The sequence below is a fragment of the Pelodiscus sinensis genome, chromosome 1, assembly GCF_049634645.1.
Source record: "Pelodiscus sinensis isolate JC-2024 chromosome 1, ASM4963464v1, whole genome shotgun sequence".
Classification (NCBI taxonomy): Eukaryota; Metazoa; Chordata; order Testudines; family Trionychidae; genus Pelodiscus; species Pelodiscus sinensis.
Window position 1 is genome coordinate 47,016,616 of NC_134711.1, and position 144,179 is coordinate 47,160,794.

Sequence of the window (144,179 nt, forward strand, 5' to 3'; positions counted from 1 at the left end):
ACAATCTAGCTATAAATGAATAATATCTACACAGAGAAACCTTAAATGTGAAGTGTTTCGAGAACACTGTGGATTTTGTTCATAAGCAAATTGCCATATTAAAATGCTTATTAATTTTCCCCAAATAGCTTGACTCCAATATTCAAGGGTAACCATCCACTCCTAAAGAATCCAGATTGTCCCATTCCCTGCTTCTTCCCATTCTGCACTGCATTCTGCGGTATGGGTAGCACACAAAAGAGAACAAGGGAGTGTCTTATATCCTTTTGATCCATCTACATTTGCACACAGGACAAGTGACCAACTGTGTTGTTTTTACAATTTTTATTTGTATAGGTTGTGATTGAAGTCATGCTGACAGCTCCGGAGACCAAAATCCCAGTGACCTTCTGTTTAATACATCAGTCTGCATTTTGTCTTGTGAACTTTCAACAAACTCTTAGAGAATGGATGAACTTTCACTTTTTATTTCACTGAGAGCGGACTATTTAGCTTAACGAGTAGTACATGGCCATTTCGCCTCTTCCCCATCACCCCCATTTTATTAACTTTTGTATATTAAGTAAATTCACTTTTTATCTATGATGTTTGTTTTACAGGTAGTTCATCTCATTTAGAGTATTTTCTTAGGGACTTCAATTTAGCGTTGTCCTTGAAATTAACATTTTATGTGTTTTACATTTTTGCAATAGAAATTATTCTTTATTTATATTATTAGTCCAGAACTATACCCAGCACTCATGGTATTTGAATATTAGTATTCAAAACATTTGCTTCGGTCCTCTTATCCCAGACAGTTGCCTTAAAGGAACAGGTCTATGATTTGGTGGACTTACACCTGAATTAAATGATGTAGCATTCCAGACGTGGTTTAAAAATTTCCAAACTCACATTTCCTGTGCCCATATCATTTATTGTAACAAGGGAAACTGGAAAGTACAAAGACATCGTAGAAACTGTTAGAGCAGGGGTGGACGTAAAGTCTCCATCCCTGCAACAAATCTCTGAGCCTGCTTGCTGTGCTGCTGGGGAAACCGCAAGCCTCAGCACCCCCTTCCTTACCCCAGCTTGTTGGGAGCCAGGACAGTGAGTTTTAGGGTTGTTTATGCCAGAAGTAATTCACATTTGAGATACACTATACATCTACATCGTGGGTACGTCTAGACTACAGGCTTTTGTCGACAGAAGTTTTGTCGACAGATACTGTCGACAAAGCTTCTGTCAACAAAGAGTGTCTAGACTACATCCAGTTCAGTCGACAAAGCAAGCCACTTTGCCGACATGACAGTGTAGATGCAAAGGACAGTGTAGATGCAATAACGCCTTCTGTCGACAGAACTCTGTAGACAAAAGGCATTATTCCTCATAGAATGAGGTTTACAGCCGTTGACAAAACTGCTGAGTTCTGTCAAGGTTATGTCGACAAAACCCTGTAGCCTAGACACGCCCCTTGATACTGCAACACCAAATAACTTGTGTTTGACTAAAGGATAACTTGTGTATGGCTAAAACATACCAGAAACACACTTTATTTGAATGAGCCTGAGTTAATTGACCTCCCTCTTCATAAATTATCACTATATCAATCTTTTTATCATCAACACATTTTACCAGCAATGATTTTGTATTTGCTTACAGATCTGTGATGAAACTATTCAACAGCAAACAGCCTAAAATGATGCCTTCAGAAGTCTACTAAAAACACTCCATTCCACAATGATAGTCCATAAATGACTGCTTTTTGAGATGTCAATTATCTAGTTTCATAATCCATTTAATGTGTGCTTTATGGCTAATTTCATAATCAGAAAACCATGCAGTACTAAGTCAAATGCCTCACAATATCTCATCTACAGTTACCTTTATCAGCTGAATGAGAAGTCTTGTCAAAGAATGGAATCAAGTTTGACAAGACTCATTTTATAGAAAATCATATTGATTTTTTTACATTAATTACATTTTTCCCTTCAATTTCTTCATTGAGTTCATATGAGTGTTTCCATTATTTTACCCAAAACTGATGTCAGGCTCTCCGGCAGGATTCCACTCTCCCTTTTTGAATATTGGGAAAATAGTGGCACTCTATCTAAACTTTCGGAACATTAGGATCGTCAACAGTAAAAATGTACCTCACATCATAAATGTAACGATCAAATTGGCCAAACTGTTGCAAGCACATTATTAGGCTAGCATAAAGTTACAAATTAGGTTGAAACGGATACTCTTACTTAGTAATTATCTTCATACACAAATGTGTATAAGGTGGTGAAAAGAAATGCAATTTAAAAAAAAAGGAGAAAGCCATTTTGAGAATAGATTGGTTGGAGAAGGTTGATTGGTAAAGGAAGAAAATATACAAGAGTTACAAACACTGAGAAGCTTAAGGGCAGGAATAGAAAAATGACAAATGAGAATGGGCAAAAATATCTTGTACATACACTTTGTCTGCCCCCCCCCACCCCATTAGATAATAGAGATCTCTGCCCCAAAAGGCCTGCAATGTGATTTGTGTTTGAGAGTAATATTCATAAATCAGGAATAATGTAGAGTTTTAGGATTACTTCTAGCTCTTTCAAAGTAAGAAAGCAGAAGAATTACTGTTTTAGCTTCATCGCATCAAAGGCCTATTCAGCTTTCCAAGTGAGTATTCCTGCGGCGGTAGTGAGTGTACCTCTGCCCCACCCTCCCTTCCATTTAAACGGCAATAGTCCCAACTTCCAACACCAAGTATGTCCCCTGCAAGAGGCCTGTTTACTTCAGTGTAGTTTCAATAGACCAAACTTGGTCTCTTGGGTATATGGAACATTTACGACTCATGGTATATTCCATCTACAGTATGTGTTTGTTTTCCTACCATTGTATATTATTTTTATACTATTTTGGATTTTAATCTTTTCTATTCTAACTTCATTTAAGCTTATAGCTCTAAATAGTAATTAAAGGGATAATCGATGCTACTTATAAATGCAGCATGTTTCATCACCTACTACATAATCTGTGTATTGTTTTGATACATAGCCAAGGATAGAATTTGTCCTGATTTTTATGTTCATATTTTAGAAACTGAGTAGTTATGGTTTTATATACCAAAAAAACAACTGACAACTCTTAAAGGAAAGTAAAATAAAACATTATTTAAACAAGCAACAAATATATATATATAGTTACCAAAGGTCTCTTCTAACAAGCTTTGCAATTTAAAAATCACGTTGATGCATTATGAATCACCTGTAAAAAAATAAAATAAAATAAAATAAAATAAAATAAAATAAAATAAAAGTAAAGACATTTTAGATTTTGGTAAATATTTATAGACCCACACAATATGAAGTATATGTAACAATCAAATTTCTAGTGGAAATGTGTGCAAGTGGGTTTATTTTGAAAGGAAAATTCCTACTCCCAGTGTCATTCCCAATTAAATTCTCCAGGTAATGACCCCATTTGCATAGAGAGCTGAACCCACAAGTGGGAATTTTAATGGGCACACCACCTGAGTACATTAATTGAGAGTGACACCACTTGAACTAGTTTTGTGCTTACCCCACTGAAAATTCTACTCATATTATTTTTAATGTCAAGCTACAAGTCAAATTTCAAGATGATGGATTTGTTCTTTTTTAAGCATTGAATTTGAATAAAAGAATGCTTTAATTCTGTTATGCATTGCACAGCTTTACTTTAACTAATCTGTAGTTCTGATTCTGACAATTGCTTCATTTTTTCAGTGATTGGAATTTAATTTTCTTCATTAATTTGTGAATAATTAGCTACAAAATAATGCCTTCAGGAGCTAAATTGCTTTTCGATTGCTGTTTAATGTACTTTTACCAGAATATGTGTTACAGTTAAACTGGCATAATAGTTTACTAAAATGTAATTGCGTAAATACGTCTAATTATTCTCTCTGATGTAAAAAGACTGAATATAAATTTCAGTCATAGATGATGTCCCTTTCTCAATCTTAACTTCATCAAAGTATAGTTGCCAAAAAGTGATCACTGACACTAAAATATTAGTTGTCATGTATGGTGGTTTTCTTCCACGATGGTTCTCTTTATCCTTCGTACACTATTCATAATGACCTTGAAGTTATTGTGGATTCTGAGCCATGACTTGAAGCCTTCATCAATTATGCAATCAAGGTATCTTACCACCACATCAAGAAACAGACAAATGGAGAGTTATGTTTTCAAGGCAGGCTAACAAAACCTTGTCATTTAATCATATCTTACCTCTTGCAGTTTTGCTTGCACATCTTCCACTTTCCAGTCTTCCACCTTCCAGTCTTCAACAGCTGTAATCGCTATAGAATTTAGCAGCTAGACTACGTAATTCCACTGGATTATCTACTAATTTTAGAAATATGTGCAGGCCATCCAGAAAAAAAAATCATTTCAAGACTGTCAACTTTATATTAAAAATGAGAGATGTGGCATTTTAAAGACTAACAAATTATGTTAAGCTAATACATTTTGTTAGACTTTAAGGTGCCATAAGACTCATTTTTGCTAAAACAGACTAACTACCCCTCTGAAACTTTGTATTTCAAAATTATTATTATTATTATTATTATATAAAAATTATACATACTAGCTCAAATTCTGAGGTCTGTTGGCTCTTTAACTGGACGCACGTTGATCAGAGATTAACCAAGATTTTTGTGAAGTACTGTACTACTTCTTTCTATTTCTGAAGAAATGGGCTGTGCCCACGAAAGCGCATAATTCCATCTTCATGTTTTGTCTTTAAAGTGCTACCAGACTATTTGTTGTTTTTTAAGTTTATCCTGTACAGACTAACTCGGCTACCCCTCTGAAGCTTTTATTTCTTTTCTGGCCTTTATTTGAAGCAGTTCCATATGAAAAATATCAATGATAATAATGGATTTCCATACACTATTACAGAGGAAACCAATTAAAATTAAGGATTTTTTCCCTAATGTGTCAACTTCACTACGCCCAGATTCAGGAAGCAGTAGGCCATTATTCCATGTCTAATCCCACTGATTTAAAAAAGGCAACTCATGCAGGGGGATGCAACTCAGCAGGAGTAAGGGTGACCACCTGTGATCATAGAAAAAATAAATCTATTATGGAGCCCCCGGCTGAAATTCTACTCAAATGAATTTAATCATCCAAGTGCACGTATTTTTAGGGTCCTATGCATAAATGGCATTTTCTATTACTATACATAGGTGTAATATTAGATGATATATTATCTCCTTTACATGTTCTATATGTAAAACACAGATGAGTTACAGTTGCTGTAGGAAACCCATAGTAAGTATCTTACTAATAGCTGGAGATCTCCAAATGTGTTACCTTCAGAAGTCAATTTTTTCAGAAAAAAGTCTCAGAGGAGTAGCTGTATTAGTCTGTAACTGTAAAAACAACAAGGAGTCCTATTGCACCTTACGGATTAACAGATTTATTAGACCATACACTTTCATGGGTAAAACCCACTTCATCGGATGAGTTGGAGTGGAAATAACAAAATCCGGGATATATAAAACAGCAAAAGAAGTTACCTGTCAATTGTAGGACCAGTGTTAATGAGACTAATGGATGTGGATGTGGCAACATTTGATGAGGAGATGCAAAAATCAAGAGGGAAAATTGTCTCTCTTATGCTTTCATTAACAGTCAAGATCTTTATTCAAACCTAAGTTGAAAGTATTTGAATTTGTAAATGAACTCCATTTCTGCTGTCTCTCTCTGTAATTGGGTGATATAGTTCTTTTATAGAAGGATGGCTACTTTTAATTACTGAATGTCCAAATAGGTTAAAGTGTTTACCTATAGGCTTGTGTGTGTTACCATTCCTAATGTCTGATTTGTGCCCATTTATTGTTTGCCACAGAGACTGTCTGGTTTGGTCAATATATAAGATAAAGGGACATTGCTGGTGCTTCACGGCATATATCACATAAGTGGGATGTGTAAGAGCATGAGCCCTTGATGGTGTGGTTTATATACCCACATGGCTCCACAATATGCCAACATTTTATGGCTGACCTAGAACATTTCCCCAGCTCCTGTCTCCTAACACCCTATCTCTGCTTATACTACGTTGATGATATCGTCATCATATGGACTCACAGGTAGGAGAGCCTTGAAGAATTCCAAAAGGATTTCAACTATTTCCACCCCACAATCAACCTCAGCCTGGACCAGTCCACAAAAGAGATCCACTTCCTGGGCAGTACAGTACAAATAAATGATGGTCATATAAACACCACCCTATACTAGAAACCTATTAACTACTGTTCTTACCTACATGCCTCTAGCTTCCATGCTGGACATATGACATAATCCATTCTCTATAGACAAGCCCTAACATGCAACCATATCTGCTCCAATCCCACAGAGACTAACACCTACAAGATCTTTATCAAGCACTTTATTTTGTGTATGGTTGCTGTCAACATTTTAAATACAAAGTTAATATCCAGTAAGAGACTGAAAATGTAAATAGTATCAAAAGTTTAGATACTTGAAAAAGACCCAAAAAAGGACTGCATGCTGTTATTATTTAAATAAGATAAATATAGATGAAGAATGGGAAGCATCAAAACATAGGAAGATGAGTTGAAACACATTTTGTTCCAGGTAAATGTTTGCTTTTGCTTTGTTATATTTAAAGCTTCATTGGTTTACTTTAACTAAAGTTGTATGTACATTTGCATTTTAATCCACTGGTTTCAATAAATTAACTCTGAAAATTTGACCATTTATACTATAGTTATATAGGATATGTCTCTGCCCAAGTTAAGTTTCTTTGGAAAGTTCAGATATTTTAGAGTGCATAAAAGCACCTTTTTAAAAAAAATCTAGTAGTAACAACAAAAGACACAAGGCTGATATGTGACCTTCATTAACAAAAAGTGATCAATGGCTCAATGTCTGGTTGGAAGTCTATTTCACGTGGAGTGCCCCAAGGAATGACTCTAGGGCCAGTTTTGTTCAACATCTTTATTAATGACCTGAATGAGGGGAGAGATTTCATCCTCAGAAAGTTTACGGATGACACTAAACTAAAGGGAGAGGTAGATAGGTTGGAGGGCGGGGTAGAGTCTGGAATGACCTAGACAAATTAAGAGGACTGGGCTACAAAAAATTGTGGTTCAACAAGGACAAGTGCAGAGTTCTGCACTTGGGATGGAAGATTCCCAAGCATTTTTATAGACTGGGGTCCAACTGGCTAAGTAGCAGGTCAGCAGAAAAGGACTTGGGGATTACAGTGGATGAGAAAGTGGATCTGAGTCAAGTGTGCCCTGGTAGCCAAAAAGGCTAATGACATATTAGGTTGCATTAGGAGGAACATTGCTAGCAGATATAGAGATGTGATTATTCCCTTTTATTCGGCACTGGTGAGGCCACATCTGGAGAATTGCAGTCAGTTCTGAGCCCCTCACTATAGGAGAATGCTGTGGATGCATTGGAGAGGGTCCAGTGGAGGGCAACTAAAACAATTAGGGGGCTGGAGCTCATGACTTGAGAGGCTGAGGGGGCTTATTTAGTCTGCAGAAGAGAAGAGTGAGGGAGGATTTGATAGCAGCCTTCAACTTCCTGAAGGGAGGTTCCAGAGAGAGCCACAGCTGTATAAAATGTCATAATATCCGTGCTACAACAATTTATACCAGTTGCTCCCAGAAGTGCATGCATGATGATGACCTAAGTTCACTTAGTAGTAACTATCCTATCTTTTGCAATGTCCCTACATTAGGTATGAAACTTAGGTATAATATCTGTTTAGTGCACCTGAAGTAGCTTTGTAATTAGGTGCAATTCAGTGATGAAGTAGCTAAGGAAGGATGCATGTCTGGCTGAAAAAAAATTGTAATAGTGTTTGACTGCTGATTGAACACTTTAGAGCAGAGGTAGGGAACCTAAGGCTCAGGGGCTGGATGTGGCCTCTGGTTTGTGTGGATCCTTGAAACATGGTGAACACACAAAATGGCCTGGACCCATTTAGACTCCTATGGGGAGAGTCTCTCCTTCTCAGTTGGGAACTACATCAATGATGGCTTGGGGTTGGTTTTGTTTTTCTGCTTCTCACTTGTTGATTTTTTTGTGGGTCAGTAACCCCCCTGGCTCAAAAAAGGTTCCCTACTCCTGCTTTAGAGGCTTATATAAAAGATTCCCAAATTATCCTGCACTATTATGGCAATGAAATACTACATGCATTCCAAAAAAAAAAAAAAAAAAAAAAAGAATAAGATGTTACACGTGTATTAAAAGTTATAGAAAAAAGTGTACTATTTTGTATTTCAGTAAAGTGTTGCTCTAGACCAGGGGTGTCCAAACTTTTTTCAAAGAGGGCCAGATTTGATGAAGTGAACATGCGTGAGGGCCGACCATTTTGCCTGACATTCTTTGAACCATTAAAATTAAATGCAAATTAACCATTTTATGCAAAGTTTATTGCAAACGGCATACTTTTCATTTCGTCACATGTGTTAAATCTAATCTAAACAGGTGTTAAATCACTCTGCCTTTCATATCTGAAGGCCAGATGAAAAAAAAAATCCAGGAAGCTGAAATATATGTCAGGAACATTGTAAAGTACATTACATATTACTGGTAATAAAGGTTGTCTGTCAACTTTTAAGTTAAAAAAAATATGAACAGGAACATAACACCAAGTACACATGTTGTGTCCAAATATATTTATAACGGATTTAGACCAACTGACATTAACTGAGATTTTACAATGTATTCATCTCAATACATATGGATTCGTTGGGGGCCATAAAAGATAGATATTGCCAAATTACCTGTGGGGCCGTATTAAACCGGAACATGGGCCGCAATTGGCCCGCGGGCCGGACTTTGGACATTCCTGATCTAGACAGTACTATAATGCATAGGCACAAGGAGGAAAAATTAGATTGCAGAAAATTTAAAAACAAAAAGTCAAGCCACATATAGGCCCTGATCCTGTAATCGAAACCTACCTCTGCCCCTATTTTGCGGAGTGAAGATGGTACTCCTTTCTAACCAGGATGGAAATAGTTGGCCATGGTAAAGACTGATAAGAGAGCTAGTTGGTGCAAAAATCACTGGCACACATTTGGTGAATGCTCATGACAAAGCTCCTAGATCAATGGGTCTGTATACAGGTAGTCTACTTCATCATCTAGAAAGTTGAGTGCCCTGAACAAGTTCAAGTGGGTACAGGATAACTTTTAAGACTTTTCCATTTTCTGATGTTCATATTAGGCCAAGAGCATGTCGCTACCTTTAGAACTGGAAAGCATTTGCAGTATAAAAGTACTAGAAGGCTTAGCTAGGAAGTGAGGAAGATTAGTCTCTGTATAGTGAATCCTCATTTTTTATATAGAGCATCTCAGGCCACTTCTCTCTTCTTGAGTCAATCTTTGGTGCTTCAAAGAGTATTCCAAATATCTTCACTACTGTTGGTTCAGAGAGAAAAATCTCTGATTTACCTTCTCTCAACTCTAACCACAACAGAGTAAGGATATGAACAGCTAGTTGACTATCAGATAAGCAAATTCTAATTGAATAGTTGACACACTAGTCAACTAGTCACTTGCCCCCCCTTGCTGCCTCTAATCAGGAAGAGGCAGTAAGGGGCGGGAGAGAGGAGTGGGTGCCTCAAAGCAGCAGCGCCACACGGAGCCCGGGGCCAGAGCCTAGGCAGCCTGGGTTCCCAGCTGACCTCAGGCTGCATGCAGCATTTCAAAGTGGCAACGCCGCATGGAGCCTAGGGTGGAAAGCCTGATGCCAGGCTCCCTGTGGCATTTCAAAGCAGCAGCACTGCATGGCACCCATGCTCAGTTGGTTATTTAAGAGTCCCCAGCTGAGCCCAGGCACCATACGGCACTGCTGCTTTGAAAACTCGCGGGGACCCCAGGGTCAGCAGTGGACTGCTTGAGTTGCCCACTGACCCGGTACTCCTACAGCGCTTTCACCTTTGACGTGTAGCAACAGCTCTGGAGCTGATGCAACACTTCTAAAGTGAATACTCCCTTATTGACTAATTGAATAGTGGATGCAATTTGCATCGATTAGCCCATTAATCTAAATTTAACATGACAATTTTGACAGTGTTTCCAAATGCCTAAAAAAGATCTAAGCCCAGGCAGAGGGCTTTTTGACATCTGTAGGACTCAGAAATTTTAGATTAACAGAGGTTTTGTAGAAAGATTTAAGGTTATCTGATAAGGGCATGTAGTGTATTTGCCTCAGTGTAACCATAGCATTGGTCTCCAAACACAGACATACGCGCACTCTCTCTCTCTCTGTCATAAACATTATTTAGGCACTGTAATAAAACAGTAGGCCTACAAAGCAATGTCTGTATGCAGAGACTTTCAGGTAATGTTAAATGCAAAACAGTAATAAGACAATGACATAATAATGAAGTATGGCAAAGTTTCAAAATAAAGTTATTTTATTTTAAAATAGTGTTTTACAATTACACAGATCCAGTTAATATAAAATAGCAATTTACCAATTTGTAAAAAACAGGGCCAATTTGCAGAACTGTAAACTGAAGCATTGTGACTGTCCACCAGAAATTTTACAAACTTGATGAGTAATGATTTTTTATTTCAACTATACCTTTTCACATTGTCTACTTTTAGTTCTGCTTGTTTTTATTACACAAGGTGCTCATAAGATTGCCTACAGAGTGGACACAACAAAAAAGAATTTTAAGAATATAAATATATAAAAGTTCTTTTAACTACTCACTAATATTCTCTGCTACAGAGATAAATTTTACAAAAATGCTAATATTTCTATGACAAATAGTAGCAGAATATATTTAAATGTTAAACATATCACACAAATAAAATTTTCAGAATTAAATCTGCCATGATTTGATAGTTCCAAATCACTGAAAGGATTTTGTATGTCCTATAACCCGCCAGTATTTTCAATTCCCAATATTTCCCAAATCAAGTGGATGCAAGAAAATATTAAAATAAGATATACATAAATATCCAGATTCTAATTACATAAATCATGAACAGAACTGTTCTTGGTTTTCATTTAACAACATTGGAAGTACACTGTTTAGAAAAAAAAAAGAATGAAATATATGCATTTCCCACCTTTTTCTACTTTGAACCCAAAATATTTCCATTTGTGAAATATCCTACGAAAGATGTAAAATTTCAATTATTTGGCTCATCGGCTATTTGATTAGTCCATAAAGGAGCTTCTGCCTTTGAAGTGTTGCAACAGCCCTAGTGCTATTGCTACACTTCAAAGGCGAAAGCGCTGAAGAGAGCACGGGGCCAAAGGGGGACTCAAGCAGACACCTGCTGATCCTGTGCTCCCCATGGCATTTCAAAGAGGCAGCGCCACATGGAGCCCGAGGTCAGTGGGGGAATCCGCAGCTGACCCTGGGCTCCATGCAGCGCTGCCACTTTGAAATGCTGTGTGCAGCCCGGGCCAGCTGAGGATCTGAGCTGCATGCCTCATTTCAAAGCAGAAGCATCACATGGAGCCCAGTGGCTGACCCCAGGCTTTTCGTGGTACTGCCGCTTTGAAGCATCCCCTTTTTTCCCCCCTCCCTTGCTGCCTCTCTCTCATAGAGGCAGCAAGGGAGTGAAGCGACTAACTGACTATCTGATAAGCATTTGCTTATCGGATAGTCGACTAGTCGTTCACATCCTTATATCCTACAAGCAGAATATATATATATGTATGTATGTACAACAATCTACATGAACAAACATCTTAAACCATGAAAACACAGACCATAATTTTTTGCCCGTCTATAGCAGCCCTATGGTATAGTAATTTATTTTCAAGAGCAATACTGAACAATTCTTAAAATTTAGTATCTATCTACTAAAATCTTAATAATGCAGACATTCATTTTTCCAGAAACCTATAATCCAAAATGTGACTACTCTGGCAGAGGTGCACCCCAAGACAACATAGAAAGCCCTTCTCCCTTGACTCACAAGCACATTTAAAACAACGGGAAAGCATAGTTTATTTGGCTGTGCTAAGCAACACAAGAGATGGGAGAACTAGCACAGTCTTCAGTGCTACCTGGTCCCAAAGAGCATTTCCCAAACACTACTGTGGTGACATCCGTTAGAACTGTGTTGGGGAAAGTACTGTCTACCCTGTGGTGTCCAACCAGTTCTGAACTAACTACACTCAACCAGCCAAATAGCCACATTGTTCAAGCCAACTAGCCACACTCAACAGACCAAACAGCCACATGTGACTAGTGGTTAGAGTGCGGGACACCACGGGTGTACACTTTCCCAAGAGCAACAAGTCACACTGCTTACTGCGATGCCCACCATGTTTCCCAGAGGCATTCTATCTTACAAAGGCAAAAAGCCTCCAGGCACTGCCTTTCAACCAGCATGACTCTTCTCCCTTCCCAGCATAGTTCAGGGTGTAAAGAGTCAGAAAAGAGCCCAGGAGTTTGATTCTGAGCTCAGGAGTTTTATCTATTTAACAATTTAGTTGCTCCATTATAGTGTCCATTAACATAAAATCTGAGCACTTCCTTAATGAAGTCACAACTTTGGAAAACGATGACAGAGGAGAAAACCTTAATGTGAGATCAGAATCTGGCCCTACCTACCTATGTAGCAAAACCAGATGTGTACAGCCACTGTAGTAATTGTCAAAAATGGACAAAGATACTTGCTGAATGAATCTGCATTGAAGTGGAATATACCACAACTGGGGAGAAGTCAAAGCAGAAGGAAACATCTCCCTAGTTTAACAGAACTGTGGAGGATACAGCCATTTTAAGGTTATCATTTTCAGAGAGAACTCACAGTAGTAAGCACCACTAGACAGTGTTTGCAGGACCAGGCTCTAGATAAGAACAATGTGTTGTCAGTCAATTTCACATTCCCATGCTCTTTCAGTTTGTCACATTTGCAAAAATTGAATTCTATACAGTGAAAAGAACTATTTTATGGTCAACTAGCTTTATGGAAATGTGATATTATCCATCAAGCACTGTTGTAGTGAGACTTAAATTAACGAGGACCAACAAACTACAACAAGCTACCAACAGGAGAAATCTGGAGTCTAGATAGCAAAGTTTAACATGTGAGACCAAGATGTTCAGGTAGTTTACGTAACATAACTAATGAGCCATAGACGTGGAGCAGAGACAACTAGTAGTTGCACCATTATTTCCCAACATCTGGAAATTGTAATGAATAGCTGAGAACAGATGCTGGCCCAACTTAATTACACCAAGAAAAATCCATATTTACATGGTACAATGAAGAGAAAAAATTAGCCCACTGAATGTTAGGGTTGTTTTTTTTTAAAATACATTACTATAGTTCCTTTAGTTTTAGAGAAACACAATCAACAAATTAGGCCTCAATTGTAGTACTGTGTTCAGTTCTGGGCACCACATTTCAAGAAAGATGTGGAAAAACTGGAGAAGGTCCAGAGAAGAGCAACAAAAATGATTAAAGGTCTAGAAAACATGAGCTATGAGGCAAGGCTGAAGGAATTGTTGAGTTTGGAAAAGAGAAGCCTGAGAGGGGACATGATAGTGGTTTTCAGGTATCTAAAAGGGTCTCACAGAGAGGAGGGGGGGGGAAATTGTTCTTCATGGCCTCCGATGATAGGACAAGAAGCAATGGGCTTAAACTGCAGCAAGGGAGGCTTAGGTTGGACATTAGAAAAAAAAACTTCCTACCTGTCACGGTGGTTAAACACTGAAATAAATTGCCTAAGAAGGTTGTGAAATCTCCATCAATGGAGATATTTAAGAACAAGTTAGACAGACACCTATCAGGGATAATATAGAGTGTATGTGGTCCTGCCATGAAGGCAGGGGACTGGACTTGATGATCTCTCGAGGTCCCTTCCAGTTCTAGTATTCTATGATTCTAACTTAAAAGTAACTATTTGAAAATTCTTTATTTATTGTGTATAAGTAACACACTTAACAGAACCAATTATTTAAGATACAGCCACTCCCCGAGTTGCGAATGGTCGAATTACGACCATTCGCACTTATGACCAAAGCTCCCAAAGCGGTCGTAAAGGCGGTCCCCAAGTTACAAACGCGACCCGTGCTTACAAACAGCACAGTTGCATGTAACTCAATGGAGTCCGAGTTACGAATGGATCGAGTTACGGCCAACTGTTTGGTCTGTAACTCGTTCGTAACTCAGAGAGAGGGTGTACAATATTTTAGAAGTTAATTTCTGCATTTGGCAGTACTTCCCGTCTAATTGTTTCACTGTTTTCTCTGTCTGCCCATTCCCCCTATTTGTGTGCATCTCTCCTACAACACAGGAACAGGGAGAAGAGGTTAGGGGTGTGTGTGTGTGTGTGTGTGTGTGTGTGTGTGTGTGTGTGTATGTGACTAAATTAGGATATGTGGCTGTAAAGACACAAAAATTGGCACGTTTAGAATCTGATAATTTTTTTGATATTCCTATATATAATTAGAGTGACTTTGATTATATAGACCAACAGAGAAGGGGTATACTTCATGTTGTACCTAGACTTGTTCTAAAATTAATTATTTCTGGTATCATTAACACAGAAGGGAAATACAGGTTGTATTTAAAAAGTTTATTGTGGTTTGGAAGCCAGTGGGTGAAATACTGGTCTTTTTTAAGTCTATGGCAAAACTCTCATTGACATAATAAATCTGGATTTCACCTATTACCAGCATTTACCATGGTAAGTACAGAAAATCACCCAAAAATCAAAGAAACATTTCAGTGTGACCACTCTGCCAAGACCAATTCACTTCAAAATCTAATAGGCAAAGGTTACTTTCAAACCATAAAAGATTAAATTAAGGTATTTTGCTTTCAAGTCGTGCAAGAAGTGTTTTAGGTATGAAAGGCTATTTAAGCATTTAGCATTAAAGTAAGTAAGGTGGTAATATCTAAGGAACTGCTTTTGTAGTCTTTTCTCTGGCAAAAACTTAACTCAAACAGCAACATTAAAAGTCTGTTGTATTAGGCCTTTAAGTTGATTGCCGTCAACTGTCCTATTTGCAAAGCTAAACGGAGTTGGAAAGTAATTTAGAATTTCACATACTAAACAACCATAAAACATGTTAGATTACAGGTTTGTTTTCTCTAACGATTCTTTAAACTTAGCTAGCTAACAGTGCAAATACTAGGTTACTGTGTGAGACTCTTACCTTATTTTTCTTCAAAAGTATTTTTTAAAGCTCTCCAGTTTTTAAAAGAATAAAAAAGATAAAAATATTTCATGATGGGAAACAAATTCCACAACATTCCATACAGATTTCCAAGCAGTCTGATGATTCGCAACAAGCGTCCATTATTCCACAATCCATGTCACATGGGCAGTTACAGTCATCCCCCATTTCGTCCCCACAGCAACAACAGCAGGCCTCGGATGTACAGATGCCACAGGAAGCTTGTGCCAGAACAATATTACAGAGGGTGAGAAACTCACAAAACAAGCAAGCCAGGATACAGTGAACACAGCAATCTTCAGGAGGAACCAGTTTTGTAATGTGCCACATATAAAAAGAAAGAACAAAAAAGAATAAATCAGTATTATATTTTACATCAAGTATATCACATAATTACTTATTATTATTGCTAATAGTCAGCAACACTTCCTCTCCTCTGTTGCATGAAGTTCAAATTTTGTGTACTCTTCAAAGCCACAACACAGCCAAGATTAAATCTTGGATCACATCTTGTATATCCATATCCATTATTCATTTATGCTAGCCTTAATGGCAGATCTCATGTCCTTTTTCTACTGTTGTTTTCACATTACCTTCTATATCAGTGGTCCCCAACCTTTTGGGGCTGCCGGGCGCCCTGGGGCGGGGCCACTCACGCGCAGGGCACCTGGGGGCGGGGCCGCACACGTGCCCGGGGCCGCCCATATGCTGCGTGCCCAGTGCCAGTGCCACCCATGCGCTGCACTCCCGGCGCCAGCGCCGCTCCTGTGCCACACGCCCAGAAGCCGGCATCATCTATGCGCTGCGCACCTGGGGCCGGTGCCGCTCCTGTGCCACGTGCCCTGGGGCAGGGATTCTCGTACGACATGCGCCCGGGGCCGGCACAGCCCATGTACCGCACACCTGTGGGTGGGGCTGCCCTTGCACCATGCACCCGGGGGCAGGGCCACTCATACGCTGCGCGCTCAGGGGTTGGCACCGCCCATGCACCACGTGCCCGGGGGTGGGGCTGGTCCCGATCACTTGGAGGGCACACAGAAATGGCCCGGCGGGTGACATGGCGCCCGCAGGCACCTCGTTGGGGACCACTGCTCTATATATTCTATGCAGTGAATCCTCCCCAAGTACAATGCGTGATCAGTCTTTAAAATCTCCTCCAAATTTGTCTTTTAAACTCACTTCTTCTGTGGGGCCCATGAATTTACCAGATTATGAAAAAATATCAAGTTATCTAAAGTGCTTCCTTTTGGCCTACCTTTGCATCTGTATTCTAGATTGTAAACAAAAACAGAATGCTGAGAATTAATAAAGTGAAATTTGGCTGTGGCAGCTGGAATTTTATGTATAAACTATGTGTTTGCTTGTTATGTTGATGTTTATAGTCACTAGGGATTTTAAGTAGCGATTAATTTGCTAGTTGAGTAGTCGATAGAATTTCCATCGACTACTCGACAGGCATTTCCACATTTCACCTTTGAAATGAACACGATACTAGGCAAGAGATCTTGTGCATTTTAAAGTTAGAATGCTAAGTGAATCCCAGGGCCAGCGGGAAGTCCCACTGACTCCAGGCTCCACCCAGATGCTTCCACTTTGAAATGCATAAGAGCCCCAGTTGACTAGTCCTTTACATCCCTAATAGCCATAGCAAAATAGATGCCACACCAGCAGGAGGATTTTGTTTTCTCTTTGATATCAGGCTAATCTCCAAAATAGCCATATCAATGGCTCATACATACATCTACATTTTCAACAAAGAAAGAAGTCTATTCTGATCCCACATTATAAATCATGCATTCTTCTACCAAGCTTATATTTAATTGATTTTTAAAACTATCTGGAAATGAGAATGAGGCTGGAACTGAAATACTGTACTATCATGAGCACGGAAAAAAAATCACAAATAGTAAATGAGAACGTGCACACTCAAGTGGTACCCCATACATTATTAACTGAAGATATGACATCCAAACAATGAATACATGTACGGGCTGCCCCTGACTTGTGACGCGATTGGTTCTGGAGATAACGTTACAAGTCGGAGGCGTCATAACTTGAGTCCACATTTACAGCATGCATCATACCCAGTCATAAATGTGGGGCCGAGGACATAAGTCGGGGGATTTCAGCTCCTTCCGCACTTACAGAAATGGTCATAAGTGCAATGGGTCATAAATCGGGCTGTTGCAAAGCGGAGGCCTTCTGTAATCATATCGGATAATTGTCACTGATTTTGAGTGCTAACACTATGCTAAAGACTGAAAGAATAACAAAACTGAGCAATAAAAAGTAATACTTACATTTATCAGATTTTCATTAAAATGAACTCAAAGGAAACCCAATTCCATACAGTATGTTCAGAAATGCACAACAGAAAAACAACCTACAGATACAGCTGCATATATCATGCATACAAGTTTGATTTGTATTCATTCAGCAACAGATATTATTTGGAGAGGTGTACATTTAAAGCTGCGTATGTTTTACAAATGTATTACCCTACAGTGTCCTTTTGCTTTAAAAAGTCTTGCCACTTTAAAGTTTTTACGTTGTAAAAAAAAATGAATGGTTCACTTGGGTATGAAACAAATTTGATTAAAATAATCAGTTCTGAATATTAGACAGATTAAAACCTATATTAGATTAACAATATTTATAGCTCAATGGAGGAAAATGTATTACTACAGGTAAAACCTCTCCTCTAGTTCAGCACTCTCTGGTCTGGCAATATCCATGGTCCAGCATGATTTTCGTTAGCTGGATGTCCACTTATCACAGGTGTGGTCAAGTTTCCCCATGATCCCGTAAAGTTTGTTTACAGCCACCAGTACTGGTTCACCCTGTTCTGTGCTGTTATTTAGTTCTAAATTAACCACTAAATGACTCCTTCCAAGAGCCTAATGGGAGCAGTGTTGGTAATTGTACTAGACAATATTGAGCTCCAGTGGTTTGGCAATTTCTCTGGCTCGGCACCAGTCAGGTCCTAAGGGCGTTGGACTAGAATGGTTCAATCTGTAGTGTTTTTTCTAGAGGTATAGCTATAAGATTTCAAAAACATTTGATGTCAAACTGTTTAGCCATTCATACACAGTTATAGCAAGGTGATTTTCATGCTAACCTGTAAATGTAACCCGAGGCAATAGTCATGATAACTTAACATTATGCTTAAGAATATTTTTAAAATTATATTTGCTTGCTTATAGATTGTGTCACATTTTAAAAGGATTTATGGAAAAACTTGACCAAAGTATATCTGTGAAGTCTAGATGTAGTAAAATAAGTAAGCTTAGTAACTTATATGTGTGTCAGCATGTGTGCTAAGTATACTCCATATTGTAAACAGCAGTGTTATTGTAAGCCCACCCATGCGGACTTTATTTAGCACAACTCAGCAATCTAAGTTCCCAGTGGCAAAAAAAAAAAAAAAAAAAAAAAAAAAACAGGTGCTCCTGATAGGGAGCAGGACTGGGGCACAGGACCTATCCCCACAGCAGGAGCATTGGGTTGACAGGAGAAGCCCCTTTGCCTCTACCCCATCTCCGTGCCAGGAGCACGAGGGGATGAAGGGCTAATTTGCTTAGGCCTAGGGCCCTTCAACCTCTAATCCCCATTATGAGTACATACCCAGAGTCCCTGATTGGCAGTATAGGCTTCGGTACGGTTTAACTGTCCCAGTACAAGCCTATCACACCTTCCACGAACAGCACAGACATACCATGAGTGACTGTGCTCAAACAAGACTTATGAGTTTTTACATACATTCAGTAGCTGAGAAATTAAAATTATAAACATGTATTTTAAGATTAATGACCAATTACAAATTTTGGTAGGAAACAGCAAAGTTGCAGTTCTCATGTTTAAAAATATAAATGAAGGAGGTGATTTTCCTTGAGCCAGTTGACATAGGAAAGTGTTGACAAGAGGATTATAAGGAGCAGTAGGTAAGAACATTGTCATCTGCATACATAAATATCTTAGGTTATGTGCAGTACTTAAGCCAACAAATGAATTTATATAAATAATTGAGGTAGTGAAGAATAAACCTTCAAGATGTATTAAAGCCAGAAAGAGAGCAAGAAAAACAGAACAACTCTCAGAAATTCCATATCATTGCATGGGAAGGAGAACTGTGAGAGGGAAATACTGATAAGCTCCAATCACTTAAAAAAAAAAGGAGGGGGGGGGGGGTGTCTGTGTCTGTTAAAATGGGTTCTTTATATGAAAAAAAAAACCCTCAATCCAACACTCATATAAATGACCTTCAACCAAAACTCAACAGATATGTGAAATGAAGTTAGGAAATATTAGCTGACTGAAGATGACCAAAGCTTCGCTGTGATTAATTAACTGGTCATGGGGATGATCTTCTATTTATTCTGTTTTTGATATGAGAAAACTAGGTGAGGAAGACAACAGTCACATAAGTGTAAGGATTGTGCACATTTTCCAGCCATGTATAAATCAGAGATAGAAATTAACAGATACACACAAGATAAAGCACTATATTGATGTACTGGCTTTTAAAGCACAAAACTAAACTCACTAGTCTTTTCATTTCTCAGTGTAGTAAAAGACATTCCATGGAACCTGCAAAGCTTTCCATTATGTAGATATTTACTGAAGCAGACAGACGGTGTTGGTCTAAATAAAGCTACTTCACTCTTGGCTAATTATCAAAGGCCAAAGCTATCCATGTATGCTCAATTACACAAAGAAATGATGCACTATTAATTTTGGCTGATGGTTCTATTATGGATGTCACTGTGGATGCTTTTTTCTCTTTCATCTCTTCTTCACAGGAGAGAAGCAGAAACTTATGCACATAGTGTTTATTCTGATGCAAGCTGCCTTGATAGCAAACTAATACATTCTCTGCTCAGAAGATGATTTGCAGATGATTTGTTGTTTTCTATGAGGTTTATTTATCCTACAGAGACTTCAGAAAATGAAAAAAAGGCATAACATCTGTGTTACTTTCTTTATCCTTTCAGTAACCAGTGACTCAACTGCATGATGAACAAAAATTATGGGCCACGTTTCAAGGGCAGAGTTGAAACATTACTGGAACTTTTCCCCCCATGCTACTGATTTTAAATCAGGCTCTGAACATCTGTTGGTCAAGAAGATTATACAACATGTTGTGATGGACAAGCTGTGATCACCACCATCAACCTAACCTTAAACTTTTGGCGGCTCAGTAGTTCCTCCAAAATCTCTATATTTTGGTTGGTATCACAGGTACACATAAGCAAAGCTATTACAGACCCGGAGATTATATTTAAACAGAACATACTAGTAGAGAAGGCCCCAGTGGTATTAATTTAGATGGAATATATAGACCAAAGGTATTAACATAACCAAGTCACCATCCAACATTAAACAACTTTAAATAAGGTTCAGGATTTGGTACACAGAGACCTCGGCCTTCTTAGTACCATGGCAAGCACCCCATTAGAAAACCTTTTAACGTTTCCAAAAAAGAAGGAAAAAAAGCTCAAGCATCTGGAATGTAAAGTAGTGAAGGTTTCCATTTTAGAAACTTCCCTCATTCCTTGTCTCTTTAGCTGGGGAGCATTTTTAGAAGGGAAAATCAACTTCTCTGACAGTTGCTTAGATGGCATTAAAGATAACTGTTCTTTGGGGAAAAGAGAAGTTTGTAGGGATAGGCCGAGCTGCTGTTAAAGTTAGATCTGTTTCACAGAAGATAAGATAAATACATGCAAAAGGAGTGACAAAAGAAACAGCAAAGATAGAAATGCAGTTTCTGTATCTCTGTTGCCTCCCACTTGCAACCTCATTGCTGGAAAAAAGAGGAAAAGAAAAAGAATAAAGAATAAAAAGGACTCACAAGGGGAGACAGAGGGAAAAGCGAAGTCTCACAACCGAAGTGTATTTGGAACTTAGTCAAAAAGACTCCTGACTCCCCACTCTCTGGTCCAATCTGATCAGAACAGTTTTCAGAATCAGGAAGAAAAAGGTTTGGGGCCTCAAAGAGTGGCAAGCAGATGGGAAGCTCTTTCCAGTAACCAAGTTTTTCCACATATTTTCTTTCTTTAAAGGGAGCTATGGACAGAATTGGGAGTGATAGACAGCATTGCGGATTCCCTCATTATTTTGTCCACCTATTAAACTAGTTTCGGATACACCAGTTTTGGGTCACTGATTTCTCACACATTATTCTTGTTTACCAGGCTTGATCTTAACACAGTCCTTCAGTAACACAAGTAGGATTTTTTGTTGAGACTAATACAGTCAGTCTGTCTTTTGTATCTTTTCACATCAAGATTTGTTGTTATGGTGAAATCTTATAAACTTACACTCACTTCTTACAGTTGAGCTCTTAATTAGGGTAAATATGTATGCACAATTATCACAACATCCCATCTAAGCATGTCATAAAGATAATATTTAAAATAGAGACTAACAGCCATAAAAGAATAAAGGAGAAACCGTGAGGATATGAGCATGTGCAACAGATCAACTGGCTGCAAACATATCTTGGTTTTTCATCTCCAACACTAGAAGCATCTTTGCCTCTTGAACGAGTGCGTGTTGGAGGTCCCTATCTTTTTTGTAAGCCAGTTGCTTAAAAGCAACATCACATGCACCTCTAGTATATTACACAAGATGCAATCAAAAAGATAATTTCATACCCATTTGCAGATAATTATGTTCCAGCTCCTTTCATAAGATCTCAAAACACTTGTTCCCAGGTTCCAAATTCAAATCCTTATAGATTACTTACCAGAACATCTTGGATAAGCACAAATATATTTGATGATAGTGTTTTAATGAAAGATTATTTCCAATGGAGTTTATTTCCACTTGCATTTAAAAACCATAGCAGGTGCTAGAGATGAGTCAGAAGTGGAACACATTAACCCAACCATCTGGAACATTAGTTTCATTTTACATTCCCAAAGATGAGCAAAGATTATGGAAAAAGAATAAGGTCAGCAATCTGGGGTGGAGGGTGCCTTTCGGCAACTTTTAAAACATCTATTCCTTTCTGGTATAGAGAGGGTTGTCTTCATTATACTGTAATATAAAGTAGGGATATAAAAAGGTGCACACCATGGCTCCCCAAGGCACAGCGCCTGCAGCAAAGGCCCCACTCCTGGGGAGGTAACTTGCCAAACTTCCTCTCAAGAGTAGAGCTGGCAGCCTCTACCAGTCCTGCTCCCGGGAAGGCTTCACTGCAGGCTCTGCACTGTATAAAGCTAAGTTTTGTACTGCAGAGTCCACAGCACGTGTAATCACTAAGATTTTTAAACAACTTCTACATCCCTAATATGGAGTAGGGCTGCTGTGCCTAAAACTGTCTCCTAATAAACCATAGCAGCCGAAGGTTTGAACTAAAGCCACTATTCACCTCAGTGATATGGTAACTTCAAAAATGTACTTCTTTGTGCAGAAATAAATTTTCCCATCATTCACCCATTTTTAAAACTATTAAATGTAATTTGTAACCTATCATTTAAATCAGCTTCTGTATAAAATGACTGAACAACAGTTATTGTGATGCCAGTTTTTGAAAAAGGGCTTCAGAGGTGATCCCAGCAATTACAGGAAGGTAAGCCTGACTTCGCTAGCAGGCAAGCAGGTTGAAACTGATAGTAAAGAACAAAGCTGTTCAGAAACACCAATGAACTTAATTTGTTGGGGGAAAAGCCAACATGTTTTTTTGTAAAGGGGAATCATGCCTCACTTATCTATTAGAATTCTCTGAGATATCAACAAGCATGTGGACAAAGGGGATCCAGTGGATATATTGTACTTAAATTTTTCAGAAAGTCTCTGACAAGGTCCCTCTCACGAGAGGCTCTTAGGCTAGGTAAGCCATCATAGGATAAGAGGGAAGGCCCTCTCATGCATCAGGAACTGGTTAAAAAGATAGGAAACAAAAAATAGGAATAAATGGTTAATTTTCAGAATGTAGAGAGGTAAATAGTGGTGTCCTCCAGAGACCTGTACTGGGGCCAATCCTATTCAACATATTCAGAAATGTTCTGGAAAAATGGGCTAACAACAGTAAGACAGCAAAATCTGCAGGTCTTAGAAAACTACTTAAGATAGTTATGTCCCAAGCAAAATGTGAATAACTAAAAAAGATCTCACAAAACTGGGCAACAAAATGGCAGATGAAATTTAATATTGAAAAGTAATGCATATTGGAAAATCCCAACTATACATATAAAATGATGGGGTCTCAATCAGCTATTATCACTCAAAAAAGAGATATGGGAATCATTGTGGATAGTTTTCAGAAACTATCCACAGTGTCAGTAAAAAAAAAAAAAAAGAGAACAAAGTTGGGAATCAATAAGAAAGGGATAAAAATAAGACAGAAAATTTATAAATCCTATTTAAATCCATGATATGCTCCCATCTTGAATACTGCATGCATGTATGGATGTTGCATCTCTAAAAAAGTATACTGAAATTAAAAATGGTTCAGAAAAAGAGCAACAAAAATGATTAGGGGTATGGAAAAGCTGTCATATCAAGAAAGATTAATAAGATTCAGACTTTGAAGCTTCGAAAAAAGATGACTAAGCGAGGATATGATAGAGGTCTATAAAATCACGACCGGCGCGGAGAAAACAATAAGGAAAATGTATTTATCTGTTTCCGTAACATAAGTACCAGGGACTACCAAATGAAATTAATAGGCAGCAGGTTTAAAATGAACAAAAGGAAGAATTTCTGCACATAGTGCAGAGTCAACTCATGGAACTCCTTGCCAGAGGATTTTGTGAAGGCCAACAGGGCCCATAACGGGGTTAAAAAAAAAGAACTATACAATTTCAAAGAGGATAATTCCATCAATGGCAATGAGCCAGGATAGACAGGAATGGTATACCTCGCCTGTTTGCCAGAAGCTGGGATCACTTGATTCCCAGTTCTGTTCACCCCATCTGGGCACCTCTTTTCTGATAGAGGTAGGATTCTGGGCTAAATGGACTAGATCATTCTGACCCAATATAGGCCATTCTTATTACCATTAACACACTAGTAACTCTTTTTCCAGTTCTCTGGAATATCCTGCTGTATTTTAACAGGGTTCTTTAAATCCTTTTCAGTGTCACAACAAATACCACAAACTAGTCCAGGTTTGGCAGCTTAGATTTTAAAACCAACCAATACTTAAATTTTGTATTAATTTGCTTATGATACCTCAGGCAAAAATCCATGCAGGTTTTAAGCACTGTAATCTGTTTAACAGCTGTTTCCTTGAGAGATTCAAAGCTCAAATGGCTTCTTCCTCCCTCCCAATTAAAATATTTATACACATTTAGTCTGGGATCAGAAACAACTAAGAGTCTGAATTCTGTAAGTATACCTTTCACAGTAAACTGGTCTAAAACAAGCCATAGTATTATACATTGCAAAACAGCGCTGAAAACTTTTCAATAACTAATACATTTGAGGAAATCATAATCTCCCCATGGAACTTCTGTAAGCAAAAGTAATTTTTAATTTGTGGAGAATATTATTCATGGGAAATTATTCACAAACTTCTACCATTCTTCCAGATGAGGCTATAGAAGACTTACTTCAAGGCTCATCAAAATGTCTAGATTTGAAAGGTGTATTGGTGAATGACACAGATCCAAGTTAGGTTTTGAGCTAGCAGTCTTAACTTCTTACTATTTGTTTTTGCCAAAAGGCAGGTTCATACTTCAAGCATTTAGAGACCAAAAGACCTCAAAAACTAAAAAACCCTCTCCCAGGGGTCTTTCAAAAATCCTACTGACCAGCACATTTTGGTTCTGAAAACAGAGACCAAAGGGTCCCTTTCTTTATCTATATTTTTTAGGAAAAGGTTCAGTATCTTGGAGCACACTGCTGCAATTGGATGATAACTCTACCCTAAATTTAACTTTCCTTGATCAAAGTTGGCAAAAATCATTCCTTGATTTAGTTATATATTTAAATGTAATTTTGTTTTTAAAGGTCAGAATTATTATGAACAGTATTAGTATTGGCACAACGCCCATCTTCAGAATACACATTAACAACTCCTCATTATCCAAATGTAACGTTAAAGATTAAAAACTTTTTTTGGGGTAGCTTCCCATCTAACTACCTCCTACCACTTCTTTTATTTAAACTGGTTAGGTCTATTTCACAAAAAGATTTTAAGAAATCCATTACATGGCCATCTATACTGCACAAGATCAGCCATGTTACACTGCAAACATGTAGAGAAAAAGTACACATGCAGGCTGATCTTTGCTTCTTTTGTAATACTTGACACTAACCTGTCACAAACTGACCCAATAAGCTTTTCTACCAGGCAAGCAGGTCATATATGATAAAAGGTTTTCATGTCTGTAATGGTAAATAAGCTCACTTACAGAACGCTGACCTTGGTCAGCTTTTCAGTTAACTATATTCACAGAATTCAGACAACTCAAAACAAATCTCCAGGCACTCTCCTGTCTCGCAGCAAGAATCAAAAAGGGCAAAACCACAATCAAAGTGGCAGTTGAGGTCCTCAGCAGGGGTTTGCTCAAGGCCCATACAGAGAGATGAACAGAAGTCTCAGCAGGTGTTACAGGTCTCATGCAGTTAGGAGGAGCAGACCTGGAGAAAGCCCAGGATGAACACGGAGCACTGTCAGAGAGACAGGCCACAACCAAAGCAGCACAGCAGTCAGACAAACAAAAGACAAGCTGAAGACAAGCCCGCTGAGCAAAAGAAAAACAACAATGATGATAGTTATTAACTTAAATAGAGATATATATATGGTATATACTGACAGAGCATTGTACAAAAGGTAACAGGGCATAAACTCGGTTATCTATGATGTGAACTCCTCTTCCCCTTGTCTGCACAGCAGCTTGAAAATATTCATTATCAATAAGCAAAATACTGAACCAAAATTTTAAAAACCACACAAACAGGAAATATCCATAATATAGTTCTCCCTAGATTAGCAAGGCCACTTTTAACTAAACATATAGTTAGCTTGGGAAAAAAATATAAAAGTTCGAAACACGAAAAGATGTGATATTTCAAACATTTAAAAAAATTACAAAAGTAATTTATCTTTTTCAGAAAAAATAAAAAGCTACCCGGAAGAATGGGCATATAAACAAAAGGAAACAAATAGAAGCTTTCATCAGGACCCATAATATGAATTATGAAATACAATCTGATAAGAAAAATAATCTAATTTTTAAGTATTGCCAGTTAAGATTGGATAAGGATACCTCAGAATCTGCAGTAATCCCTCCCTCTGTTGGGAAAACACTATGAATACTACTAATACTTAAGGGATAGCTACCGCAATCCGTAGGCACTCATCCAAGGGAGTTTTAATAGGTTAGTCTAATAGCCAGTGGGCCCAGTGGTCTGGCAGCAACTCCACAGTTTTCATCAGTCTACTTTGTTCTAAGGGGAGTTTGGACAGATTGAATTCCACAGGCTTCTCACTCCAGTGTATCCACTCTTCTTCACTTGGCATTCTTTCATGACAGAGGGAGGGGGACCTCGGTCCCAACTCAGAGCCCAGAAGGGGTGATCCAGTGTACAGACCACTCTCTAGTCCACTCCAGGTTTCACACCTCTGCTGGTCACTTCCCAGCAGGCCACAGCTCTTCCGTTTGGGGCACAGTCACAGTCGTAGCTATAGTCTTCTTGGGGACAACATCCCTTCTTTCAGGGCCCCTCTTGGGTTCCTAGGTCAAAAGTGTTAGGACTGCAACCTCAGAAATGCAAGTCCCCCCCTCTCCCGAAACACACAGCAAACCCACCATAACCACATGACAATGCTGCACCTCTCCCCTTCAACAGCCACTTACAGTGTCTAGAGAGAGAACACATCTAAATAAGATTGATATCACAATTTTGGTTTTTTTTTGTGCTGTGGATGTGTTTATCCAAACTGCTTACTTTGTGTGCATCTTCACTGAGATTATTTTGTGCCAAACTGCCCTGAGTCTATATTTAAACTACACATTTGAACGTGAATGTTTAAGAACTTTATACTTGTATAAAATCCATCGAGTCTAGTTTTTGAATTTCTATTTCCCATTCAATTTTGCTATTTCCAGCAATTTCTTATTTTTAACTGCAGCATGGTAAAATTCCAGACAAGAATAGCCGAGGTTGCATTTAATGCAAATTTTACTTTGACCACTTCAAGGTCAATGAGATTCCTCTTTCAGACAGCTGCTATATTTTCAACGGTTTCGATCGATTATCACTTAAACTGCAGAACTGGAAATATTGCAGCATCTTTAGCTGGACAAAGAACATTACATTAGATAGCCCAGTATGCTGTCATAATGCAAATGTTAGACCCACATATGGGATTCAGGGTTGAGGGGAGGCTGTCAATATCCATTGGTCAAACCAAGGGAGACTATATACCAGGCCACCCCAACCTCTCAAGCAATTTATCCATCCAAGGCACATGATTCATGTCGAACCAGAATACTGCGTTCACTGCATTTTTTCCTAAACTTTTTATTCAAGTTCAATGTCCACATGTGGGATATGAGATGCGTCCAAACTAGGTCTGCCAAAAATACAGACGGGAAGGTGCTGGTGAGTTTATCTACCGGCTTCTCTCATTAACATTGTAATCCTTCTCCCACTGGTACCATCTCAGTTTGGGGAAACACTAGCCTGGGGGGCCGAACTCAGGCTCCAAAGGGAATGAAGTGATAAGGAATCCCTCTTAATTTAATACCGTTTCAGCAGATGACAATGATGCCAAAAATCTGCATAAAAGACTATTTCTTTATATCAACATAAAAAAATTAAAAGAAGTTAAAATTTTAATTCCAATGTGGCAATTTCAATTAGTAAAAGCAAATGTGTATTCATGTATTTGAAAAAATGAGTCAACCCAGGATGCAATGGTCACCACTGTGACATTCCATTTAATCGTCTACCTTTTTCAGCCACATAAGTTGTTACATTTCCAATGAAAAAGATTTAGTTCTGAGCTGTAACTCAAAAATTACCTTTTCAAGAGAAGTGAAGTATTGTCTTACCCTTTCAGAGTTTGTTTGCAGCAGATGGTATCGAGAAGAGCAAGATTTCTTCAGGGATAACATGGATTAATAATGGATGCAAAGTAAGTACAGGAATAGTGAGTACATTTCTGTCCTCTAAGTCTTGATGTGAAAGTGTTTCTAATAATGTACCTTTGGAATGTTGGGACAACTTGGTAGACTATACAAACTAGTTCTTTGAGAGAGAAGATTTTAAAGGTTATTGCTATCGAACCACGTAGACATATTGTGTGGAAAAAGCTGAACAGCAACTCATTACATCACAGGACCAGATTCTGGCCTACTGCAGTGTCAGTATATTCAGAGGTGGAATAGCTGGTGAAAAGGGCTTCTTTTCCCCTTTGACGGTATCAGGGAAGGATGTTAATTTAGCACTTCAGAAAGCAGCAGTGTCTGTGTGTGTTGTCTTTGGCTTTCTAGTGCATATATTGAGGTTTGGAGATAGTAGGTGGTGCATGCTGCTTCTTTCCGGTTATTAATAAAGCATGCCCAACAGTGTGAACCTCCATCCCCTTCTTCCGTGTGCAATAGACCTTGTGCTGGATGGGTGACCAATATGGCTCTTCATCCTCTTGGGCTGCTCTAATGCATCATCGTGCAGGCATAGGGTTTTATCTATAGATATTAGATTTGGTAGTGATCTGATGGACCACATGGCATGAACGAAAGAAAAAAGGTTCAGCACATCAGACCTGGTAGCCCAGCTATAACTGTTTCTTGTCTTCATACAAAAAGAAATATTAAACAACACAGAGGGATGAGTTTACTGCACCATCCAATTTCTTTCATGCTGTTGCTGTGGCAGTATTGAAATTATAAGGCTCTATCTATTGTTTTGTGATTGCTGTAGATTAATGCTTTCTCCTTACCATGGCCCAGTCCAACACCTTATGATATAAAATCTCCATTTATCTCCTACAAGGACTAGGGGTGTAAGCATATGCTTATTGAATAGTCGACTAGAGACTCGACTAGTCATTCTCCCCCTCCCCCCTTGCTACCTCTATCAGACAGAGGCAGCAAGGGAGGGAGGAATAGGAGTCGGTGCTGGGGGAAACCAGCTTAGAAGCCGGTTCCCCCCCCAGCACCATCTCCACAGGGGGCCACGGGAGGCAGAGGCGTAGTGGAAGACCGGGCATGACCTGGGAATCAGCTGTGCTTGTGCTTTTAAAATGTATTTAAAAGGGCCAGGAGCTAAACCTGCTGCGTCTCTGCAGTTCTCCCACCTTATCAACTAATCGACTAGTCAATGGAAAGTTCATCAACCAGTCGATTAGTTGTCATTTAACATACCTAATAAAGACACCCTTTCTCCAGTTCACTCTCTTGGAAGTGAACTCATGTTCTGTCATTATTATTATAATTTAAATAATAAATAATCAAATAAATTAATAAAATAATAATCAGGGCTCAAGAATTAGGGCAATCTACTCGCCCATAGCCTGGCACGGCACCGCACCGCCGCCACTTGTCAAGTCCTGATAATAATAATAATAATAATAATCAGCAAATTCCTCCAGGCCATGGTTCATTTGGATTTTTATCCTTCTAAACCTCACCTGATGGCTCCCTGGGATCTTGGGCTCTCTCACTTACCATTATCCCCTTTCATTGGACTCCAACCCTGACCCCATTTTGAGTTTCCTCCATTTATGCTTGCTAATGTGATATCCTCTCTCTCCTTTTCTCTCTTCGCTCCCTCCTCCACCCTTACACTAGCCCATCTCCTTCTTAATAAGCCATACCTGTACACAATTTTCCTGGAGGCTGCAAAACTACAATTCATTAAAACATTTCCTGTACTGGTTTTGAGTCACCTTTGGTAGATACTTCTAGCAATATGATACATTCTGATGCTGCAAGGGCACATTAGACTAGGGATGTAAGTAACTAGTCGACTACTTGATAAGTCTACCAGAGTCACTACTCAACTAGCTGCATCCCTTCACCCTTGATGCCGCTGTATCAGAGGCAGCAAGAGGCAAAGCAGGAGCCAGTGCTGGGGTAAGCAGGATTAAAAGCCACTCAACACCATCTCCGCAGGGAGGGAGCAGGGGAGGCAGAAGTGTAGTGGGGGAAAACAGCACAAGTGGGGACTGCTTGAGTCCCCATTTGTCTCATGTTCCCCACTGCTTATAGACTAATTGAGTAGTCAATGGAAATTTCATTGACTATTTGATTAGCTGATTAATCTAAATTTAACATCCCTAAATTAGACCATGGGTTTTAATGGGTTTTTGTTGCAACATCCTCTCCATGTTCACAGCAATCTTGTTTGCTTTTTTCCATTCCCCAAAAAAGTGTCATGCATCTTGCAGAGAGCGCTTGTGTCAGCTACTCTGATTTCAGTGAAAGCAACTATGTTGATTCCTAGCTTCTCTGTCAATGGCAGCATAATTTTGTAGCGTCGGTGACCTCCCTTATTGTCTATCGTTCCAACAAGCAAGTCTGAAGAAGGCAATTACTGTGCAAGCCGGTAGTGTGCATGTTTAGACACACACTTAAAAAAAAAAAAAAAAGACTAACACTTGCCTTCGAATAAGGGAGTTACTCACCTTGTGCAGTAACGAGTGTTCTTCGAGATGTGTGTCCCCGTGGGTGCTCCACTGTAGGTGAAGGGTCGCCCTGAGCCTCAGATCGGAGCTTTCTATAGCAGTTTCCCCTGTTGAGCCACGCATGCCCAGGAGGCGTCTCGAGCCCTTCCCGCCTCCTGAGGAGCGTGACTCAACCCCCTCCCTTTCAGTTCCTCGTCTCCACCCGAGTAATTTCGACTCCGAGCAGAGGGGAGGCAGGGAGGGTCGTGGAGCACCCACGGGGACACACATCTCGAAGAACACTCGTTACTGCACAAGGTGAGTAACTCCCTTTTCTTCTTCGAGTAGTGTCCCCGGGGGTGCTCCACTGTAGGTGACTACAAAGCAGTATCCAGTATATGGCTGGAGGGAGCCGGAGTCAATGTTTGGCAGTGGTGGAGAGCACTGCCGTGGCAACTGCTGAGTCATTCTTAAGTTGTGGAAGAATGGCGTAATGTTTAGCAAAGGTATGATCTGAGGACCATGTCGCTGCCCGGTAAATGTCTCTTAAGGGGACATTGCCCAGAAAGGCTGTGGAAGCAGCCGTGGCTCGAGTAGAGTGCGCTCGTGGTGGGCATATCAGCGGTCTATTGCCCAGAGAGTGGCACTTAATTATGCATGTCGATATCCACTTTGAGATTCATTGAGATGATATTGGTGTGCCTTTGGATCGTTCAGCAATGGAGATAAAAAGTCTTTCAGATTTACAGAATGGTTTCGTTCTTTCTAGGAAGAAGGCCAGAGCCCTCCGGATGTCCAGAGTGTGCAGGCTGGTGTCTGTCTGCAAAGAGTGCGGTTTTGGGAAAAAGGTAGGTAACACGATCGGTTCGTTAATATGGAATTCTGTGCCGACCTTTGGCAAAAACGTGGGGTGGGGTCTAAGTATGACCCTATCCTTTGTGAAAATTGTGTAAGGAGGTTCTGACATTAATGCTCCGAGTTCGCTCACCCTCCTAACGGAGGTGATGGCTAAGAGGAAACAGACCTTCATAAAAAGGAAACGAAGTGGCACTGTTGCCAGTGGCTCAAAGGGAGGTCTGGTGAGGCAGTTCAAAACAAGATTTAGGTCCCACAAAGGGGGTGGAGCCCTATGTGGTGGGTACACATTCTGGAGTCCCTTGAGGAATCTTTTTGTAATAGGATGGTTAAAAATGGCGAATCCATCTACTGATGTATGAAATGCTGCTATTGCAGAGAGGTGTACTCTTAGGGAGGAGATAGAGAGTCCTGATGCTTTAAGGTCCAGAATGTAGTCTAGAATGGTATCTAATGGTGAGGCACGGGGCTCCACTTTGACTCGCTGACACCAGTGACAGAAACGTGCCCATTTCTGTTGGTAAGTTTTCCGAGTAGACTGTCTCCTGCTCTGGAGGAGGATGTCTTTTACTCGCTGGGAGCAGTGATCTTCTACCTCTGAGAACCAGAGAGAAGCCAAGCCTGAAGATGCAGGGTATTGAGTTGTGGATGCAATATCTTGCCGTCATCCTGAGATAGTAGGTCTATCCGGTATGGTAGTGGGTAGGGAGGCTGGACCGCTAGCCTGTGAAGGTATGGGTACCAGGTTTGGCGAGGCCATGATGGCGCAATCAGGATGACTAGGGCTTTGTCTCTCAGGATCTTGCTCAGGACTCTTGGGATGAGCGGCATGGGAGGAAAGGTGTAGTGTAGGGAGGCTGTCCAATTGATCAGGAAGGCATCCCCCAGAGAGTGTTTGCCAAGTCCCGCACGTGAGCAGAATTGGGGACATTTGGTGTTCTGGGTAGAAGCAAAGAGGTCTATCGATGGCCATCCCCAATGGCGGAAAATTGAGTTCGTCACCTCCGTATGTAACTCCCATTCGTGGTTCAAGGTGAAGTTTCGGCTGAGTGAGTCCGCTTTGATGTTGTTCACTCCGGGCAAGTAGGATGCTATAAGGGTGACTTGGTTGCGGATGCACGAGTTCCACAGGCGAATAGCCTCCGCGCATAAAGAGCGGGAGCGGGCTCCACCCTGTCTGTTTATGTAGAACATCGTGCAGATGTTGTCCGTTAGGATGCGGACTATGTGATTGGCGATGTCGGAGGCCAAGTGTGCACAGGCATTCCTTACTGCCCTCAATTTGAGGAGATTGATATGTAAGCGTGTCTCGTTTGGGGACCACCTGCCTTGAGCTTCGTGACCGTCCATATGTGCCCCCCAGCCGAGCAGGGAAGCATCTGTGGTGATTTGGATAGTGGGTTCGGTTTGTTGGAATAGAACCCCCGTCAGAAGATTGTTTGGCACTGTCCACCATCGTAAGGATGCCAACAGTCTGGTGGGATAGTAACCGTTTTGTTTCGAGGGTGTCGTGATGGGATATAAACGGTTGCCATCCAGAGTTGAAAACATCGAAAGTGCAGACGAGCATGGCGGACTACGTAGGTGGTGGAAGCCATGTGCCCCATTAGTCGGAGGCATGTAAGAACCGTGGTGGTAGGAACTGTAAGCATCCCGTTTATAATTTCTTGCATAGTTGCAAAACGTTGCTGAGGTAGGTATGCCCGGGCTGTAACTGAGTCCAGGCATGCGCCAATGAACTCTATGTCTTGAACCAGGTGCAGAGTTGACTTGTCTTGGTTGATTAGAAGGCCTAGACGACTGAGGAGGGTCGTGGTCGTCTGTATCATAGAGGCTGTTTCGGCGTACGAGGATCCCTTTAGAAGGCAGTCGTCTAGATAGGGAAATATGATGACATTTTGTCGTCTGAGATACGCCGTCACGACCGCCAGTACCTTCGAAAATACCCTCGGGGCTGATGAGAGGCCGAAGGGAAGAACCCTGTACTGGAAGTGGTCTGGTCCCAACATGAAGCGTAGGTAACGTCTGTGGGAGGGGTGGATGGTTACATGGAAATAGGCATCTTGGAGGTCGAGGGCTGCAAACCAGTCCCCTTGATCTAGCACAGGAATGATTGTGGAGAGTGTGACCATCTTGAAATGCTGTTTCTTGAGAAACTTGTTCAGTTTGCGGAGGTCCAATATAGGTCTCCAACCCCCTGTTCGTTTTTTGGTTAAGAAATAGTTCGAGTAAAACCCTCTCCCGTGGAACTCTCGGGGTACCCTTTCTACTGCTCCGATGAGGAGGAGTCGATCGATTTCTTGTTTCAGAAGGGTCTCGTGAGAGTGGTCCCTGAAGAGGGACGGGATAGGGGGAAGGGTAGGGGCGATAGAGGTAAATGGGATGGTGTAGCCCACTCGAATGATCTCTAAAACCCAGCGGTCCGATGTTATGGATTCCCATTGAGGAAGGAATGGCCGCAAACGGTGGGTGAACAGATGGCCATGTTGGAGTCGTGGTAGATCCTAAGAAAGGTGTTGCAGGCCCTCGACCAAATCTTCAAATTTGCTGTTTAGATGGTTGGGTAGTTGGTGGGCGGGCCTGGTTGTGGCGCCTTCTGGGACCTCGTTGCCTTGGTCTAGTGTCTTCATAAGGCCTCTGTGGTCTATTGTATTGCCCATATCGGTATCGGTTGTATGAGTTATATGGGGTGTATCGTCCACGTCTATAGGGCTGCGTGTACATGCCCAACGTGCGAAGTGTGGACTTGGAATTTTTGCTGTTATGGAGTATTTCGTCCGTCGTAGCTGCAAATAGCTTTTGCTTGTCAAATGGCAGATCTTCTACTTTAGGCCGGAGATCGCGGGGAACACCTGACGACTGGAGCCAAGAAGCTCTATGCATGACCACCGCTGTAGCTGTAATTCGGGCTGCGGTGTCAGCAACATCCATTGCGGTTTGGAGAGCAGTGCGGGCAATCATATGGCCCTCATGAACTATTGTTTTCAAGATGGATCTTTTGGACACAGGGAGATGTGGCACCAGTTCTTCCAGTTTCGAGTAATTGTCAAAGTCATGATTTGCTAAAAGACTTCTGAGTTGTAGGGTGGAAGAGGAGTATACCTTCTTGCCAAAGGAGTCCAACTTTTTGTGGTCCTTGTCTGCGTTGCCCAACTTGTATTGTGGGAGCTTTGCACGTTGTTGTGCTGAGTCTACGACTAACGAGTTAGGTTGTGGGTGTGTGAAGAGAAAGTCGTTGTCTTTTGATGGGACAAAGTACTTCCTATCGATTCTTTTATTAGTTGGTTGAATGGATGCAGGTGTTTTCCAGAGGTCTTCCGAGGTCTCCATTATTGCCTTGTCTATAGGCAGGGCAATCTTGCTATGTAATGTAGGATGGAGATTTTTTAGCAATTGGTACTGTTTCTTCTGGACCTCTTGCAGGGAAACATTCTGGCTTGTTGCTACCCTCTTGAATAGATCCTGGAACTGTTTTAGGTCATCAATTGGTGCAGAATCTGATGGAACTACGGCTTCATCTGATTGTGTATCGGGAGCATCAGAATGTGTAACATTTATTGAATGACTGTCTGATTCATTGTCAGAGATTCGGTCTACCTCCTCATCCGAAAGAATTGCTGGAGGTAGGGACTGCGGCCGAGATAAGCTTCTCCGGGATGGAGTGGAGTGAGTTGGGGAGCGTTGTCCACATGGCTCCCAGTGTTCCCAGGGTCCCCATTGTGGATAAGGTGGGGGTGGGTAAGGCCAGTATGGGTGCCATGGGTTCTGTCGTGGTGGAGCCCTGTAATGATGAAAGAGAGACTGCCTAGGTGATGCGTGCCTCGAGGAATAAGACGTGTGGTGGTCATCCTCAGGAAGTGGAGCGTCTTGGCCGGATAAGAGTGGCGTAGACCTGGGAGGGGATAGCCCTGATGGGGACTTCCCAGGTGAGTAAGATGTGGAAGGCAGGCACTGATCATAAAGGCTGCTGTGTGAGTGAGTTTCCTGCTGAGGCTGCTCCATAACAGTGTCATCTGGCTGCCTGTCTGTTTGCGCTGGCAGCGTTAGTGCAGCATCATGCTGTTTAGCTGAAAGTGGTGCCGGGCGCTTGGGAGGCTGTGACTCGCTCTGCTGCGGTGCCGTGGCTTTAGTCGGCACCGTAGCTTTAAGCTGTGCTGCGGCTTTCGGCGCCCCCAAAGCTTGAGGCAGTGTCGGGGTTGAAAGCGGTGCCGCCGTTTGAAGCGGCACCGCGGTTTGCTTCGGCGCCGGCTTTTCTTGCCGTGCCAGCTGTTTGGAGCGCTCCCGGGGCCGCTCAGCCTTAGCGCGCCCCGATGCCGGTGCGGAGTGGGAGGATCGCCCCGAAGCCTTCGTGGCAGGGGTCCTCCCGCTCTGGTATGCCTCTCCTCCATGGTTTGGAGAGGAAGAGGCTGGTAAGGAGCGGGATGGTGAGGGTCTGCCCCTCGGCTCGCTCCTGGAGAGTGGGGGAGGCTCTTGTCGCGTTGCCGCCTGTTCCCCAGCGGGCTGTAAAGCCTTTTCGAATAAGATCATTCTCAGGCGGAGCTCTCGGTCCTTCCTGGCTCTCGCCGTGAGTGAATTGCAAGGAGTGCAGCTGTGGGGAGAGTGAGATTCCCCCAAACAGCGAATGCACTTTGAATGTCCATCTGAAGCCGGCACATTGGTTGCATTTTTTAAAGCCTGAGGCGGCGGACATGGCCGGTTCTCTCCTGTTTGAGCTTGTTCTATGTATTTATTTGACTATTACTGTTGTTGTCGTCAGTGTCCGTGTTTTTTTTTTTTTTTTTTTTTTTTAAAGTCTCTTCTTTCTTTCCTGTGTTGAACAGCTGTGAGAACACCGGTATCTCAGAGTCCCGGTTTAAGACGGTTCAAGCCCCCTGAGGGGGGGTTTAGGTAAGTGTATTTTCCTTATTACTAGGTTTTTTTTTTTTTTTTTGAAGAAACAAGGAAAGGTAACTTGGGATATCAGGGGAAAGAACTATGACTAAACTAGGGAGAGAAAGGTAGTCAGAGAGTCTGACAGGGAGCTCCTGTTTGCTCCGTCCGCTGGCGAGGGCGGTTAAAGAGGAACTGAAAGGGAGGGGGTTGAGTCACGCTCCTCAGGAGGCGGGAAGGGCTTGAGACGCCTCCTGGGCATGCGTGGCTCAACAGGGGAAACTGCTATAGAAAGCTCCGATCTGAGGCTCAGGGCGACCCTTCACCTACAGTGGAGCACCCACGGGGACACTACTCGAAGAAGAACAGAGCCCTCTGCTCAACAGTACTGACTAGGACCTAGATGTTTAGAAGGCAGCACAGCTGCAGCAGATGCCAGAGCTGAGTTGCAGTGCCTGCCTCCTGATATTTTCTCCACAGGGGATTTGGTTCAGGGTTTTGTCTCCTAGCCTTCATTTAATCTTGTTGCAAAATAGCAGCACCAAATGGAGTTACTCCTTTGTCAACATTTTTTTTTCTTTCCAATAGATATCCGGTATATCCTTGTCAATTGTCAATCACTCAAATGCATGGTAAGTTGTAGAGGATATGTAAAACAAGTAGCAACGCCTTACATGCCTGACCTAACAAATATTACACAGACAAGTTGGGAAACAATTAGTCATTGTGATAGGAGTGTTAAATTAGAAAAAGGGGATTGTGGTGTCCAGAACGCAATCTCTTTGTTGGGAAAGATATAGTTCCCAGTATGAAAAGGTAAAAATTATTCACAAAATATACTGCTGGGTGTATAAATGTACAATGTTATATACAGCACTAAGGAGTGTGAACCTACATATATATGATTTTCTAAATTTGTTGTTTTTACTAGAGTTAAATTAGATTGAATATGCATTTTATTAGTCATTAGGAAATAAACCTTCTATAAGAAGTTATGAAAGGGTAACTTTTTCATAGCTGCCTTTAGAACTGGGGGGCTGGAAAGCAGTGTCTACTGGCCAGGAATCCAGCTTTGAAGACAGTGCCACTGCCAGCAGTAACGCAGAAGCAAGGTGGGTCATGGTGTTGCCACCCTTACTTCTCCATAGATACTAGTGGTGGTGCTTCCTTCAGAGCTAAGCAGCCAGAGAGTAGAGGCTGCTGGCTGGGCACCCAATTCAGAAAACACACAGAGGCTATTGGCCTGGCACCCAGCTCTGAAGGCAGGGGGCACAAACTACTACAAAGAAAGGGAGGCACATTCAAATGAAGTTCACAACCATTGCTCTAGATCAGGGTCAGCAACATTTCCAAAATGGCATGCCAAGATTTAACACTCCTTCTCTGGGCCATGCTGCCCTCCTGGAGAGGGAGGGGCTCTCTTCACGGCATGCCCGGTACACAACCTAGGTCAATGCAAACCTTTCCATGGACTACCAGTTGCTACTGGAAACTCATTGTTAATTATATAATTACACCTGAGCCATTTTGCTAGTGCTGCAGCTAGGGAGAATGGTTTATAGGCCAGATTTACTTTTCTGGGGTTCCAATGTTAGAGAACTTTGGGGACACTGTTAGGCTCTGGGGTGGGAACAGAAATGAGGAGTTCAATGTGCGAGACAGGGCTGCCAGTGAGTGGGATGAGTATGCAGGATCTGGGCAGGAGGAGGGGTGAGAAGGGTAGGGTCTAGAAGGAGTTGGCAAGTAATGCAGAGAAGTTGACAGAGTGAGAATGCAGCCAAATAGCTAGTCGGGGGAAGGAGGCAAAGACGTGGGGAGTATAGGAAAGTGCAGCTTCTGCCAAGTAAAACTGTATGTCCCCTTCACACGTTCCCCCTGCTTCAGCCTTGCTTCCCTCAGCCCTATGATGCCCCCAGCCTGATCCCCCTGCATCACTCCATGCCCCTCAGTGCAACTTCTGCCTCCACCTCCTCCTGTGACTCCAGCACACTCACTGGCAGAGCAGCAGCACTGGGATGAGGAGAGGAGGGGAGTGTCTTTTCCCTGCCTGGCCCAACTCTTTGCCTGCAGCTCTGAGGCTGGGGCAGATAGAGCCCAGGGTTGCCTAAGGCTAGCTCCAGCCTGGCCACGCGCAGGGAAAGGGGCTCCCTGCCCCCAGCCTATGGGGAGTAATGCGGCAGATCCTGGGCCCCAGCGCACCACATGTGGTGGCTGCCCAACCCCAGCTCTATGGAGCAGGCCCAGCCCCCCTCCCAAAGCTGGAAGCAGCCCCAGGGATGCACACACATGCCTCTCCCATCCCCCTCCCTGAGCAGAAAGCTGGAGCTGGTGCTTGAGCTGCAGCTGTGCAGCTGAGGCTCTAGCCTCAGCACTAGATCCCCGCTGTGTGGGGAGGGGTAGGGCTGAGCTCCTTCCCCACCAGTAAAAATCAGCTCACATGCCATTTGTGGCACATGTGCTGGGGGTTGCCGACCCCTGCTCAAGATAAATATTTTCTTCAATTGAAGATTTATTCCCTGTCAAATGACTGGTACCAGTTTGTCCTCTTGCATGTTTAATCAATAAAATGAGTGATGAAAGAGCAAGGTGAGTATTTCTTGCATGATAAGGACTTAATATAAACATCACCAACAGTCTCCAGAACTGCATCTCCAGCAGAATAAACTACTCAAGTCCTGAAAAAGTTGCCAACAGGTTTAGCCTTTAAAACATAGATACAGACATGTCTGCCACAGGACCACAAGACAGAATAAACCAAGTTATGGAAGAGAAAAACAATATTTTTTAGAGATATGTATTCCCCACTTGATACCTCCATACAGTTTAATTACAACACTATAAATCTATGCTAACTGAAAACACTTTAACCTGAGCAACTATTTCAGCAGTTGTCTTAGATCATACTATTCAGAGCCAATGTAAATTTTTCCAACTCCAAAAGCCATAGCATTAAACATGTCTAATTTTAGCCGTTGGATAATTCTGTATCTAAAGATTATACATGCCAGTGTGCTTTACGTGACTATGCAGGGAGTGTACTGTATTTTTAATGTATAGGACAAGAATACAAAATTACCTCAACTTATGAATGGGAACATGAAGTGAATCAACAACTGCATCACACAAAGAAAATAGTAAGTATCAACTAACAGTTTCATACTAATTTTTATATATCATGTAAAATGTTTTCACATATGAAGCATCATTTTATCCTTTAAGCCTCATTTTCTTTGAGCTCAAAATAACTCAGGAGAGCTGCACAAACAAGAGGAGTAAAGTAAGCTCGAGGTTGTTGTTGTTTTTTTTTAAACAAAAAAGAACACCAAAAATCCACTGAATTGATCACAAAGAAAGATCTTTCTGCTTGTCCCTTGCTCCCTCTGGGGAATATACCACAGAGGAACAAAGGGGCAAGTATTAGGTCTCTTTTATTTGATATGTTCCGTGGACTTTAAGTGTTTAGGGAAAAAAGGCAGACAGGGCTTAGTTTACTTCCGATTTCCTCAGGGACAGATTGTGCATAGCTGAGGCAGGTATCCCTGTTGTTCTCTGCCACTCCCTTTGTGGAAATTGCACAATCCATTCCTGACTATAAAGTGTCATTTCTACAGATACATAGCGTAACATGTGTATTGAAACTTGCCTCCCCATGTGTTTACGTTATATTGAGGGTCTACATTTTAACTACAGTGCAGCAAATTCACAGGGAACCCCTAGAGTTTCATTTGGGCCAGGAAATGGAACCATTATGATTGGAGAGAAAATAGGACTCCGTTTAAACACACACACGTGAAGGCTTTACAGGCAGTCCCCGGATTACATGGATCCGACTTACATCGGATCCCTACTTAGAAATGGGGTGAGGCAACCCCGCACTAGCTGCTTCCCCCCAGCAGACCAGGGAGACGCGAAGCTAGAGCCCCCCACAGCAGACCAGGGAGATGCGGAGCAGCTTTTCTCAGCAGACACCTCAGCTTGAGAATAAAGGACTGAGGGAAGTGAGGTGTGGGAGAATAAAACTGAGCTCTGGAGAAATGTTTGGCCAGAGTTTCCCCTACAATATGTACCAGTTCCGACTTACATACAAATTCAACTTAAAGAACAAACCTACAGTCCCTATCTTGTACGTAACCCGGGCACTGCCTGTATTTTGCTGTGTAATTGATTTTGAAAACAGAATTAAACTACTGAGAGGTTGTGTCTGCCTATAGGACTCTTGTTACAAGATAGTACTTCATAAAAAGATTTCAGAGCCTGAATTGTGTGTTTAAAAAGAAAAAAAATACCTATGCTTATTTTACTTTGAAGGTTTACAATTAGCTATTGAAGACAGGATTGGGAGTAAGCTTATGTTCTCACTAGGTATATAAAGGGGTAACTGGTTACCTGGTAAGCACTGCCATACTGGCATGCTTACCAGGGTAACCAGTTAACTAGCATCTGGCCAGGCCAGTGCAGACCCCCCATCCCACCCATGGAGCTGTGGGCCCTGCCTGGCTTGAGCAGCTGCCACCCATGGCACAGTGTGGCAAGCCCTTCCCAGCTCCACTGGAGCAGTCCCCGCACTTGCAGCTGCAGGTAGTGGGGGGCAGCGAGGCTACTCCAGCCCAGCTCTAGTGCCCCCCTCCCCTCCATGGCGCAACAGGCCAAGTAACTGGTTAAATATATACTTTAACCAGTTAACATTTAAATAGTATTTTACATCCTTAGTTCTCAGCAATGTCAATGACCCGCTGCAAACATGGATTAACTTAATTCAATTTTTATTAATTTATCCATTAATTTTGAGAGCCAAACATGGGACATGTTGATTCTGGTTTTCAGGGGGGGATAAGTGCATTTACAATCTTAATTAGGTAAGTGGAGTCTCAGATGTTTAGCATCTCTGAAAACCAACCTGGAGGCACCACACTGACCAACAAAAATTGGTATCCTCCTGACTCATCATTTATAAGATTTTTCTCTGGGTCAGATTCTTCTGCTACATTCATGTAAACCTTGGATCAATATGTTGACTTTCAAATAAACATAATTCTGGAATTATACAGCATAGGCAGAAGCAGGGCAAAATTCCTCACAGTGCACTGTGAATGTGCCTCGCCCTTGACCTATTGTTACCACCGAAAGAGGTAAGAGAATAAATTCAATATCTAACATCATTTAATCTTTGCTGAGGTTGTCAATAAGAGTACTGGTTATCATGCCAATATGACTATGGCTTTTATTACATGATTGATATTAAATTTTAAACTGGAATTTATAGCTACACCTGCAGGTGTCTCTTAACAGTGAGTTTTCCACTGAACTCCAGTCATTATTTATTTTTTGCCCGTAATATGACTTTCCTAAGTAGCTGTTACAGTCTTACAAACTCACACTATCCTTTAAGAGGAGCACAATTTTTTTAGGAATACTAAAATGTCCTTTTAAGAGCCTAGGTTTTCTAAACTTGGCAATGTTCAGGCCATATGAGCCATGTGAACAGATTAATTCTTGTGATTTTTTTTTTATACTGCATAAGGAGACAATATGAGAAATGAATAGAAGGAAAATATTCAGCAGGGATGTGAAGTGGATTCAAAATGAAATAAAGCAGTAGAGAATTCCAGCAAAGCATAAGATGGTGCATTTGTCAGTAAGTTTGAAACAAATGAGATTATAACCGGAGGATTATAGCAGGTAGCTGAAAATAAAACCACAGTATTCAAATGCCACAATGCCAATATGATTGACTACTCCTGACACTTCCAGTCAACTGGAAGGCCACTGAAGTCAATGGGTATCATTCTGTTGATGTACAGTAAAACTCCAATTGTCCGACATCCAGTGGTCCGGCACCAACTGGAACCCGGAAATGCTCCAGCCAGCCAGACAACTGGAGCTGCTCCACACCGCTTCCCCAAGTCTGCTGCTGCCGCTGCTGAAACTGACCAGTGGTGGACTTGTGGAAAAGGCGCAGAGAAGAGCAGCTGGGGTGCTGCCCGGTTGGTCCCACAGTACTGCCCCTCACCCACCTGCTCGGTACCCAACAGCACCCCAGCTGCTCTGCCCCGCTGCTTCCCCAAGTCGCCGCTGCCGCTTGCAGCCCCAGCTGGCCTGTCGCCGGCAGCTGCGTGGGGCTTCCCCCTCCCCTCCAGATCCTTCATAGCCCCCCTTCCGGAGTACCTCCTGATACTCCGGCATATCCGATAATCCGGCACCCCATGGGTCCCAAAGGTGCCAGATTATCGGAAGTTTACCTTAACAGGTTTTGATTCAGGCCTGAAATGTACATATCTTCTCATCCATTTCTCCCCTCTTCACATCCAGATTGAGAGTTCCCTTCATTTCTCTGAACAAAGCTATCTTCCATTCCCCTGTCCCCTAGGACTCCACTTTACCTGCATTCTCAGACTGCTTAAGCCACCTTCCCTCCCCAAAACAGTGCATGAAAGTCTGGCTCAACATCAATAAAATTAAAAGAGCTTCCAGTGTAGCTGTTGCAACAGGCAGAAGCAAATCTTTCTGAGTCTATTAGTACTAATGGAAAGGCAGTGGATTGAAAATGGGCTCAGGAACTCTAGGGCCATTAGCGTAATTATTGGCAGTGAAAAATAAACACAGCTAAACATAAGGAAAAATTTACTTTTATTCATTTAAGCTGTGCATAGGGAAGAGAGAAAAAAGCAACTGTTCCATGCAAATCATTTACAAACCAAATAGAATATAATGCATGATAATAATACTAATACTAAAAAAAACTTCAGATGTTCAGACCACACAAGAACTCAGGAAATCTGCTAACAGCACATTTTCAGCAACAAATCTTGCCCTGGGAGAATCTGCTACTGCAAAAATTAAATGTTTACCAATCTCCTGAACCAGTGCTTTTACGCTATTTGTGGGGTATTTGTGAGGATGTTACCAATTAGAATTGTAACTATTCAGTCTGCAAATATTAACCAACTATGGCAGAGAAATGTTTGAAAGCAGGAAATCACCTATTACTTCAGTTTCCTTCAAATACTTAACATTTTCCTTTGGGGAAGTAACTTGTGTTTTATCATAATAATTTCTATTTGCTTCTGGAGCATGAGCCATACTCTTCAATTATTTTTAGTTGATTGTGTAATTATGAGAGAAAATGGGTTTTGGTTAGTCTGCATTTGGTTAGATGAGAGAGTTTTTATTTTTGTTTGTTTGTTTTTATAATAAAAATTTAATCTTACCTTCAGGAGAAGAACTTGGTTTTTGAGAATATGCAGAGCTTATTTTACTCTTCTTGCTGCTATCACTGTTGACAGACAAGCTGGACTGAATTTTTCTGTGCATTTTTTGTGAAACAGGAGCTGAACATTTTCTATTATCTGTAGTTACATGTTTGACCCCGTTGTGAATTCCATTTCCATTACTCAAACCTGCATGACCATTCTGTATCTTGCCAGTTTCTTCCTCGCTTTTTTCCAACGCTGAAGTATTTGGCTGAGGCAAGCGCTGAGGTTGTGCTTAAAATGAAAAAGAGAGAGTTAACACAATTTGTCAATTAGTATCTGAAGAGACTGAAATCTGACAGGAAACATATCTTTTTATTGCCTTTATTTACTGATCAGAGAGAAACTGGAAGAATGTAAGAATGAAAAAAAAACTCTAGACTAAAAATTATGGAGATTAGTGAAATTTAAACATTTGTAAAATGTCAAAAATATGAGACACTTACAAAGTCACAGAATAAGAATTGCCCTGAATAAGTTTATAATTCAGAAAGTTAGAGGAAGAGAGCAGGAACGACAGAGGAAAACAAAGAAGACTAGTGGAGAAAGAGCGAAATGGGGAGTAGGGATGTAAAGGACTAGTAAACTATCCGATAAGCAAATGCTTATCGGATAGTCTACAGGCTACTCGATAGTTGCCCCCTCCCCCCTTTTCTGCCTCTATCAGAAAAAGGAGCTGGGAGTCCACAGCTGACCCCGGGCTCCACCGGGCACTGTTGCTTTGAAATGCTGCAAGGAGCCTTACACCAGGCTCCGCACAGCGTTTCAAAGTTGTAACATCGCATGGAGCCCAGGGTCAGTCCCCCAGCAGACCCAGGGTCCACGCAGAACTTTCACCTTTGAAGTGTAGCAACAGCATTTTGCTAACTTCGGAGGCGCCCTACCAACTATTCGATTACTAAATTACTCACAATTAAACATCCCTAATGGAGAGAGAGGGAGCGAGAAAATCAAGGAGCAGAAAGGTAAAGAACAGAAGTTAGAATGTGGTAACAGTAAAAAGGATGCGGGAAGATAATAGGGCAAATGAGACAGAACAGGAAGGGAAGGAAAGCATGGGAATGAACCTACAAAAGCATGTCAGTACAGAAGTGAAATTGGAGGAAGGCAGCACACTTAGGCTGACAAAAATATTCCACATGACAAAGGGGAGCCAGATAGTCACAGCAAGACCATTCCTCAGCCATGCAGGAAAACAAGGAGGACCTTACTACTGAGCTAAGGCCACATCATCTCCACCTCGCTGGCAATCAATCCTCCACTAGTAAAGACCTACTAAATCAAAAGTTGAGGGCACTCCCATCACAACAGCGAGGAGTAAGGGAAGTTGACAGAAGCATTTCCCCTGTTAACCTCTTGGTGTGGGGCCACCTCAGAAAACTGATACATTGACTCCAGCTATACAATTCATGTAACTGGAATGTATATCTTGCACCCGTTTTCTCAGCCAGCGTAAACCTGGCCTAAATAGAAAATTTGAGCTTAAACATGTGAAGGCCAATGTTTCCTCAGGAAGAACTATGACACAGGCTTTGGAGAGTAGGACAGTTGGCTCAACTAACTGGTCCAAATTTTCAAAAACAACGTACTAACTGATTTGTGTGGTAACCAAAAATCCATGCAAAAATCAGATCCTACCAACTCAAAAATCACAATTTAAAAATGTTTATGATGGAGCAATTCAAATTCTAACCACAATAAAATGAAACACTTCACAGAACAGTTGCCTAAACAGTGTTCAGGACATATTAATCCTAGTTAACAATGCTCTGATTAAGATTATACAAATGCTTCTGTTACACATTTCTATTAATAAGGTGTTATTACCACTGAATAAAAATTATCTCTGGGCTAAAACTTGACCTCCAGTATCTCAATATAGGAAGAAATCTTTCTGAATATCATCTATTGTTTTTCATTTATGTATAGAATCAAGCTTTTGCGCTTACACAGAGCCCTTCTTCAGATAAAAGAGAAGGATCATCTTTCTCTTTCTCCTCCTTCACCTCCAGAATCTGCCTGATGGTGGTGTTGCCAGGCCTTTATTATACTAACTCTGGTCTTCCTCCTGGTGTTGCCTCAATGGAGAGGAGGTAGGCATGGAGGCGATTAGGGCTCAATTATTCATCACTCTGCTTTTGTTCATTCGCTAATTCTTCCACTAATAGCTTTGCTAAGTGCACCAGCTTGAAACTGACCTGATTCCTGACCATTTCACTGCTGCCTGCAAATGTGGAATAGATATATCAAAACTGACTTGTGTTTTGAAGTTTGGCAGATCTAGGAACAATATCACAAGCAGAGGCTGCCTTCTCTACAGATTCGGAAGAGCACTGTTACACATTCTGTTAACACTGGAAACTTGTCTTCATAAAACGTGAAAGGCCTACAAACAATTTTTAGGGAAAGTAAAACTTGAAAGAACGCATCTTGAAACAGTACTAAATAGGAAATTTCGAATATACTGCAGTGAACAATCTACGTAGGTGAAATTTATATGATAGTTGTGGCAGGATCAGACCCACTCCTGGGTCCCAGACTCCTGCTCTGTCCACAACCTCGCAGTCTCACTTGCCTTTTCCAGCATTCTGGAAACAGGTGCTGGGGCAGACGCCCTGGTCAGCCTGGGCTGAGTAACCAGTCCTCCTCAGTCACTGGCTGGGATCTCAGGCCGCTTGGGGAAGGGAGCCCAAACACTCCTTACTCTATTCTGGCAGTTTTCCCCTTCTCTCTTTCCTTATCAGCTCACTTCCCTCTGGCTCCTCCAAACTCCTCTTCCACTCTTCTCCTGCCCTCCCCCACAGGGAAGGTTTTTAAAGCAGTCCCCTTGGCAGTCTGAAGTCAGCTCACCTGGACCTTAACTGATTTATAGCAGCCTGTTTCAGCTGCCCCTGATTAACCAGGGCTGTTGCAGTGTTTCAGAGCTGCCTTTCTCCCCTTCCAACAAGCCCTTTAACCTGCCCTGTCACATAGTAAAAGAACTGTACACATATATGGCTAAGATCATCCAACAGTTTCAAACCACTTCCCAATAATATTAGCTTCATTTTGCAAATGGGGGAACTGAGGCACACTCTAGTTGCTCTAACCAGTATGTCCCTATGGCTCTCCATCGCTAATATCTATAATTAGGAAAATTGAAGTAATCCTTTCCACATCTCAGAGAAAAATGAAGTTGCTTTGCCCACTTAAATTTCTGCTGAAAAGTACTCTACTTAGGATGCCATGCCACCAAGCATTACAGCAGCACCAAGGCTTAGAGTTGCTGAGGGAGCAAGTAACCTTCCTCAAGAGATGAAAACAAGAAAAGATAGCAAGAATTGTGTGTGTCTAGACACAAAATTACTAAAATTGACAGTCATGACCTTTTCCTAGCCAGCTAAATTGGTGGTGGTGGCTTACAATTGTTTGTGCATGTTTGGAGCTTTATTACAATTCAATAACTTGACAAATTATCCAATCTTCAATCTTCAAAATGATGTCGGTTTCTGTCAATTTGTGGGTGAATGGGAAGTCTAGGGGAAACGAAGCTATACTCAGTTATTTGTTTTAGATTCATTTTATTATTATTTTTACTAAGGAATTTTTTTTAATAATTCTGTTCCCAAAGTACTCTTACTTCAGTCTTTTAGCATTAACATACAATTTTTTAGCTGACTGACTTTACAGTAGTCACATATGATATGTAGGTCAAATCTGAATAAAACCCCCAAATGTATTAGTTATCTCAATTTAAATTTATTTTAACTTTATTGATAATTTTTCACCAGGGAGACTTGAATCTTATGGTTAAAATACACTTGAAACCAATTAGGAACCATATGACTGTATTCTAGCATAAAGAACAAAAGCACTTGACAGTTCTAAGATTAAGTCACAATCATTTGGTTTAAAGCAGAAATATTTTTACCTTATTTTTTAAAGGTTGTGTATATCTTTTTTATGAGTAATGTGGGAAATACACAATGCTTCTTAAAACACAGCGATACCCAGGGACCCTCACTCTCCCTTTAATGATCCACTGCTCTCATTCAGCTGTCTTTCTTTTTTCAAATCTTTACATATGTGACAGCTCTCAAAAGTAGACCATAGACCATCTGGCATTTTCAGAGGTGTAACTTGTGCAAATTCAGCTCTACTGGGAACACAATGCTATCTTCTGCCTGCGTTATAAAAGATACAATAGAATGTAGAACTTATGAGTTGTTTTGAATTATTCATTTTTTGCCTGTATATTCAAGAAATTTTACAAACTCTGCATTTTGTACTACATAATCACATGCGTTAAAGGTACAAAGAAACTTTTTGACACCTCTTTTCTACAGAAAGATGGCATTTTGTTTGATATGTGAACATTCAGCGTCTGTTATATCATTCTAAACAGGCCGTGTGCCGCTACAAAAGACCTCATTTTACACTCTATGTATGAGCAAAAATTTTATTCTTGATATTCAGTAACTAATGTAATGCACATCAAAATTTCAAATACCATGTGCATGGACATTCTGCATCTTAAAATGAGAATGGCACTGGTTACCTAATATATGTTGAAGACATTTAAAAAAATCTTTACTTGAACAACACAGAAATATTATAATTTTAAATATCTACAATGAATAGTTTCAAATGTCCTAAGAAATACCATGCTTTTTAGGTTAAAATGTTTTCAATGTGTAGCAAAACCAGTAAATTTAGATCAATATTTTATACAGTGCTAACACTAGTGAATTTTCAATAAGAATGATAAATATTGGATTAATGATTCAATAGAGTAAATCTCTTGATAGAAAACTAGCAGATAATATAGCTAGTAATAACTATACATGAATCTGCTGCCTGTGAAAAAGCAATAAAAAGACAATATATTGCTATAACATATAATCTATTAGTGTGTTTCATGGCTGCCCCGTCTCCGTACAAAGTGGGCCTTAGCACAGTAACTGATGTTATTTAAACAACTTTATATAATAAATTTAATTGTAAGATGAATAAATGGTAACAAAATATTCCAATATTTTAACATTTACTAAGCTTTTGATAATTTTGAAGTGATTATGTGCACTTTATTCATATTTTGAATGCAAGCCAGTTGTCAAGTTCCCAAAAAAGGCTTACTTGCATATACATATAGAGTACATATCCCTATACAAATTTCACTGTATAAGAAGGTGACTTTTTTGTAGTGATTTGCAAAGATTTAGAAAGTTACAATATCTGTATTGTACCTGTGACTAAATATTGATCTTTAAAGGGGAAAATTTATGCAAGCAGGGAACTCTCTTTTTAACATAAAAAAATCAGTATAAAGAAATCTGGAATTTTACACAATTTTTTTAACTAACATATATACAGAGTACAAGAAATTCATCAGAGTTGAACTTAGTCAAATGACAATATCAGAAAGTAGGAAACCTGAGATTGCTAATTAGCAGTCTACTTACACTGCAAAAGCAACTCAAAAGGCTGGCAACACACTTGAATATGGAGTTTACCAAGCAGCCAAGGTAAGGAAAAGCGTCCTCCTATTTATTACCTAAATCATCAGATTATTATCAAAACAGAAGATTCAACACCTTGGAGTGATTCAGGATATAACATCACAATACTCAGAGCATAATTTTTGGAATAATGTCAAAAATATGGAAGTTGGATTCACTGAAAGATTTGATTTTCAGCAAAAATTTTTAATAAAGAAAAATGCTGTCTTTCAGAAGGTACTGAAAAATATGAAGTACTGTTGCAATTTAAACATGTACTTGCCACTTGCTTTTATCTCAAAGACTTTAAATACAGCAAGTGGAGCGATCATCTTTTAGGCGATAAGGCGGCCCTGATTTGGTCTAGTAAACATCAAAGGATTGGTTCTCCACTGCTTTTTATTTTGTGCAGTCACTTCAGCAGAATCGTGACTGTTTGCAAGTACTCTGCATAGGCTGGCATGAGGAGACAAATGACAAAGCAATGAAAAAAGTCAGACTCCTAGTAGTTTCTAGTTAGCCTATTACAAACCTGGTCTTGAGAAAAATCACATTGAAACCAACTAACCCTGGGTTATTAAAAATAAAAAAATCCCACAACTGTCTCTACTTAAAGTAAAAATAAGATGACTGGATAATTGATTCTAGAAATGAAAATCCTGATGTAAACGGCAACACTTCAAAATGACTGTTGCACAAAAGCTTATATTTTAAAAATTACAAATTGAATGTGTTCATACCTTCCATAAGCTTTTAGTAAAGCTTGTAGGACTCAAAGACCTCAATAGTTTCCCTTGCTTCCTCCCCTCCCCCACCTTTCAAACTAAAATCCTGACTAGCCTCTACATGGATCTTCAAACTACTTCAATAGGTAGCTCTGCATAGCTATCTAGAATATTAACATTCAGATTACAAGATGTACTCTTTGAGAGTCAACCTGTGAAGTGGCTTTTGTCAGCAATTATTTTTGAATATTTTCTAGGAAATAAATAGCATATACTGCACCTTTTGTATCACAGAAAGCATACATTAACTAAATAACAAGGTACCATCAAGGTAGAATCTATCTTTTAAAATCAATTTTTCACACTGAATTTTTTATACCATGCTGACTTTACAAGGAAAACAAAGTACCAACTAACAGCATCAACCATCTTTTTCAGAAATGTCTTTATGTTTTACAAGAAGCATCTTTAAAATGAATACAATATATTACTATGAAACAGAATTCCTTTGTAAAGAAAATACTTTGGTGAAATTGCTGGTAGAAGACCCACACTGAGAACAGTTTGTTAGAACATGTCAAAAAACACACCTGCAGAACAGAATAGGAGGGGGGAAATAAGTTTTGTAACAACAATTTTAAATCTAGGGAGATGCAGTCCAGTCTTTAGTAACTGTGCACAAGTTTGAGAAGTGAAAAGGTATCACAAACCTGTCCCCATCAGGCTGGATAAAAGATTTTTAAAAGTTAAGATTTTTAATGTAAATAAAATACATTTTTCTTTTAAAAAATAAACCTACTTATGATTAAATTTAAAGGTTATTATAAGAATATAAGAACATTAGAATGGCTATATTGAGTCAAATCAAAGGTCCATCCAGCCCAGTATCCTGTCGTCCGACCATGGCCAATCCCAGAGGGAGTGAACTGAACAGATAACGATCACGCTATCTCTCTCCTGCCATCCATCGCCATCCTCTGACAAACAGAGGCTAGGGACACCATTCCTTACCCATCCTGGCTAATAGCTAGGGCTCGACAAATCATTGAATCTACTCGCCCGCGGCAAGTAGATTTTAGCCGGTTGCCCCGTTCACCAGCAGCGCGTGCATGCGCAATGCTGGTCTTGCATATGCGCAGTGCGGAGCTGGCGAGCAGATTTCACCACTGTTTGTCAAGCTCTGCTAACAGCCATTAATGGACTTAACCTCCATGAATTTATCTAGTTCTCTTTTAAACCCTGTTATAGTCCTAGCCTTCACAACCTCCTCAGGCAAGGAGTTCCACAGGTTAACTTCCTTTTATTTGTTTTAAACCTGCTGCCCATTCATTTAATTTGGTGGCCCCTAGTTTTTATATTACGGGAACAAGTACATAACTTTTCCTTATTCACTTTCTCCACACCACTCATGATTTTATATACCTCTATCATATCCCCTCTTAGTCTCCTCTTTTCCAAGATGAAAAGTCCTACTCTCTTTAATCTCTCCTCATATGGGACCTGTTCCAAACCCGTAATCAGTTTAGTTGCCCTTCCCTGAACCTTTTCTAATGCTAGAGTATCTTATTTGAGATGAGGAGACCACATCTGTACGCAGTATTCAGGATGTGGGAGTGCCATGGATTTATATAAGGGCAATAAAATATTCTCCATCTTATTCTCTATCCCTTTTTTAATGATTCCTAATATCTTGTTTGCTTTTTTGATTGCCATTGCACACTGCATGGACGTCTTCAGAGAACTATCCACGATGACTCCAAGATCTCTTTCCTGATCAGCTGCAGCTAAATTAGCCCCATCATATTGCATGTATAGTTGGGATTATACTTTCCAATGTGCATTACTTTACATTTATCCACATTAAATTTCATTGGCCATTTTCATTGCCCAATCACTTAGTTTGGTGAGATCTTTTTGAAGTTCTTCGTAGTCTGCTTTGGTTTTAACTATCTTGAGCAGTTTAGTATCGTCTGCAAACTTTGCCACCTCACTGTTTACCCCTTTCTCCAGATCATTTATGAATAAGTTGAATAGCACTGGTCCTAAGACTGACCCTTGGGGAACATTACTAGTTACCCCTCTCTATTCTGAAAATTTACCACTTATTCCTATCCTTTGTTTCCTGTCTTTTAACTAGTTTTCAATCCATAAAAAGATCTTCCCTCTTATCCCATGATAACTTAATTTACACCTTTGGTGAGGGACCTTGTCAAAGGCTTTCTGGAAATCTAAGTATGCTATGTCTATTGGATCCCCCTTGTCCACATGTTTTTAACCCCTTTAAAGAACTCTAACAGATTAGTAAGACATCTCCCTTTAAAGAAACCATGCTGACTTCTGCCCAACAAATTATGTTCTTCTATGTGTCTGACAATTTTATTCTTTACTATTGTTTCCACTAATTTGCCAGGTACTGATGTTAGACTTACAGATCTGTAATTGCTGGGATCACCTCTAGAACCCTTTTTAAATATTGGTGTTACAGTAGCTGTCTTCCAGTCGTTGGGTACAGAAACTGATTTAAAGGATAAGTGACAAGCCATATTTAACAGTTCTGCAATTTCAGATTTGAGTACTTTCAGAACTCTTGGGTGTATGTCATCTGGCCCTGGTGACTTGTTACTGTTAAGTTTATCAATTAATTCCAAAACCTCCTCTAATGACACTTTAATCTGTGACAATTCCTCAAATGTGTCACCTACAAAGGATGGGTCAGATTTCTGAATCTCCCTAACATCCTCAGCCATGAAGACTGAAGCAAAGAATTAATTTAGTTTCTCCATAATGAGTTTATCGCCTTTAAGTGCTCCTTTTGTATCTTGATCATCCAGAGGGCCCATTGGCTGTTTAGCAGGCTTCCTGCTTTTGATGTACTTAAACATTTTGTTATTACCTTTTGAGTTTTTGGCTAGCTGTTATTCAAACACCGTTTTGGCTTTTCTTACTACATTTTTACACTTAACTTGGCAGTGTTTATGCTCCTCTCTATTTTCCCCACTAGGATTTGACTTCCAATTTAAAATATGCCTTTTTATCTCTAACTGCTTATTTTACATGGTTGTTAAGTCACGGCAGCTCTTTTTCAGTTTTTACTGTGTTTTTTAATTTGGGCCTCTATTATGGTGCTTTTGAAAAGTGTCCATACAGCTTGCAGGCATTTTACTTTAGTCACTGTACCTTTTAATTTCTGTTTAACTAACCTTCTCATTTTTGCGTAGTTCCCCTTTCTGAAATTAAGTGCCATAGTGCTGGGCTGCTGAGGTGTTCTTCCCACTACAGGAATGTTAAATGTTATTATAATCTATTTAAACAATTTAAATTAAATATAAAAAACATCAAGCAGTACAAATGCTCACTGTAGAAATTTTAAAGCAAGTCATATCCGTGAACTGGAGGAAATCACGGGCTAAGCATCCAGAATCAGTCTGTTGAAGTTCTAAACCAGCTTTTGATAGAAGTATTCTCTTTTGTAGGTGAAGCAAGACTGCAATTCAGTTTATTCAACTAGTACAGTTCAATGACTAATTCAAAGTTGAGAAACTAACAGAGTTGAAAAATAAAAAGCTTGTTTTCCTCTTCCAATCTATGAATAAAAACTAGGTGCAAGAGGATGAGATCTACTAGTTCGAAATTTTTGATAGACATGGTGACCAGAACAAATCCATACAATTTATTAACTACAGATAATGCTTTGCTCATTTAATAAATCAGTTTGCTTCATATGTAAAACATGTTTGGATAAAAACTTGATTTCCCTCCTTATATCTAGCACATTTAAAGTAGTCTAATTTAGCTCGGGGGTTAGCAACCTTTCAGAAGTGGCATGCCAAGGTTTAACTTATTCAAGGCTCTATGTGCTGCGAGGAAGAAGGCGGGGGGAGCAGGGGCAGGATAGGCATGGTGACTATATTTTTTGAAACAGCTGCAGCTCGGGAGGACAGTTCAATTTAATTTATTAAGCATTTTATCTTTCTCATATTAGTTTATCAAATTTCCTTTTAAATAAAGTAAAATACTATGTCCAACACAAAAGGTTTCAATGTTGTCTTTATTTATGTCAGGGCTGGGGAACCTTTTTTGGGTCAGAGGTCACTGACCACAGAAAAATCAGTTGGGGAAAAGCAGAACCCCCCCCCCCCCCCCAAAAAACCACACACCTCCAAAAAACCCCATCCCTCACTGATGTGGCTCCCAATGGGGACACCTCACTCCTCAGATGCTCCAGCCTCACAGAGTGAGAAACGGACCAAGGTTCATGGTTTCCCATAGGCCAGATTTACTTTATAGGGGTGCCACATTTATTTTATGGACCACCTTAGGCTCTGGGGTAGGGACAAAAATTAGGGCTACAGTGTGAGATATAGGGCTACCAGTGAGTGAGACAGGGCTGGGGGGTACAGGATCTGAGAGGGAGGTAGCGTGCAGAAGCAGGCTGGGAGTAGGGTGTCTGGCCAGGTGCAGGGAGCAGGGGCAAGGGAGAGTGCAATGTGTGGCCAGGAGGGAGGATGCAGGAGCAGGGTGGGGGAAGGTTTCTGGCCAGGCCAGTGGGAAGGATGCAGAAGCAGGATGGGTATAGGCAATCTGGCCAGGAGGGAGGGTGCAACAACTAGGGAGGGTGTCAGAGCAAGCTGGAGGTGCAAGGTCTTGGTGGGAGGGGGAGAGAGGGGAATGAGTGAGAATTAAGGTGTGAGAGTCTGGGTATGAGGCAGGATGCTTACCTGGCTTTATACCCCCTTGCAGCAACTGCCACGGCCACACGGTCCCTGGCTAGCCCTGGAGGAGCCGTTGCCACAACCACACAGTCCCGGTCGGCCCGGGAGCCGCTGTTGCCATGGCCACGTGGTCCTGGGCTTAGGTCAGAAGCACAACAGCTACACAGTCCTGGGACTGCTATGGAGGCCAAAAGCACTGCTATCATAGCCACGTAGTCTCGGGCCAGCCTCAGAGGCGATGCTTCCGTGGCCACATGATCCCAAGGCCAGCCCTGGAGGTGCTGCTGAGGAGCCTCAGCCGCAGTGCTGCCTCCTCCCACTGAAGTCTAACCTGCTCTAGGGAAGAGAGAGGGCTCTCGAACAGCTTCACGGAGATGGGGCAGGGCTGAGCTCCCACCCCACGTACCACTGAAAGTTGGTTCGCGTGCCACTTATGGCACACGTGCTATAGGTTACCGACCCCTGGTTTAGCTAATACATATTATTTTAAAATATCGTTTTGTACATTTTAATTTAATTCCAAATTCCACCCAAATGCAACTGGCCCAAATCTTGAATTAAAAAAACAAAAACCAACAAATCAGAAATTTGTTAGCCACCATTTTCTATCCTAAAAAACCCATAATATTAAGAATGCATTGCCACCGACATAATGTTAAATATTCCATTTGTGAATCCTCTTCCTTCAAGTGGAGTTTCAAATGTTGAAGGAGTAATCATTAAAGAATTGCCTATTCATTTTTTAAATAAAAAAATAGAAAGCTTTTGCAGAAATATTCTGTTCAGCATTTTTTTAAATTTGTCCATGTCTTAATATTCTAACCTTGGACTATTTTCCTGTCCTTTCATTACCTTCAATTAGCCAAATGGTTTCTCATTTCTTCTCAAATGCTCATCTTGCTATCATCATCCACATTTGTGTGATGTTTAGGTTAAATGGAACCAAGCTGGTACCTGAGATGAAAAACACCTTGGAAGCTCTCAACAGAGCACAAAGTAGATAGCAACCTCCAGAGCAGGAAAGAGCTTCGTGGTCATAGAACAGGAGTGGGAAACCTTTTTTGGGTCAGGGAGATGGTAGGGGGGGAGATCAGCTTCCCTAATAATGGGGAGAGTCCTGAGCCATGGGTGCCAGATCCAGGCAAGCCAAGGACTGCATCCGACCCCTGGGACTTAGGCTCCTGACCCCGACATAGAGTATCTCTGGCTTGCACGCAGCAGCAATTATCAATCCATTTATAAACACCCACCCACCCACACACAATTGCTACAAAACCCTAAATGGCCAAGCCTCAAGTTACTTTGCAATAAGAAACTGTCTTTCCTTCTCTGACCCACAATACTGTACAACTTTGTCAGAAATGCCAGACAGAAAGAACATTCTAGGTAGAAATGTGCTCACCTCTAGATTTTGCACTCTCTAGAACAGTGTTTCCCAATTGGTGCTCCGCGGAACCCTGGGGTTCCGCGGAGCACAACGAGGGGTTCCGTGAGGAGCCGGCGCTCCCCCGCCCCCTCTGAAAAAGAGAGAGAGAGCCGGCTAGCCAGCATGGAGCTGGTCCCGGCCCCGCGTGCGCATCCTCCCAGCCCGGCCCCAGAGCGTCTCTCCCCCGGACCCGTCCCTGCCGTGTGCGACCTTCCCTGAAGGTGAGCGCTGGCCCCGGGAGCGCCGCAGATTGGCCGCCCGCACTCTGGGGGGGGGGGGAGCCGGCCCCGGGCACGTGGGGAGGGGTGCTGGCCCTGGGCACGCGGCGATGGGGGGGGCGCCGGCCCCGGGCTCACGGCACTTGGGGGGGCCCCACCCCCGGGCACGCGGCAATGGGGGGCCCGCCCCGCCCCAAGGCGCGCAAGTGTCCCCGCCTTCTGGCGCCCGAATGGCCACACCCCCTGGCGCCCAGCAACCTCCAGTGGTTGGGGACCACTGCACCAAAGGGACAGGGGTGGAAGAGAGACAATTGCCAGGGGGCCAAACACAGACAATGAGGAAAAGGGCAGGAGGGGAGAGGAGGTGTCAGTGGGAGGGGGACAGGGTGATGCTGGGAGGGGAGAGGGTAAGAGCATTGGGGGCTAGAGGAGTGAGGGGAGGTGCTGGGAGAAGGCTTGAAAGAAGGGGTGGGCATGAGGAATGCTGGGTTGGAGCAAGTCATGTGAGAGGGCAGAGGGGCATGAGGGGAATGGGGGCAGAGGGTGGTGAGGGGTGGGCATCAGGGAAAAATGGAGCAAAGGGGGCAGAGGAAGTGAGGGAAGGGGAAGGCACCAGGAGGGTGCAGGGGTAAGAGAAGGTGCAGGTGCCAGGGGAGTCTGGGTAGACACCTGCCCAGTGGAGGGACCACCATCAGAGGAGAGACGCAGGGCAGGTTTGTAGAGGGAGGTGTTAGAAAAGGGTATGAGGAGGGGTAGCTCACATGATCAGAGTGGGGCTACTGGAGAAGTGGGCACAGGGAGGAAAGAATGGCTGGTGGAGGGAGGCAGGTTGCAGGAGGGCTGAGGACAGTGAGAAGAGCAGGAGTCAGGACAGCAGAGGAGGGTGAGGAGTCGGGGGGCAGTAGGCACTAGGGGAGCTGACATTGCATCAGAGGGAAAACGTAGAGGTTTAAAAATATTTATTAATAACTTGGGTGGCACATCCAAACAATCCACATGATCTCAATACTGGTGCACAACACAAAATTCATTTTGCTCATGTGAGGAAACTCTTAGGCTATGTCTACACTGGTTGTTTCTTGTGCAAGAACATCTTGCGCAAGTGTTCTTGTGCAAGAACACATCCACTTTTTCATGTGCGAGCTGTGCTTTTGCACAAGAGCATCTATGGCAGTGTGGACACTCTCTTGTCCAAGAAAGTGCCGATGGCCATTTTAGCCATAGGGCTTTCTTGCTCAAGAAATTCATGTTGCCTATCTACACTGGCTTCTTGCACAAGAATAGTTGCTCAAAAAGGAAAATGAAACAAGAGGAAAGCAAAGAGAGTAGGAACAACAAGCAGCACAAAGATACTTGATATTTTTAATTATTTAAACAGGATACCTGAGTTGAGGAGGCGGCAAAATAATGTAAGAAAATAGTGGCATCGTAGTTCTTGTGGAAGAAGCCCTGATTTCATACATGAGAACGTTAGTGTACTTGCGCAAGAACACACGGCCAGTGTAGACAGGCAGCAAATTTTTGCGCAAGAGCGGCCGCTTTGGCGCAAGATCGTGCCAGTGTAGACACAGCCAAGGGGAAGGAGGAAGGCAGGGGCAGGGAATCAGCACTGGCTCAGCATGTCTACATGGTTTGGGGGAAGGTGCAGGGAAATTGAGCTCAGCTGGGTTGCAGAGTGGGGAGGTCTGGGGAGCTGGGCTGGGTGGTGGGGTGGGATGGGGTGTGTGTGTGTGGAGCTCAGAGCTCAGTTTGACTGCAGGAGGAGGGAGGTGCCCGGAACTGGGGCTAGACTCAAGGGGAGGGAGAGACAGGGAATCGGCTCTTGGCTCAGCAGTGTTGCGCGGCTTGGAGGAGGTGCAGGGAAACGGGGATCAGCTGTGCTGTGGGGGACGCATGCAGTGAACCAGTGCAGGGCTCAGCTGGGCTGAGGTGGATGGGGGAGGGCATACAGAACAGACGGGCAGCTCAGCTGGGCTGTGAGGGGCTGCAGGGAACTGGTGCTGCACTCCCTTGGATTGGGAGGGATGGTTTTGGGGGAAGTGCAGGGAACCAGCAGGGGTGGGCAGCTTAGTTCGGTTGCAGGGGATAGAGGTGCAAAGAAGCCTAGTGGGGAAGGAGGTGGGGGACCAGGAGCCCTGAAATGACCTCCACTGGTCCAAAAATTCCTCATCTGGGAACAGTCAGGTCTAGAGGGGGCCAGATCAGGGAGGTCCAACTCCTACCCAAGTCCCCTCCTCGCACCCTCCCTCATAGTCAGACACCCTACATCCAGCCTGCTTCTGCACCCTACCTATCTGGTCTGCACCCTACCAAGACCTTGTTCCCTTCCGCCCCCCAGCTCCCTCCCAGATCCTGCACCCCATCCCTATCCCGCTCCTTGGCAGCCCTGCTATCCACCCTAGCACCGCCCTGGCCCCAGCACCTTGCCTCACACTCCAGGACTCAGCACCACCCTGGCCCTGGCCCCAGCCCCAGCAGCCTGCCATCCACGCTAGCACCCAGCAGCGCCCTATTCCTTGTCCCAGCACCCTGCCAGTCACCCTAGTGCCCAGCAGGACCATGTCCCTGACCCCAGCACCCTGCCACCTGCCTGTCCCAGCACCTTGCCCCCAGCACCCTGCCACCTGAGCCAGCATCCTTCCACCCAGCAGCACCCTCTCCCCAACACCCACTAGCACTCTGTCCCCTACCCCCACCAGCACATTTGGGAACACATTAGTGAGGCTTGGGGGTTTTTGGAGGAGCTTTTTTTTTTTTTTTTGCATCTCACTTCTGTGGCCCCAACTGACTTTTCTGTGGGTCAGTGACCTTTGACTCAAAACAGGTTCCTCACCCCTCTCACATATAAAGACAATGCTAAAACCTTTTGAGTTTGACATAATATTTTATTTAAAAATGAAGCCTGGCCAACAAGCCCCCAATTGGGACCAAACCCCCATTTCACTGCAACATCATAACACTCCTGCACCACCTGACCCCAAATCTGAGCCTATCATACACTGGAGCCCCCGTCCTGAGCCTCTTACATCCCCACACTCCTGCATCCCCACATCCTCAGTCTTCTGCCACAACATTCCTCCACCATCCACACATCACAAATCTGTGTCCTGAGCCCATCATACTCACAACCTTATTGCCCTGAGTCCCTCACATATCCAGCCCAAACTCCTGCACCCTCATATCGACAAGCCCTGGCTTGCTCAGCACCCCAACCTTCCACCTGAACCCAACACTCCCCAGCCTAGAGCCCCCTCCCTGAGTCAACAGCCCTTTCTCCTGCATCCAAATTCCCTCCCAGAGCTTGTACTTCTCACCCCTTCCCACACCCAAATCCCTCATTCCCACCCCACATCTCACTCACTAGGTTGAGACAAGTATAAGGGCTGGATATAGCAAGTGATGGAGAGGAGGGGAACAGAGCGGATGAGGCCTCACAGAAAGGAGATGGGGGGGGGGGTCTTGGGTCATGAATTGGTGGGTCCCTCTCTCCTCCCCTACCCCCCCCCCTTTTTTTTGCTTGACAAACCTAGGGGTTCCTTGAAATTTTGAAAAGCTGAAAAGGGTTCCTCAGCCAAATAAAATTGGGAAACACTGCTCTAGAAATAAAGCTAAGTGAGATGCTATGCATAATTAAAACATCTTTGTACTAGGTATGTTAAAATATGTGTATTCAGTGGTTACAAGTTTATACACGGGAGGGAGGTGGATCCTCAGAGCCATCTGCCCTCTCCTTCCCCCATGCTACTGCTGCCTTAACAGGCCGGCTTAACAGACCCGCCTGCCCCTCTCCTCAGCTCCACTATTGCCTCTGATATGCCTCTGTGTCTTTGGCACAGCTAGAATGATAATTACAGTTATCACATAATTAGTATATATTACTACTCAAGGTTATACCACCACATATGCACACAATGATGTACAATGAAATTTAGACATACTAACCACGTAGTTAGAACCATTTTGATATTGCCTGCTATTCTACCTCAAGGTTCTCAAAACCGTAACAAGTGTTTAACAGAGGACACCAAAGATAGGATTCTGGCTGTTGTTTGTCCCCTACAGGATAAACAAAACAAGACTAATAACCCAACCTGAAGAGAAAAGAAAAATTTCTCATTCTCATCAGTTATTCCATCAGCTAGATCCTGTACGAAAGCCACCTTACAAGCACACGTGCACATGTGCATAAACACACACACACACACACACACACACAAAATAAAAAATTGGAAAATAGTCCTTGCAAAGGATGGATATGGCTAACTGCAAAGATAATAAAGGCAGGCTAATGCCACACTACAAGGTAGTCAGTATTATCCCTGCTCCTGCATTCACCCTTCTAGAAATGATTCTAGGGTCAGGCTTATTCACAGCGCTACTTACATATTTAAATTTCATATGACTGGATCTTCACATACAGACATGTATGTATACTTTAAACACACACATGGAAAAATTTAGTAGCTTCTTTTAAATTTGTATTGCCCTGGACTTCTATGATTGTATTGTCATTACTTCTTATAGTGGACTCAATCTGCTAATGCTGTTTTTTATGTCAGTAGTACATATCAACAGTGTTACACTTTTTTTGGGGGGGAGGAGGGGGAATTTGGCCCAATGTTAGTTTCTCTCAGATCTCTCTATAATGCTATGTATTAGCCAGACTGAATGTCTCAAGACCTAACAACAAGATTCAGAAAGTGTTAAATAGTAAAAATAGGAAGAGTAAAGACAGAGAAAAGAAAATATCCTACAAGAGCAGGGGAAATGGAAGCAGAACATCAGTGCAAATTTAAAAAAGAAAAAAGAAAAGGAGCACATCCTTTGTTCTGTATTTCTGACACCTTTGCAGCACCTATTTTCTCCATCCTTGGACTCTCTTATGGTTGATGCTATGCTTCAATTTATACAAATTTTCACAGGACAGAGGAAAAAAGCAGCTAAAGCACAGCTGAAAGGAAAATGAAACAAGAGGAAAGCAAAGAGAGTAGGAACAACAAGCAGCACAAAGACACTTGATATTTTTAATTATTTAAACAGGATACCTGAGCTGAGGAGGCGGCAAAATAATGTAAGAAAATAGTGGCAGTGGAAATAGAAAAGTTAAGTTAGCAGTCAGCTTAACACTGCAAGAAGCTTGGGGGATAATAAATAGGTTATACTTAGAACAACATGGTCATTTACTGTCAAGCACAACTCTGCCTTCTTGCAGGGCTAGAGTATGACTCCAAATTGTCAAACTCAAAGTCAGACACAGTGACTGGAGGCCTGGGGCAGAGTTAGGGAAAGACGGAGAGGAGATACAAAATGCACTTTATGATGCTTACCATCTAGTCTTCCTCTCCTAGAAAGCTAGTGGCATTTTTTTTTAGATGGGAGGGTAGATAATTGGAGAGGGAGAAGGAAGTGACAACTGAAAGGGACAGGTGTCCTTAAGTCCCCTTCCCTCCCCCTTCCTCCAACAAAAGGACTTCCTAAGATGAAGAGCTAGAGAAGCAACATATACTTGTAAATATTATGCTGACTTATTGGGAGGAATTCACCTCCCCGTACACATCTAGTGAACACTTCGTCACAAACATTTGTCAGTGCAGACACTGTCTAAAGAACCTGGATTGGCCCCTCAAGTTCCAATGCAGCAAATATGCCTGGAGCCAAGACGGGGATAATAGTGGATCGCCATAGCAAAGAGCAGTACTAGGACTCCGGAGCAGCTTTGGGTTTTGGAACTATGCACAGCAATTCCAGGTAGGGATGTCAGAATACAAAGCAGCTCCCTAGGCAGTATTATGTCAAGTGAGTGAGAAAAGGGGGGAGGGGAGGAAGACTGTGTGAACACAGTTTTGGAGTTGGTGTCCACATAGTTTTTGAACTGACTTCCCTACAGCTGTTTCTAAACGGATACAATTGAGTACAAGTAATGCATTTAAATAAACTTTGGTTTCATGATGTTTCAAATGCTTTAAAATGTTATTTCTCAGCACTGAAAACATATGAAAAATAAATTATCTGAAATGTCTATGAATATTTATTTATTGAACATTAAACTGCAAGTACAATTTTGATTTGCTTTCAGATATACTGAATAGCAGATTGGTCTAGTTTTCTTACCTCTGATTTACTCTATTCTGCCATAGAAAATATAATGACCTAGAAAGAAATTCTCATTTGACTGTACTATTACAGTGTTCATCCATCCTAGCAATCCTTTTCTACGTAAGAGTCACTGCAAGAAAATGATACACAAAAAACTAACATTACCCTATTAAGCAAAACAGTTTTTGCCTATCCATTGTCATTTGCCCTATACAATACTGTAGAAAGTGGGATGACTGAGCAGGTCCTGTGAAGAGTGAACTAACTTCCTGTAGAAGTGACGCACTCAGTTTCCTGAGAGGAAGAAAAGCACAAGATGCTCAAAAGCAATGCCAAACAATTTAGGAAGCAGCACTGGTGTTTGAATAAAACAACTGGCAGCAAGGATATAGTACCAGTTAGATGTGAAATCAGTGTTGTGCAAGGGCAAAGCTCAAAAACAGGCAAAAACAAAAACACAAATTCACAGAGCAAGACGAATAGTAAAACATTCACTGACGAAGTAGGGCAGACAGCCATAATAGGATGAAATTACCCATACACCTTTTTTTTTTTCAGTGAGTTAAAATTCTGATCCTCCTTGCAGTTCATGGAACAAGATATAAATCTCTGTGAAATCATTATGCTCACACAATTTCAATACAGTTGAGGCCACCGACACTCACAAGTCCTTATCTTGTGGAATTAACTGAGTGACAGCAGACTACTGTTTTTTATCTTTCACATACTAAAGGACTACAGCAGTCTTGTTATAAAAAAATCATTTATCAATAAAAATGAGTTTTCATTATAAATTGAAGCTTTTTTTCTTTAATTTGTAAAACTAATATGAAGTTTATTTAGTGGCCCCCTCATGTTTAAAAATATTCCCAGTTAATGTCTCAAATCTGTTAATGTTCACCTTTTGAAAGATTCTCATTCAAGGGCTTCTTGTAAAGTGAACCTTTCTGTGGGAAAAAAAAACCCACCCTGGCAGGAGTGTGGTTAGAAGGCAACTGCTACAAGATTTGTATGTACTCTTTCCCATTTAAAAAAAAAAAAGCATCTGGTTTTCTGCTCTTTAAACTAGAATTATTTTGTCAACATAAAGTGCAGACACATTAGTGAAACCTTTATTACAGAAGTACTATTCGTGATACCATGGTAAGAATGTCAGAATTTCCATTACAAACCCCCTATTTAGAGTTTTATAACTCAGCTGTAAGATTTCACAGCCAAGGAACACAGTTTTAAGTAAAAGGGCTTAATTTTTTAGTCAAACTCCTGTTCCTGTACCTATCCAGTTCAAGTAGAGCTAAAAAAGAAGTTAAACACACTGTCTCTGACCTACTCAATGGGTCCCCAAGCTCCAGAGAACACCCTCTGTCCACAGCAGAGAAAGCAGACAGCCTTCCTCCCTACAGGTTATGAAATCCTCCATAGTCTGGACAAAAACACTTTAGTCATCACCAGTAACAGTTGCTCAATCAGGCCAAATGGATTGCCTCCTTCCCTTTGCCTTTAAAGGACTAAATACCTGCACCACACATCACAGCCTCCCTCCTTGCACTTCTACACCTCAATTATTAAGTTCTCACCCTCTTACTGCAACCACTGCCAGAGGTAGAGAGCTCCAGAGTAAGGCCTTCACAGCTTCTTGCCATTTTCTCATCTATAGTACTCAAGGTTCATTTACACTTCTGCCTTTTCAAGCCAATTTTAATTAATTCAAGCATTCTTTATTTTCCATGGAGCTATTAATGTAAATTCTTAAATTTTACCATTCTCCTCATGTCATCGCCCTTTGCCACAGGAATCCTGTCATTTTACCAACCTTTGTTTTCTACATGCCTCTGCTAACATGCTGAAGTGAACCCTACCTTAAATTGCTTATCATTCAACCTCTTCTCCTTCCAGCTCAGTACAGTAAACTTCCGATAATCCGGCACCTTTAGGATCCAGGGGGTGCCGGATTATCAGATATGCCGGACTATCAGAAGGGGGGGCTATGAGGGGTCTGGGGTGGGAGGGGATGCCACCCCAGACCCCTCATAGCCCCCCCTTACGATAGTCCGGCTCTGCCCCAGGCATCCCTGATTCAGCTGCTGCTGGTCAGTTTCAGCAGCAGCTGAATTGGGGATGCCTGCAATAGAGCAGCTGCGGTACTGCCCAGCTGGTCCCGTAGCGCTGCCCCTCGGGGCTCCGGGACCAACCCAGCAGCACCCCAGCTGCTCTTGGGGACCCCTGGGGCAGAGCAGCTGGAGTGCTGCCGGGTTGGTCCCGCAGCGCCAAAGGACGGTGCTGCGGGACCAACCCGGCAGGACCCCAGCTGCTCTGCCCCAGGGGTCCCCGATTCAGCCGCTGCTGAAACAGATCAGCGGCTGATTCCAGGAAGCCCGGAGGAGAATTGCTCTGCTCCCGGCTTCCCCGATTCAGCTGCTGGTCAGTTTCAGCAGCAGCTGAATGGGGGAAGCCTGTCCGGCTGCCCCAGCACTTCCGGGTTCCTGATGGTGCCGGACCATCAGGAGTCCCGGAGCACTGGATGCCGGACTAATGGAGTTTTACTGTACTACTATCTTTTGCTTCCCACCACTCTCTTCTTTGGTTTAATTCACTAAACTTTCAAATGTGCTCTTCAGTATCTTCTCTCCTAAAAATCCCTCTCCTCTCCTTCCTATATATACATTTTTGTAACAAGGGCTCATTCTCTCTTTTTATATACATAAAAAAATATATAAAGGAGAATGTTTGTATGTTTGTGCGCTAATAACTTGGACACTATAAGAGCTGCCGCAACCAAACTTTCCATAGGATAACCTTTCATCCAGGAGAAGGTTTTAAGGCACTGAGGGAGGGACGAGATGAGAGACCAATGCCTCTCCCCAGGGCTGCACGGAGCTTGGCAGTGCGGGGAGAAGCGGCTTCCGGGGGAAGCGGCAGGGACAGTCAGTCACTAAGGCCAGCGGAGGGACAAGGAAGCGGAGGGCAGGCTCAGGCACCAGCGGCAGGCATGCAGCTCCCTTCCCCCTCCCTCCCCACAGGCTCTTCAGTTGTATCAACTTTCCCAAGCAACGCCAGGTAATTCCAGGTTGAGCTTTTGGCTTTTTTAAAAAAACAAAAGGAATAAGTTTCTAGTTCTTATGTTTGTGGAGAAAGCCTCAAAAATATGAATCAAGTGTAAACAGGTGAAGAAGTGTCACCACCTGAATCTGCAGAGAGCCTGAATCTATAGCTATTAAAGATGCAACTAGCCTCCTCCACCCCACTCAGGGCCTCAGTCTCCACAACTCTGCAGGAACATAAATTTGTGTTTTTCCTAGATGACACAGAATTAATTTTGCTGAAGTCAGACACTTGATATTTTGCTTTCTGCCTTTCTCTTATGCCATGACCTACCTAAGCTGCCTCTTGCTCTGCAGATTTCCCAGAGAAGTTAATAGGATTATAAAGCATGCACCCTGCATTGAACCACAGAAGTGTTCAGAAGAGACTTGGGGAGCAACAACTGGTGCCCAGCTGTCAGCCAGGGAGAGAGAGATACAAATGGTGGCTGGCAACTTAGGACAGCGGTGCAGCAGATGAGGCCTCAGAGCTGGGGAATTTAAACAGTTAAAGTCACCCAGACAGACATGAGGACAAGGAAGTTCTAAACAAAGCTTCCTGGACAACAGGAGCCAAACCCTGGAGGGTGGAGCCAACTGCCTGAAGATCACAATGAACTGTACATTCTAGAAAATCATCATCTTAAAAACAGAATTTATGTCAGTGAACATGTTGACCTATGAGCCACCACTGGACATGTTTTCATGGAGACTGAGAAGACTGGAATGAAATATATTAGCAAGAGAATAAAGCAATGTTGTGGCAGAGTTTCAGGGCTGTTGCTGTACCTGGCCTCACTATGCTGTGGAATGCACAGGGCCCTGATTATAAAGAGAATGAGCCATCTTAGTAGTAGGACATCTCCATAGAAATAATTACCAAAATCTTTTGCCTCTAAGCTCCTCAAGGCTCACATTCTGCTCCCACTATCTTAAATTTTCCAACACTTTTCTGTATTCCAGGCTTCTGTCAGTGACACACTGTCCAATTGCAACTGTAAATTTTCTGTGGCCCAAGAACTATTGCCATTTGCTGTATTCTGAAAACCCAAACATAAAAAAAGAGTCAGTCCCATCCCTCCAAAAAACTGATACTGGCTTATATACTTATTTTTAAAAAGGGTTTTCCCCCCTTCTTCTATAAATTTTGAGCATTTTGAGTAGTGATATTAAAACAGATAAGAGTCAGGCTATAAAGATGCAGATTGATAACCTCCACTGAAAAACCTATATTTACCAACTTTATTATGAATTGTGGAAGGAGGGGCAAAGATATTTCATAAGAACACTGTAGTTACACATCAAAAAAAATCCAGGAAATGCTAAACAGTGAAATTATACAAAAATTGGAAATATGGACATCTACTTTAGATGTGATGGTGTAAACTAGGAATGTTAGATAGCAGGTAACAGAATAGTCGACTAACCACAAGAATTCAGTGGTTAGTTGACTATTCTATAGTCCCTGGGGGGGCACGGCTGGCAACCAGTGCACTCTGGCCCCACTCCTGGGGAGCTCCCTGCCACCCCATGCTGCTGCCTCTATATCAGAGGCAGCAGCATGGGTGCCAGGTGGGAACCAGTCCGCGAGGGTAGCTGGTTCCCTCACGGACCAGTTGCCTGCTGTCCCGCACTGCTTCCTCTGATACAGAGGCAGCAGCCCTTGTCTATGGAGGGTCTGAGCTCCCTGAGAACAGAGGCTGCTGCGGAGAGGGGGGCGGGCGTGGGGGTGAGGCTGTTGCAAAGCAGCCTCTGTCTGTGGTGGTTCAGACTATCCATGGACAGAGGTTGGTCCAGCAGCAGACCCTGTCAGCAAGGAGGTAGGAACCCCCCCCCCCCCCCCCATGGACAGGAGCTGCTGCCATGAAGCAGCCTCCACCCATGGACAGGACCAGGCTTGCCACGGACAGAGGCTGCTCTGTGGGATGCAGAATAGGCTGTCTGTAAGATGCGGAACAGCTGCCCACAGCAGCCTCCCCTTCCCCCTACCATGCTGCTGCTTCTGATCTCTGATAGGGGCAGCAACGTGGGGCGGGGGGAGGGACAGGGTACAACACCACAGAGTCAGTGCTGGGGGAACTGGCTTTTAAGTTGGCTCCCCCTAGCACTGGTTCCTGCTTCCCCCTTGCCTGTCTGATACATTTTAACATCCCTACTTCAGAGTCACTCATAAAGCCTTAATTAGGAACCCCAGTCATCACCATCTCCTAATACATAATGAAACTTCTATTCTATAGCAGATTCAGTGTTACTCTTCAGACCCTTAATCTATGGCAAACTGGTCCCAAATCATCTACTAATCACTAAACACTTTCTTTGGAAATTCAAGCAACATTAACATTAATGTAATGTATTCTGAAATATATAAATTTACAATATTTTCACATATCTCATTCTAGGTTTTTAAATTTATTTAATGACATCTTGCTAGAATTAAAGCTATTTTCTATATCTCAACAGCTAAAATATGGATTTTATTGATCAATATTTACAGATGACACAACGTAGTAAATTTTTTGGTAGGACCTGTAATTTTTTTCACAAATAATTTTCTCTTGTTCCCAATAAAGAGGGCTTTTTTTAAAATGGATTATGTCCAGGATTCTTTCAGAGATATATTTAAAACTAATTTATGAAACTAACCACAGAAAAACCTGGGCTGAGAAAATATATTTTGTATGCACAAACTGCAAAGGATCATTAGGTTCTGGGGAAAAAAATAGGTACCGTAATTTAGCAAATATAACCCATGGACAGTGAGCGCTCCCCCGCCCAGAGGCTGGTGGGTCCTGCTCCCCCGCCCCTTCCTGTGGCTGCAGAGGAACCTGTGGGATGAACGCTCCCCCATCCGGAGGCTAGAGACTGCACTAGAACCTGGGGTGGTGAGTGGCTAATCCTGCCCCCTTCCTCCCCCCCCCCCCCACCGTAAATATACCCTCAGCAAATATACCCCCAGCACAGAAAAGTCTTGTATACCCCGCGGGTTATATTCGTGCGTGGGGTATACAAGATTTTTTTTACTCAAACAGAAAAAAAACGTGGGGTATATTTGGGTGCGTGTTATATTCACTAAATTACGGTATCTCTTCAATATCTGAACTTCTTTATTATGTTAATGAAGATGGAGAAGTGATTTTATGGTCACTTATCAAAACTCAACTATCCAGAATTCCATTTCCATACAAAGTTTCAAAGGTCAGCTGATTTGAGTAACTTTTTTGAGAAAAAGTGATACTTAAATCCAATAAAATACTTCCAGTGTTTAAAATAAAGTAATTCAGAAATCACAAAAAAAAATTCACTCTAACTACCTGAAAAATTTACACACCAAACCCCCACTCAAGAGACCCCTTACACATACACACACCCTTCCACAGGAACCTAGTATTGAAATTTGTAAGGCCAAATGGAGACTATTAAGGGATAACAAGAACAAGAAAATATAGTTTAGACCATTTTGTAACCTGACCTATAATGCCCACTCTGAAGCAAACAATTGAAAACCAACACATAGTCCTCCCAAAGAGTAATGTAGCAGCTTATGTGAAATGCGACATATAACATATTTGCAAATTGAGTAAAAGTTGAGACACAGGACTGTATCTAATTTTTCTGTTGTAGCAATGCACATTCTGAGTTCAAGTCCAAGAACTGATGTACAGACAGGCTGGAGTTAACGTATTACTCAAATATTATAGCTTTTTAATTTATTAAAATCCCATTATTGTCTTAAAACCTTTTAAGGCTGTATTTTCCTGAAATTGAAAATAACTTCTCATATTAATGTAATTATACTGATAATAATTCTTAATAATTCTTAACCCGATAATGTATCTCTTTAAATTAGTCTTTTTAAACTTCAATTCTTATTAATATTTTTCTGAAGCAAATTCACTTATTAAACCTGAAACAGCTTCTAATATCTAATTCACTTTCACAATTTATGTTGTATACTGCTTGTATTTCAGTTGCCTTAGAAAATTAAAATGAAATAGTCAGCTTCACTTTTGCGTATATGCTGTTTCCAATCAATTTTACATGTGTCTTCTCTTGTATTAGCGCACCTCTGCAAAGCATGGATTGCAAACACTGGAGAGGAATGGTAAGTTATTCTGGTTGTTTTTTAAAATTCACTAGATTTTACAGAAGCATTTTTATGGGACTTGGTCTATAAAAAAAAAGAAGTTTATTTTTACATAGGCTAAATTTTAGCAAAATTTGATCCGATGCTATATTTCTAATGACAGTCAGATTTTGTTTTAAATATATTTCTTACGCTCCAGATGACTACAGATCATATCATACTTATAGAAATAGATTACTTGACTATTCATTAGCGACCTTAAACATTTCAAGTCCCTTTGATATCTGAAGATATAACAAATGTCTGCTTGTCTGCTCTACCGTGCCCACACAAATAGTTATCGACATTGTGCTACACCTAATATTTTGCTATTTTAAGTGGCCAGATTCTAAAGTTAGTTTACATAGCCTAGATCTTAAATGAGAAATCACAAAAACACACTACACCACTACAATCACAATGAACGTGAACATTACTAATTAAATAATCACTTGAAATTTCTAGTAAAAAGAACATTACAGCATTTGACACTAGTAAGCATGATATCATTAGTTTCTCAATATTCAGTGTTTCAACTTAAAAAAACAGGTGCTGGAATCAACACCTTACATGAAAACATTACTTTTTAAAATAAATATAAATTAAGTTCCAATTCTTCACTGTTTCTAGCTTTTCTTTACAGCCATGAAGTACTACACCTCAAGGCTCAGAAGACAAAAAGAACCCCAAATGTATTTTTAAAAAGTTTCATGATTTTCAAGCCAATCATGCTTTTGGGATCCTAACTTTTGAACACCTGAGATTGGAAAAATAAATATTACAATGAACCTGAGTCACAAAAAGTTGCACCTGATCAAGGCTGCTCAATATTCAAGGTTTTTGAAAAGCAAATGTTTTGGGTCAAGCTCATTTCTGTCCCAGTACACAAGGAGGGAACACTTTCAAAGGCACAAAGAGGAGCTGACTTTCCTGAAAGAGGAGCGGACATCAACTGTTCATAGACTACAAGCTCTAGACACTGTGGACATTACTAGAATATAAAATAAACGGTGTTCAGAGACCTTCTTTCCTCTGGATAGTTAGAATACATAGATTCACAGAAACTTTCATTGACTTGCCATGGGAGCTTGTTATCAAAACTCTATTCAATCTGCCCTGATACCTTTAACAAGTGTTGATGGTGAAAAGTCTCAGAGAGGTAGCCGTGTTAATCTGTATTTGCAAAAGCACTAAGGAGTCCTGCGGCACCCTGAGACTATAGATTTATTAGGGCAGAAACTTTTGTGGGTAAAATCCACTTCATCAGATGAATTGGAGTGGAGTTTGTTGTCTTTATAGCTATCCAGGCCTCTAAAGGAAAGAAGGTCACAGTGGAAGTGGCTCATTCATAGTATTTGATGTGGAGATACGAATATAAAAAAGAGGGAAAATTGCCTTTGTAGTGCGCTAACCAATTAAAAACCTTACTCAATCCTAAATTGATAGTTTTGAATTTGCAAATGAATGCCAGATCATCTGAAGTGGGATTGCAGTTCATTTGCAAATTCAGTACTATCAGTTTAGAACTGAATAAGAATTTTAACTGGTTAACACACTACAAAGGCAATTTTCCCTCTTTTGATATTCCCATCTCCACATCAAATGATGTGAATAAGCCACTTCCACTCAGACTTGATTAGCCTCATTCACACAAGTACTCTCTTTCTTTTGCCGTCCCCATAGATATCCAGGCCTCTAAACTCCACTCCAATTTATCTGATGAAGTGGATTTTACCCACAAAAGCTTTTTCCTCTATTAAATCTAAGGGTGTGTCTAGACTACATGCCTCCTTCGACGGAGGCATGTAGATTAGCCAGATCGGAAGAGGGAAATGAAGCCGCGATTAAAATAATCGCGGCTTCATTTAAATTTAAATGGCTGCCCCGATCTGCCGATCAGCTGTTTGTCGGCAGATCGGGGGAGTCTGGACGCGATGCGCCGACAAAGAAGCCTTTCTTCATCAGCACAGGTAAGCCTCGTGAAACCAGGTTTACCTGTGCCGATGAAGAAAGGCTTCTTTGTCGGCGCATCGCGTCCAGACTCCCCCGATCTGCCGACAAACAGCTGATCGGCAGATCGGGGCAGCCATTTAAATTTAAATGAAGCCGCGATTATTTTAATCGAGGCTTCATTTCCCTCTTCCGATCTGGCTAATCTACATGCCTCCGTCGAAGGAGGCATGTAGTCTAGACACACCCTAAGTGTGGATAGTGAATTTCTTATCATGGACCACTCTACTATTTACCAAAAGAAGTGAGAACACTTTAATAAATTACTTGTTTATTTACTATCTTAGAATGTTAACAAACTACCTATATCTAATGTATTTGTCAAACCATGCCCATAAGCTGAGGTACTGACGGCTATTCAAACAATGATAAATAGCAATTCCTATGTCCTAATGACTTTCCAGCTTAAGTTTTCAAATATGGAAGAAATCTGCACATTGACAAGCTTTTTGAATTATTCTCACAAGTTTAGCTTCAAGAAATCATACCATGACAACTGAAAAATTCTAACATTGCTTTTATAAATATGGCAAAGATTTAAAAAACAACTGTGGTAACCACCATGGCATCTCCTGGGTCTCCACAGCCAGAAGGATTTTTGCCTGGATCCTCTTTAACTAGTTCCTGAACCAAACTCTTGATAAAGTTCTATCTGAATAATAGTGAAACTTTCCCGCTCAGTACTGTTGACATGTTTTGCATAATCTGACAATTACAGGAAAAAAGTCACAAACAGCATCGACCTTTGCATATTTTGTATCTTGATTTAACCAAAGCTTTCAGCATGGTCAACTACACTGCCCTCTGGAAACTGCTCTCTAAATGTGGATCTCTAGATAAAATTTATTAACATTATTTGCCAATTCCACAAAGCCATGTTTAGAAGAATTAGTGCTGATGGTGACTAACAAACCCATTTCCAATCACAAATAGGGTGAAGCAAGGATGCATCCTGGATCCTCGCCTTTTTGGTTTATTCTCCACTGTGATACCAGACCAGAGGAACCTTCCAAGACTCTTCAAATGGAGAGTCTCACTGCAAGTTCTTTAAATCCCCATGGTCTACATGTGAATACCAATGTGAAGAAAGCACTGATCCAGGAAGTTCTACCCAAGCTCTACCCAAATGATTATGACTTCATGGCATTTCTGAACCAGTACAACAAGATTTTACAGGCTGCTTTGCTGTGGAGATCACTACCCTCTGTAACAAAAGGGTATGAAATGTCTTGGCTACTTGGGTCACAACAGCCCCCATTGCAGATTTCCCCACTCTAAATTGATTCCCAACTCACTGATAGGTGTCTAACGTTGCAAGAGGACAACTGACATGAATTTCTCCACTGTCAGAACATGTCTCATTGTGGTATTCTCATGTTTCAGAGTGGGGGAAAGTCATTTGCAAACTTCCAGTCTCTCAGGCCAATCTCTCAGCTCCGATTGGCTGGCTGTTTCTAGCCAATAAGAGCTGAGAGAATGGCTGAGGTCAGTTCTTATTGGCTGGTTGTTTCTGGCAAATAGGAGCTAAGGATTGGGCTGGGGGCAGGGAGATCGCATGAAGTCTCTGCTCCCTGCAGAGCACAGAAACACAGGGTCTGTGTTAAACGCAGCAGCTGCATGTGCCTAAGGGTCCCAGCAGGGTGGTCTGTAGGCCGGATATTGTGGCTTGGCGGGCCGGATACAGACCCCGGGCCGTATTTTGCCCACCCTGTTCTAGATACATCTACTGTACCTATTGTCTAGACATACTTTCTCTGAAAATGTGTTAAACAGTTCAAAGGGGATCAATCATTCAAGATCATATTTTACATGCTGTTATTTCAAAGTCTGAGCTCAGAAATAAACAAAGCTGGACTGTTTTGCTCATGCACTGCATCTATTCCCATTTTGAATACTGTACAATGACATCTTTAAAGATGATTTACTGCTTAAGATCAGTATGCTATTTTCATTCATTTCCACTAATCTAATTGTAAAGTATTTTAGACTTACAAAGAAACTAGCATTTATAGAGGACTTGTCAATGCTGAAGTTTGAGAAGAGACATCTGAATTACTCAAAGCACTAAGATTTTTTTTAAACAGAAAAACATTTTTCATTCTCATAACTTTAAAATTGTTTAATGCACTATAAAATTGCTGTGAAAAAAATAATCTTTGGATTGAAACCAAGCAGAAGGGATCATTCTCCAGTCAGATACTACACTGTTAGTTACAAAAACACCTACTTGTAAATTATATAATATAAAGAACCAAAAAACATAAATACTAAATTATAGGTACCAAAATAGACCTTTTCAACAGAATCTATGTAAATCTGCGTAATAGAGAAGATCATTAATCTCTTAGGGTATGTCTACACTACAAAGTTAGTTTGAACTAACTTTCATAGGCGCTACACTAGCACTCCGTTAGTTCAAATTTAATTAGTTCGAACTAGGTAATCCTCATTCCAGGAGGATTAAGCCTAGTTCGAACTTACTAGTTCGAATTAAGGGCTGTGTAGCCCCTTAATTTGAACTAGTGGGAGGCTAGCCCTCCCCAGCTTTCCCTGGTGGCCACTCTGGCCAACACCAGGGAAACTCGTCTGCCCCCCTCCCGGCCCCGGACCTCTTAAAGGGGCACAGGCTGGCTACGGTGCCCATGCCAGGTACAAGCCTGCCAGCACCCAGCCAGCAGACCCTGCACCTGGCACGGATCGAGCCACCCACCTGATGCCCCCCAGCCCTCCCCCTCTTCCCGGGACCAGGCTGGCAGCTCCCGGGAGCTTGCCCAGGACCGCAAGAGGCGGGCACCCGCCTGGGCTAGTGCGGACATCGTGGACCTTGTCCACGATCTCCGCACTAGGCACAGAAACGTGGCCGGCTAAGGCAGGATAGCTGCCAGCCTGGCCACCCAGGAGCAGGAATGCATGAAAATCAAGGTGGTCCACTAAGACCCCAGACCCTGAGCCCTGAGCTTACAATGGCCGTCCTGGGTCAGACCAAAGGTCCATCTAGCCCAGTAGCCTGTCTGCCGACAGCGGCCAACACTAGGGACCCTGGAGGGGATGGACCAAAGACAGTGACCAAGCCATTTGTCTCGTGCCATCCCTCTCCAGCCTTCCACAAACCTTGGGCAGGGACACCACTCCTACCCCCTGGCTAATAGCACTCCATGGACCCAACCTCCATGACTTGATCTCACTTCCCTTTAAACTCTGTTCTAGTTGTAGCCTTCACAGCCTCCTGCAGCAAGGAGTTCCACAGGTTGACTCTTTGCTTTGTGAAGAACAACTTTCTCTTACTAGTTTGAAGCCTGTTACCCATTCCATTCCTTTGGTGTCCTCTAGTCCTTCTTTATGGGAACTAATGAAGAACTTTTCTGTATGCACCCTCTCCACCCAACTCATGCTTTTAGAGACCTCTATCCTGTCCGCCCTCCGTCTCCTCTTTTCTAAGATGAAAAGTCCCAGTCTCTTTAGCCTCTCTTCATATGGGACCTGTTCCCAACCCCTGATCATTTTAGTTGCCTTCCCCTCTCCCAGCCTCTCTCTTCCCCTCTCCCACCTCCTTTTCCCAGTCTCCCCCAGTTTTGTTCAATAAAGACAGATTCCATTTTTAAACACAATTGTCCTTTACTTTGTACATCAAGAAAAGGGGCTAGGGAAGGGTAAGTGGAAGGAGGTGAGGGAGGAATGGGGTACACGCCCCAGATGGGGAGGACTGGGCTGGCTCTGCAGGCTTTTGGGGTGGAACCTCTCCTGCAGCCCCCCAATTGCCCCCCTCCCCAGATGGCAGCCTGCGGCAAGTGCAGCCGGGCTGATGGCCGAGTGCTGTGATGTGCCCAGTGTGGGTACTCCGGGCACTCCAAGCCAGGACTGCTTTGCAAGCGGGACACCCCTGAGAACTGTCTGTCCGGGGTGGGGGTCGGGACCCTTTAAGCACAGCCCTCGGCTAGCCTGAGACAGCATCTCCACGCTCTAAGTCCTCCTCTGATGCCCTGCCGGCACTGCTTCCGGCCATCCTTAAGCCCAGTTCAGGGTCCACTTAATGTGGACATACTAGTTCGAATTAGCAAAATGCTAATTCGAACTAGTTTTTTAGTCTAGATCCGTTAGCTCGAATTAGCTTAGTTCGAATTAACTAATTCGAACTAAGTTAGTTTGAATTAACGTTGTAGTGTAGACGTACCCTTAGAGTAACATAATCATACACCTTCCTTACCTCCATTTCTTTAATTAAGATACTGGGCACCACAATGTACACTTATTCCCAAAGAGATGGGAAGAAGAGAAAAGAGAAGAACACGTATGCAGGAGGCTGTTTAGTAGAAGAGAAAGAGGCAATTGAAGCAGAGAAATGATGGATGGCAATGACCTTTCCATCTGTAAAACATGGGCGTATTTTAGGCTATTTAATTTTGAGAATTGGATTATTATTAATCAATTATTCATGACAATTTGAATCTATGGGAGGTGTTTTTTGTTTTCTTAAATATCACAAAGCTAAGGTGCTCCTTGAGAACCAGAAAGATTAAATCCTCACAAATAAACAGTCACATCACTGAAATTTCAACACATACACACACACACATTTTTCCTACATAAAACAAACATTAATTATTTATTTTCACTTCTCGTAAGACTTGAGTCTCTACGGTTTACCTACTTTACCATTTTCAACATTGTTTTTTACTAGAACAAAGATTTTTTGTGTGTCAGTATAGTTTGAATATTTGAGTAGTTTGGGACTGGTGAAAAAATGCCTCCAACTGGGCAAGAGAAGCGCTGCTACAAGCCGCACTGTTGCATTATAGCTCAGACTCTACTGAAATTCAGGGCTGTGAAAAACATGGCACAGATGGTGAAATCTGGTCTCTTCTGTGCTTTTACCTTATACTATACAGATTTCACATGGGAGACCAGCATTTCTCAAATTGGGGGTCTTGACCCAGAAGGCAGTGTGAGGCAGAGAAGAGACTGGCATTTCAGGGGCAAAACAAAGTCTTTTGGCCCAGATCGCTATGCCCTATTTTACCTGTAGCGAATGCCAGACCTGGAGGCAGGAGCTTGGCTCAATTAGGGGCTGACCAGCAAGGAGACGAGAGTGTGGTTCTGCTGCCTGCAGGACAGGAACTAAAGCCTGACCACTTGGCCAGCGACACTAGCACGTAAGCCTCCAACCCCGCCTCGGGTCGGGGGGACGGACTGTTAAAACCCTAGCTAAGGACTGGACTCTTGGGGCCATGCCCAAACACAAGAACTATGTACCCAAACACATACTGTCTCCCACCCAGCTGATTGCCCCTGTCTCTGATAATTTCAGCTGATGCATGTTTGACATACATATAGTGGGCTGGAGTTTCTAGGCTAGGGCACCTGCCGCAGGGGTCTGCACCACTTTTCTGCCAGCTAACTCTGGCACCTAATCACTAGACTACCCTGCCTTCAGGGAGAGGGTTGTCACAGGCAGTTGCAGAAAGGAGGGGTGCTGCAAAATTATTTGGGGGCTGAGTTACACTATTATTCACCTTACTTCTACACTATTATTCCCCTTACTTCTACACTACTTTAAAATCTGGGAAACTGAAAAGCCATGACTGTTAGCTAAACACCCAGCCAGCCCTAAAGAGAGTGCTCTGCCAGCAGTGCAGACATAAGGGTGTCAATACCATACCATTCCTTCCTTACTCCTGTGCTGCTGCTGACAGTGGCTCTTTCTTCTACGGTGGGCTACCAGCCAGCAGCCACCACTCTCCAGCTGCCGAGCTCTGAAGAGAAGGCCATCACCAGCAGCAGCTCCAAGTAAAGGTAACAGTACTGCAGCCTTCCCTCTACAATGACCTTGCAACCCCCAAACTGGTCTATGAGTCAAGACCAATGTTCCCTCTATTGTTGTCCATTCACGTGCAAAAACATTTTTTCATGTGCACAGTAGAAACAAAGAACCTAGTTGTGGGTGCTCTGTTAATCAGCTGGCAACAACTGAATCTCTTCTGAGTGGCCACATAAGCACTCAGCTTATAGGGAACACTGGGCAGGACCCCTAAAATTACAAGCACATTGAAATTTCAGATGTAAATAGCTGAAATCATAACATTTATTATTTTTTGAAATCCTATGACTGTGAAATTGACCAAAATGGACTGTGAATTTGTAGGACCCTAATTATAACCTTTTCCTCAGATGCTAGTTAAAGCAAATACAGTTAAACTTAAGCACCTTCTTTATTTTCCAACTTAACAGGGGGGAAAAAACATGCAGAGACTTTGAAAGTTGTGAGTCCACTGCAACAAGCAAGGTCAGAACAGGATTAATGGGGTGAGTATATACAGTTATGGGGTGTACATGAATGGGCATATGAGTGGTTGTGAATGTTTCTTTTTTTCCTGGCTGGCCCAGCCTATTTTCTGCATGTCTGGGTAGCGTCATCTGTTTCCAGAACTCTCATGTTCTATTAGGTACCCCTTCCAAGTATGATTTGTAGCAGAAACAGGATCCATAAAGGATACCTAACTGTACTCTCATGAGGGGAAATAAGCTATTAGCTAGTATGTAAGCACATAACTAGGGAAAAAAGGCAAACTTGATAGCTTTAGAATATCTTTATTAGAGGAATAATATCCTGAATGCCCATAGAATCCTGAAATAAGTAGGTAGAGGGTTATTCTCGGGGGGGGGGGGGGGAGGAAGGGAGGGAAAAGGGTTACAATAGTTTCTAGTTACACACAGTCTCCCCCTCCCTCTTTATCAGAGGCAGGGGGGAGAGGACGGAGGTGGGAGCCAGTGCATGTGGGGAGATACCAGCCCTACACCCCCTGGCTGCCTCCCACAGAAGCATCAGTGGTGCTCACAGGGAGCTGGTTTAAAAGCCAGCTCTCCCCTGAACACTGGCTCCTGCAGAGCCACCTCCCCCACTCCCTGGCCCTGCTGTGTCTTATTCAGAGTCAGCAGCTCAGGGGAGAGAGATCAGGCAGGAGCTGCCTCCGACCCACCTCTGATATTTCAGCTGATGCGTGTTTACACAAATAAACACATTTTAACATCCCTACTCTACACCATGAGCCAGAGAGTTACTAAATTCAAGGCTGGAGTAGGTTGATTACAAGAAATAACCATCTTAAGGATCAAGTCCAGGGAAGCAGCTCAAATCCAAGCACTTAGTATAAGAGGGTTGCAGTTCCGTAATAGAGTCCTTGGCTTGACTCAGAACAAGACAATGGTTCATCCAGGTTCTGAGGGGTAGGTTCCAACATTCTGCTTACCTGCCTAGCTAATTATACTAGAAGAACTATGTTTTGACTTACAGGGCTAAATTACGGTGCTTTACACCTCATGAAACCTAATTCATGGGGAGTAAAAGCATGAGCAGAATTTGAACAAACTTTCTTCACTGCTCTCTCTTGGTTTAAGATGTTTAGACCCACTTCCTTGAACAATGAACATTCAAAGAGAATTAGAGTTTTGGCACTTAATCACACTATTCACAGGTAAAAGAAAAAAAACCTATAGGGCCAGAAATAAACTGTATTTCAGTTGTGAAATCTATAGTAACTGCATTACTAAAAACAGCTGATAAACTTTAACAAAAGCCTTTCAAAAATACCTGAAAAGAAAGACAACAGTTAGGAAAGTAGGTGAAACTTGTAAATACCAATTGTGGGAAGTCATACCCAATTTATTTTTCTGAAAGCCTTGTCATCCAGAGATTTGCGGGTATGTCTACACAGGGATAAAATTCACTGCTGCCACAGCTGCTGCTGGATCTATGCCAGGTGGCTCAAGCTGATATGACAAAAAAAGGGGGAGGAGTAGAGAGGGGGAAAAAGGGAAAAAGGAAATCGCTGTGTAGACATTTGGGCTCAGGCTTCTTTAGTTTTGAGACCCAAAACCTGAGTCCTATGAGCCCAAGACAGCTGACCCCAGACTAACTGCAGGTCTTGTATCTCTCAATAAATGTATCTTAAGTGACTAGAGTGACCCAATGCCTCTGTTTGTAAGTAATGGGACAGGTTTTCAGATATCCAGCTTTCCTTTGAATGAGTAGCTTCCACTTGCAAAATTTGCAAGCCTAGTTTTAGGACTGCAATGTGTTGCTGACACAAATAGTAACTACTGAGTGACTGACTACCTAACTGGCACCATAAACATAGAATTCACTTGTGAAAATACAACATGGGAGTGCAACAAATGCACTCACAACAGATATGATGGGATGATACTCTCTTCTGGACCATTCATGCTTGCATGTTTTCCTTTAATAGTGTAGTTGATTAACCAATAAACAAAAGCCTATTGGTTAATGCTATCAACTACACACATTCTTCCCTTCTGCCCCCCTCTCCCCCCCCCCCCAGAGTAAATGTTTTAGAGGGCTGGCCAGCAGCCTGACCCAGTCCCATCTCACACCAGGTCTGGGAGCTACCCCACTGCAGCTCTGCAGTAAAAATCTTTTAGGAGCCAGACAGGCAGGCAGCCTGGCTCAGTCTCAGTTTGCACCTGGTCCCAACAGCTACCCTGCTGCGGGCAGGCAGCAAGGCTCCTAAAAGACTTTTACTGCCAAGCCTCAGTGGGGGTAGCTCCCAGGACCCGGTGCACAAAGGGACTGAATGCTTGCAGTGCTAACCCTTATCAATTAATCGAAAATTTTGTCGACTACTTGATTAACAAATTACACAGTTCTTAACATCCCTACTTTCTTTCCCACTACTGTTAGAATGTTGGTCATTATAGACTGCAAGCTCTTCGGAGCAGACACCTTACCTTACCCTCCTGCACACATGGGCAGGGCCCAACACACTGTTGGCAGCATGAAATGCAAAATGAACAAATAAGGTTGGGCTCCTTGCTTCCTCCAGGCAATTAAATTCACACCATCATTCATTTGCTCCAATGATTACCAATTAGATGAATTTGTATTATTCACTTCCAACGAGAATGAAAGTGGAAAAAAAAAAGCCAGAGAAAATTATGTTACAAAATGCATTTTAAAACACTGCAGTGTTAGATAGCTAACTTCACATATAAAAGTGTTCATAGATTATATGGCCAGAAGGAACCCCCGTGATCATCTAGTCTGACCTCCTGTATAACACAGGCCATAAAACTTCACTGACTTAATTCATGTTTAAACTACAGCACATCTTTTAGGAAATCATCCAAGCCCGATTTAAAAATTTCCCATAGTAGAGAATGCACTACAACCTTTGAAATGTTGTTCCTGTGGTTAATTACTTACTCTGTTAAAAATGTATGCCTTTCTTCTAGGAGATCTGAAAGGTTTACCGGTTCCAGTTAACCAGTGGGGGCTGGAGCAGCTCCCTATCTACCACAGGCAGGGGCTCTCCAAACCATTCAGAGCAGCCTCTGTCTGCAGCAGGCATGGGCACAATCACAGGCAGGAGCTTCTCCAGCTGTGGGAGGGGGGGGACGGCTCCAAACCCTCCCTCCCCCGTCTCTCCTGTATCTGTCAACTATCACATTTAACTGACTGACCAATTAAACAGGATTTTACATCTCTACTTTCTTTTAGTGTGAATGTATTATCTAATTTCAATTTTCATACATTGGATCTTGTTATAACTTTTCATTCAATACCTCCTTTATTATGAAATTTGTTCCCCACATAGTTATTTATTAACTCTGATGATGTCACAGTTAACATTTTCTTGATTAAGGTAAGTAGATTGAGCCCTTGGTGTTTCTCACCCTTCAATCTCTCTCATAGCTCTCCTGTGAACTCTTAACATAACATTCTTGGGTGGACACCCAAACCGGACACAATATTCTAGTAATGCCAAATTCAGATGTAATATAATCTGCCAACTCCTTCCTAATATTCTCCTGTTCACTAATCCAAGAACTGCATTAGCACTTTTGGCCTCGGCAGTGCAGTGGGAACTCATGTTCATCTGATTATCCATCATGACATCCAAGTCCTTTTAAGAAAATCACTGATTTCCACAATACAATTCCCTACCTTGTAAGCATGCCTAAACTATGACCTGAATGCTCATCAACTGGGAGAAAGGTATGCCACTAGTTGGGGTAGCATGACTGCGTTCATGACTGGTTTCTGAGATGTGGACTTGAGGATGGGACTGGGGATGAGAAAGTTTTTACAGAGGGAAGGGTGGGAGTTCAAATACAGAGCTGCAGCAAAACAGTTAGGCAGCTGGTTTGGGGAATGGGCTGCAAGCTAAGGGGTAGAGTGAAGGGATTTGTCTGAGGCAGAGAGTGGATGAAATATTTCAATGTATTAGTTTTGACTGGTAAAGTTAATTTACAAATATATATGATCAATGATAAGAAGAGTGAACTCATTACACAGAGTCTCTAAAATTCTAATCAACTGTATTGTATGTGGACCAGTAAAACTGACTTATGAATTTAGTTACATACACAGCAGGATAACAAACATCTGTAAAGAAGCAAAACCTGGAAAATTAACAAATGGAAACATTTATAATATGAAAACTAAAAGGTTCTTATTACAAAAGGAGCCATGTATCAACTGTGTGGGCGGACAAAACAATCCATATGGAAAAAGAGAAACTGAATCATTAGGACAGTGATAAATAGATGGCAACACTCTTGAACAAAAACTACAATGTGTCTTTTGCTTAAAATTAAACACAGAGAACTAATTATTTGACTAGGCACCAGTACATACATTTTCTTACTTAAAATATATCCATATGGCAAAAAACAAAACAAAAAAAACAAAAACTGTTTATTTCTAGTCTATGACTTGCTTTTATACACACTATTCCTTGAATTTACTTGACTAATATAGTATGCTTGAATGAGTCATTGTCATGCTTAGCTGAAGTACTTAAGAGGATAAACAATGTTTTAGACACACAAGTTGTTCTGTTATTCAAGACTGAATTATCAAGACCAAAGCATAAAACTTTTACAGATAACACTTACAGTATGTAATTGAGCCAAATACTGTTAATGTGATGTTAAAGCTATGCCTCTCCTCATGCTCACAACTGATAAACAGTGGAAAAAAGTTGCTTTAGTATCATGATGGTTACTAATTTTTCTTGGAGGATCACTTCACTCAGCATTAAGAAAATGAAGTAAAAAAAATGGTGAAATAAAAAACAAGTATTAATTATCTCACAGCAGTTACTCACACATGCCTCATCATAAGACACCACTTTACTGCTATACAAAGCTCAAATATAAAGGATAGGAGCTTTGCAGGCACTCAGCATTGCCCTGATACGGCTATCACTGAAGTCAGTCATAAAACTGATGCTGATTTCAGAGGGGACAAATAGGCCAATGCCAAGCCCTTTTGAAAATCCCACCAAAATAATTATTAGATGTTTATCCTTCTCCATTCTGCACAATGATGAGATGATCCCTCCCATAACTCAGGCTTTCAGCCATGTTGTCATTTTATCCCCTCTTTACTTCCACACCTTTCCCCAATTCCTGCTGTTTCTTCCAATGCAATATTTAGAAAAAATAACATCCTTCTGTCTAATCCAGTTGTCCATGCACTAGTTTTCCTATCCTGACTACTGCAAATGTCTGCTATGCTATTCTCTCTCCACTGCAGTTCAGTCCATCTAAAATACTGCTAACAAGTAATTTTACTTTCCCAGAGCTCAAAGTCTTCCTCCCCAACTTTATTCCTAATCCCACATAACATTCAAACCTTTACCTGACAAGGCACTCCATATCTCCTCCTTCTGCAAACAATTCTATCCTCATTTCCTTCACTACACCTCATTTCCTTCACTACATCTCTTTTTTCATTCTCAGCTCTGCATCTTCTTGCCCACCATATCTACATTTAGAACATCAGTCTCTCCCTTTCCAAAACCTTTAAACATAAGCTTTTTCTACAAGGGCTTTTTCCCTGCACTTATGGCTACCATCTTCCCTGCTTTTTCCAAGGCCTGGCCTACACCTAAACTTATGTTAACCTAGCTACAACACTCAAGGTTGTGAAAAATTCACACCTTGAAAGATATCCTTGTGACGACCTAAGCCCCAATATAGACATCGCTAGGTCCACAGAAGATTTCTTCCATATACCCAGCTACTGCCTCTCTAGGAAAGGAGAAGGAATTGGGTGGGTAATAAAATGGTGGTGATTTACCAGGGTTAGCCCCTGGAGGGCTAGTGTCAATGTATTTACCTGTGTCTCCACAGGTACAGGCGATTGCAACTCCTGTTGGCCACGGATACCTGTTCCTAGCCAATGGGAGCTTCAGGAAGCAACTGGGACACCGCATACTACAGTTCCCATTCGCCAGGAATGGTGATCCGCAGCCAATGGGAGCCGCAATCACCTATACCTGTGAAGGCACAGATAAACATAGTGGCACCAGTCCTCCAGAGGCTAACCTGGCAAACTGGATCCATCCCACCCTGTCCTATAGTAATAGAAAAACCTCTTTCACTGCTGTAGCAAATGTCTGCATGACAGGAGTACAGCTGAAACTGTGCCTCTGTACAATTAATCAGACATCTTAATACTCCGTACTGTATTTTGAATGATTGTGTAACACAGCTCTCCTACAAAACTGCTCAATATACATTTAGGTCACCACACAAACAACTGTTACACCAAACTATTAAAAATGTATGGATTCACCGGTATGGAAATTTAAGCTTTCCTAAAACAGCTAATCAGTAATACAGTACATCCAAGAAAGGACAAAACTCCAAAAGTATTATCTAAAAAAGGAAGAAATTGAGCTTTTAAGAGAGATGTTTATTCTACTGCTCACAGACAGGGAGGAGAAGGGAAAACACAAGGGCTGCGTCTAGATTGGCATGATTTTCCGGAAATGCTTTTAACGAAAAAGTTTTCCGTTAATAGCATTTTCGGAACAGAGCGTCTAGATTGGCACAGATGCTTTTCCTCAAAAACACTTTTTCCGGAAAAGCGTCCTAGATGCGCTTTTCCGCAAAAAAGCCCCAATCACCATTTTCGCGATCAGGGCTTTTTTGCGGAAAACAAATCTGAGCTGTCTACACTGGCCTTTTTGCGCAAAAGCTTTGTGCAAAAGGGACTTTTGCCCGAACGGGAGCAGAATAGTATTTCCGCAAGAAGCACGGATTTCTTACGTAGGAAGTCAGTGCTTTTGCGGAAATTCAAGCGGCCAGTGTAGACAGCTGGCAAGTTTTTCTGGAAAAGTGGCTGATTTTCCGGAAAAACTGGCTGGTCTAGACACAGCCAAGGAAAAAGAAATGTTTAGCTGTGGAGAGTTCTGAGGACTGGAGTGCAACAAATTTATCCTAGTGAAATTCCACTGAACATGTGGGCCCAGTACATGCAGAGTGTGACACAACTCTGACCTTTAAGTGGATGGTCAGTCCACATTGCTCAAGGTTGAAATCTGAACCAGCATTTTGCACCTTGATTATTCAGTTTATGAATGCATCTTATAATTAGAGATATTTCCCAGGCTACCACTTCCTTAACTTTCAAAAGCGCTATATTCACAGAATGTTACAGTATTAGCAAGGGCAGTTAACAGCAAAACCTTTTATCTTCAAGCATGTGCAAAAACTGTTGATAATACATTGAGCAGGGCATTTATTTCTTTTTTTTTTTTTTTTTTACTGAAAAAAGAAACTAACCTTCTGCTCTTTATTTAAAATAAATTGTATTTTGGGGTACAGCTTGTAAAAGATACCCAATATTAATTTAGCCCCTCACCAATCATGCTTTACGGTATGTTTTACAACATTCTTTTAGTTCTGTGACTGTCGAGCCTTCATTTCGTGATGCAAGATCTTTCTGAAAGTGTGCTACTTTAGGACTTAACATTATTATACACTTGTAGAATGATATTACTCAATGAATCTGAACAGAAACTCTAGCTTTACAAAAGCTGCTCTGAACCTAGTTTACTCTGCCACTTAAACAACGCAACTTAATAAACCCGAGATGAAACTACCTAGTAAAATTGAACACTACAACTAGTTTGTCTGCTACATAAACGCATCTTGTTATGAACTTATAGGCAAAGTGTATATCATATAATATTGTATTTTTTAAAAGGTAAAAGAGTTTTTTAACATACAATTATACGGAGACACTTAAGTCATCAAAACATCTTATTTGCTAACAGGAATCATTCCAGGGAAGAAATTCTATTGACACACATTATGTTCGCAACTTAATTGATTTGACACACATTTAACTGAGTGAACAGTCAGTACTCCACTAGTAAAGCAAGCCTAAACAACAGCAATTTGTTCTGGAAGTACTTACTTCTGATGAGGTCACCATCAGTGCTATTTCCCCAGACAGACTGGTCTTGCATCTCTGACTGTATGCTTTGGTTATTGGGAGGTGCTGTTAAGTCTGTCTCTTCCGCAGCTGTATTCTCTGTATCACATTTTTCTAAATAAATTTAAAAAAAAAAATTATTTTCAAATTACTGATCTATGAACACATTTTAAAAGCATCTTAATTAAATTAATTAATATAAGTTTACAAAACAGTGATAAATATTGTTACTTTTCCCTTTTAAATAATGCACAATAAAAGGGAATTTTCAACCAGTTTTCCCATCATTTTTGCTAATCTAATCTGAATAGTTCTTTAATGAAAGTCTTTCATTGGGCTTGCATTTACATGCAAACACATCTTAAAAGATAGTTTATGGCAAACTCTGTTTGGAATTTAGCAAAGTTTATTTACCTTCCAAAACAACATTAAACTTCTAAACGACACACAAAATCCAGTATTTTTGCCCATGCAGATGTGCATCTCGTGTGCAAACTACTTGCTATATGGGAATTTCACAAAAAACTACAGAAACTGTGCCAAAGGTCTAAAATTCAACATATGACTAAGGACTTATGTTAACTAGTAGCCAAAACAGATGGAGACAAAAATCCCATGGTAACAGAATTTTCAGTTATTGTTTTGGGTTTTTTTTAAGATATGAAAAGTCACTGTTGAATTAAAATAAAATTCTAACCACATTTACAAAATGATTTTAAACATGCTCCAAAACTATGAAAGCTTGCTCTAGGGTATTGCCCAAAAGATTTGTAAACCTTCTTTACAAGTACTATGGAATTGTTCACATGTAGTTTCCCAAATGAAGTTTCTTCCTGCTGACAAACAGAACCATTTTTGGAACATGAAAATTAAACAAAATCTTCCATAGGTATTTTCTACAGACAATTATTTTATTCACAACACAACAGTCATTGATAGACCACCAATTTAAAATCTATATCCCATGTTAAAATGGTTCATAAAATACTGCACTACAGTACTTAGATTTCAAGTGAAAATAATTTTTCAAACTGTGTAACATTTTTGGAATGTGTTTATAATGTGTACTACTTAAAGCTATTTTAAAATAAAGTGAACTATTACTTGTTGAAGGGGGAATTAATAAAGGAAACCTCTAAGAATTTCAAGCACTACATCTCTAGCAAACGCATAGATTTAAATAATCATTTTAAAATATTTTGCTCGTAAGTTAATCAAAGTAGAAAAATTAAGAATATTGTGATGCCCATCTTGAATTGCTGGTGTACAATTGATATTTTACTGTGTAGCGCTAACTATTTTGAATAAGCAGTAATGTTACAAAATCCTATTTTTAATCTTGATATAGTAGACAATATTAAAGAACAGTCCTACTGAAAGAATAACTGTATTTTGAGGCAGTCAAAATTCCAAATTAAAATTTTAGCCAAGTAAACTGAAATTTTCAGTGTAGAACCAGATGTAGAGTAAAATTTCTTTAGATGTCATCATACTTTCAGCAGCTGTCATTCAGAATTAAGCCAACAGCATCTTATTAGGGATGTAAAATCCAGTTTAATTGCTTAACTGATTAAACACAGTGTTTAACCGGTTAATCAATTAAAGGGAAGGTAAGCAGTGGGGCTGCAACCAGGCTGGAGTGCTCCTGCCTGTGGAGGGTCCTGTGGGGCTGAAACAGCCAATTGAAATAGCCTTTGAAGGGAGAAGCTTAGCAGTTAACCATTCACATCTCTACCTCCAATATATGAAATCAGCTATGGGCAGTGGAATAGTTTATGATTACTCTTAATTTTACTTCTCTCTTAGTTTTATAGTTATTTCCCAATTTTTTTCCATCGCCAAGTGTGACTGGGTATGAGCCTAGCCTGTTTATTAACCCCTTATTTACACAGTTTCTAGGATCCTTCCACCAGCCCCTAAGCCTGCGTGCACCAGGTCCTTTCCCTTTTTCACTCTCCAATGGACCTGACGATAGTCAGGCCTTGTCTTAAGATCGGTAGCAACGATCCACTGCCTGTTCTCGACAACCCTCCTCGCGTCTCAGGGAGACAGGGGGCCAGGCCCGCCCTCACTCGCGGGCCCCAACCCAGGGCCCTAAGAACAAGGACTTGCCTGTAGTCCTGTCTGACTGGCAGGGCTTTCCACCACAACACGCCAGCCCACAGGCTTAGTTCCGTCGCCCTGCCCTTGGGCTACTTCTTACCCCCTTTTTGCCTAATTGTGGGCGTAACCAGTTCCATCACCAGTACTGGAGGACGCCGATAGCACCTCACGTGGGGGCCCTACTCCCCCGCCCCTTTCACGGGGTTTGTTACTGTCCTCCCTTGCCTTATCTCCCTTCCTTCCCCTCTACCCCCTCCTGCTTTCCTGCCCCAGGGTTTAAATCTTACTGCCACTCCTTGTTGTCCCCTTTGGCGTCCTCCCTTCCCCCGCCCTCCGTTGTGTGCTCCACCCCTTTCCCTCGACGTGCTGACATCAGAGGCGTCAGTTCACACCCTGGACCCCATTTCCTCCTCCTCTTCCCATGCCACTGAAACCCCAGGGGGTTGTTTGCTGTGGTGCGCCCATTTGGGAGCAGCCGAACAGCCAGCGCATCGCCGATATCCCACCTCTCGTGCCGCAACCCAGGCGGCGACTGAGAGATCCATAGTGCGGGGCCAAGGAATAAACCATACTTGAACTCTCCCATTTTTGTTTCCATTGTTTGAAAAAACATAATATATATCAGTCCTGGGCAACCTGTGTCCCGTGGGGCACCAGCAGCCCACTTGGGTTCAGCCTATGGCCCACACATCCGATCTGCCTCCTCCGCTATTCACACTTGTGCACTGGAGCCTCGCACTTCCTATATCCCCTCCTGCTCCCAGCATTTTCAGAGCATTATGAATCTGCTCCCATCCCCAGCTCCTCTCTTCCCTCCAAGAGCTTAAATGCTGTGAATCAGCTGTTCATAGCTGTTCAAACTTTTGGAGGGAGGGAAGGAGTGGGAACAAAGTGTCAATCAGTGGATTCATGGTGCTCCAAAAATGTTGGAAGGGCCGAGGGGGGATTAACAAGTGTGGGTTTCCCGTGCCTCAATATGCAAGAGGCATGGAGGAAGGGGGCAGAGAGAGGACGTGGGGGCAGCAGTTGGAACCCCAGTGGGCTGTGGGCCACAAGATGCCCATCACTGTGGCTCACTGAGACAAAGGAGGACCATTCATGCAGCCCACTAACTAGTTTTTGGTTGCCCATTGCTAGTATATACAATACACTGCCAGCCAGCACTACTTAATTAGCTATTGTGAGGACCAATCATGAAATTCTGATTAAATTGTCAACATCCAGGTATGAAGGTACACATTTAAAAAAGGCAGTTGGCAATTAACCAGAAAAATAACTCTTGATCTGAAGATTATCTAAAAATGAGTATCTTAAATTGCGGAAGGGACATCAAAGGACAAATATGCAGCATGGTACCATGAACTTCTACAAGTGAGGATCAGCCCACTACATGTCCATAGATGAAGTTGATCACATATTTTTCAAATTTCAGTGAAATTAATAACTTCTCATTTTCCTCTCCCTTCCTCTCCAGCTGAATATCTAAATTTAAATATTTTTAAAACACGAATTTGCCTCATAATTGAAAGCTTAGGCTTCTTGGATCGCATGATTCAGTTTCAAATGGAGAAACTTCTTGGATTGTATTACTTTCTTGTTTGTAAAGGTGCTGATAGAGTGAGCTAGTTGATGTCTAAGCACACGTGAAGATAAATATTTACTGAGATTAAAAAATTGTATTTGTATATATTGTGTTGTTTTCCTTTATTTTTGTATTTTGTTATGAAAGATGCATGAAAGCAAGGTCAATAAATTAAAGCATTACAATAACAATTACCAACAACCCAGGCAAATACTTAAATCTTCTGCTAATGTGTCATAACTTCTCAGAAAGTTTTCCCAACAAAGCCTAAAGCTAATACGTAGCAATTGCATGATCAGGTTGTAAACAGGTATACTTCTTTTTCACAGGTTTTCTGTAGTAATTTATAACACTTTTCAGTTTAAAACAAAGTTTGATCTTAAGATTTCTCTCTGAATACTAGCCTCCTCTTCTCCTTTACATTCTTCAGCCTATATGCAATTAACCCTGAAAACAGAGCCAGAAAGAAAAGATTTGCTGTTCACAGCAGCTTGAGATAGAGAAAAAAAATCACTACACTCTACATTTAGGTGTTAAAATCTCAAGTAGAAATGTTTAACACTGCATAAATAAATAACAATTTATTCAACACAGAATATTTCCAAACTGTAGCATCCTAGATATTTTATTTGATATTCATTAAAATGCGTTCATCCACAAACCCAGTATCTCTTCAAACATTTGTAAGTTTTTCCAGATGATACAATAAAAGCATCATATTCTTACCCTGGTGATTATTTATTACTGTTAGTAATTTGCATTACTGTGCTAACTCAGGATCAAGTCTTTCTTGTGCAAAGAACTGCTGCTTTAAAAACCCAATGAAACCAACCAAAACAGATGGTCTGTACCCGCAAAGAGCTCAGAGCTGTATCCACAAAATGTACTTATGCACTGCAGCACCTCACTTCTAGCGTCCCAGTAGAATCCTTGGATTTCAGGAGCAAAATGGGCAATTAGGTGCCTAAATCCCTTTGTTGACCTAACCCTTACTATCTAAGGCCCTGAAAGAATCATAGAACTAGAAGGGACCTCAACAGATCATCTAGTGCAGTCCCCTGCACTCATGACAGAACTAAATATTAATCTAAATCATTTCTGAAGGGCTACGTCTACACTGGCCCCTTTTCCGAAAGGGGCATGCTAATTTGACAGGTCGTAATAGGGAAATCCGCGGGGGATTTAAAAACCCCCCTCGGCATTTAAATAAAAATGTCCGACGCTTTTTTCCGGCTTTTAGAAAAGCCGGAAAAGAGCGTCTACACTGGCCCCGATCCTCCGAAAAAAAGCCCTTTTCCGGAGATCTCTTATTCCTACTTTGAAGTAGGAATAAGAGATCTCCGGAAAAGGGCTTTTTTTCGGAGGATCGGGGCCAGTGTAGACGCTCTTTTCCGGCTTTTCTAAAAGCCGGAAAAAAGCGGCGGACATTTTTATTTAAATGCCGCGGGGGATATTTAAATCCCCCGCGGATTTCCCTATTACGACCTGTCAAATTAGCATGCCCCTTTCGGAAAAGGGGCCAGTGTAGACGAGCCCAAGATGTTTAGCTAACCAGCTCTTAAAAAACTCCAGTGATGGAGATTCCATAACTTCCCAAGACAATTTAACCACTCTGACTGGAAGTTTCTCATATACTGTACAAACTAAACCATCCTTGCTGTAATTTAAGCCCATTGTTTTTATCCTACATGCAGAAGTTAAAGAGAACAACTGCTTTCTCTCCTCCTCTGATTGCCATTTATGTACTTGAAAACTGTTTCTCAGTCTTCTCTTCTCTAGACTAAACAAACACAATTTTTTTAATCTTTCCTCAGGTCATGTTTTCTAGACCTTGAATCCGCTTCGTTGCTCTTCTCCACACTTTCCACAATTTGTCTATATCTTTCCTGAAACATGGCGCCCAAAAGTGGACATAATGCTCTAGTTGAGGCCTAAATAAGCATATAGCAGAATTACTTCACATGTCTTATTTATAACACTCCTGCTAATACAACCAGAATGATGCTTGCTTTTTGGCAACAGTTTGTTCATATTTATCATATTGGGATTCACTATGACCCTAGATCCTCTTTGGCAGTACTCATTCCTAAGCAGTTATTTCCCATGTTGTATGTGTGCAACTGATTATTTTTTCCTAATTGGAGTACATGGCATTTGTTCTTATTGAATTTCACCCGTATTTACATTAGACCATTTCTCTAGTTTGTCCAGATTATTCTGAATTTTAATTCTATTTTCCTTAGCACTTGCAACTGCTCCCAATTTAGTATTATCTGCAGAGCTTTACAGATGTATTGCAGCACTGTGGACATGAATCATTTCACTGGAACTATGCATATGAAACTGAAAGCAGAAGTAGGTTTACAGCAAAAACTAGTTAGGCATTTATGAAAGTTTCTGTTTTTTCATTTGGTGCCATTTTAGAGAACCAACACTGACAATTATGAAGTAAACCAATTTCACTAAAAGAATAAGCCAGATAATTTATATTTGGAAACAAAGTATAAGTTTTCAAAAAGTTAGAGAAAAAAAATGAAATTGCCCAACAGTTGGAAAAAAAAAAAACCATACAAAAACTGGTACAGGTTGGACCTTCCTGGTCCTGCACCCTTGCAACCTGACTGGTCCAAGATGAAGGATTTTGCCAGAGCAGGGGCGGGTCACTCACACTGTGGCTCTGGGTCCTGCAGGGCAGCCGCACGTTGCGGCTCCCAGCCCCACCAAGCTACCACAGCTCCCAGCCCAACCGGGGAGCCTCACGCTGGGTCTCCCAACACCGCTGGGCAGCTCCACTGCCATACACGGGGACAGCCCCACAGGCCCTCCACCGGGTCTTTCTGGTCCAGCAGCATCAGTGCCAGACCATGGATGTTGCCGGACCAGAGAATCCCAGTTAACAGAGTTTCAGACTGTAGTAAAGTTCTATTATAGCAACTGAAGTAGTTAGCTGGAAGCTTAAGAATTTCTAGAAATCCCAATGAAGCAGGATTACTTAAGTCCAAGTCCAACCTGGATGCAGTATTTTCTTATGGCCCCAGGATTCAGGAAAGCATCCCTATGCACATAAGAACTGAAGCATGCAATGTCAATGGGATTTTGAACACATGCTTGAAGTTAATGATGCGCTTAAGTGCTTTCTTGAGGCACTGCACATTAATTCTTTCTTCATACACTAAATTAATCTAATTTTACATTTGGATGGAAATATATTTTACAGGGAAAGATGATGCATTTTTAGAATTTGTCTCTACGTCTGTTTCAATACTCTTCTGTAGATATTTGTAATGCTTCTGCACTACAGCCGGTCCCCGAGTTACGAACGCATCGACTTATGACCGTTCGTATTTGCGACCAACCTCCTATACAGCCGGAACGCAAGTTACGAACAAAAGCCGCACTTACGAACAGCGCGGCCTTAATGTAAGTGAACGTAATCCGACTTACGAGCAGATCGAGTTACAACCTAGTGTGTGGTACGTAACTCGTTCGTAAGTCGGGGACCGGCTGTATTCTCTGCTAATTAGGCCTCAACTGGACTACTCTGTCCAGTTCTGGACAACACATTTCAGGAAAGATGTCAACAAATTGGAGAAGGTCCAGAGGTCCAGATTAAAGGTCTAAAAAATATAACCTATGAGGGAAGATTAAAAGAACTAATGTATGGAAAAGAGAAGACTAAGAGGGGACAGCTTAATAAAAAGTCGTTGTAAGGACAAGGGAAAACATTATTCTCCTTAATCTCTGATAACAGGACAAGAAGCAATGGGCTTAAATTGCAGTAAGGGAGGTTTAGGTTGGACATTAGAAAAAACTTCCTAACTCTCCAGGTGTTTAAGCACTGGAATAAACTGACTAAGGAGGTCATCATTGGAAATTTTTAAGAACAGATTAGACAAACTTCTGTCAGGGATGAGCTAGACCATGGGTTCCCAAACTGGGGGGGCGTGCCCCCGGAGGGAGGTGGAGAGAAGTTCCGGGGGGGCACGAGGTGACCCAGCCCCCCCTTAAATCCCAGCACACTAAGTTTTGCTGCTATTTTTGTTTTCAGCCCCAGTCAGTCCCCCCCCCCTTTTTTTTGATCAACAAGTTTTGCTGTTATGGGGGGGGGGGGAAGGGACAGAGGGGGAAGGGGCATGAGCATTTCTCAAAAATCATAAAGGGGGCATGATGCCAAAAAGTTGGGGAACCACTGATCTAGACGGTGCGCGGTCCTGCCACGAGTGCAGGGGACTGGACTTGATGACTTCTCAAGGTCCCTTTCAGTTCGCAGTGGTTGTGACATCGGCAGACCTTGCCAGTTCTTGACGAGGTGGAGGTGTCAGCTGAGAACTAATAAATTCATAGCTGAAAACCAGACCAGCTCATGTGTATGTTAATATTGAAATAGCTGTAAGTGTTTATAGAGTGTAAATACACCCTTTCAATTGGTTGTAAGTTTCTGCATTCATTAATCCTGCTGTAATCTCTGGATCCGACGCTTTAAAGTAACATGTAGTTTTTGCATTATAACTGTAAAAATGCCCTCTGTGAACTGGAGAGCTCCTTGATGAGTAATGGTTTAACCTGTACAAATTTTTTTTTCCTTCTTGTAGTTAATATAGGCTGAGTTAGTTTACTGTAGGATTGATTACCTTTTGGTGTGCGATCTAAGGTACAAATTGATCTCAGGTATGTGACTGGTCACTGGGGTTTGGGACTAGGAGCAACCTGAATATTTTGTGATTTTTGGCATAAGTGACCCATTTATCATTCAATCCAGCTTGCCTAGGTGGCAAGATAAAATGGAGTGCCCAAGAGGACTGACTTATTTCCTGGAAAGATTGGCATAAAACTTCCAGTAACAATGTGAATTCCCGATCGGTGAAATCTAACTATAGAACCAGTTACAGGTGTCTGTCCTGAGGCTGGCACTTATACTCATGAACCACTCCCACAGTGTGACAGGCCACAAGTAGTGAACAAATCTAAACAAAAGTATTTACAAAGTCTGTGAGTCATTGACTCTTCTGAATATGATTATGCAATCCTTTAAAATGATAGTTATATATAATAGATGTAATTCAAGTTTCTTCTTACACATAGATTGCCTGTGGCCAAATCAGTGCTATGTTTTTTCCCAGGTCATTAAATAAAAAGCCTAATACTTTAGAAGATAAATGATTTTATTTCAAACAAAAATCCCAATTCAAAATCCACATATCTTAAAAATAAAGTCATTTTCCTAAATCAATTATTTCACTGCCCAAACTTCAACAATTTTTTATGTATGGCCTACATGTAAAGTTTAACCAGCGTGGACATTTGATTATATGATGCAATAAAGGTGGCACTTAATGCTCAAAAAAAGTATGTTGACAATAGGTATGTATTACAGACACTAATGCTTCTGGTAAAAATATGGGTCTGAAACTTCAGTTCTGCATGGCTGATCTGTATCTAATTTTTTTTTTTTAAACTTCTGCTGTTTAGAAGTTATGAGTCACTCTGAAGACAAGAAAACAATAAGACCAGTATAAGCCAATTTCTCAATGCCAGAACATTTTTATTTAGCTACGGATACTTTCTGATTTCTCAACTGAGTCTTGAACTTCGATTTCATGTAGCATTGATTTAAAGATGTTGCCAAAGAAGAGAGAGTGGCTTTTTTATACAGTTGTACAACTGCGTTATCATGCTGTGTAACTTTATACATACCTAGGAACAGAAGCAATTTTAAATTAGATTCCTCCTTTCTATTCTTCGAAGACTTATTTTGTATCACTAACAGAATTCTTGAAGTGAAAATTGCCAGCCGCAAAAGACAGAGATAAAGCCTGATTGCCACAGACCATAAGTATGTACAATAAATGACTGCATCCTGTATGTTATCTTCAGAAGATAACGTTAGTGTACGACAAAGTTTCAATAAATCAGTTCATTTGGGCGTGAAGCTAAAAATAATATCAGGTTTAATTGTGAGCAACATGATGAAAACAAAATCGTATGCAGCCCTGACAAGTGCGATTGAAAATAAGTTAATAAAGCACCAACTGGGTTTAGCAGCATCTCAGGGTAGCCTCAAAAGGAAAACAAGTGACCTACAACTGGAAGAAGCCATGGTCACAGACCTGCTGCCTTAGTCTAGGGTTACCAGGTAGACCCCCTCCAAAAAAACAGACACACTTGATCGTGGGCGGGGGAGGGGCTGGCCAGGAGGAGGGAAGCAGAGCAGGGGGTGGGGTCGGGGGCCACGGGGCTGGCCAGGAGGAAGGGGGGGCAGGAAGCAGAGCTGGGGGAGGGGGGTGAGCAACTCGGCCGGCAGGGAGCAGGACTGACCCCAGCACTTGCAGATCCCGGGGCACTGCCTGTCCCACGCAGGGTCCCGGTGACACACAAACGAGGAGGAAGCTACCCCTCCCCCTCACACTCAACCTAGGGCTCCCAGCGGCAATCGCGGCCCCGCCTCCCAGCTGGGACTCCCAGCTGCTCCCCCGGCCCAGCCAGGCTTTCATCTGGTGCGCAGCCAGAAAAATCAGAAAGTACCGGACATTGCACGTGTCCAGTATTGTCAGATTTTTTTTTTACTGGACAGAGAGCGTAAATACCGGACTGTCCAGTACAATACTGGACACCTGGCAACCCTACCCTAGTCTGCCAGGGGGACACCTTGGGAAACTGAGAGGCATTACAGAGAAATGCTTACAAACGCAAGGCTGGGAGGGAAAGGAAGGCAACGTTCAAGGCGTATCATGTGTCTTGCTGAAGGCCCTCCGTTTCTGTAAGAAGGAACTTGCCTGGTGAGACCCACCTACTTTTTTCCCCTGTTCTCTGTACAGAGCCACATTTTTCAGTAACAAGCACAGTCGAGAGGGATCCCAAAGACCAGGGCCAACCCCACTCCCACTCCACACACAGTAACAGGCGCAACAACTGGACAAAAACTTTAAAGCAACTCACCTCGAAGGAGCGAGCGCAGAAAGCCGAGTTCACTCGGAGCTGCAGGCGCCGGCCCTTCAGGCCCCGGAGGAAGAAGCTCTCTCGCTTGGGACATCTGCCTTCGCTCACCCCGCGACCCAGGAGCTTCCACCCCCGACCAACCTAACACAGCACCCTGAAGGGACAAACAAGCGACGGGCCTTTAGAGCGCACTGCACGCCACAGGCTCCCGGCCCCGGGGCCAGGGCTTGGGGAGGGGCCGGCCAGATTCACAGAAGCAACAACTTTGCAACTGCTCAGCAGGCGCGCCCCTCCTCCCCAGGCGTGCGGAGGGCGCCTTTGGTTGCCTAGGCACAAACTGCTGCATGGAAACTCATTGAGCAGAGCCCCGGCGCTCTGGGGGGGTGACCAGCACAAGCCACCCGCCCTACCCTGGCTGCTCGGCCCTCGCACGCTGCCCTCCCCCCACCACAGGGTGTCCGCCCCCTGCCAGACACGGGAAACTTACTGAGGCTCCCCAAGCAGCAGAAACAGCATCTCCGCTGCCGGCGCGGCCGCCTCCTTTCTGCAGCTACGGCTGCTGCCGCCTCCTCCTGTACAGCCCCCGGGCTCTACGGCTGTATCCCCTGGCAGCCCGCCCCGCTGCTGCGCGGGATCTCGCCCTCTCCAGCCAGCACACGCCAAAGCGGGGACTTCTTTCGTCCTCCCCCCACACCTCCTCCCGCTTCTTTTTTTCATCATTTCCGGAGCTGAAAACATCCAGCTCTGTGGCAGCGATCGAAGCCTGGGGGCGGCGGCTCCCCAGGTCCCGCTGCCCGACCGGTTCTCCAGAGCCTGGGCCAGAAAGAGGTCATGGCCATGGGCCATCCCAAAACCGCGAACGTCCTCCTACCCATGCGGCTGGGGTGGGTTCTAACCCGGCAAGTGCCTTGAGCAGGGGAGACACCCCTGCCAGAAAAGAGGCTTTCATGCCTCAATAAAGTTTGCAGCTGTAGCATGGGCTGGGAGAGGAAGGCTAACAAGTGACTCGGACATTATTCACATTGAAGTTACCTTTCAGGTTGAACCGGTTAACAAATAGCAACTTGACTGATCTGTGAAAGTCAGAGACACTAGGCCCAAAGCCTTCCATCAACAACATAGATTTACTTTCTTTAAAAAAGTTAATGCCGTATTAACATACTGTTTCACAAGTAAAATAATATTTTAACTTTAATGATTTAAAACATTTATACAAAACTATTCATAAGATCTGCACACAATGAGGACAGAACAAGCAAAGATTTTACAGTGTAGATACCTAGAGAGCTAAACCACTTCCTTCCTTCCACCAGTACCTCTTCAGTAATAGACTGCATCTTTCAGTGCAGGTCTGTTTTCATCCATATAGAAAAGAAATTTGTGTCAATCTGGTACACATCAATGCTCACTTTGATATAACTTAAGCTGGTCAGTGATATGGAAAAGACACACCCTTGGGTGATGTGAATTATATCAACCCAAGTACTGGTGTGGGCAGTGATATTTAGGCAGGACTGTTTCTACAGGTGATGCAATTATGTTAAGAGAGCTCTCTCCTGTTGGCATAAAGTGTCTGCACTACCAGTGCTACAGTGGCATAGATATGTTGGTACAGCTGCATCACTGTAGTATTTCGAACCCCTTACCTTAGCTCCTGAGACTGCATGTGTTGAGCTTTTTTACTAAGAGCATTTATTGACTGCATTGGGAACCATATTTGATAGTAAATGAAGCACATGTATTAAGTGTTTGCAGGTTTGAGGGCCCATAACATGTTCTTATAAAGCAATCTCTTTGTCAGCATTTCAAACTTTTAAAAAGCAATTTGTATGATTTAATTGTAATATCCTTTAAATTCACTACCAGGGTTCAGTCCTCATCTGTGAACTTATTTGAACATCTCTCTAAGAAAGCATACAAACAAAACTAAGTAGGAAAAATTAGACGAAAGACAAAATAGTCTTAAGTAATAAGTATCTCCTGAAAAATACAGACATTTTAATGACAACCACTGTAAATAATAATTAATAGTGTTAGCACATAAGAACTGATCATCCTGTTGTTTATTGACAAAATAAAAAGGAAAAATAAAAAATACAACTAGTGAAATTTAAATGTGATTTTATACAATTTCCTTTCAATTTTAGTAATGTAAAATAGGGATTTTGGTTACTCAATTAACTGGTTAAATGAAATGTTTAACAGGTTAACCATTATCCCGTGGGCAGGAGCTGCTCCAGTTCATCTGGGCTGAAGCACCCCCACTTCCCCCCCACCCTCCCACTCATGGTGCAGCACAGTGGGCTTGGCCAGGCTGGAGGGCTCCCTGCACTATGAGTGGGAGGGTGGGGGGAAGTGGGGGTGCTTCAGCCCAGATGAGCTTGAGCAGCTATGGGGTAGGGTCCTGCCTGCCTCCATCTGGGGTGTGGAACTGGAGCTTCCAGAACTCCTGAGGCTACTGCACCAGTGCTGCCAGAGTCCCACCAGCTACCCTGTCCGGGGTTACTGCCACTCGGCCCAGTTAACCTGTTACCTATCCGGTAAGCCTGATAACAAAGTGAGTATCTACACAGCAAACCTGTTATTTTGAAATTATTTCAAAATAACAGGCTTCTTATTCTGAATTCTATAACCCTCATTTCACAAGGAATAACATTTATTTCAAAATAGTTATTTCGTAAGAGAGTGGGTGCAGACAGTGCAGCTGTGGTTATTTCGGAATAAGTGGCCTCCAGGGATTCTCACAGGTGTCCAGGTAGCCACTCTGTCCACACTCAACAGAACTCTATAATTCCCCTTCTCCTGCAGCCTTTAAAGGTGTAGCCTCAGGGGAAAGGGCTTGTGGCATAAAAAAAGCCCTGTGGCTGCTGGGGGAAGGGACACCAGCAGCCTTCACTGTCTTTCCCACCACCATGAGTGACCCCCATGCTCCTACCGAGCCCTCCTTAGCTGCAAGGGAGCCGGCAGCCAGCTCTAAAGTCCCTGCCCTGGGGCAAAAGGGGAGTGTGCCATCCTGTGTATGGTGCGGAGATCCTGAATCTCATTGAGATCTGGGGAGAGGAGGCAAACCTCCAGGATCTCCACACCAATCAGAGGAACACAGACATATACGGCCAGATGACTGACAGCCTGGACCAGAAGGGACACAGCCACACCCAGGAGCAGGTGAAGGAGCTGAGGCAGGCCTATACCAAGGCCAGGGAGTGCTTCTCACTCAGGGGCAGCACCCCCTCTCCTGCCAGTTTTTCAACCAGCTCCACCACATCCGGGGGGGGGGGTGTCAGTCCCTTCCCCCACTTGTTATGGACTCTGGGTCCTGTCGTCAGCCTCCCGGAGAACGTGGCTGAGGAAGAGGAGCAGGAGGAAGACAAGGAGGCCAGCACCAACATCATGCCTGCCAGCCAGGAGTTCAGCCTGTCCCTGGAGTCATCCCCCCACCTCCCAGAATGTGTCCCAGGAGTTGAATGTAGCCGGAGAATGCCCATCAGGTGAGTTCCATTACTTTCCCTAGACACATGCAGGGGTAGGTGGCAGGCAGTGAAGGGCTGTGAGCTCTTTGCTCAGCCTGGAGATTCACAACAGCCTGTGCACATGGAGCACCAGTCCAGAGCACACAGCCACAATGAGAAATGTTGCACAGGGTTCCTGCCTTACTCCCCACCCCATGGCGGGACACCTTCCCACTACAAGCCACCACTAAGGAGGACAGGGTCATGGACACACACACAGCAGTGCCACACACAGGCATGCCCACACTCCCAGACCAGCATGGCGAGGCAGAGGACACTGGTCCACTGCCAGTGGAGCCTCCTGGAAGGAGAAGGAAGTGGAGGGGACCCCAGCAGCACCTTCCCTGCCAAGTGGCATCTGTCACTCACAGACACCTCCTCCAACACCTTCCCCCATCCAGAGGGCAGGGATATACGTCTCTTCCATGTGGGACGCTGCCACTGCCAGAACTGGTGTGTGCAAGGCCCTGAGGGAAGGCAAACCACCCTGTCGACTCCCTTCTGCCTGCAGGCTCCCAGCCTGATTGACACCTTCCTATGTCTGCTTGTCCTCAGGGCAAAGGTGTAGTAAGGTTCCCCACTGGGACATCTGTGCCCCTGCAGAAAAGGGCCCACTGTCCGGGCCTCAGATGGCCTTGATCAAAACACATTGCCTTTGTCTGACTCAAGACTTTTTGGTGTTGGCTCATAGATGAGGGCTTCTTGCACCCTGGCTCCAGGGATGACTTTCCTTCTCTTTGTTCTTTGCAGCTGGACCAGCTGCAAGTGCGATGTGAGCCACATCTCCTGCACCAGCCTCCTGACTCTGTGAGACTTGCAGGCACTACTGACCCCGCAAGGACCTCCAGCAGGAGCACATAGCCTGCTTCCATTCCCTCCAGCAGTCTCTGGACCAACAGGAGCAAAGGTTGGACACGGAGCTGGAGAAGCACCATGCTGATTGGGAGCTAAACTGCACCACCTAGCAGGAGCTGTCCCAGGAGACCTGGAGCACATGTGCGGTAAACAGTGCTGTCGCCAACCACATGGTCACCGCGATTGAGCAGTCCAGCAGCCACACACACCCCTGCACTCGGTCCTCCTCCCACCCCTCTGGCTTCTCCTCCTAGCCTCCCACCAGCCACTAAGAGCCCTGCATATGAGACAGTGGGACCGCTTGAGGCAGGCACCAGTCCCAACCCCAGCCCTGAGCCTCTCCTCTGTCCTCTTTACCCTTCCTCCTACCACCTTCCCCCTCCTAGGTTCTTTCCCCAGTCCCTCCCCAATTATATTTATCCTGAATAAAAATACAGTTTCTTGTTCCAAAACAAAACATCTGGTATATTGTATCTTCAGGAGAGTGGAGTAGGAGGAGGGGAAGGTGGGAAGTGAGGGTAGGGGAAGGGAGGGTTGGAGGAGGAAAGGCACACAGGGACAATGCAGAGGCCCCTTGTGAGGAAGCCCAGGGGAGAGTGTTACAGCTAGCCTGGTCTGAAATTCTTTCTTCAAGGTCTCCCCCTTGTTCTTGCACAGGCTGTGCAGGACACAGCAAGCCAACACCACTTTGGAATGGTCTGCTCGCCGAGGTCCAGCCGGGTGAGGAGACAGTGGAACCTCTCTTTGAGATGACCAAAGACACCCATCACAACAATGCCGGCCCTGCTGAGCCTGGCGTTGAAGCGTTCCTTCGTGGAGTCAAAGAGTCCCTTGTAGGGCTTCTTTAGCCATTGGAGTAAGAAGCCAACCCCCTCCCCTTCCCACACATCAGGACCAACCCTAGCTTGCCCCATCCTCCCGCAGGGCTTTATGAAGGCTGGGCTGAAAAACATTCCAGGGAGGGAGCTTCCATCCCTCCCACCTTCCTTACGGAACTCCATTCTAGCAGTTCACTGCCATCCTGGGACAATAACACGAGAGAGTCATAACTGCATGACCCTATGGTCAATCCCCCATGCCATCCCTATGGTCAATCCCCCATGCCGAAATGGTTCCTAATGGAGCAGTAGCTGTCCAGCATGGTGAGCTTCCAAATAGCAATGATGACCCACTTCTAGAGGGGAATGGCAGGTCTCATATGGTCTCACCTGAGGGCAGGGGTGAGCCACTTGTAGAGCTCCAGAAAGGTGTCCTTCCGCATGCAGAAGTTCTGAAGCCATGGTTGGTCATCCCACTACTCCATGATGATCCAGTTAGAACTGGTGCCTTGGTGCAAGACGAGGCGATGCACCATGTGCAGGGGAGGGTGGGAGGGACTGTGCTTCATAACCAGCACATGGAGAGAGGAGAGGAGGTGCTCCTTGGGGAGAGGCAGGTCCTGTTCCTGCAGAGCCATGAGGGCAGCCTGCAATAACTACACCGGGAGGTGCAGCAGCAGGTCCAGGAGCTGGGAACTGCTTTTCAGTAGTCCATGGCTGGAGCGCTGTGGTGTCCACAAAGGCAACCAGAGCACGCAGTGAGAAGGGTTTGCTGTCCCTCAAAGTAGACAAAGATGAAGATCCTGAGACACGACTGTACAGAGGGTCCCTTTAAGCACAAGCTTCAGATAGCCTCAGGCAGCAGCTCCAGGTAGTGACTGCTGTACTGATGCATGAAGTGCTTCCAGGGGGCTTGAAATGCGATTCAGGCTCCATTCAGTGTAAACACTCTATTTCAAAATAGCTCAGTGCTATTTCAATGGGCATTTGTAGTGTGCACGCACTATTTCAAAATAAGCTATTTCTGAGGGTTGTTGTTGTTTTTTATGAAAATAATTAAAAAAAAAGCGTGCAGTGTAAACATAGCCTTAAAGTTCTGGTTTTCACAACATCCTCTGAGGGATTAGTAAAATAGGGATTACAGTTTAGTTTCTTGACTCCTACTTTGTGCTCATTCTTCCAGCACACACTTTATAAAGCAACGGGAGGAGCAAAATGTTAGCCAAGAACACTGCAGCTAGCTCCTACTTCTCAAAAATGTGCCATTTGATCTAAATATCAATCCAGAGCAGACATCTCAATTTTTTGAGTTTTATCTGTGAGACGCATGCATTAAACTTAATAGATGATAGCACGAGTGTACTCTGCCACGTTTCAAAGTTGTCGGAGTCTACATATTTTAGATCAGATGTGCAAACATTAATTCATTACAACATTTTAAAACAAATTAATAAAATAAAAAAAATTGAGTTGAGATTGCCATATTGTAATTCATTGAGCTCTGATATAGCTGTAGAAAAGTTGCCTGGTGAGTAAGATAACTTAAATTCAAGGGTTAAAAATAGTTCCTTTTCAGCTTAGTAAGGTGTTTACTAGAATTTGCAGCAAGGTATTAACAAACAATGCTGTATCCTGTAGCCCACTGCATTCAGTTGTGGTCATCATTGATGAGATATATCAAATATAAGAAAAGACACTGCAAGAATTGAGTGATATAAGGGGAATTATTCACTAACATCACATATTTTTTTCTAATAAAATATTGTTTCATTTAAATTAGACAGCAGAGTCAAAAATTATTCTAAAATGTTATAATTGAGAATTTGCAGTACTCCATAATCAGGAAGTTCTCACTAAAGATTCTAACACCAACCTCCCTGTCCATACCATCCATCACATATGGTATGGGGCACAGAGATATGACAAAGTCCTCCATCCCACTCCTGTTGCCACAGCCATCTTAGCTTTGGGCTGTTGCATATATATATTTCAATATGTTCTTTCATTATGTGATAATAAAATCCCTGCGTAGTCTTCCAGCCCATGATGACAGACTATGGGTATGTCTACATTAACCCCCTAGTTCAAACTAGGGAGGCTAATGTAGGCATTCGAACTTGCAAATGAAGCCTGGGATTTAAATATCCCGGGCTTTATTTGCATGTTCCTATCCGGTCGCCATTTTTAAATGCCACTAGTCCGGACTAACTGCCCGTGGCTACACGCGGAAGTTAAATGGTAATTTGAACTAAGTCCTTAGTTTGAATTACCTGTTACACCTCATTCCAGGAGGAGTAACAGGTAATTCGAACTAATGTCTTAGTTCGAATTACTGTTTAACTGCCGCGTGTAGCCGCGGGTAGTTAGTCCAGACTAGTGGCATTTAAAAATGGTGACCGGACGGGAACATGCAAATAAAGCCCAGGATATTTAAATCCCAGGCTTCATTTGCAAGTTCGAATGCCTACTTTAACCTCCCTAGTTCAAACTAGGGGGCTAGTGTAGACATACCCTATGACATGGGTAGGAAGAGGAGTTTAAAATGTTTTGAAGATATTAGATGAAAGTTGGGCATGATCATACTTCAGAGCTAGACAGCTGTTGGGGGGGGGGGGGGGGGTTAGGGGGTTAGTACAGGGACAGTGGCCGGTGTCTCACACAAAGCTAGTGTAAAAGATGGAGTCTACCACTACTATCAAGATGATGAATTTGGGAGACAGGCATGTTTTGGAGCAGTATATGAGTTTCATCAATTTCCTTTTTCTGTGAAAACAGTAAAAAATACAGAATTCCCTTTTGTCACTATTGAATCAAACCTAGTATGTGGTAGAACTAGAGCATATTTTTTGGAAAGACATTCTTTGTTGATTTAAAGATTTCAAGTAAATCCGCCATATCTCATGTTAAGTTATTCTAATTGTTAATTGCCCACATTGTTAAAAATTGTGCCTTATTCCTAATTGGTCTTTGTCAAGCTTCAATGTCCAGCTACTGAACCTTAGTGGATATTGGTTTTGTTTTTTTGAAAGAGATTTTGGGAACAGTGAGACCATTTACTACAGTGATATTAAGATGTGTTTGCATAACTGTACCCTTGTTGGTTTCAAATATAAGAAAACAAAATGTAATTTCAATTTAAAAAATGCTCTTTGCACAATGCAGAAAAGCTCTAGAGAACTATCACTAGTTGCCAGATGTTGGCTAAGTAGACCCAAATTCCTGCAAAATTCTTCCTGTCAATAAGGATACTCAGCACCTCTTAGGTGTTCTCAGAATCTCTGATTATTAGGCATTTTGTAAAAAGATGAGAATATTCAATATATCTTCCTCCATTTATCAGTTTGGCTTTAGATAGTGCACATTCAAGTCATCCCTTCTGACTATGAATACCTGATTCACACTTTAATATTTTTCATTAATATTCATATAGTGCTTGAACTTCACATACAAGTGACCTTTCAGCCATTTTTCAGAAACAGAATAAAGACATAGTCTCTACCTTGGGAACTTTATGCTGTACCAATAGCCAAATGTAGCAAAAGAATGTTACAGATAAAGGTGGGAGCTAAGGCAGAGAGAGAGAGAGAGAGACAGATGAGAGTTAAAGCAAATAATGTTATGCTGTAAAATAATACAATGCAAGTGAAGTTTACAAATTCAGGTGTATTCTTTTAAATTGAGAAGGAGGTAAGGAGTATACAGCATGTAAGTGGAGATCAATAGTGAAAAAAGTGCCATAAAAGAAGTGGGTATTGACAAGATATTTGAAGGAGAATAAGGACGGGTGGAACAGTGGGAGTGGAATGTCATTGGCTCTTGGCATTCAAGGCTGAGTTTCTACAACACAGCTTTTTGGTTTTGTTTTAGTTATTCCTCCCATCCCCCCTCCCTTCCCCCTCCAAATAATCTGAAATTCTTTTAAGGCTTGTTTAAAAGCATCTTTGCCATGACTTGCCATACTCCAGCAAAATCAGTCAACCCAGAAACATCAGAAATGAAATCACATGTTCCATTTAAGCAAATAATTTTATCTCTGCTGAACATGTAAGCCCACTTGTGCTGGAACCCACATTTTTACTCCATTATCCTATCCACTTGCGATGGGCTATCTTATTAGTGTTGCCTTGTGATTCAAATTCCCCAGTCTTTGCCTTCCTCCAGTTACTCAATGGGTTCAGTCCTCACATCAATTGATGCAGCTGTGAAGAATGGTGAGGGCCCTAAATTATCTTTCTGAGGCCTCTATTCAGTTGAAATAACCAGTGGTGTAACCTACAGCAGCCTAAGAGCTCCTCTAAGTTATGTTAGCAGTAGCAGTCGCACAAAGGCCACCCTGACCTTGCCTGGCCTTTTCCTGCCCCCGACCCCCACCCCCACCCCCAACATGTCACTCTGAGGGGAGGAGCAAGTATCACAGAGCACACTGTGATGACTCTATGCCACCTGACGATTGCGTTCTGACAGGAGAAACCTTGGCTACCCATTTAAGGCAGTTTTTAACATGCTTTTTGCTGTCCCACATCAGTGGTGGAGGACTGAACCTAATATAAACAAGGATGGAAAACTGGGCCTCTAAGTTTTATTGAAAAGTATTTTTGTCATTTCCTTTTCTACGTTTAATATAATTATTTTTGTGTCTTCCATGAAGGTTAGAGAAATATTTATTTTATAACATGTTCAGCAAACATTATAATGTAATATACACTGTAAAGCATAGTAAAATATTATGAGACAAATTTAGCGCAGCTGCAATGCAAGTGAAGTCAAAGTTATATCATAGATGAATTTGGCTCAAAAAGCTTTATCACATTTCCAGTAAAGTAGGTCGTATAGCATGGTTTAATATAGTTTCAGCTATTTCTGAGCAAGTTCAAGGAGGTAGTTCACTCAAAGAGGTAATAGATCTCATGTAAGCATGTAAACTGACATTTCATCACAACAAATTTTCAACTAGCAATTCATAATATTACCAGAGACAAGCCAAGAAGAATTATTCAAGACTCAAACAAAAGTAAGTGGGTTGGGTTGCAACAATTAATTTATTTGCAGCATATACTCAGCATTCACCTTTTCACACTTCAATAAAGCCAGAGAGCGCCTATCAATAAGAATGTTTAATTTTAACAAACGTTCAAGCTTTTTGAAAGAGCATCCTTGTGATATTGTATAATGATTTTTTATTAAATCCCTTCATAACATTTTAAAGGTATTTCTTCTCCCTGATGTTTATAAGGATCTTCTCAATAAAGAAAAGATTGGCAACTCCACAAAATTGGTAGTGAATGGAACAAAGTGCAAAGCAGTGCATCCAACCATAGTAAATGAGTGTTCCAGTGGAACACTACTGAGAGTACCATGTCAGGGTTAATTACTTAGAAACTAGACAGTGATAGTCCAAAACTGAGGATCTTTCACTTACAAGACACCTCAAAAAAAGAACTTCTGTTTCACCACACTGGCTGACAAGAAGTCATACAAGCAAGTCCCTTCAGTTCCCCTGCATCACCACCAGTAGCATTCCTTACAAGGACGACTGGTTATGAAAATCACTATCTCCAATTAAAGGTTATTCTGATCCCAAAGGGCCAGCCACACATCCAGGTCAACATATAACTTAGATCTTACCCAAAATACATATTATTAGCCAATTTTTATTAACTAAACTAAATTTTATTTTAAAAAAGGAGGGAGAGCGAGCGAGAGAGAGCGAGAGAGAGCGAGAGTATTGGTTAAAAGGTTGGTATACATATAGACATGAGTTCAGTTCTTAGAGCAGATTCATAGTAGAGAAGATGAGCTCTGTGGTTGCAAAGAAGTTTTCAGAATTCTGTCTGTATGTTATAGTTCAAAGTTCAACATCATATTCAGGGTGCACCAGCTTAACACTGGGATCTCAGTCCTTATGGTTTAGGCTTCCACTGCATGAAACCTTTAACAGATCAGAGATACTAAGTCGATGTTCATTACAAGGGGACCAGAATATTCTTATGGCTTGCAGCTTTCCTCATGTACATCCAAGCATATATGAGCTAAACAGGTTTAGGGCCCAAGAGCCTTTTATATACATTTCAAGCAGCCTCTTGACCATTCAGTACTAGGGAAACAAAGAGGCTTTTGATGAAACCTTCTGTTTCCCAAACATCATGGTAATTAACATAAGGTAATTTATCCATTAAACAGTTTATCACAAACTCTAAAGAGACATATAAACAATGTAATTATTTTATCCAAGATTCATTTAAATGTTAATATTCCCTTTGATGTCCTAATCAATAATTATAGTAATAAGTAGGAACTGTCTGTTTAAACTGCTAACATCAAACGAGATATAGATAAACACGTACAATTAGTATTACCTCTAATTTCTAACAAGTCAGATTTGCGTTTCAAAGTTGTCTCCTACCTTGCATTGAATGGTTCCAATTATCACTTGCACACTGTTCTCAGTGCCTCTACAGGTTGACTCTTGTCATCTGGCCTGGGATTTTTCTTAACTCTTTTCTAGCCATATGTCATACTTCAATGAGATGTTATATTGAGGGATGTGAATGGGTAACTAGTTAACCACTTACCCTGTAAGTATCACTCTTAACAGGTTAACTGTGACCCAGGAGCAGTCTCCAATCGCTGCAAGCAGGCACAACTGCTCTGTGTGGGGTAGGGAGGCCCTCCCCCGCAACAGGGCCAGCCTTAGGGTTGGGAAAACTGGGCCCATGCCCAGGGCATCATAGGCAGAGGGTGAGGGGCTGGGACATGGGTGTTGCTGGGCAAAGAGAGTGGAGAGTACTGGGCAGTAGGGCAGTGTGGCGTGGCATGCTGGAAACACAGGGGTGAGGTTGGGGGTACAGCTGGGAGGAAGTGCAGGGTTGGAATGAAGGAGGCACTGTGCAGAGTTTAGGGGCAAAGGGGCAGCGCAGTGGAAGGTCTGGAGCAGCCAGGCTGGAGCAGCTTCTCTCCGTGGTGCAGGGGCAACTACAGTGCTGTAGGCAGGAACAGCCCACCCTCCTCTACTCTTCCATGTTTAATCAGTTAATCAGTTAAACTTAACCTTAACCACTTAACTAATGAAATGGGATTTTACATCCCTAGTTATTTCATAACCATATAATGTCACACACATCCACCAAGTAAACACACTGACTAAACAATTTTTTCCTCACTTACATTTTCCAGTTCCAGTTATCTTTGGTGTTACATGTATCAGGTAAAAGATAGTTGAAACAAATGTGATTCTCAGGTTGACTGTACTCCTTTCTCTTTTGTAACTCAATAAATATTTGGATACAGTGTCACTCATATTTATATTTTACACACATAGAATTGTAATTTTAATGAGTTCTTACATTAGTTTCACAACAGTATTATACTAACAATTTGTCACCATCAAGTGAAGCTAGTAAAAGTACAATACACAGAATTACACACACACTCCTCCACACATACAAAAAGATTTCCATATAAAAAAGGCTTTGCCAACCCTTTCAAAATATTAAAATGAAAAATATAAAAAATATCCCTATTATACAAATAGAATGAATAATGCATTGGAACAGAACTCTGTACCGTATATTACTATGTTACATCAGGATATCACATCAAGGGACCCATAAAGATTTAGTCAAGTTTTTTTGTGTTATTCTTAATATGCATTCATAACATACACCATAATGTCTCCTTCTGAGCTTTTATAGTGTATGCTATGAATGGATATTAACAATACTATGCATTCAGTATTATAGATTCATAATATAGAATACTCTTAGTTACATATTGTGTATTATTCCTAATACATATTCAGAGCATATCTTGTAACAGCTCCTTTGGAACCATTAATGTCTATGCTGTGAATTCGTATTAACAGTAGAATGCATTTGCATATTATGAGTCCATAATATTGAATACATAGTAAAATCTTTTATAAAAAGTAGTTACTATACATACACACAGAAGCTGTTCACTCATGCTTCTCACTCAAACATCTCAGCCATTTGTGGGGCGGTTTCTCACTTTTGGCTGTGCAACTGTTGAGGAGAACCAGTTCTGAATTATAACTATTCAATGAACTTTTTTCTTACTGCAAGGTATTTCAGAAAGTCATCTCTTTTTTTTCTCTTTCTCATACCCTGTGATAAGTAAGACCAAGATTTTAAAAATGAATGCCTCAAATTATGTTCCTGAATTTATATTTCAACACCTAAGCGTCCAGATTCTCAAAAGTAAAATACAGAGCAGCAAGAAGCTCACATTAAAGTCCTATACAAGTGTTCCTCAAAACATTTTTGTAAATAAAATAAAAGGAAACACCAACCAACCAAAGGAGAAAAAAAACCCAAACTCAATTTTCAACAGAATAAAAATTCTGTGGAAAATTTTGAATGTAATGATTGCTTATTTCAAAATTATTTACCAAAAATACATAATATTTTCCCACAATCTCTGTCTCTCTTTACTCACTCACCTGACATATCTTTGCCACGAGTGAAAGTCATTACTTCCATACACAGCTATATGACATTAACACAATATTTTGATCAATAAGATGTCCGTATTACTACACTGATAGATTAACAGTTTGATGAACTTACAGAAATAATGCATGATACTTGATTCATTGTCTCTATAAAGCATTTGGGATTAGATTGTCCCAAGCAGAAGAATAAAGGAGAATTATGCTCTGTCTAGTCTACTTGCTCAGCTAAGTAAGACCTATCTGGATCTTGGATCCAGGTCTGGTGCAAAGCACAGATCATGTTCTATGGATATCCTCCCACCGTGGAGCAAGTGGATAGGGCAGAGATCCTTGGTCTTCCCACCAATAATTGGCCAGAATACCAGCCAGATATGAGGGGGGAAGTAAGCTGCATCCTTTTGAAAGACATCCATGACCTCTCTTACCATGTATTCTTCCATAGAGAACAATTTTAGGCAGTTGTATGAGTATATTCTAACCACATGGTTGAACCATTATAATTAGTGAATTTTGATAACTACACTATTAGTCTTTCATGGATTTTAGCATTCCTTAGTTCATCTAACTTTGTCATGCCTAGGATATGATTTCAAATTATTCTTTTGCTGCACACACTTTGACAGGACCCACGTTTTGCATTGTATATAATCTGGTTTAAGGTTCAAAAGTTTCCCTTCAGTCACAGGAATGTGCTGCTGGCAGCAACTATCCACTTGTAAATGTCATCTTCATATCAGTTGTTATGTGTTATTATGAAGCCCAAGTAGCAGAAGCTATCTGTTTGTTCAATATCTATATGGTTAATGACTAATTTTGCCTCTTTCTTGATATTTGATGTTACTATTCATTTGGTGTTTTGTTCATTCAATTTTAATACCATTCTCTGGCTGTAGTGTATACGTTAATTACTGCTACTTGGTTGTAGTCCTCCATAGGCATTATCGTTAGGATATGGTCAACAAAGTCAAGGAGACTGCTAATTTTCTCTAATATCATGCAGCCTCTATCAATATTCATAAGAAAGTTGGACAAGATGTTTTCTAAATATAGAGTAAAGAGTATTTAATTGAATATGCATCCCTGTTCAACTCCAGCTTTCACTTTAAACCACTGACATCTGTCATTGATTCTTACTACATGCCAGTCTATGTTACACAGACTGAAGTATTTGACTCAGTTTGCAGCTAAAACACTACCACTTGAGGACTTGCCACAGATTTTCTCTGTTAGTGGAGTCAAAGGCTTTCTTAAAGTGAATGTACGTATAAAATGTTGGTTTGCTGAACTCTGTGTCACTATAAGATTTGACAAAAAGCAAATATCAATCCTATTTGCACTGGAATCAAAGAGATTGGCCTTTGTACTAAAAGTTGGGAAAGGATGATGGAGATCCTCCGGAAAAGGGCTTATTTTCCGGAGAATCACGTCTATACTGGCGCTTTTCTCCGGCTTATCCCCAAGCCGGAAAAAAGCGGCAGCCATGTTAATGCAAATACCGCGGGGGATATTTAAATCCCCCACGGATTTGCCTATTCCAAAGTGTCTAATCTGCATCCCTTTTCCGGAAAAGGGGTGCAATGTAGACACAGCCATAGTGTGTTATAGCATATCGCTCACATGTGCAGAGTATGAGTTTATCTAAAAATGGGTGTCTAGACACATACTTAGATAAACATTTATTTATACGTATAGTATTCCATAAGCCTTCCTATAGTCTTTGCTTTAATTTAATAGATTCAAAAAAATTACTGTGTGCATGTATTCATATATATAATTTTGCAAAACTGAAGTGCAAATGAATACAATATTTCAAATACTGCTATGCTCATGTTTCAAGATTCTGATCTCATTTTTACCACTGTAAAGTCAAATAACTCTGGCCTCAGGATTGGCATAAATTAGATCAGAATTTGTCCTACTGTAATTTTAAAAAATAATGCACAGCCTCCATTGCTGCTGATACTTTTTAGAAATGATTATTGTTCATATTCTCATCAGCATGTGTAACAGGAAAGGGGAATTTACGCCATTGCTTTCCTATGGGAAGCCATATTTCTGGAACTTTTATGGCAGGGGTGAGAGAGAGAGAGCAATGCAGGATAGAGTCTGGGCCAACAACTTCCTTACTCCACTGTAAAATAACAATCTGTTACAATGTATTAAACTGTATAATGTGAAAAGAATATAACTATCAGAAAATGCTAAAGAACTTGACTTGTGTAATGTCTTTTCTTTAGACTGTAAAAATATTGGGTCAGAAGTTTGATTTGTCCTATATGTTCTCAGGTGTTTTAGATCAACTTTTAAATCACTGACTCTGGCCACTTCAGTTAACACTTGCCAACTTTGTAGTACTCTTCTTATTTCCTATGGATGCGTGATTGGTAAGGAAAATATAATAAAGGTAACCTGAAGTCATCAAGGAGACTACATATTTTGATACAGGAATTCACATTGTTTTGTTTACAAAACCTATACAGAAGTACAATACATTTTCAGTTAATGTTGAAAAATGTCTTATTTTCATTCTGCTCATTCTGTTTCTTTTTAACTACAGAGGTGTAAAAAAAAATCTGATTTATGATCATTTAGATGTTTCTTGAGATTTGATTTTTGTGCTAATTCTTCCTGAACTTCTTTATGGTTTTTTTGTTTTGTTTTTGTTTTCATTTTTTGATTTTTTGCATTACCTCTAATGGATCAATTTTGCATGTTGCCAAACAAAATTAAAATTGTTTTCCCCTCACTTTCTGTTTTCTGTGTGACTGTTTTGTATCAATTACTCTTTTTAATTTTAACTAATATGCATTTCTGAAAATATAAATAAAATGAAAAAAGTATAGCTTTTAGAGTTGGTCTTGATGTATTTTCCCGTTTCTTTATTCCCTTTCCCCAGTTCCTTAGGACAATTTTTCATTGCTGTTGATTAAGGACATACGCTATGGACATTTGTGTTGAACCACAGGATGTTGATTAATTGGTCCATGTTAGTACAGTTCATTAAATATTTAAATTCTATTTATGTAAGTGCTTAATATTACTTTTATTTCAGAAATACTGAATACAAGATAAATCAACTGCAGAACAAGTCATCATAATGGTTGCCACTTACCATTCTCTGTGACCAACATTTTTGTGACCCATGAGCTTTACCTTTCCTCCTAATATTTCCTGATAGTTTCCCAAATTGTTTATTACCCAAAGGATAAAAACAGAAGCTTTTTTTTATTTTAGTCTAGTTTTTCTCTGCAAATAGATTAATAGGGATTGCTGCTGGTTAAACATAGTAGCCCATCACATTCTTGGCTCAAAGTGATAGAAATATAGCTGTGTTAGTCTGGTGTAGCTGAAACAAAAAACAGGACTATGTAGCACTTTAAAGACTAACAAGATGGTTTATTAGGTGATGAGCTTTCGTGGGCCAGACCCACTTCCACAGATCAAATAGTGGAAGAAAATTCTCTCTCTCTCTCTCTCTTTCTCTCTCACACACACACGCGCGACAATTATATATGGTTGTGACAATTTTCTTCCACTATTTGATCTGAGGAAGTAGGTCTGGCCCACGAAAGCTCATCACCTAATAAATCATCTTGTTAGTCTTTAAAGTGCTACATAGTCCTGTTTTTTGTTGGATCAAAGTGTCTCTCTTCTTTACTACCGTATTTTCCGGCGTATAAGGCGACTGGGCGAATAAGACGACCCCCTAATTTTCTAGTTAAAAAATAGGTTTTCGTCTTATACTCGCCTTATAAGACTACCCCCCCTTAAGAGGCCAACCGACAGTGCCCCAGCGCCCCTCCGCCTCCCCGGCTTTGCTCCCGGTGCCTCTGGTCTGCTGGGGACCGTCTCCAGAAGACCAGGGACACCGGGAGCAAACCCTCTGAGGATGCCGGCAGCGGGGCAGCCCAGGCACGCCTGGACTACTCCGCTGCCGGCTTCCCCGAGGCTTTGCAAAGTAAGGTGTGGGTGGACAGAGAGGAGAGTTTTTTTCCCCAAAGAAGAGGCCTCCAGGAAAAAGCACAGGTGCCCTGGTGGTCACTCCACACAAAGTAATCACAACTCTATAGTTCCTGTGTCCTGGCCCTTCTTAAAGCAGCAGGCACCCTGGACAAGCCTTGTGGCAGGAAGCTGGCCAGAGAGCAGCACTTCACCACGCGGCTCTCCCCGCCACAGGCCTGCTCACTGATGGCCGAGTCTCAAGCCCCCCACGATCCTCCTGGCCCTTGCTGGAAGCAACCCCATGGGTCCCAGGACCACCCAGGGGGACAAAGAGGCATGCCCAGTCCTGGTGAGGCCTAGAGAACCAGTCTCTCCTTGAACTGTGGGCTGAGGAGGACACATTACAGGATCCCTGGGCCAAGCAATGCAACGTGGACATTTATGGCCATATGGTTGGGTCCCTGGTGGAGCACAGACACCCACTCTGGACCTTGGAACAGGTCTGGAGTAAGGTAAAGAGCTCACGGATATATCTGGACCAGAGACCACAGCTTGTGCTCAGGGGCAGGACCCATCTGCCCCTATTAGCAGGAGCTGCACCAAATCCTGGGGAGTGGGCAAGAGGTTTTCAAGAAGGAGGAGCCTCCCTCAGGGCATCCCAGATGCACACCCCGGCCTGATGGGCCTGGCAGATGGCACCTGTCTGTGGCTGCTGGAAGGCTCACCCCTTGTGGCCAGCGTCTGCTCCCCATGCCAGGAGGAAGGCCTCCCACAATGTTATGGAGGACACAACATGCTGCCACTACTTTGGGGGTGTTGTGCTCCTCCCATGTCAAGGTGGGTCAGCAGGCACTGGAAACATGCCTTGAGGTGCACTTGACCTGGATCCAGGCCCAGTTCAGTTGGGCATTGAATTGGTCCCTGCTGGGATCCAGGTGGCCCATGTACAGCTTCATAAGCCATGGCCCCCACAATGCAGAATAGCATCCGCACATCCCCAACTCTGAAGTCACAGTGGGGGAAGAATGTGCCCACCTCCAGCTTCCCATACAGGCTAGAGCTCCTGAAGACACAGGCATCGTGTGCCCTGCCCGACCACCTGACAAAAATGTCTGGAAAGTGTCCCTGGTGCCTGACCTGGTGCCTGCAGCACCATTGAAAAGTAGCCCTTTTGATTAATATACTGAGCTGCTCGATGGTTCAGTGTGCAGATCAGGATGTGGGTCCCACCTATGGCTGTGCCACAGTTTGGGAACCGCAGGGCAGCAAATCCGGCCACGGTCACGTCCAGGTCTCCCAGATGGATGACCGTCTGCCTCAGGATAGAGTTGATGGCCCGGCAGATGGAGACAAAAAACCACACAAAACAGAGAATGACAGAGGGGGTGCCTGAGCCCTTGGGAGGTGCCCGCCCTGGTCCCCCTTCTCTGCCCCCCCCCAGGAGCTACCACCTATGAGCCCCACCCCCCTCAGCAGCAGGGCTGTGTGAGGGCAGGACAGCACAAGCCCATTGGGACAGGGGGCTTCCCCCCTCCCACTCTAGCCCCTAAAGCCTCCAGCTTCCATTTCCTGATGGTCCCCCTTATCCAACACTCTCCCCACCCCCCTGCAGACACTGCAGCCCAAGAACATCTTACCTCCATGAGGAGGGCTTTGACTTCCCTGCACCGAACTGGTTGTCCACCGACCAGTAGCTGTTGGGGGTGGTGAGCTTCGAGGGGGCTATTGTGACCCGCTTCTCCAGGGGAATGGCGGGCCACAGGTGAGTGTCATGTCTCTGGAGGGCAGGAGTAAGCCTGGCACATAGCTCCAAAAAGGTGGCCTTCCGCATGTGGAAGTTTTGCAGCCACTGCTGGTCATCCCACTGCTTCAGGACCAGCTGGTCCCACCAGTCCGAACTGGTGTCGAGCCTCCAGAAATGCCTCTCCATAGTGGGCTGCAGTTGCCAGGGTGGAGCAGCTGCAGCCACGGAGGGGGACCCCAGAATGAGCTTGGAGTCCAGGTCATGCAGGACCGGGAAGGCAGCTGTCAGAAAGTGCTGCAAAAACTGCAGCATGGTTGTGTGGGGCCATCACATGCCCAGGGACAGTTCTGGCTCCATGGCACAAAGGAAAAAGCTGTGGCATCCAAAAAAGAACAGGGCAACCACAGCAGGTACTGTGAGAGCTTTGCTGTCCCTCAAAGAGATAGCAAGCACACAGAACAAGCAGAGAAATGTATGCCCGGGGGGGGGGGGGGGGGGAGGGTCCCTTTAAGCGCGTTTCTGCAAGGCTCTGGCACCAGCACTTGGAAGCAACACTAAAGCCCTGGCTGAAGTTGTTCTGGGTGACCTTTTATGCGAGAGAGCATCCAATGAGTCTGGACGCTCTCTTTCGCAAAAGAACATCACTTTTTCAATGCACTTTTATGTGTGGTCGTGCTCTTTCACAAGAAGTTTTTTCAGAAGATCTCTTCTAAAAATAGTTTTGTGTGAAAGAAGCCTGCAATGTAGACATAGCCTTAGTATTCTGTTTGTGAGCAGTGTTACACTAGTCAACAACGTAAATTAGTATGGCCTGAGCCCTATTAACACAGCTGTGATCAGCAGAATCCCTTGAAATACCTGGGTACTTATATGAGAGGGGTAGAATATCACAGGACATCTTCTCTATGGGCTTCTCAGCTTTCGAATTCCAATCCTGCTCCTCCTCCATGTTGTTTATAAATTTCCAAAGTCTGTTGACATAACAAGCACACTGAGCTTGTGAATACAGCAGACATTTGGGGACAGTTCAGAAAGTTAGGGGCATGTACTTCAGGAAGTTAAGAATGGGTAATTTTGGTTTATAATAAATTTAAGGACCGTTGCTATGTTTTATAGCAGGAAAGTGGAGAGAGGCTTGTGCTCCTGCTGATCACAATGTAAAAATGTTAAATCTGAATATATATCTATTGGACCACACTTAAATGGTGGTATAAGATATATATAACTTGAACAATCCTGTTAATAGTTTTTTCTGCTACAGACATGTCTGTCCTCTTGGCATTTTTAAGAGTCAGTAACTTAAACCTACTTATTGATGTGTGACTTACTCCAGCATTTACATCACCACTACCTCTGTCTCAGCAGTCTCATGATCCATCAAAGTTCATATATAAATGTGTAATATCACTAAAACTTGTAAATCTACTTGAATTAAGGGGTAACATTCATGGTGGTGGTCTACATGAGGCAATTTCTGGCTTTTGAGGGTGATTAAATACTGAAATGGAGCTAAGGCACTGGTAAGTATAAGAGCTATTTATTGCTAGAATATTCCAACTTCCTAAGTATTATTCCCATGAACCAATAAGGCAGAATTAAATTTAACAAAAAACATAAGGGAGAAAAAAGGATATTTTTCTAGGTATGTACAAGTTTGAAAAATTTTCTGATGCAGTTGCTGCCTAAGGTGAGACATGGAGAGCAAGTAAGAGTATGTGGTAATTCAAAAAGTGAATATCATTCTCTTCAAGAGCTAGGCTAAAAAACAAATAATTATGATGGGATTATCTGTGTAGAATTGGAGTGATGATACTGATGAGTGAACACACATACCTTGGCATATAGACTTATGGTTTGTATTCCTACTGCCACTGTAATTGGGTAGCAAGGATCTTCTGTTAGCCCATTCTGTTAGGTGCTGGAAGCCTGTATAAAGATTTTGAAATTCTGCTGTCTCATTGTGGCAGATGTAGCTCTTGAATTTTTCAGGAATATAAAGGAGGAAGGGAGTTACCTTCTAAGAAAAGGAAACTATGGAGTTAGGAGGGGAAGGTCCTGGTAGGAAAATGAAATCGAGTAAAATCCAAAGAGAAAGCTTAGGTTAAGATTTATATTGTGTTACTGTTTTTGAGTTACCAATATAGCCAAATGTTAGTGATGCTGCTCAGAGCCTGTGTGTTCTGTGACTACCAAAAAAGAACTCAGCCTATTCACTGATCATACACCGTAACTATGTTATTCAGAATATTCATATATACTGTATAATCATAAGAGATTTTGGTAAAGGTTGAACCTCTCCAGTCTGGGATCCTCAGGACCTGACCAGTTCCAAACCAGAGAATTTTCCAGACCATGGGAGGTCAATATTGTCTAGTAGCACTTCCACTGCTTACTGGGTTCTTAGAGGACATTTAAGAGTAAATTGTGCTAAATAACAGCACAGAACACTGAGAGCTAGGACTGGCAGCTATAAATAAACTTTATGGGACCATGGGAAACTTGGCTACACCCATGAAAAGCGGACATCTGGCTAACTAAAATCATTCTGAACAATGGATGTTTCCAGACCAGAGTTCTGGACTAGAGAGGTTCAGCTTGTACTACTGTGACAGGGCAACCATAGTTGAGGTGTTGTACATGTTTGGCACACTCATCTCTCCCCCATGAAACTACCACTCAGCACTGGTATCTTAGTGTTCCTTTGTGAAAGACAGTTTTGTGGTCTAATACCTGCACAATTATGTAAGGAATTAGCATAGAAATACTTTAAATAGTTGTCAGGACCCAAATTTCATCCTCATCTGTGGAGCCAAAAATTCCTTGAATTCATTCCAGCTTCCTAAGCTAAGTAGACTGTTCTGTAATTTGAGGTAATGTTTCAGCTCAGAAATGCAAATAAAAACCCACACATGGTAACCAATGTATATGTTAGTCGCCAAGTAGCGGAGTCACGGGGATTGATTTGCTATGGCCTTATACTTTGTATATTAATGTTGCAAAATGGGTGTAAAATGCTACCATTTGGATTTGGCGTAAACAAAAACACAAGTACAAACCAGTAAGAAATCAGGTCCAGTGACATTATGGAAAGCACTCAGCAGTGCCCTAGTAACAGTCTGGTGTTTCCTCAAGTATCTGTCAGCCATCCTGAAAAAAGTGCTTAAAGCACTGGTTTGTGGCCAAAGAACCTCTCCCAGATGACAATTGTGCTTTTCTGGCAGCTAAGGAGAAGACAGACAGACAGAAAGAAAGACTCATTTGCTCCAACATTGTTCCTACTTTGTACTCAGAAATGTTGATCACAGGAAAGAAAGAGACATAGCATTTAGCTTTGTCATTTTATTGGTGATTGGGAATGAAAGCTGTTTCCACTTCAAAACTTCTAATGATCATGCATCATAGTCCCCTTAGCAGCTCCTTACTAGAGATGGAAATCAGAGCCTGCAACCCCTCCTACTACCTGAAAAAAATTATTTATGGTTTCTGCTGCTCAGGACTGAAGTAATTCCTACTCCCTATGTAATTCAAGATGGGTGAGGGAAAGGGGAAGGAATAGTTACATTGTGCTGCTATTTAGCATACAGGGAGCTCATCTACATGCATTTCTTATTGCCCATAACTGATCTTCTGTTCCAGCTTGCAGAGTGGTTGGAACATGGGAATTGCCAGACTAGATCAGGCACAAACGTTCATCTAATTCAATATCTTGTCTTAGATCACCGCCAACACTTTAGGAAAGTGAGAACCTCACAGTAGGTTCACAGAAGGGAAAGGGGACAAATGAATAAAATATTTAGCCAGAGTTCTTGTCAAATGCAAAAGAGAAAAAACATTTTAGGTAATTAAGTAAATAAGGTCACTGAATGGCCTCAATAATTTAAGATCACCAATAATTTAACAGCCCTTTAAATTTATAAAGCAACCAATTTATTTTAGGCTATGCTTAGGTTATGATAATATATTACCTGTAAGAAATCCACAACTATAAAACATGCAGGGCAACAATGTTGTTGCATATGCAATAACAGATAAACATTTTAATTACAAATATTGCTATAATGAGTGAGTACAGTCAGGCATGTTTTTATAAAATAATCTTGTTCTAAGAATGGCATTTGTTTCAGGAATAGAATGCTGTAGCTAGCGATATTAATATTTATGCTAGAGTCAGTGGATACAATTTCATAGGAGATTCTCCTTTATCGGAAATGTAACTTACTAAGTTTGCTGTCATATCTTTTGCCAGTATTTTGTTGAATTTGTTTTCAGTGTTTAGAGTATTGATAAAATGCATGTCTGGTTTACTGAGTGTTTATTCCGCTTGACATGCACATTGCTTCTTTGAGGCAGTACACGTTTGTTTGCATTGAGACTCTTGAGAAGAATACTGCAAATGTATTATGTGGTTGATTTTCCTCACATCAAAATACCAGCTTTTCTAAACATGTATCAGACTGCTTCAGCATAAAATAGACTGTCTTATTCACCTTCTTATAGGCATCTAATGTCTACTTACATAAAAATCCCAATTACCAGCCCCTATAAAATGTATAAGGACTACATTTACAACACTTTATATATATATATATATATATATATATATATATATATATATATATATATATATAAAGAATGGACATAATGGGTCAGACCAAAGGTCTATCTAGCCCAGTATCCTCTCTGCCAATAGTGGCCAATACCTTATGCCCCAGAGGGAAGGATCACAAGAGGTAATCCTCATGTGATCCCTCCCATCACCCATTTATATATTAGAGAGTTTATGCGTCTGTCTGTCCATGAGTCGGTCTGTCCATCCGTTACTGTTTTTTCAAGTCATAGCTTGGTCAGTAGACTTGCTTCTAGTTCATTCTGAATTTTTGTAATCTCTTGCCTGACTTTTTTTGGTTTAGTTTTGTTTACTTACATATTGAGTGTCTTTTTGAAAATGTGGAAGATAATAATACTCACCTATGTCAGTGGAGAGTTGTGAAAATAAACTAGCTTGTAAAGCGTTTGAAAGAAAAGTTGTAATGCGGTAGAGGTCTACGTCTAGATCACTCTTAATTCCACTGACATAAACAGGACTGAAGGGCACTCTGAACATCACTTTAGCAGAGAGAAATAAAGGATGGAATGTACACAGTACAAGGTACAGAACATCACAGGCAATGAAGTAGAATGAGGCATTAGAGTTAGAACACTATGGGACAAAATTAAGTCATATAAGATAGCAGATATACAGAAAGATGCTAAGCATAATGATAAAAGAGGGGAATTACAACACTCTGGTGTGTTCAATACCTGGGAATATGGTGGTATCCAAATACAGCAGTAACACTCTGTAGACATAGAAATACATGGTTTTATTGGGTAGCACAGAGTCAGAAAGTGGCTAATATGATGGCTTTAAGCACTCCCAGAAATAATGTGTCTCTAAACTTTGGAGACCTGCCAAAGAGCAGTTTAGTGTTGTCAGTCATTTAGAGCGTGTTTAACATTTAGCTTAGAATCTGAAGGATCCTAGCCAGATTTGCAATAGTATATTCTCAATGCCTGATCCACGTTCCTGTTACCTGCAGCATTTGTACCTCAGTCAACTATTTGTGCTTCTCTTGTAAAAGTCCAAAAGAACTGAAATAGCACAGAGTATCAGGCATGAATGTTACTAAACCCTCACGGCTGTTTTAAATGCTTTTCAATATCCCTGGGTAGGTCTACACTTTAACCCTTACAGAGGCATAGCCCCAACGTTACAACGTTACTGACTTAGCTATGCTGATGTAAGTTCCCAGCCCCCTGTGCAGACAGCAGATAATTCTTTCAATACCAGACCTCCTCAAACAATTAGGATCCTCTGATTAATGTTATTTTATTATTCCTTATTTATTTAATAGCTCTCATCTGTCATCAAAGACAATCAGTGGTATTCAAACAGCCAGAGGTAGGTAACAATGCTTATAGATGTGTTTTTTCTTGCCATGATTTCACAGAAAAAGGGGGGGGGAGAGCTTTTGGGAGTTCCCATAAGACATCAGCTATAGCTAGAATGTGGGGTAAAGCAGGTGTTTGCAGTTAATGTGATGGACTGGGACTGCACTACAGATCCTGATCTGTGAACTGGGATAATCTACTTCTTTTCTCCTACTTTTTTTCTTTCTTGTCTATTTAGACTGTCAGCTTTCCTCTTACTATGTGCTATAACCCGGGGCATAAAAGCTAGTGCATGTGCTAGACCAACTACTTTGAGCAAGCAGCCTTATAAAAAAAAGTAGCTAGTTGCAAGCTGAGTGAATGGTGAACAGAGGGAGTTTGCCTGGGGACCATCCAAGAACAGCTATGATGAGCACCACCTCAGGAGGGCTGTGTAGTGAGCTGGTGGGGGTAAATATCTGAGTTTCTGCCTGCTGTGACCCTTTGTTTGACTGGAGCTAGTTGCAGGGACTGTTTGACCATGTATTTGTTTGAAAAGTGTGATTTAGGAGTGCTTTATTCCAGGTGGGCCTTGAGTGGTCAATTGGAGGGAAGGCTTTGAGCCAGCAGCCTTATAAAAAAGCAGCCAGTTGTTAAATGAGTGAATAGCAAACAGAGGGAGTGCTGGGGGCAATTCTCACAGAATGTTTGTGTCTTTCAGGGTTCTTTGAACAACTGTTGTGACCTGCACAGGTTGTACCATGTTTGTCTTTCTCTTAGGGGATAGAAGTGACTTTATCTGTACACAGTGCAAGCTGGTCTTCACATTGGAAGAGAAGTTTAAAGGATTAGAGGCCCAAGTATCAACCCTCTGTTGTATCTGAGAAAATGAAGTCTTTCTGGAGTCAGCACTTGGTACTTCAGGCACAGCAAGCTGAAGAATCAGAGAGGGCAGCACAGATTGGGGAGGAAAACTGGCAGCATGTGAGCTACAGAAGAAGAAAGAGAACTCATGTACTCTCGATGCCGTGCAGCTAGAGTAAAAATATGTGCAAAGATATCTTTATTAAGTGAGAAGTTTATATTGCCTCCCTTGCAGTGCACTGCACTGTACAAATCAGTCATATCAGAGCCTACTAAGCCTCCTGTAAACTGTGCTGGGAGGTGGGGGGCATGTAGTATACAGGTGACAAATTAACTGTCCTAAATGCTCCGGGGGTTGTATGCAGTCCACCCACATGCCAGGGAAAGAGGGAAGCTTTGTAGTTATTTGTTACCAGTACTTGCTGGGGGGTGAATGGGAGGGAAGATTAGCAATGTATTGTCTGTTGTGGATCCCATCAATCCCTATGGTAGGTATATAGTCCATATGTACAGTATTTAGTGTGCTGTGCTGGGTTTGTTTGCATGCAATCTCCAGATAGATGTAGTCCAAATAAACTTTTATCATAAGCCAGAGCTATACTACAGCAGAGAGCTTTCAGTAGCTTAGAGCAGGGGCGGGGAACCTTTTTGGTTCAGAGGCTGCTAATCCACAGAAAAATCAGTTGGGGGCCATCCAAAAGTGTGAAGCAAAAAATGGTGGGGTCAAAAATGAGAGGTTCAGCGTGTGGGAAGGAGATGCCAAGAAACAGGATTGGGATGTTGGGAATGGGCTGGAGGAAAGGTGCAAGGGGACTGGATCCAGACAAGCCAGGGGCCAGATCCAGCCCCTGGGCTGTACGTTCCCCACCCCTGGCTTAGAGGTAGGCAGTAATCTACATGGAAGCTAGTAGAACATATTGATTCCCCCATGAATTGTCATCCAATCCTGAGTGCTGATAGCTGCAAACTTTTCCCATAATAGGAACTCCACACAGCTGGTCACATTTCAGGGAAGGATGTACTTTCTAGGTCCTTCAGCATTCACAGCTTGGAATAAAATGACCCTTTGTCTTCCAGGAATCTCCAGAATCGTTCAAGTTTTCCAGACTGTTGAATGCCTGGAAGGACTGAGAAACCAAATGTTGTAAACCATGAAAACTGTCACCTCCCTCCCCACAACACTCACACACTCAGGTAAATGGTCTGCAATTTTCAAATTTGTAAATTTCACCTTAATGTTATGTGTGAACGCTTTATACCTTTCTTAACCCTGAGTAGTGTCTGAGGAACTGTCTGGGAACGTTATGTCTCAGGTTCCTCATCCATAAGACACAGTAATAAGGCCTATCTCATAGGGATATGCTAGGATTTGTTTTTAAATCCATATTTTGTAAAGAGCTGAGATCTCTGGATGGAGGGTGTTATATACATAATAAACACAAGAGGAAGTATGTCTGGCTAACCGAATATATTCTGTTGAACAACATTAACATTCCTGGAATGTCTGAATAAGATCTAAGATGAATGGTAGAAAAAACATTACTGATTTCATATGTATAAAACAAACAAAAAAAAAAACCAAACTCCATCTTCCATAGCATAGTTAGAATAGATAGCAAATGGAAGCTCCAGTTTTCTGTCTGTTTATTCACGTGCAAATAAGAATAATATTCTTGACCACCTGAAAGATTATTTACTGCTTGAAGAATTTTTGTATTTATAATCTGACATTGATAAAATCTCTGGAAGAAATATATATATTTTAACAAGTGACTAGAATAGAAAACTTAGCCCTTAGCTATAGTAATGATGAATCCTTGATAACAGGGAGCAATATCAATTAAAAATTTTACGTAGCTGACATCACGTTCCAACAAATAATCTTTGCCTGGTATATACATGGAAATCAAAAGCCCATAGAATTTAAAAGTGTTAATTGACAGTATACTAACTCATGAGAAATTAATAAAATTTGTTAGGGATACAGAATTCTTTAACACACACACATGCGCTTCAAAAATGAACAATATCACGATCTTGTTAAGTCAAGGAGAACTGCGGAGTCACATTTAAATGCTTAAAAAGACAGTGACATCCTTTGGTATTTCCATAGTATTGAAATATAAATAAGGTTCAAAGCAAAAGTATACAAAAATATTGCTATTACACAGTATTCTTGATAAAGTCAAAAGGTGGAATTTTAACCTCTACTATTTATCTGTTTATTGAATCCGTACTTTTCTGACTTCTTAAAGGGAGACGTGAACAATTCAAAGGTGAAATTCTGATCCCACAGATGTCAGTAAGTGTTTTACCAACATCTTCAGAGGGTTAGGATTTCACCCCAGGAATTTATCAATATAATGGTCATGAAAATGTCTAGAAGGCAAAAGCCTTTGCAATAACTAAATGTTACTTTGGAATTTAGGAGGAATACATAAGAAATAAATACTATTAATTGTGAGTAAAAGCACTGGTAAATTGTAATGTTTGTGCCTGCAATTAATGTTACAGCTGAATTTGTCTTAGAGGCATACTAAATGTCAGAGATTTTGCCAAAGGTGCCTGACACTACTATCCATATGTAAAATGGATCTCCACTCCAGATGGCGTAATGCCGATATATATGGCTGGATGGCTGACAGCCTGACCATGAAAGGCTACAACAGGAGCCTGGAGCAGGTCTGGAGCAAGGTCAAAGATTTCTGGCAGGCCTATGCTAGGGCGAGGGAGCACAGTCCACGTTCCGGGGCAGGACCCCACTCCTGCCCCTACTATGACAAACTCCATTGCATTCTGGGGAGCTGTGCAGCCCCTTCCCCACCTGATGGTGGAATTGGGGCTGGAAATGCTTGTCATCACCCTCCAGAGGGTCCCTCCACAGGAAGAGGTGGAGGAAACGGCCAGCACAGTCACTATGCTGACTTTGGAGCCAGTACCCCAGGGCCTGGATGTCTCCCAGGCATCCTCCGAGGCTGGAGAGGGATCATCAGGTGAGTGCTCTTAGTTTTTCACATACACAGGGCAGGGGTGTTGGGCACTGATGAACATGGTGTGATTGTCTCTTGGCCTGGCCATCGCACTGCAGTCTGTGCATGTGGATACATGTGCAGCACCAGTCTGCACTATTCAGCCCCAGGAGACAACCCTGGAGCACCCCTGTGATCCTGCTCACACACTCTGGGGAGGCCAGACATACTTCTGACTCCCAGTGTGGGAAGCCCTCCCACTACCAGCCACTGCTGGAGGGAGGCTGGGGACAAGGGCACACGTACGCCTGTACACAGATTCTGTAGTGCCGTACACAGGCATGCCTGCATGCTCGAGGCAGCACCCACTTCCGGGGACAACGCTGCCAGGCGCGCGCGCGCGTGCGTGCGTGCGGCACCAAAGGAAGCCCAAGCTGCTTGAAGCCCATCTCTCGGCCATTGGATCCCAGTGTGGCTGGACACAGCCTGCTTGTCTGTGGGACATGGCAGGGGGCAGGAAGTATGGCCCAGAAGGTCCAGATCAATGCACAATGGTGGGCCCAGATGTGGACCAGCAGAGCCACAACATGTGTGCCACCATCCAGGAAATGATGAGCTATCTGGTACCAGTCCCAGTCCATGCTCTAGTTCCTGCTCCAGTACCTGCTCCCTCCCATGCCAGCCCCTACACCACCTCCCATACCTTACCCTGCCCCCGAGGTTGCTGAGGTTCCCGAACATGAGATGGAACAAGCACCCAAACGACGCACCAGTTTCAGCCACAGCTCTGAGCCTCTCCTCTCTGCTCCAAGGTCCTCAGCCTCCCTCCCCTATCCAGAGTCTCACCCCCACTCCTCAAATCCAGGTTCTCATCACCTCCTCCCCCTCCCCATATCCACGTTCTCAACCCTCATCACCTCCCCAGGTTTTCATCACTCCCTCCTCCCCGGTTACTTCTATCCCAAATAAAAAACCAAAGTGTTCTTTTTTTTCAAAACTAAACATGTCTGTTTTTTGGGTCTTCAGGGAAAGAGGGTTGTAGGAGGGAAGGGAGGGGTTGTTGTGGGAAAGGCAGAGAGGGGCAAGGCACAGGTCCCTAGTGGGGAGAGCCTGGGGTCCTTGAGAGAAACTTTCTCTCAGGGCCTCCTGGATGCATACCCTCACCTGATGGGTGGGCGGATGGCAGCAGATTTCATGGATGCTTGAAGTCCTGTCCCTCCTGGCCAGCCTCTACCCCCCACCCCAGGAGGAAGGTCTCCCCCTTCCTCTCCATGATGTGGAGAATCTAACATATGGAGATCACTTTGGGGATGTTGTGCACATCACGGAGCATCAGGAAGCACCAAGCTCCTGATGGCACATTCAGCCTGTATGCAGGCCCTGCCCAGGCGGTCATTGAACCGGCCCTTTCTTGGGTCCAGGTGGCCGGTATAGGGCTTCATCAGCCACAGCATTAGGGGGTAGGCCACTTCCTCCACGATGCACAGTGGCATCTCAATGTCCCCAATCCTGATGTTGCGCTTGGGGAAGAATGTGCCAGCCTCCAACTTGTGGTAGAGGCTGGAGTTGCGGAAGATGCGGGCATCACACGCCTTCCATGACCAGCTGATGAAAATGTTTGTGAACTGTTTGTGGTTCCATGCAACACCATGGAAATGTATCCCTTCTAATTTATATACTGTCGAGCGCTTTGGTTGGGGGCATGGATGGGGATGGGGGTTCCATCTATAGGCCCCCCACAGCTGGGAAGCCCAGGGTGGCAAATTCAGTCATGATGGGGTCCAGGTCTCCCAGGTGGCTGACCCTGTGCAGCAGGACGGTGTTTATGACCCTTACCACCTGCAGAAAGAGACAAACAAAGAAACAAAACAGAGTCAAAGGGGGTGCTTGAGTCCTTGGGAGGTCCCCAAGCTCTACCCTTCTTTCCCCCCTCCCCTGCAAACACTGCAGGAGCCACCCCCTATTAAGCCATCCCCCCTTGCAGGGCTGTGTGAGGGTGGAACTTCAGAACCACCACCTGCAGCCCATGCCTGCCCACATCCAACCTCCTCCCTTTCCCTTGGGTCTCCCTTTCCAGTACTCCCCCACCCTCCAGGGACTGCATTCCGAACGTGCATTACCTGTATGAGGAGGGCCCCGATGGTCAACTTTTCCATGCCAAACTGGTTGCCCATGGACCGGTAGCTGTTGGGCATTGCGAGCTTCCAGACGGCGATGGAGACCTGCTTCTTCCGGAGGATAGTGGGTCGCATCTGGGTGCCCCGTCATCAGAAGGCAGGGGCGAGCCAGACACACAGCTCCAGGAATGTATCCTTCCCCATACGGAAGTTGTGGAGCCACTGCTGGTTATCCCGCCACTCCATAACCAGCCAATCTCACCAGTCGTAACTGGTGTCCAACCTCCAGAAGTGTCTCTCCACCGTGAGGTGCGGTTGCAAGAGCCTTGCTCCTGCACACAGGAAGAGGTTCTCAATGATGAGCTCAGAGTCGAGCTCATGAAGGGCCATGAAGGCAGCCTGCAAAAACTGCTGCAGAAACTGCAGAATGGCAGTGTGCAGCCATCGTATGCACAGAGGCAGCTCTGGCTCCATGGCAAGGAGTGCTATGGCATCCTGAAGCAGGGCAACCTGTCAGCTTTGCTGTCCCTCAGGGTACGTCTAGACTACATGCCTCTGTCGCCAGAAGCATGTAGATTAGGCTACCCGACACATTCCAGGAGGCATACCTGGGTGGTCGACAAATACCTTTGATGTCGGCAGGGGAGCGTCCAGACTATCGCGCTGAGCCGACAAACAGCTGATCAGCCATGTAAATGTAAATGAAGCGGCGATTATTTAAATCGCCGCTTCATTTTACTGTGTCGGGAAGCCTAATCTACATGCTTCTGGCGACAGAGGCATGTAGACTAGACGTACCCTCAGAGAGGTAGACAAGCAAGCAGAAAAAGCTGAGAAACAGCTGTCTTGGGAGATCCCCTTAAGCATGCCTAAGATAGCCTTAGGCAGCAGCACCCGAAGCAACTGCTCACCTAATGCCCTGCCTGACCTGGTTCCGGGTGGCCTTAAATGTGAGATAGCGTCCAATCAGTGTGAACACTATCTTTCATAATAGTACATCATTATTTTGTTGTGCTTTTTCGTGTGTAGATGCACTATTTAGAAATAAGCTTTTCTGGAAGATATCTTCCGGAAAATCTTATTCCCAAAGAAGCTTGCAGTGTAGACGTACCCTAAGAATCTTTATCATACTACTGGATTGCTCAGAACTGATACTGTCAAAGCAGCCGTCTAAGGAGAAAGTAATTGGAACTGCTGGGTGGAAAGGGAACAAGAATACCTGCTACTCCAGTGTTTATGACAGAAAAGCTCTGAGAACTGCTGGTAGAGATTTAGAGTGATGACTAGGTACTACACGGTCAGAAACCTTGGAAACTTAATTTTATTTTATTTTCTGGAAAAGAGATCAAATATTATCAAAGAAAGCTGGCGTATGTGGCTCATAAAGTACGTCCCCAGAAACGGCCTTATCAAACAATACTTTTAGGATTTGGGGGTTTACTTTGTTGTTTCTGAAGAATTTTCGTATGTGTAGCAAATCTAATGTGATGGTCTCATCTTTCAAAATTAAGTACTGCCCCGTGTTCCTCTATTTATGGTCACTTACATGTTTATAGATCAATTTACTTTCTGTGTCCCCTTCTATTTTAACTGATGCTGATAGTGTGTCTTCAGATTGTCCTTTTCACCCTTTTGATCAGTAGTGCCACATTTACTTTTCTCTGTTCTCCAAATAATCTGGCCTAAATGAGAAGCTGTAAATAATTTGTAGGTTGTTTGAGTCCTTTATTGTATCATTCAGATTAATGGGATATATGTTTTCATACAGTTTTAATTTAGTTCAGCTAAAGTGAATTGGGCTATGCCTGGTTACTCCCATGTGAATCAGATTGCAGCATCGGAACCATAATGACCTTTCTGGAAAAGTGGGTTACTCGGATATTAAAACTTAATACTGATGAAAAATCCATTTGGGTTGAAAGAGCATGAAAGTACATAGTGTCTGCTTGCGACTCAAAACCAATAGTCATTGTAAAGTGCAAAAACAATGTTACTTTAACATCAAATACTAAGATCATGACAAAATATTACATGCAGCACACAAAATGAAAGCAATAACTTTCAAAGCCTATCACCACACCCTTTTCTCACCTGATGTGAACCCTAAAATGCAAGCAAAACCAGAACATCTTACTGTATTAAACAGCTTCCATAGAGAGTGGAGCCACAGCTGCTTTCTTGTATCCTGCCAAAGGCTGTATAAGACACAAAGGGCTTATCTAGACTACATGGAACAGTCAAAAAAGGATATGCAAATTCCATAGGAATTTGCATATCTTCTTCCGATCGCACTTTCGAAAGCAGAGCTTTCAAAAGTGAAAGTAGTTTAGACGCTGCTTTTTCGATGAGCCCCCCCTTTGTCGAAAAGCCGTGTAAACCTCTTACTTTATTTCTAATTTATGTATTTGTTTACCACTGAGAGATAATGTGAGAAAATCTCACAGTTTCAGTTGCCACATAATTGTTAAGGAACTTGCAGACTCAAACTAATTACAGTATGTTCAGTTTTCTCTTGTAATAGTCATCTTCCACAGTCATGCTTCCCTGAACAATTGAAAAAAAAGTATTTCCCCCCTACAACACCTGATCTGATATATTTTGTACACTAACTTTTCAGAACTTTGGTGCCTAATCAATAGGACTCCTTCAAACGGATCCGACTGCAGTACTGGAGCCTTTATATAGCTGTGTATTAGATGATACAGATATAGACTCATGAATTGCATCTTACAGTTCAGGTTGGGAACATCTCTTATCACTGTATCTTCTATCTCCACATTTGAAAAAAAAAATCAATAAGGATCCGATCCAAACCTCATTGAATGAAGCTAAAAGACTTCTATTGATTTCAGTGTGCCTGGCATCAAATTCCAAAGAAATATAAAAATACAAACACTCCTTCTAACTGTACGGTGTCTAAAAATCATTAGACACTGCAGTACTATAATGAATAGTGGGTGTTTCCTTTTGACTTGATAATAACTGCATCCTGGTCTACTTCCACCTCAGAATTTTTCTACATAGGCCCAAGTATGACCTCAGACAGAAAATGCCCTAAAATTATTTAATTAAACCTCATGTATTTATATTTCTTTACATTACAGTAGGTAATACACAATACTCTAAATAAAGCCACAAGTCAATGATGCCAGGTCTTGCTCATCATTAAAGCTGCACCTAGTCAAAAACACCTAAACAAATGAATGCAAAAAGCTCCAGACCCATGGCAAAGTTCAGCCCCACCAGAAGCCAGTAATCTCTCTCCCTCCCATTTGTCATTCTCAAGAGTAGAGGCAGGGTGGGCACCTCCTGTGAGAAAAATATAGGACAGTGCCTGTGTTCCTCCCCCATCCCCACTGCAACCCCTTTTCAGGGAAGGGACACGGGGTGTTGAGCCCATGAAGATGCCCCTCCTCAAGCATCTGAAGGAAAAGGATCCCACTGCAGCCCCCCAGCTCTGGGAGAGGAGAGGAAAGAACTCCAGGAGAAACAGAAATGAGCATGGGTGTCAACAGCCTTCGCAGGCACCTGGGCAAAGTGCGGAGAGGTCCAGCTCCATGCTCCTAGAAAGGGTGGGGTCACAGGCAGCCAGTCCTCTGCACGGCCCTCAGTGTCATCCAGAGTGTGCCACACGGTGCTCCCCACAGAGATTTAAAGGATCTTTGAATCACTGAGCCCCAGAGCAACTGTCCCATTTGTCCTGCCTCTCCCCTCCCCCAGTCAGTGGGCCTGGAGGTGAGGCTAGGGGACAGATGGAGTGTCGGGCAGAAGATGGGCACAGGTGGGGGTGAAAGATCCTGCAGCAATCACTAAATCTACTTTATCCAACACATTTGGAAGAGGGTGCAATGCTAATTCTCCCTCCCTCCCTCTCTCTCTCACACACACACATAATGGACCATGGAAAGTTCAAAAATGAAAAGACCAACTGAAAAAAATACTGGGCAATGACGTTTGATAATCTCTGGTGTAGAGCAGTCCGTACAAGGGCCACGTCACATACTTTGCCATTGGGTTACAAACATAAGCTGCTTGTATTCACTGTCAGGGCTCTTCATGGTCAATCCTTACTCTACCTATCCTCTCTAATTCATTGTCAGCACCAACCTCCAATCAACTCATGATGCCAGCTTCCATTGTCCATTTGTTACATTTTCAAACAAGCATCTGTGTGCTTCCTTCCAGGCTGCCCCAGACTTGGGAGGAGCTCCCTGTAAATATCCATTCTATTGTTCCACTTCAAATCCTGTTTGCCATGGTGCCTACAAAATACTTTACAACAGGGGAGCTACTGATGTGCTGAGACCACTTGCTATCAAATATTATTTCATTGTTTGTTTATAACTCTCCCATTTACCTGTATGCGTCTGTTGTCTCTTGTCTTATCTTGAAAGCTCTTTGGAACAGACACCATCTTTTTATTCTATTCGTACAGTGCTGAATATGATGGATTTTGGCTAGGGCTCCTACGCACAAGGATAAATAATAATAAATAATTATAATACATTATTATAATACGTTATTAATAATACTTAATATCTGAGCAGCAGTGGTGATCCCCTTAAGTTAGGGATCAGGAATTCTAAGTTCAGTTCATTGCTTTGAGAAAGAAGAGTGTCTAGTGGTTACAGACAGTACAGTTAAGCATACAGATTTGGTACATTCACTTTGAAAATCAGACTAAGTTTATGAGACTTGGCTCTATCATATTAGAAACCTGAGTTCTATTTCCAGATCTCTCTGAAGTGAGTTTTTGCTAGTTTTTAGTCATCTCATTTGTGAAATAAGTCAATGACACCTGCCTGAATGAGCAAGGACATGAGGTCTTGGTGAGTAATAAGGTGGTGAGCTGCAGAAAAACATTAAAGAGCAGCCACTAAAAGAGATGAAACCAAGAAATCCTTGGTTTCCTGGCTCCTATCACACAGCTCCTTATGTTAGGCCAAATGGTATTTGGGATCATTCAGATATCTTCATATTCATTTTGGTTTTCAGATATTTACCTGTGATGTGAGCAGCAGTGGCCAGGCTGTTAAGCATCTGAGAATCATGTGAGATCGTCTGTCTCTTGTAGGTCTGAACTCACTCCTCCCCTTACTTCCCTCTGTGCACATGAACCCAGAACTATTCAGAAATCTCCCCCGCCCCACCAAGATCTAGGCTGGTTCCAGGGAGAAAGAAATCCCAAGAGGGTACTGAGCCACCTTTCTGTATGGAGGATGGGAGATCCACATGTAGAGAACCCCTCCAAATTGTGGATTGAGGGTTATAATGAGGTCCAAAAAAAATACAAACCCCCAGCTGAGATTTTACCTCATATCAGCACCACTATTTCCCCCATACCAGTTATTAAATTGACTTTTATTACACTTTCCCCCAAATCATCCTTGGACTAAAATGTGGCCTCCTATAAGGACAATATTTATAGAACGGGATCAGTATCAGTCAGTTTTAGTGAATGTGACTCACCAGATATTATTAGCACCTTTCATCATATTGTGATGCTAGAGTTCACTCACCACAGAACCCTTATTAAACTGAATGACCTGATCTATACGCAGGACATTTCTGTGAGGAGAGGCCATGGATCTTTACAAGGCTGCATAGATAATGTAATGCAAAAATGAAGAGACCCTTTAAAGATATCACATACTGCACATGTTGTTCAGTTTTACACAGTTAAATGGAAGGAAATGAAATATTCATATGATATGAAGGTTCTCAGCCTGGAAATTGGGTTTTTTCTAGCCAAAGGAAGCAAGCAACTTCCATAGAATATTTTGCTTGCCAGAAATATGGAATAAGCATTACTTTGCCTTTTAAAATCACCCTTTTATTTGATTTCTTACAAACTTCAGTGAAATGTGAACTGTAGCTTTAAGCCCTCTCCAGAATTAATAAGCTCCAGGTGTATCACCACCAGTTAATTGCTTCTGAAGGGAGCTAAGGGAACACTGCTCCAAGAGACTGCAATTTTTAAGATACTAAGCTCAGATTTAGCTGCCTCAGTGAGTTCCTATGGTGAAAAACTATTCATGTTGTGCTTTAACTATCAAGGCGGAGAGAAACAGCTTTTATGAAGAACTTTGTTGTGCAAGGATGAATGCACTAAAAATCCTCTAAAAACGCTGTTTGAATTACAAGCATCTAAAACGATGTATATACAACTGCATGCAGAAAGGGGCCCAAAGTTTGAAGTTGGGCTTGGGATACATCCCAAGGTTTAAATCCTGTTTTCTAACCTTAGGCCTATCTCCAGTTTTATTCAGAGTAAACTCTAAAGAGGTTTTGATAACAGTCTCTTACTGTAACTTATTCTTCACAAAAATAAGAGCCTGATGATTGTACAGCTCTGTAATACACTAAGAGCCTCTTTTTCTATAACTCTTTATCATTCAAATGCAACTTATTTATGATTAGTTATAATAATGAAATATGTGCAAAAAATAAATTATACAAACTCTCCCACATTACTTAGCAGGATACAAATGACCAAGTCTTGATGACTTGCAACCCACTACAACCGACATTTTCTGCTGATTACCCTCCTCAATCTTTGAACAGCAGGATGCTAAAAAAAGTGATAAAAATATATTGGTATCTGAATAAAAGTTATTAGGAGTTTGATGCTCACAGTGCTTTACAAAAGGATATATGGTTTAGAAAGATTCAGGTACAAGATTCAGTTCTTGGCTCTTCTACAATGCCACTTTAGGCACATTCATACAATATTTAGGCATCAACAATACTCACAAAAACCACTTTCAACTTCCACCTAATTCAGTAAGTGCCTAAAATCGATAGCACCACTAGGCACCTACAATTTAAGTGGTTGGGGCACTTACTGTTGCCTATGTCCTGAGTCACCCTGACACCTAGGTTGTGCCTAAGCCTCAGCAGGATCCACAAACTTGGTGACCCCATGTAACTGTTAGCTTTTAACCCATCCATGTTTAAATTTTTCTCAGACTGATATCATGCAGGGATTTGAATTTAGCTTTCCCACACCCCAAAAGAGTGCCCTAACCACTAGGCTACATAATCACTCAATCTTTCTCTGGCCCAATTAATTTAATTTGGTTTAATTATTTATAAAAATTGGAATGGTTTCAGAAGGAGACTTAGAAGTGGTTAGGCACTCTACTAGGAGGCAAAAAGGGTATGTCTGTTTGATCTGCTCACATAGATGTAGCTGTACTAGCTCCGCTCAAGCTAATGTACTAAACATAGCACTGTAGCCTGAGCCACATAAGCAGGACCTCCGATGAGCACCAAAGGGTGGGTACATACTCAGATGAGTAGGCCCAGCAACCCCACATGCAACCAAGGTTATGCTGACAATGTGAGAAGAATGGGATCAGGATGAGGAGCTAGAGATGGGTAAGAACTGGACTGGAGCAGATTGTAGAAAATAGAGTAGACAGGATCTGGGACAAGTGTGGGTAAGATAGGGTCTGCATGCCAGATTCGACCCACCAAGCCATTTGATATGTCCGCCCTGTTGTTCTCCTGCCCCCAGGACAATCAAAGCTTTGGGCAGGGGGAGTGCACAAAGTCCATGCCAAAATAGCTGGCAGTTCCCTCTAGCAGCATGCCCCTGACAGGGCGGGGTGCAGAGGGTAGGGGGAAGAGACTTTGCATGCTCCCCCATCCCCAGGCCCAAATTGGCCTGGAGGTGGGGAGGAGACGACATGCAAAGTCTTCTCCTGCCAACTCTCTCTAGGCACTGCACACACCTGGCAGAGCAGGGGACAAAGAGTTTGCACAGTCCCCCACCCCCAGGCCAATCAGGGCCAGGGGGTGGGGGAGCACACAAAGTCTCCTCCTCCCACTAGGGGCAGGCTGCACCTAGAGGAAAGAGTCCTCTTCTGCCCAAGGCCCTACTTCTACCACTTCTACCACCCAAGGCCCCTCCTCTTCCAAAATTCCTGAGGTGTCCCCCATGTAAAAATTATTGCCCACCCCAGACTTGGGATGACATGCTCTCTTCATAGCGTGAAATGAATCACAACTTTCCTGAGTCTCACCATTCCTCTGCGATCTGCAATTCTCTTAGACAAGCAATGGCAAAACCTGTGTCACAGCCCTTTGTCATGCTGGTCTGCACAGAGATGGCAACCTACTACCATTATCAAGTTAGTGTGTTGGCTTAAGTGGCAAAGATCTGTGCACTGGACCTAAAGGATTAAAGCCTGCTGACCCACGAGGATGACAATATAATGGTATGTGCTGGAGCTTTTGGTTGAGTTGCATTTTTAAAAACCTAAGTAATTGCATACACATACACACATATACACAAAACTGATATTAAAACATTATATATATATAACATTTATAATTAGAGGCTGTATCATAGTATATTGCACAAAGGGGCCAAATTCAGGTTACCCAGGTCTTGCCTGACTTCATCTTCCAGTCAGTCTCTCCCCCCATCCTTGGCAGACTATAAGGTCCTGCAGTAGCTTCCTCTGCAATTGAATCAGGCAGCTTCTTCTTTATGTAGTATAAGCCTAAAATAGGGGGAATTGAGAACACAGGAGTGATAGGTTCCCTATTCAGAATTCATGTGCCCAGCACCGGCCTCACCTGAAAAAGTCCAGAGCTGCACTTGCTGGGAAAGCCCTGTTCAGCTCCAGCTACATCATGCCCAGTGTGCATGAGAGCTTCAGGGAATTTAGCTACATAGTTCTCCCACTTCTCCCTCTACTGAGCATGTGCAAACTGATTTTTCAAAGGTTTTTTAATTTGGCCCCTTTAGGTAAATCTTCACAGGAACAGTGAAAGGCACACCCTGAACAAAAAGGCCATACCAAAATTTGAGTACAGGCAGTCCCCGGGTTACATACAAGATAGGGACTGTAGGTTTGTTCTTAAGTTGAATTTGTATGTAAGTCGGAACTGGTACATATTGTAGGGGAAACTCTAGCCAAACATTTCTACAGGGCTCAGTTTTATTCTCCCACACCTCAGTGCGACAGTATCTCCTTTTCTAACTATGCTTCAACTTTCCTCAGTCCTTTATTCTCAAGCTGAGGTGTCTGCTGAGAAAAGCCGCTCCGCGTCTCCCTGGTCTGCTGGGGGGGGGGGGGGAGCGCTAGCTTCGCGTCTCCCTGGTCTGCTGGGGGGAAGCAGCTAGTGTGGGGTTGCCTCACCCCGTTTGTAAGTAGGGATCCGATGTAAGTCGGATCCATGTAACCCGGGGACTGCCTGTACCTCCTTTAAAACATGGAAGTGCTAGAACTTAACAAAAAAAGTCACTGGAATTTTTTTAACATGAACAAATCATAGGCTTTTACGTCATTCTCAGAAATAGTTGAACTATTTTGAAATTTTCCACAAAATTTAACCTCAGGCTGACAACCTACATGGAAAATTTCAAGTCCAAATGGTTACAATTTGGCAAATTTCTAAGCACTTGAAAACATTTTTTTTCTTTTTTCTTTTTTTGTTTAAGTTATCTGATTAACCAATTTTTGGCCTCCTGCATATTTATCTTGAATCTACTATCTTTGTTTTTTAATGCTGAGTTCTCTATTTATGGCTTCACGCTCTTTAAGGCTTTCAGCAGACATGACAATGTCATCTGCAAACCTAAAGTGACTCAAGTACTTTAGTATTTGTGCTATTTTCTTCTTAATTAAAATTTCTAAAGATGTTTTCTAGGTGAAGAATTTCAGTGCGACAGTATCTCCTTTTCTAACTATGCTTCAACTTGATTTCTTCACTCCCCTTGTCAAATTAAACTTAAACATTTCTGTCCTAACAATGTAGATTTGTGTCTAGATTATTGTATATGGCCCTTCCATACCTTTTTCTTTTATAGCTTTGAACTCCATTTCAGGAGCTGAATTCCAGGAAAACATACAAAATGACTTGTTGTTTCTGGCACACTTCTGCAGAAGGTAATTCACTATTTGCAAGTGACTAGTAGTGACTAAATCCAAGCTACTGTCATGCATGATTAAAGTGGCATTAAACACTTCTTTTAATTTTAAAAATATGTTAGCTATAAAATCCAACTCTCTGGCACTGCTGTATTCTCATGGTGGGTGTGATATTAAATGAATACATTCAACCAACTTTGGCCTACAGATATGAGAAACTTTAAAATGATTATTACCTGGTGGAGACTGAGAAAACGTTTACTAAAGAGAAATTTTTTTTATACCTATTGAGGTGTGTGTGTGTGGGAAATATATTTCAATTATTATACATCCTAAATATATCTATTTTTTGGAAGGGCTACATACCAATATTTGTATGGGAAAACACCATACGACACCCATTGACACTAATCTTTGATGTGTTGCACCCAATTTTTATCAAGTACATTACAGTTAAGAGTCTAGAATGCTATGTTATCCAGTAAATGTCTTTATCTTTACAACTAAAAGAGGGGAAAGGGGAATGTCTATGATGCACCTCTATCTGCCTTTGATATCTAGGCTACGTCTATACTGGCATGATTTTGCGCAAATACTTTTAACACAAGAGTTTTTGCGTTAAAGTATTTGTGCAAGAGAGCGTCTACACTGGCATGTGCCTTTGCGGAAGAAATGTTCTTTTGCGCAAAAGCATTCGTGCCGGTGTAGACACTCTCTTGCGCAAGAAAGCTCCAATGGCCATTTTAGCCATCGGGCTTTCTTGCGCAAGAAATTAACATTGCCTGTCTACACTGGCCTCTTGCGCAAGAACAGTTGCGCAAGAGGGCTTATCCCTGAGTAGGAGCATCAGAGTATTTGCACAAGAAGCATTGATTTCCTACATTAGAACATCAGTGTTCTTGCGCAAGTACTCATGGCCACTGTAGATAGGTGGCAATGTAGACACAGCCCTACAGGACAGTATAGAATACAGAATACAGCTGCTTCCTCCAAAACAGAAAATAATCAACCAACAAGAACTAATCCAAATAAACATGACATTACTCCACCACACTAACAAGCACCATTTTACACTGCATCTTATCTTCTCCCAAGCTCATGGGGGCCTTGCACTGCACCCTCTTGGCCCTGGGCCTACACTAGGGAGTTATTTTGAACGAATACCCTTATTTCGAAATAATAAGTGGAGTGTGCTCACTACCAAGCCCATTATTTTGAAATAAGGGCTGGTTATTTGGAAATCTGTACTCCTGCTTTCTTCAGAAAATAAGCTTATTTCAAAATAGTTATTTCAAGGTTTTTCATTTTGAATTTAATTATTTTGAAATACTTTCCTAGTGTATACATGTCCTTGGAGAACACCAGGGCTGTGTCTACTTTGGCACCCTTTTCCGGAAAAGGGATGCTAATGAGACATTTCGGAATTGCAAATGCTGCAGGGGATTTAAATATCCCCCGCGGCATTTGCATGAACATGGCTGCCGCTTTTTTCCAACTCGGGGTTTTGCCGGAGATGCTTGAATGTCACAGTCTAGATGAGATCTTGTGGAAAATAAACCCTTTTCCAGAAGATCCCTTATTCCTACTTGAAATAAAGGGTTTATTTTCCACAAGATCCCTTCTAGACTGGCGTTTTTCTCCGGCAAAACCCCGAGCCGGAAAAAAGCGGCAGCCATGTTCATGCAAATGCCGCGGGGGATATTTAAATCCCCCGCGGCATTTGCAATTCCGAAGTGTCTCATTAGCATCCCTTTTCCAGAAAAGGGTGCCAATGTAGACACAGCCCATGGCTCCATCTTAAGCCCTTTGACTGATTGTCTGGTATTATGCTATGGGGAAAGAGGCAAGATAACAAACAGACAGGTCTAAAGCATTCCAGGATTTTATAGACCAAATCCCCAAATCTTAAATTCCACCCAGAACAATAAGCAGCCATTGCAGACTATGGAGCAATGATATAATCTACTTACATGAGCAATTGCATTCCGCACCTGCTTTATTTTCTAGATTGACTTGAAGTGAATCTCATATAAAGTATATCACAGTAGTCCAAACCTGAGGCAAGAGATGTATGCATTGTGACATTCAAGCATCTGAAAGAAACAAGACCAAGTTGCCTGTTTGGGGACTTGGCATCAATGTAGCTGCATAATTCAAGCCTATGGATGTCATAGAATATTTTATTACTAAGATTTATACCCCTTGCTGGAGTCTTTTTGACCCACTGCCACAGTTAAATAAAGAGATTACATTGGGTCCATATCATTCATATGACTCCTGATTGCTCCAGAATGATTCCACTTTTAATTTAATGAAACTACAGCACCAAGGATGTGAAGAGGAGAATTCCCAGACATCTTAGTTTACCAAAATATTTTAAGCCTCTGGTAAATTATTCAAAATTTCATTGCTCTTCCATTTAGACCCACTCTTCATGGGCTTTATTCAAATGTAAACAGCTCAACTGAGACAAAATTGTGTTCACAGTGGAATGAGGCTATGGATACTAGTGACATCCCTGGTCAGGAATTTTACAGGCATTTTGCTAATATAATGCGTGCAACTTGCATGTTACAATTCAACCAGATCTGTCAACTCATGGGTTTTGCTGAGTTCTGTCTGCTCCAGTCATGAACTAACTTATTAGATGGGAATGGCAAGAAAATGAACAGGGTAACTGTGATGCTAATACTATTGAACATATAGTGAAGGACAGTGTGATGCCAAATTGGATGGTGTCATAACCCATATATTGTACATGGAGCATGCTCAAAACTTGCTTTATAGTGGTTACATTTGCAATGATCTCATTTCCAGTCTGAGAAAGTGACTAAATATACTCCCTTGTGGATTCCCAGGGTGTAACGGAAAACAAAATTTAGACCTGACTCCAGTATGTACATTTTTTTTCCAGGCTGTCAGACTAACTTCTTATAAGTTTTCTAAGAGCCGTTCTATTTGTCATTCATTTCAGGGCTCACATAATTAAAACAAAGGCTACTTTTGATAAATGGGACAATTATTATATGCTTTCAAAGAAACCCCCACATTATCTGTACCACAGATCATCTCACACATGATAATCCTATTGATACAAACCCTCCCACTAAAATGCAATCCAGTCATAAAGCTACTTTACTACTATACTTACCTTTGTGTTGACAGAAAATAAGCTGAAAAATATATATCTTCCAGTCACAAATGTGGTTGTTGTCCAGTTCTGACTACTGTCTATTGTAATACTGGTTTCATAGTTTTCCAATTAGGTAAAGCTGGGAAACACACATCAAACATCCACATCCACATCTGTGTGACAGACAGAACTTCTGATAGTCAATGAAGCACATGGAAAGTGACTGATTAAATTCTTCCATCTGAATTTGTAGGCTGAAAATCTGATATCAAGTTTTTCTACTCTTTTTAAAACCTGACAGTTCGATATCCACCCTCCCAATTTCAACTGATTTTTAATGTGATTTAGAATGACATGAGGCTGCATTTTTAATCTATGAAATGTGTATCTTAGAGTTTGTTCTAAATGTTAAAGCAGGAAGATTAGTAAGATTTCTATATTAATAACTACTCAAACTAAATAAAAATCAATGGCTAGTGTCTGAATGTTTATACTTAGTTAAAAGTTATGGAGGGTTTTTCATAATAATAGCATTATAATTAATCTTTCTTTTAACAAAAGTAAAATTAATAGCTATAATTAATACTCATCAGCTTTCGAATGTCTTGTTACAAAAATGTACACTCATATCCTCTTATTGTTTTTGTTGAGGAAAACTGAGGAATCCTTTAAGAGGATTAGTAAATGCAATGTGCTTTTACTTGATAAAAACAACAACATTTGAAATATTTCAGAGAAGAAAGCAGTTAATAAAATTTATTAACAGTATTCAGAAAATATTCAAAAAGTCAATTTGTAAAGTATTTAGTTATATTTCCTGTGTGCAAATCATTTTGTATGGACTACAAGGATCAAGGAATGAAATCTCAGCAAATAACTTCCCAAATACAAGATACCCTTGTAGTTAAATATTTCATTTCTGCACGAGTGGTCATGAACATCTATCGATTTACCAGTCTTTTGTAGCCTATATAGCAGGATAATATGTGAGTACCTTCTGCAAGTGAAATTGAATTTTAAGATATTCAGATAAAGTGAGTCAGAATACTACAGAATTATCAACAAATTTAAAACACTTCATGTCAATTTTTATTATATTCAGTAGAACAAAGCTTTGAAAAATGATATAATCTAACCTTTTCAATAATAAAAAAAGAACATTCCTTCTTTAAAAATCTGATCTCACAAGTATTTTTCTTTGGGGAAATACAGCTCATCATAGAAATATCCCTCTCGTCCATTCGCTGTCATTTATCATTGAATTCAACTGAATATCTTTTACCCAGACTTTATAATTTCATCTCTAATCCCCCCCTCTAATCTCTCTCATGGTGTCCTTTGGCCAACATATATTCTTTACATTACAATACCCTCATTTATTTAATTCCGCAGAAACAGAGCTGTGAAAGGGTTAACCATTTGATTGTGAAATGCCCTGGTTCCTGTGGAATTACTCAATTTCATGTGTACTTATTCCCTAGGTTAGGTTCACGCCATTGCTAGCTGGCACAGAGTTCGCCTAACAGGGATATAGACCCCTGTGGAGAAAACTAGACAATTAGACATTGCTCTGCACACCTAGCATTTACTCAGCATAAGCCATACTGATATAAACTGAAAGGTAAACCATCTTTCCCTGATTACTCACTGGGTGTGCCAGTTTCCACAATAAGGGGTCACAACTAAACCTAAATTAGAGACTGAAATTAGCCATGATCTGAGCCATGTTTATCATATTCCACCTGCTGCTGTCCCTCCATGTGATATCAAGATAACATTGTATATTGTTTCGGGGGAGAGAAAGGGGGGAGTAATTTTTGGTATAACAGGTGGTCAGTAAAGACTATTTTTTCATGATTTATTTTATCAGCTTTGATGCTATTTACTGCAAAAGCAGACATATCACAGTGCCTCAAATTGTAATAGGAAAATATAAAATAAAATTTTCATCCAGTCTCAAAAGTTTAGTGATTATTTGACTATTATAAAGTGAAGTAATGAGGTCTCCTACCATCAAAACTATCTTATGTGGCGGGGGTGGGGGAAACCTAGTGGCTTGCTTCTTCCACCTTGTGGGTTTTCCTCGCTTTCAGGGGATACCTTCCTTCACCCATGGTCAGGTCTTCACAACCGGTTATCCACCGCTGTGCAAAAAATAGGTCTCATTCTTAAGTTCATAGAACAGTCAAAAATCCCATTCTTAAAACCTATCACTGGTCTGGTATACAAAACCCATTGCTGGGTCTCAATAATCTTGAAATTTTACAAAACTGAAAGAGCGCCTGGGGGTTTGCTTCTCAAATTACAATAAGTATTGTGAAAACGTGAGTCCATAAGATCTTTTCCAGTTAAATTAGTGGTTCTTAGGGGGCTGGAGGGAGGACATAAACTGTGTAATGGAGGGAGGACATAAACTGCAGACATTAATAGGACCCAATGAAGGCTTTATCCCTCAGAGAGAGAGCTGAAACTGGAGTATACAGATAAATATGCCAGCATCTTCCCTTGAAGGTAACATATCAGAAGCTGGTAGAAGGCTTATGGACCACTACGATGAAAACTGCTTCTGTTAGTATTTAGGTGAGACTCAGGGATGGTGGATTCTCACTCAACTTTTTGAGGAGGGGCTCACTCAATTTTTTCTAACTTTCACAATGGCACTGTTGAGAAAGATGAAGGTTCTGCACCAATTTTTGAACTATTTTTTCCTAAGGCAGATAATAAATCCCTTTAAGAGAGAGGAGACAACCAACCATTTACAAATTCAAGAGAGAGGTTACAGGTGAGAGAGCAGCATAACACAAATGAAAAAAAAAGTGATTTTACTTATAAACTTTTGCTTACATACAAAATGTGTATTTAAATAAAGTGATCATGAAATAATATTTTATACTTAGATCAAGGTGCATAGGCATTGCTAACCTCTTTGTATAGATGGAGTAATTAATGGACAGAGGGAGGAAGTCAGTTGCCTAAGGTCAAATGGCAAACCAGGGAAACTATTAGGAATAGGACCTGGATGTTGCTACTCTAATCACTAGATGAAACATGTAGATTTTGCACATGTAGGGTCAGGTTCAGGTGGAGTCTATGCCTGCTTTTTCTGACACTGTCTCTGTTGGAGGACCCGCAACAATAGAAAACCTGCCAAGGGCAATGGTAGTAGCAGGAAGCAGCCACTGATAGAGGGGAGGACTATGAAACTAATTTCACACAAACACACACAAAAGAACAATGCTGGCAAAGGATATACAAATTCAAATGATTCCCCACACCAAATTAAATACATCCTGCCACAACAGAAAACCCTAAGGCAGGAGTGAAGAGCTGCTGGGATACAGGTTGACAAGCGGGCACAAGCGGGCACAAGCGGGCCTTATTTACACTTCTCTTTACCAACACTGAGAAATCTTGACTAGAATAAAGTGCTAGATACAGGGATTTTCACAAATGGACATTCTCTGAGTGGCAATCTTGGTTTTCCCACAGTATTTTGCATTCCAAGGATAAGTTATATTGCAAGGCAGTAT

At 42.1% G+C, this 144,179-nt stretch overlaps 1 protein-coding gene and 1 long non-coding RNA gene across 4 annotated transcripts; one reads left to right on the forward strand and one right to left on the reverse strand.

The window, feature by feature from the left end:
* Positions 1 to 10,404: 10,404 nt before the first annotated feature.
* MDFIC (MyoD family inhibitor domain containing) lies at positions 10,405 to 97,824 on the reverse strand. 3 transcript variants are annotated; one of them, XM_075929460.1, is made up of 5 exons: positions 97,714 to 97,824; positions 96,435 to 96,588; positions 85,796 to 85,927; positions 43,660 to 43,935; positions 10,405 to 15,458 (listed from the first exon to the last, which is right to left on the reverse strand). In XM_075929460.1, exons 2-5 carry the CDS (start codon positions 96,526 to 96,528, stop codon positions 15,211 to 15,213), a joined length of 750 nt encoding a protein of 249 aa, XP_075785575.1. In that variant the 5' UTR covers positions 96,529 to 96,588; positions 97,714 to 97,824; the 3' UTR covers positions 10,405 to 15,210. The 3 variants fall into 3 exon arrangements, with proteins under 3 accessions (XP_075785575.1, XP_006122594.2, XP_075785570.1); XM_006122532.4 differs by lacking the exon at positions 97,714 to 97,824 and adding an exon at positions 96,922 to 97,169; XM_075929455.1 differs by lacking the exon at positions 97,714 to 97,824 and having other exon boundaries at positions 96,435 to 96,862.
* Positions 97,825 to 98,799: 975 nt separating this feature from the next.
* Positions 98,800 to 101,203, forward strand: LOC142826538 (uncharacterized). The gene is made up of 3 exons (XR_012900737.1): positions 98,800 to 98,974; positions 99,761 to 99,922; positions 100,694 to 101,203. It is a non-coding gene; the product is annotated as an uncharacterized LOC142826538 (long non-coding RNA).
* The last annotated feature ends 42,976 nt before the right edge of the window (positions 101,204 to 144,179 follow it).

What these genes read in the sequence shown, in the direction of transcription:
- MDFIC (XM_075929460.1), bottom strand. Translation starts at nt 96,528, where the DNA reads ATGTCCCAAGCGAGAGAGCTTCTTCCTCCGGGGCCTGAAGGGCCGGCG. An exon ending in TCTGCGCTCGCTCCTTCGAG is followed by an intron (nt 85,928 to 96,434) that starts GTGAGTTGCTTT and finishes AAATTTATTTAG; the next exon opens with AAAAATGTGATACAGAGAAT. An exon ending in ACCAAGTTCTTCTCCTGAAG is followed by an intron (nt 15,459 to 43,659) that starts GTAAGATTAAAT and finishes TTCCTCCTGAAG; the next exon opens with ATTGCTGTGTTCACTGTATC.